Source organism: Somniosus microcephalus, chromosome 2 (genome assembly GCF_052327205.1).
Source record: "Somniosus microcephalus isolate GS21.2 chromosome 2, FLI_Smic_1.0, whole genome shotgun sequence".
Taxonomy (NCBI): Eukaryota; Metazoa; Chordata; class Chondrichthyes; order Squaliformes; family Somniosidae; genus Somniosus; species Somniosus microcephalus.
Window position 1 is genome coordinate 326,759,745 of NC_140988.1, and position 144,179 is coordinate 326,903,923.

The 144,179-nt window shown below is 46.3% G+C and overlaps 2 protein-coding genes across 4 annotated transcripts in view; both read right to left on the reverse strand.

The window, feature by feature from the left end:
• Positions 1 to 28,735: 28,735 nt before the first annotated feature.
• On the reverse strand, positions 28,736 to 102,503 carry c2h18orf54 (chromosome 2 C18orf54 homolog). 3 transcript variants are annotated; one of them, XM_085974722.1, is made up of 8 exons: positions 102,150 to 102,498; positions 87,338 to 87,637; positions 83,428 to 84,300; positions 71,281 to 71,431; positions 63,286 to 63,391; positions 57,766 to 57,909; positions 36,899 to 36,972; positions 28,736 to 29,407 (listed from the first exon to the last, which is right to left on the reverse strand). In XM_085974722.1, the coding sequence occupies exons 2-8, from the start codon at positions 87,612 to 87,614 to the stop codon at positions 29,317 to 29,319; spliced, it is 1,716 nt and encodes a 571-aa protein (XP_085830848.1). In that variant the 5' UTR covers positions 87,615 to 87,637; positions 102,150 to 102,498; the 3' UTR covers positions 28,736 to 29,316. The 3 variants fall into 3 exon arrangements, with proteins under 3 accessions (XP_085830848.1, XP_085830856.1, XP_085830865.1); XM_085974730.1 differs by lacking the exon at positions 102,150 to 102,498 and adding an exon at positions 89,066 to 90,135; XM_085974739.1 differs by lacking the exon at positions 57,766 to 57,909 and having other exon boundaries at positions 102,150 to 102,503.
• A 29,862-nt stretch (positions 102,504 to 132,365) lies between these two features.
• Positions 132,366 to 144,179, reverse strand: part of poli (polymerase (DNA directed) iota) — a 57,573-nt gene continuing 45,759 nt past the window's right edge. Inside the window, exons 5-9 of the mRNA XM_085974712.1 lie at positions 143,462 to 143,698; positions 142,467 to 142,645; positions 140,796 to 140,887; positions 139,646 to 139,779; positions 132,366 to 134,391 (exon numbers count right to left, since the gene is read on the reverse strand). Of these exons, the coding sequence (XP_085830838.1) occupies positions 133,394 to 134,391; positions 139,646 to 139,779; positions 140,796 to 140,887; positions 142,467 to 142,645; positions 143,462 to 143,698 (1,640 nt within the window). The 3' untranslated portion in view covers positions 132,366 to 133,393. The remainder of the gene's footprint in view (positions 134,392 to 139,645; positions 139,780 to 140,795; positions 140,888 to 142,466; positions 142,646 to 143,461; positions 143,699 to 144,179) is intronic.

Consider the following 144,179-nt stretch of genomic DNA (forward strand, 5'->3'; position numbering starts at 1 on the left):
TCAGCACACATCCTTGTGGGGCCCCCGTGTTTAGGGTCGGGGGGGGGGGGTGTGGTTACCTAATTTGACAGACTGGGGTCTGTTTGTTAGGAAGTCCAGGGTCCAGTTGCAGAGGGAAGTGTTCAGGCCAAGAGTTTGGAGTTTGGTGGCCAGCTTGTTGGGGACGATAGTGTTGAATGCTGAGCTGTAGTCTATGAACAGCATTCTGATGTAGGTCTCCTTACCATCTAAGTGATTCAGAGCCGAGTGTAGAGCAGTTGTGATTACATCCTCCGTTGATCTGTTTGCACGATAGGCAAACTGGTGTTGGTCAAGAGAGGCGGGAACACTGGCTTTGATGTGAGCCAGGACCAGTCTCTCGAAACACTTCATTATGATGGGTGTGAGTGCGACAGGTCGATAGTCGTTCAGGCACGTCACAGCCGTTTGTTTTGGCACAGGAATAATGGTAGCGGTCTTGAAGCATGTAGGGACTACTGCCTGGGCCAATGACAGATTGAAGATGGCGGTGAAGACATCAGCCAGCTGATCAGCACATTCCTTGAGTACCCGTCCAGGGATGCTATCCGGTCCAGCAGCCTTTCGTGTGTTCACTCCGCGTAGAACACCCCTTACGTCAGAGGTCGACAGAGTGAGCACCTGGTCTTCCGGGGGTGGCAAGGCTTTGGTAGCCGGCTCCCTGTTGTCCCTGTCAAAGCGAGCGTAGAAGTTGTTAAGCTCCTCCGGAAGGGAGGCATCGCTAACCGGGGGGCTGGTGTTTTTGCCCTTGTAGTCAGTGATGGACTGGATGCCTTGCCACATGCGCCGGGGGTCCGAGTTGTTGCGGAAGTGATCCTCTATCCGCAGTGTCTGTTTCCTTTTGGCAGTCCTGATCCCCTTTTTTAGGTTGGTCCTAGCTGCACTGTAAGCCGCCGCGTTGCCAGATTTAAATGCTGCGTCGCGTGCTTTCAACAGTGAGTGGACCTCTCTGTTCAGCCAGGGTTTCTGGTTGGGGTATGTCCTGATATTTTTATGGGTCATGACGACCTCGACGCAGCTGTTAATGTAGAATAGCACTGTGGATGCGTATTCCTCGATGTCATTATGGGCAAACATGCCCCAATCAGTGCGTTCGAAGCAATCCTGAAGCTCCGATACTGCCCCCTCTGGCCATACTTTCACTGCTCTCACTGATGTTCTCCCTCTTTTGATGAGCGGTTTGTATGCCAGGGCTAGAAACAGGGAGAGGTGGTCAGACTTCCCAAGGTGGGGGCAGGGAATGGCCTTATAAGCGTCTACAATGCTCGTGTAGACTTGATCCAGGGTGTTCTCCCCTCTTGTGGGGCAGGAAACATTCTGGTGGAATTTCGGTAGTACAGTTTTTAGGTTTATGTGATTGAAGTCCCCCGCGACGATAAAAGCTTCGTCTGGGTGCGCAGTTTGTTGTTCGCTGATGGCCCTGTAGAGGTCCTTCAGTGCTAGTTTGGCATTAGCGTGTGGTGGGATGTAGACCGCAGTGATGATAACAGCCGTGAATTCCCGAGGCAGGTAGAAGGGTCTGCACCTTACCATGAGGAATTCCAAATCAGCTGAGCAGGATCTATCGATTATGTCAGTGTTAGTGCACCAGGCATTGTTAGTGTAAATGCACAAACCGCCTCCCTTGCTCATACCGGAGTCTGCAGTTCTGTCGGCGCGGAAGACCATGCGTCCTTCTAGTTGGATGGTGGTGTCAGGGATGCCGTTGTTCAGCCAGGTCTCTGTGAAGATCATGGCGCAGCATTCCTTTGTCCTTTTCTGTGTGGAGAGATCCAGTTTGATCTCATCCATTTTGTTTTCCAGTGACCTGACGTTGGCCAGGAAAATACTTGGGAGGGAGGGTTTGTGTGGGGCCCTCTTCAGCCTGTTTTGGATACCGGCCCTCTTACCCCGCTTCTGATTGCGTTCCCTGCGCGGTCTGCGCCGACTTCCGGCTGGGGAACGACGCCACGCTGGTCCCGGGGGTCGGGCGATGTCGGGAGGCAGATCGATGCCGCCGAGTGTGAGCCGCACGCAGTCGGCCCCGATGTCTAGGAGCGTCTGCCGGCTGTACGATAGGTCTGCCCTCAATTCCCGAATCAGCAGAGTCCAGAAGAGACTCAGAAGGAGGGTGAAAACACTCAGTCTCGGGAGACTTGGCGCTAAACTTCCAACTTCTCAAAAGTTAGCGTCCCTTCCTGGGCGCTACTGAATTTCTCCCCCCCCCCGCCATGTTTCTATGTATTAATATCACAAAGGAACCTCCTACCTAGAGAACAATGCAAACAGAATCAGAAGAATTTTGATATTTCAGGAAACTGGACCAATAAGTGGCAAAGGCAGTTGAGTTGAAGTGTAAAGCATTTTGTGTGAAAGTAAACAACCAAATTGTGGAATATATCAATTAAATGGAACAGTAGAGGGCTCTGATCAGTAAAAAGATCAAGAAGTTACTGATGATAAATCTATGAAACTGCCATTTTGTTATTGGTTGCCCTGCAAAAGACAAATAAGTTATTATGACAAAGATAGGGTACAAATCAAATGAGACTGTATTGTTGCTGTGTAGGGCATTGGTTAGACCGCATCTGGTGTGTTGCGTGTAATCATGGTAGGATATCATTGCCTTTGAAGGGGGACAGTGTCAAGTAAGGAAGATGAGTCTGGATATTAGAAATGTAAGTTATGAGGATAAATTAAGCAATAGGGTTTGTTCTTTTGGAGAATAAGAGACCTCAAGGCAACGTCATTTATGTTTCCAAGCTTCTGAAAAGGGATCACAAAGTTAATCTCGGCAAACTGTTCACTATGGCAAAGGGTTCAAATGCTATTAAGTTATAAAATAGGAATTTAGGAGTTAAAAGGGATGTCAGACAGAACTTTTTACACATAATAATACTAGGTGTATTCTATAGGCCAGCAACTAGTGGGAACGCTATAGAGGAGCAAATTTGCAGGGAAATTGCTAGAAATTTGGTATGTTAGCGCCTCCCGTTAGCGCCTGGCGGGGCACTAATGGGCGCTAAGGGGTTAGCGCCCAGACTCGGCGAATGCAGTGATGCCAACGAACTTCAGTGCCGGTTTAATGCTGGCACTAACTCTTAGCGCCTGGGCCTCTAGCGCCTCGCAGATCGTGACATCATAAAGTGCGCAGCGCCCCGTTATTGCACTGGATGGAAAATTCACTTACGCCCCCTGCTTTATCGCCTCGCGCCAACAATGCCAGCTAGAGGAGGCATTGTTAACTCGGCTGGCCGCGTCTATCACTATCCTTCTCACTGTTCACTATACTTCCAAGTTTTGTGTCTTCTGCAAATTTTGAAATTGTACCCTGAACACCTAAGTCCAAGTTATTAATATATATCAAGAAAAGCAGTGGTCCTAGTACTGACCCCCTGGGGAACACCACTGTGTAACTTCCTCCAGTCCGAAAAACAACCGTTCACCACTACTCTCCGTTTCCTATCACTTAGCCAATTTTGTATCCATGCTACCACTGCCCCTTTTATTCCATGGGCTTCAACTTTGCTGGCAAGCCTATTATGTGGCACTTTATCAAACACCTTTTTGAAATCCATGTACACCACATCAACCGCATTGCCTTCATCAACCCTCTCTGTTACCTCATGAAAAACCCGATCAAGTTAGTTAAACATGATTTGCCTTTAACAAATCCATGCTGGCTATCCTTAATTAATCCACACTTGTCCAAGTGACTGTTAACTTTGTCCCGGATTATCATTTCTAAAAGCTTCTCCACTACCGAGGTTAAAATGACTGGCCTGTAGTTGCTAGGTTTATCCTTACACCCTTTTTTGAACAAGGGTGTAACAAAGAGGACACAGATTTAAGGTGATTGGCAAAAGAACCAAAGGCGACATGAGGTAAAACTTTTTTACGTAGCGAGTGGTTAGGATCTGGAATGCACTGCCTGAGCGGGTGTGGAGGCAGATTCCATCATGGCTTTCAAAAGGGAATTGGATAAGTACCTGAAGGAAAACAATTTGCAGGGCTACAGGGAAAGGGCAGGGAGTGGGACTAGCTGAAGTGTTCTTGCAGAGAGCCGGCACGGGCTCGACGGGCCAAATGGCCTCCTTCTGTGCTGAACCATTCTATGATTCTATGATATAATAGTCTGTTGGAATAAGTCACCATAGAAGGTCATTGAAGTAAAAATGCATTCTAGAATCAGTCAAATATATTTGTGCAGAGAGATGGTATTGATGATGAGGAAATTCATTGGAAAAGAATAGTAACAGTAACCTGATCAAAGTTTTTAAAATGTGACAGCAATTAGTAGTGTAGACATAATGTGGTAGGTACAAAACTAGCACTGGGAAAGCAAAAGATGCCATTATAATTTAAGCTTGGGCTAGAAATTCGTTATAGCCAAGGAACGGACGGTATTTAGACTAAAACTGGTTAAGTAGCCCAGTTGAAAATCGTCTAGGCTGCACGCAAAAGTCGTCCTCACTCATTATTTAAATGATTGCAGTCAAATTCTAGTCTAAAAACCCAAGCTCATTGGCGTTACACTGAAAAGGTGGATCAATATCGGGTGTAGTCTAAACGCAAGTAATGATTGTCACAGGCTTTTTTCACTACTTAAATGGGAGGTCCATTGATGCTGCAGCACCTCATTCTCAGCATTGTTGGCTGTGCAGCTGCCTCAACAACCATAAGAAGGACAAAGAGAAGGAGCACTTATTTACAAATCCTGATGACAGATCACTGCCCCAGGGAAAGAACCTGGACGTTTTCCGAGGAAGCTTTGGAGGCATTGGTTTTAGCAGTGGAGAGAAGGCGTGTAGCCCTGTACCAACTGGGAGGAGGCCCTCAGCACAAGTCTGCCGAACTATGTGGAGGGAGGTGGCATACCACATCGCGGGCAGCACTGTGGTCCTCAGGTCCCACAACCAGTGCAGGAGGACTAGTAACGAGCTCACACGGGTGGTCAGGGTGAGTGAAGGCTTCAACAAATGCTACATACCACCATCTGTACCATAAGCTTCACACACTGCTCAATGCACCACAGTATTTACCCACCAACAATCTCTACCTAGCAACACTCACACCTACATCTCACACCTTACACACAATTACAGCTATTCAACTATGGCAGGCACAAGGATCATTAACAGAAAACAGAGCGTCGGGATAAATGGGTCATTTTCAGGTTGGAAAACTGTAACTAGTGGGGTGCCACAGAGATCAGTGCTGGGGCTTCAACTATTTACAATCTATATTAATGACTTGGATGAAGGGACCGATGTACTGTTGCCAAATTTGCAGATGATACAAAGATGGGTGGGAAAGCAAGTTGTGAGGAGGACACAAAGGGGGAAAAATTCAGTATCGCCCCATTTGGGGCGCAATTATCGGCCGTGCGCAAAGTTTAGTGCCTGACGCTAATTATCACCTCCGACTGCAAACTTGGCTTTTATCGCCCCTGGAGGTGATTGGAGCGCTAAATCAGGCACTACACACCTGTCTTAAGGTGCAAAGGCCGAGGAGCGAGGCGCTACCTCAGAGCGCTGGTGAAGCTCATGTGATGTCAGTCAGCAATGGAACACAGACTCAATGGCGCCAGCCAGTTCTTAAAGGGAAGGGTTGATCTAGCTCTCCATCCACATCCTGCTTATTGCAGCTTTGAATCTCGGCCTGGAGAGACCTGTGCATCAAATCTGCTGGAAAGAACAATGGAGAGGCCAAGGGAAAGAGCTCAGAGTGCAGCCCCCACAGTCTCATTTAAATCGATACAAGGAAGGTCAAATCAAAATGAACCTGTAAAGTGCTGCTCAGTACCCAAAACTCCTTCACACAGCGTTGAATCTCTCCAGAAGTCTCTCTCTCTCTCTCAGAATGCGTGGTGCAAAAATGTCACCAACAAAAAAAGGCAGGAAGTGGTCGCCTTAAATAACGCTCCCCCAGTCCCTTCCTGACTGCAAAACGCTCCCCTGAACCTGTCATTGCTAACAGCAGGCGGTAAGGCAGGGAGCACCACTCAATATCCGCTCCCGGGCATTACCGGGGCGTTGCGCACTCGACTGATGTCACGATCTGCCAGCGCAGGAGATCAGTGCGGTAGTGTTTAGTGCCGCTGCAAAATGTCTAGTTAATTTCGTCAGCGGCGCAAACATCGCCGCGCCCGGGCGCTAGTTGCTTTGCACCACATTAGCGCCCTCTTAAGGCGCTAACGGGAGGCGCAAACCAACTGAATTTTTCCCCCAAAGAGTCTGCAAAGGGATATAGAGAGGTTAAGTGAGTGGGCAAAAATTTGGCAGATGGAGTATAATGTGGGAAAATGTGAGGTTATCCACTTTGGTAGGAAGAATAAAAAAGCAAAATATTATTTAAATGGAGAGAGACCACAGAATGCTGCGGTACAGAGAGATCTGGGGGTCCTCGTACATGAAACACAAAAAGTTAGCATGCAGGTGCAGCAAGTAATTAGGAAGGCAAATGGAATGTTGGCCTTCCTTGCAAGGGGGATGGAGTATTAAAGTAGGGAAGTCTTGCGTACACTTTTGGTCTCCTTATTTAAGGAAGGATATACTTGCATTGGAGGCAGTTCAGAGAAGGTTCACGAGGTTAATTCCTGAGATGAAGGGGTTGTCGCATGAGGAAAGGTTGAGCAGGTTGGGCCTATACTCATTGGAGTTTAGAAGAATGAGAGGTGATCTTATTGAAACATATAAGAATCCGAGGGGACTTGACAGGGTGATGCAGAGAGGATGTATCCCCTCGTGGGGGAATCTAGAACTGGGGGGCATAGTTTCAGAATAAGGGGTCGCCCATTTAAAACAGAGATGAGGAGGGAATTTCTTCTCTCAGAGGGTCGTGAATCTTTGGAATTCTCTACCCCAGAGAGCTATGGAGGCGGAGTCATTGAATGTATTCAAGGCAGAGATAGACAGATTTTTGAAAAACAAGGTAATCAAGGGTTATGGGGAGCGGGCAGGAAAGTGGAGTTGAGACCAAGATCAGATCAGCCATGATCTGGTTGAATGGCGGAGCAGGCTCGAGGGACCAAATGGCCTACTCCTGCTCCTATTCCTTATGTTCTTAGTTATTAGAATTCATGAGATATGTGTGATATGTTCATAGATAAATTTATTAAAGGTGTTTGGAATATGTTGTGGTCTCTCTCATTTCACCCCTGTGCCCAGGAGGATGCTGTAGTATGGCATGAGACAGGGATGGTATGATGGGGATGTGGTGAACAATGGGGATTTGGGGTTTCATTCATTCGAATCGCAGTCTGATGAGTCGGACACAGACAGCCCATCCGGAAGGCCGATTGTCTCACTGCCTCCGTCCTCCCTCCTGTTCCTTCTCCTCCTGTTCCTCCTCCTCCTCGTCCTCTTCCTCCTCATCCTCCTCCTCATCTTCATCCTTATAGTAATCTCAGATGTAATGCTTAAGTTATCCACTAGATGGAGACAAATTAAAGGGTTCATTTACCAGTGTTTTAAGGTAAGCCCTGCTACACAGGTATTTAGGTAATGTGGGTATGACATCATAAGATCCTCCATGTTGGTTGCATCGTGCAGTAGAATTAGAAGTGCATGCCTGTAGCTGTAAGAGCTCTGTTCTCTCCTTATTCTGTGTAATTAAAAGTAAAGTTTTGAGTTCCTGAAGTCTCACTTATCGTAGTTATTGGACCTTACTACTCGGATATAACAATCCTCCTCTGCCTCGTGCTCCTTCTGAGGTGGTCCCGCATCCCTGCTGGCAAGGGCTACACCCTCATGATGGCCAAGTTGTGGAGCATACAGCAGACCACCACGAAATGGGACAGCCGCTCAGCCGAGTACGGGAGGTCTCCTCCTGAGCAGTCAAGGCAGCAGAAGCGTTGCTTCAACAAACCGATGGTTTGTGCGATGATGTTCCTGGTGGCAGCATGGCTCTCATTATATGAGTGCTGGGCACGAGTGTTGGGGTTGCAGAGGGGAGTCATGAGCCAGGTGGAGAGCAGATAGCCCTTGTCTCCGAGCTGCCACCCTCGAGATTGACGTGGTGGCTGGAAGAGTACTGGCACACCGATCTGGCACAGGGTGAAGGCATCGTGGCTGCTGCCAGGAAAGTGGGCATTGACATTGAGGATTCGATGTATGTGGTCACACACCAACTGCACATTAAGTGAGTGGTAGTCTTTGCGGTTATGGAAGATCTCAGGATTGTTATGCTGTGCCAGCAAAGCCACGTGGGTGCAGCCAATGGCACCCTGCAGCATGGGGAAGCCCGCTATCCTGGCAAACCCATATGCACACTCATCCTGCTTCTCTCTGGTGATCGGGAAGCCAATGTAATTGTTTCTCCTACTATAGAGAGCCTCTGTGACCTCCCGAATGCAGCGATGGACAGTGAACTGCGAGATGTTAGCTATATCTCCTGTTGCAGACTGGAAGGATCCGCTGGCGAAGAAATTGAGGGCCACAGTGACCTTGACTGTCATTGGGAGAGCCGTGGTTGCCCTGATCTGAGGCTGGAGGACTGGCTGCAGGAGGTGGCAGAGTTCTGTGACCACCTCCTTGGTGAAGCAAAGCCTCCTAATACACTGCTCCTCACTTAATTGAAGGTAGGAGAAGTGATGTCGGATGACCTGAGTTGGGTAAAGCCTCCTTTTGAGAGCCCTGATGGCCCTCCTTCTGCCTCTGCGCACATGTTCCCCTCTTTCTTGCTGCCTCCCGTCCCTCCACCATAGATCCTGGAGGGTGAGGTGGACTGCCAGTACATCCCCCATGATTTTTAGCAAGTGTTGTAATTTGAAGCCTTTCAAAAATGATGAGGGAGTTTTGTATTTGCCAGAACACTCCCTGATACCAAAGAACCTTGAAATGACTGAGGAGTTTGGAATATTTTGTGGTCTCTCTCATTTCACCTTTGCACCCAGGAGGATGCTGTGATATGGCATGACACAGGGATGGTAAGATGGGGATGTGGTGAGCAACAGGGATTTGGGGTTTCATTTATTCAAATCGGAGTCTGATGAGCTGGTGATGGACCGCCCTCCAGAAGCCCGATTGTTCGGCTGCCTCCTCCCTCTCTCCTGTTCCTTGTCTTCTTCTTCCTCGTCTTCTTCCTCCTCGTCTTCTTCCTCCTCCCTCTGCGCACGTGTTCCCATCTTCCTCTGTGCCTCCGCTCCCTCCGCCATAGATCCTGGAGGGCGAGGTGGACTGCCAGTACAGCCCCCATGACTTTTAGCAAGTGTTGTAGGTTGAATTTTTCAAGAATAAATTTTGCACTTTTCTACTTGCCACAACACTCCTGATACCAAAGAACCTTCAAACCACTAAATAAAACTGTTGAAGTTTAGTCACTGTAGTAATGCAGGAACGCATGCATGGATTAACACCCAAAAGAAGGCACCTGCGACAATGCAGCACACCCTCAGTAATGCACTGAAGTGCCGACCTAGCTTAAGGGATAAGGCCCTGGAATGGACTGACTTAGAGGTGAGAGGGCTACTTAACTTAGTCAATAAGCTATTTAAAATAAATTGGTTACAACAGTATTAAAATAGCATAGGTAGGATTTAAATGTAAATGCATTAACCAACAGAGAAGAAATGAATCGCTGCTATGTCTGGTTTCATTATTGCCAGCATCAAATTTTTAGAATTATGCTCAACAGATCTACTTATTCCTCCAATATTTTATTGGCTTTCCAGCTACTATTAAATGTGATTATACTTTCAACATTCAGTCAATTTTAACATCTTCTATGACTCACTTATTGAATGAGAGACTGAAAGCTGATGAATCCCCAGGTCCTGATAATTTGCATCCCAGAGTACTATAAGAGGTAGCCATGGAAATAGTGGATGCATTGGTTGTCATCTTCCAAAATTCTATAGATTATGGAACAGTTGCTGCAGATTGAAGGGTGGCAAATGTAACCCCACTATTTAAAAAAGGAGGGAGAGAGAAAACAGGGAATTACAGATCGGTTAGCCTAACATCAGTAGTAGGGAAAATGCTAGAGTCTATTATAAAGGATGTGATAACAGAACACTTAGAAAATATCAACAGGATTAGAAAAAGTCAACATGGATTCATGAAAGGGAAATCGTGTTTGACAAACCAACTGGAGTTTTTTGAGGATGTAACTGGTAGGATAGATAAGGGAGAACCAGTAGATGTAGTGTAATAGGATTTTCAGAAGACCTTTGATAAAGTCCCACATAAGAGGTTAGTGAGCAAAATTAAAGCACATGGGATTGGAGGTAATATACTGGCATGGATTGAAAATTGGTTACCAGACAGGAAACGGAGAGTAGGAATAAATGGGTCTTTTTCGGGGTGGCAGGCGGTGACTAGTGGGGCACCGCAGGGATCAGTGCTTGGGCCCCAGCTATTCACAATATATATCAATGATTTGGATGAGGGAACCAAATGTAATATTTCCAAGTTTACTGACGACACGAAACTAGGTGGGATTGTGAGTTGTGAGGAGGATGCAGAGAGGCTTCAAGGCGATTTAGACAAGTTGAGTGAGTGAGCAAATACATGGCAGATGCAGTATAACGTGGATAAATGTGAAGTTATTTACTTCGGTAGGAAAAACAGAAAGGTAGAGTATTATTTAAATATTGATAGATTGGGAAATGTTGATGTACAAAGGGACCTGGGTGTCCTTATACACCAGTCACTGAAAGCAAACACGCAGGTGCAACAAGCAGTTAGGAAGGCAAATGGTATGTTGGCATTCATTGCAAGAGGATTTGAGTTCAGGAGCAAGGATGTCTTACTACAGTTATACAAGGCCTTGGTGAGACCACATCTGGAGTACTGTGTGCAGTTTTGGTCTCCTTACCTAAGAAAGGATATACTTGCCATAGAGGGAGTGCAGCGAAGGTTCACCAGACTGATTCCTGGGATGGCAGGGCTGTCGTATGAGAGATTGGATTGAGTAGGCCTGTATTCACTAGAGTTTAGAAGAATGAGAGGGGATCTCATTGAAACATATAAAATTCTGACAGGGCTAGACAGACTGGATGCAGGGAGGATGTTTCCCCTGGTCTAGAATGAGGGGTCACAGTCTCAGGATACGGGGTAGGACATTTATGACTGAGATGAGGAGAAATTTCTTCACTCAGAGGGTGGTGAACCTGTGGAAATCACTACCACAGAAGGCTGTGGAGGCCAAGTCACTGAATACATTTAAGAAGGAGATAGAGAGATTTCTCAACACAAAAGGCATCAAGTGGTATGGGGAGAGAGCAGGAATATGGTATTGAGATAAAGGATCAGCCATGATCATATTGAATGGCAGAGCAGGCTCGAAGGGTCGAATGGCCTACTCCTGCTCCTATTTTTCTATGTTTTTATGAAATGCTCTTCATTTCCGAATATTTCCTGTTTGTAACACCAGTATTTGTCACCTCATTTTCCCAATATTAAACTCCACTTGTAATTCACTTAGCCTGGAGGAATTCAACTCACAGTCATCTGTTCTTCCAATGTAAGAACTTCCAATTTCACGTCGTGATCAGCCATGCCTGAACTAAACTGGAATTGCGCCGGAGGCCACATTGACTCGGGCGACTTTTCGTTGTGCAGGGTGCCCAGCTGAAAGCAGCATGGGCCTAATAAATATAAGGAAATTGGGGCCCTACAGTTGCTAAAGGATCTTACTTCCTAATTAAAGTTTGGTAGTGCTGTATTTGTTCATTTTAAACCTGCCCACAAATTCTTAATGTCAAAGGTCAGGAAGGAGACTGCACCAGCATTATTTAAAGGGATCATCAGCTGCATCCAGCGATGTCTATGGTTAGTCATTTTAGACTGCTTGTGGACTTTTAGGCCCATTCCTTTATGCTGTTCTAGCTAAGTTCAACAATTGTGGACACTTATTTTTTTTGAGCTGCAGGACAAGCTCTGCCCAAGCGTGTGTGCTCCAAGTTACTCTGCCAACATGGGTGTGCTGCTCAGTCTGCCATTGGGGCTGGAGGATGAGGAGGAGGAGGAGGAAGAGCAGCAAGTCAGAGTGCAGGGACTTGCAGCTGCTGGGAGAACTTCTCCGAGCTGCCACCTTCACTTTACATTAGAATGATCATTCAAAACAGCCAAAGTGCACCTCTCCTTTAAGAGGTGCAGGCTGCCTTTAAATAGTGTCACTGCTGTCTGATCTCCTGCCCTCCCAATTGGCAAGTGGACAATAACCAATGCAAGTAGCGCTGGCAGCTCGCTAATCATAGAATCATAAAATAGTACAGCACAGAAGGAGGCCACTCGGCCTATCAAGACTGCACCAGCTCTTTTGAAGAGCAACCCAGTTAGTCCCACTCGTCCCATCCCGCTCTTTCCCCAAATCCCTACAATTTTTTCTCTTTCAAGTGTTTATCCAATTCCCTTTTGAAGGCTACAATTGAATCTGTATCTAACAGCCTTTCAGGCAGTGCGTTCCAAATCCTGACCATTCGTTGCATAAAAACATTTTTCCTCATGTTGCCTCTGGTTATTTTGCCAATCATAGTCAAATGAAGCATGAGCACTGACATGAATCAGTCATTCATGAAAGAAAGACTTATGAAATAATACTGAGTGGCCTGCAGGTGGCGCTGCCCAGGGAGAGTATAAATACTCGGGCACGGGCCCAGCTTGCGCAGGACATTCTTAACAGGAATTAGTGAAGGACACAACTAGACCGCCATGTTGTAAAACAGTTGATTAAAGCTTTGTTTAATGCTTAGACCAAGTGCTTAGTAGTTTTCTTATGTCAAGCACCAATTTGGCTCACCAATGTCATCAGGCACGTGTATCAGCCACTACACACATTTCACGCCACGTTTTGGTGCGAGTTAAATTGCTGCCCCCCGATTGCTAAAACTTTGCAGACCCCTTTAAATTCTATCCCTTTCATCCAAACATGCTGCTTTCCCAACGAATTTGCCTGCACATTTCTACTTTTAATACCTTCTTGCAGATCATTTGTAAATGTTGTAAGCAGCAGAAGTGAGCAGCAGTCCAATTATAGATCTCCGGTATCAATGACTACCCTTAGTTTCCTATTCCTTGCTCAAGCTCTTCTCTAATTTACTGCTTCCTTCTGCATTCCAATAACTTTTATTTTAACCACCTAGGCACCTGGTCACATGCCTTGTGAAAACTGAAGGATGCAATGTCCACCACAATACTGCTATCCCCAGCTCAGCTACACCATCAGAGAATGTCAATAGTTGCCAGTAAACTTTCCTGTTGAATTAATTGGTTTGTGATATCCAGGTTCATGTTTCTGATTTTTTTTTTAATGAAATTTTAGCTTCTTTGGAAATGTTCTGTATTTAGTGAGTTCCAAAAAAATTCTCCTCCTTAAGCTCTCATTCTGCATGCATTCTTTATAGTCACATTGCCTTAGAAATACACATATGGGAAATATGAAAGGGTGGTAGAAAATGGGTGAATTTCCTGTAATGTTAGCAAAAAAGTAGTTCCACACTGATTATTTATGACAGAAATGTTTCTGCCTCTAAATAACTCTCACATCTAGTGCACATTCATTACATTTTAGACGGCACACTTCAAGTGCCAGGGATACAAAATAAAAAGAAAAAAACTAAGTATCACAAGTAAGCACCAAAGGAGGGTGTCCCTAGTTAGGGCTGAAGCCCAACGTCGAGTAAACACAGTTAGCCACTGCATGAAGAAAGAGCACCAACAAAGTCTTTGCAGCCACCTAGTACCTGGCTGCAAATGAGGAAGAAGTTGCAGGATGTAGGAAGGATGTTCCCGATGGCGGGGGAGTCCAGAACCAGGGGTCACAGTATAAAGATAAGGGGTAAGCCATTTAGGACAGAGATGAGGAGGAATTTCTTCACCCAGAGAGTGGTGAACCTGTGGAATTCTCTACCACCGAAGGTAGTTGAGGCCAATTCATTAAATATATTCAAGAAGGAGTTAGACATATTTCTTAAGGCTAAAGGGATCAAAGAATATGGGGAGAAGGCAGGGACAGGGTACTGAGTTTGGATGATCAACCATGATCTCATTGAATGGCGGAGCAGACTCGAGGGGCCGAATGGCCTACTCCTGCTCCTATCTTCTATGTTTCTATACTTCTGGTTTTGGGAGATGGCAAAGGTAACTTATACTCCTCAATTTTGCTCCTATTTCTTCTGTGGTCCATTATCCCACACTTGGGGAAGCTTGCCTCCTCTGGGAGGTACCATTTCAAGCACTGTGTACAGGTAGACTATCCTTTATCCGAAAACCTCGGGACCAGCCGAGTTTCGGATAAAGGAGAATTTCGGATTTCGGAAGGTGGGTCGGCGGGGGTCCGCGGGGGGGTCGGCGGGGGGTCGTGCGCACGACTTACGCTGACGCTCAGCGTAAGTCAGTCGGGGTCAGCGGGGGTCGGGGCCGGCGGGGTACGCCGGGGGGGGGGTTGGCGGTTGTCGGGGCTGGCGGGGTCCGCGGGGGGGTCGGCGGTTGTCGGGGCTGGCGGGGTCGGCGGTTGTCGGGGCTGGCGGGGTCGGCGGTTGTCGGGGCTGGCGGGGTCGGCGGTTGTCGGGGCTGGCGGGGTCCGCGGGGGGGTCGGCGGTTGTCGGGGCCGGCGGGGTCCGCGGGGGCGTCGGCAGTTGTCGGGGCTGGCAGGGTCGGCGGTTGTCGGGGCTGGCGGGGGGGTCGGCGGGGGGTCGTGCGCACGACTTACCCTTTATCCGAACTTCCGCAACCGGAACCCTCTAAAAACCGAAGGTTTTTTCGTTCAGCGTAAGTCGTACGCACGACTTACGCTGAACGAAAAAACCTTCGGTTTTTAGAGGGTTTCGGTTTTCGGAAGTCCGGATAAAGGGTAGTCTACCTGTACAACCATTGTCCTTTTGCGCGCGCACTTTTACTGTACCCAAACTGCATAGCACATTTTTCTTGTGGGTGGAACAGCAAACAAATGCTCCAACTTCCCACGGAAGGCATTTCTCTGCTGTTAGGGTTTTCTCAGTGGCGTCAGCAGCCATGGATGCAGAGGATAGACTGGTTTTCCTAACAGCTATCCACCCAGTGTTTCTCATCCATCACAGAATGTGGCATTGTCGACTATTGCACAGTGAAGGCCTCCTGACAGCTTCCTGGATAACAACCACTGGCATACGGAAAGACGTTGCTGTAGTCAGCTACCAGCCGAACGTTAACTGCACACAAACTCTTTCTTGTAGTGAAGGCCATGGGGTGATATGAGGAGCGCTGATGCCAACGTGGAATTTATGAGCAACTGTTTGCACGTGATGGAACCCTGTCACCCAATGTGCCCTCCTGAAAAACATTCTCCAAAGAGAAGCCTTTAAGAAGGCCTATTAAACAGGCCTTGTCAGTTTCAATCTCAGTGCACCGGTTTTTATGGCCAAGGCATGTGTCGTGCCCAACTACACAAAATTTGGTAAGAGATGCTTAAATCTTTCTTATTAGATCCGTACACAGTTGAAGCGTGGGTCTCCCATCTGCTCCCAATACTAGCCTCACATCATCAGGAGCAGAGTGCTTCAGGCACTCGAGGCCCGCACATCATTTTGTAAACTGTGCGGGCAGAATTGAAGCTATAGGCCTAGATTTTCCTGGGGATTGGATGACCTTGTATTGGGAACTTGTAATGGCCCAGCTATGATGCCGGAACCCTTGAACGCTGCACAAAAACAGGAAATTATGGAGTAACTTACGCCATTATGAGACTTCACATTTTCCTGGGACTTGCGCCACTCTGCCATTACCCTCAGCAAAAACAGATAAAGGTCATTATCATGGTTCCACCCCCATTGAAATTATTGCGATCACAATCTTCCGACATTTAAGCCAGTTTTCACTCCGCTGCCATCTAGACTGAAAAATAGTGGCACTAGTGGCCTGGCAGCAGTCTGATTTATTGATTTGAAATGCATTCTCTGATTGCATTTAAATGACATGCTAATCTGTTTGCTGATCTGGATTTGTCAATAAAAATGTCTTATTAATGATTTTCTTTTAAGTATTTTTTTATTAACCATGTGTCTTTTTAAGCATAGATTGTTGCTGTGAAGCGCCTTGGGTCATTTTACTACATTAAAGGCCCTACATAAATGCAAGCTGTTGTTATTGTGATTATGAAGGGTGTAATTGTATTGAAACAATGGCAGAAACACTTGCTCGAATAAACTGGGCTGGAGGGTGCAAGTTCCATAGTGTGGGATACCATCTAGAATTAAGAGTAGTGACAAGGTAAGAACAGCATGTGCTTGGGGAGCTTCAGTCTTCGCTTTATTAACTGTAGTTTCCCATTATAGTGCTGCTTACTGCAGGTAAACCTTTTCTAATGTTGAGCATGTTAGATTAACAGGTCCATAAAACTGGCATTTCATACAGATACAGAATATTTTAATCTAAATATGAGGGATGAGTTGGGACCAGCGACATCTAGAAGTCCTTCAATTTCTTGACTGCATGAGATAGAATCATGAAAGTTACAGCACAGAGGAAAGACTTTTGGCCTCTTGTCAGTGCAAGCTCTTTGACTAATCATTTTAAAACAGAAATATTTCAACTTGCTAACTGATAAAATAAATTGTTTTTTCTGCTGCACCTAAGATACTTGCTTTTCTTATCTTCTCCTTTCTACAATATCCTTGGGCATGCCACGTCACTGTTGAAGGGAGCAGGCAGGCAATGTAGACTCAGACCTCACCATGTCCAGCCACTAAGATATGTCATCGAGTCATAATGACACAGAAGGAGGCCATTCGGCCCATCAAGTCCATGCCGGCTCTCTGTAGAGCAATCCAGTCAGTCCCATTCCCCTGCTCTATCCCTGTAGCTCTGCTAGTTTATTTCCCTCAAGTGCCTGTCCAGTCTCCCCTTGCAAACATTGAGGCCTAGAAATTCAGTTTTGCCAGTTTTGGGGCGCTAACGTTAGCGCCCGCCCGACTTTAGCGCCCGCCCCAAAGTTGCGCCCCCTTCGCCGAAATTCAGTCGCTTCGCCCTAAGAGGTTGCTGGAGCGCTAAAAGAGGCGTTACACGACTATCTTTAGGCGCTAAGCTGGCGGTGCAGAGGGATAGCGCCGAGGCGGGGCGCAGCGCGGGTGCGGTCATTTTTTGATTGACAGCAGACCCCGTGGCGCCGGCCAGCTCTTAAAGGGAGAAGGGACGATTTGGTCTGCTGCCACGCCCTGCACACTGCAGCTTTCAAACTAGGCCTCAACACTGCTGCTGAGCCCAAGGAGCCATGGCAACGCATGAGAAGGCCCGTGAGCGTGCCCTGCGCTTCTCAGAGCGTGATCTGGATATCATGCTGACAGCATTGGAGAAGAGGCGCAGGATCTTGTTCCCAGACACTGGCAGGAATCCCACCCACCGCGTCTACACCAAAGCCTGGAGGGAGATCGCCACCAGGGTGTCATCCTACGGCGATGCCCCCAGGGACAAGGTGCAATGTCGGAAGAAATACAATGACCTGACCAGGATTGTCAGGGTGAGTACCCTTTCCACTCTCCTCCTCATTCTTGCATGTACACCTGACATGATGGGCAAAGGGACCTGAAAGGCCTAATGGGCAGCCCTCAGCCAGCAGCTTTGGGACAGTCATGAGCATCAATTGCACATTCTGCATTTTACACACTGGCCAAGCTATTCCACCATGGGAGGCAGTGCACACTAGATCAGGGCTACACTCTGGCCAAGCTATTCCACCATGGGAGGCAGTGCAAACTACGTCACGGCTACACACCGTACTTAGAGCCCGTCCTTTCTCTTGCAGGCTAAAGTTGCGAATAATCGCAAGTGCCGCGACATCACCGGGGGAGGCCGCCCCAAGTTCCAGAAGCTCACTCCCCTGGAGGAGCACGTGAGTGGCCTCATGGGAGGCCGGGTGATTGTGCCCAGAGCGTGCGGAGAAGCCGACCCTCCGCTGCCCGGCAATGGTAAGGACCTCGCCTTTTGGCCCTCTCTCATCGCACTTGCGCATCCGAGCTACCTCCTTTGCCACTGTGCCACCAATGCGCTGAATGCCACCAGTCATGACTCCCTCGCTGACGCCCTCTCCTCACTCTGAAGCTACTCTTGTGCCTTCCTGCTTTCAGCTGGTGACGAAGAGCTCTCTGAAGCTGCCAGTGACAGCCCCTCCGAACAGGAGGAGGAGGAGGAGGAGAAGGAGGAGGAAGAGCAACCCGGACCATCAGGGGAGGACTCAGGTCCCGCAGCAGAGGGCGAAGTGTTGGACACGTCTTCTCTGGACGAGAGCTTGGAGCAACTTTCGGAGGGGAGTGCAGCTGCTGGGACCAGTGGCGTCCAGCCACCCAGGAGGGCTGCGGGTGGGCCGCGGCCTTCCCCCCAGAGGGGGGAAGGATTGGAGGGGAGTGCAGTTGCTGCAGACATTCGGCGCCAGCAACATGCCAAGGGTCGCCTAGCTCGGACCCCTGCTCCCCAGCGGGAGAGTCCCGCCTCCAGTCCGGCCACCTTCACCTCGGAGGAGGCGCGTCAGCTGGACAAAATGGCCAAGGATTCGGACCGCCGCCACACAGAGCTCATGCAGGTGGTGGGACGGACGCCTGAGGCCATCGAGTCGCTGGCGACCAGTGTGCGGGAGTTTGGGGCATCAAATGCCGAGAGTGGCCGGATGATGATGGAGGTAGTGGAACGGATGCCTCCAGCGATGGAGTCGCTGGCTGATGCCGTCAAGTCAGTGGCGGATGTGATGCGGGCGCAGACCAGGGCAACAGGGGCACTCACTGCTGCCACACGCGCTGCCTCAGCCAGGCATCAGCAGGACACCCGCCGCGCTGCAGCAGCACAGCGATCCGCCCTTCGGCTGATTGGTGCGGATCCTGCAGTGCGGGCCCGGGCGAGTGCCAGCATGCGACATCACCAGCCAGCGCCTCCAATACGCCAGCTTGCCCACATTGCGCCATCCGTCGCCGCCACTCCCCCAGTGGAGCGTCAACGGCAAGCGGCTGGAGCTGATGGTGGGCAGGCACATGTGCGCCAATCAACAGCCAGCCCCTCGAGGCCCAAAGCCCGTGTAGGCCGCCCCCCAAGGCCATCTGGCGGAAGGACATCTGACCCTCAGGCGCCTTCCCCCAGCCTCGCAGCAGCCACTGGGCAGAGCTTGCGGAGGAGCAGCAGGCCGGGCAGGGGCGCCAAAAGGCTGGACAAGGTCTCGCCCTTGCGGGCCACTAAGTAGAGGGTGTGGCCAGCTTTCATTTTATATGGTGGTGGACATCTTTATTTTGGCCATGGTTGTTTTGTTTATGGGTATGGTTTTTGCGTTAAGGCCGAGGTTGAGGCCTGGTTTGTTCAAATGTGGAGTTACTCCTCCCCAGGTTGTGGTTGTGGGAGTGAGTCGTTTGTTGCACTTTTTGTGGGGGCCGTTGATTTTTTTTGGGATTCATGTGGGAAGGGGTTTCATTTTTGTCAAAATTTTTTTTATCTTTATTCAGACAGTGTCCATGGTTGTTCTTGTTAGTCTTTGTTGCCTTCGCCGGCTGAGGGCTTGCGGAGCGGCTGCATTCATCTTCCTTCATGGCCACAAGGCATTCCCTGACAGGGGGCTTAGAAGTTACGTTCAATAAGCTGGCGACGGACGGCCCTTGGACCTTGTCGCTCCCTCCTGGGAATGTACTCCTCCTCCTCCTCCTCCTCCTCCTGCTCCTCCTGCTCCTCCTCCTGAGGTGGTGGTCCAACGTCAGGTGGCAGTGCCTGAATCCTGCGGAGAGCCAGGTTGTGTAGCATGCAGCAAACTACGACAAATTGGGAGACCCGGTGCGGCGAATACTGCAGAGATCCGCCGGAACGATCAAGGCAGCGGAACCGCTGCTTGAGGACCCCAATAGTTTGCTCGATGATGTTTCTGCTCGTTTGATGGCTCTCGTTGTATGCCTCTTCAGCAGCGGTCCTGGGCGCGCGGAGCGGGGTCATGAGCCAGGTACACAAAGGATAGCCTTTGTCCCTGTGGTGATTATTCTTTATGTTTAGTAAGAAGTATTGTGATTGGTTGTTTGTTTCCTGCCTTGGGATATATGTTGTAATCTCATTAGTAGTTGATGTCATGTGATTTGTGGTGGCCATCTTAAATTCAGTTCTTTCCAGCCTTTAGTTGGGACTGGGTATTGAAGATGTGCTACAGGGTTTTTAAGTTAATAAAGCCTAGATTAGAAAGGCAAATCTATTCTTTATTTCAATTTATTAACTTTATGTCAGAATGGAGCGATATCTTCAACCAGAACGATTCAATGCTGACCCTAATTCTGCAGGAGTGGATGATAAATGGAAACACTGGTATTGTACATTTAAAAACTTTTTGGGCGTGTTGGATCAAGAGTCTCTAAATAAGCTGAATATGCTGATCAACTACATTGCTCCGGATGTGTATAAGTATATTTTGGACTGTAAAACTTACGAAGTGGCTATTTCTACATTGGAAAAGATTTTTGTTAAACCAAAGAATGAGGTATTTGCACGTCACCTTCTATCTGCCCGTAGGCAGCAGGTGGGAGAATCTTTGGATACTTATTTACAAACACTTCGGTGCCTTAGTGTTAACTGTAATTATAAGGCCGTGACGGCTGAAGAATATAAGGAAGAATCGGTACGGGATGCTTTTATTAATGGATTACTGTCTAGATCAATTCGTCAGCGGTTGTTAGAAAATAAGACTTTGGATCTTAAGAGTGCTTTTGAGCAAGCTTCTACATTGGATGTGGCTCAGAGAAGTTCGGATTCTTATGCTCTTTTTAATCGGCCTGTGACTGTGGTTTCGGCAGTTCCGGATGAAAAGGAATTATGTGGACTTAATAGGAGTGGTTTACTAGATTCTGAAACAGTTTCTACTTCAGCGGCTGTTGCCTCTAGGATTCAGAAGTGTTATTTTTGTGGGAACGTCCGGCACCCTTGTCTGAAGTGTCCTGCTCGGGAGGCTGTGTGTAGTAAATGCGGCAAGAGAGGTCATTACGCACGTGTGTGTAAATCATTAGGTTCAATTACCTCCTCTGTGACTATTCAGCCTTTAGATAGGGCGTTTATTGCATCAATTTCTGCTGCATTTGCTCATGGCCTAAACAAAGCTATAGTTACGGCCCAAGTTAATGGGTTGGAAGTGAAGGCCCTTATAGATATGGGCAGTACCGAGAGTTTTATAAGTCTTCAGTTTGTAAAGGAGAAGCATTTGAAAATTTCGCCTGTTTCCTATCAGGTGTGTATGGCTCAGACGACTCTCACTTCACAAGTAGCTGGTTGTTGCCTTGTGAAATTGATTCTTCTAGGTAATATGTATACTGATATATGCCTATCTGCTTTGCCTAATCTCTGTGCGGATATTTTGATTGGTCATGATGTGCTTCAGTTACACGAGTCTCTCAGTCTTTCATTTGGCGGGACTAAGCCACCTTTATCTATTTGTGGATTAACCTCTTTATCCATTTCTCCATTATCACTTTTTTCCAATTTGATGCCGGATTGTAAGCGAATTGCTACCAAGTCAAGAAGGTATAGCAGTCAGGATAGAGAATTTATTAATTCTGAAGTTCAACGTTTCTTATTGGAAGGAATCATTGAACCTAGTTGTTCGCCTTGGTGGGCACAGGTAGTTGTCACGACTAACGAGAGACATAAGAAACGAATGGTGATAGACTATTCCCAAACTATTAATAGGTATACTCAATTAGATGCGTACCCTTTGCCTAAGATTGATGAGCTTATCAATAAAGTATCTCAGTATAAGGTTTTTAGCACTATTGACCTAAAGAGTGCTTATCATCAGATTCCTATTGTTAAGAAGGATCAACCATATACGGCCTTTGAGGCTGGTGGAAAGCTGTATCAGTTTTGCCGAATACCATTTGGTGTTACTAATGGTGTTGCTTGTTTTCAACGGGCAATGGATGCTTTTATAAGTGATAACTCTCTCTCTGACACCTTTTCATACTTAGATGACATCACGGTGTGTGGCAAATCAAGGGTGGAGCATGATTCTAATTTAGAAAGTTTCCTTCAAGCTGCGGAAAAAGTTGGTTTAACTTTCAATAAAGAGAAGTGTACCTTTTCGACCACTGAGGTAAATCTACTGGGGTACATTATCTCGGGAAACAAGATTAAACCAGACCCAGAACGTCTGCGACCATTGATTGATTTACCTTGTCCTACTAATTCTAAGGCTTTGCAACGAGTTGTTGGACTGTTTTCTTACTATTCTAATTGGATTGCAAATTTTTCACAGAAGATCCGACCTCTTATTCGGGTTACGACATATCCTCTATCATGGGAGGCCAGGACGTGTTTTGATAATTTTAAAAAGGATATCCTTGGAGCAGTTGTGCATTCTATTGATGAGCAGGTTCCTTTTGTGATTGAGACGGATGCTTCTGATTTTGCAATTGGGGCTACTCTGAACCAAAATGGAAGACCTGTGGCCTTTTTCTCACGTACCTTGAACAATAGTGAAAAAAGGCATTCTTCAATAGAGAAAGAGGCGTATGCAATAGTAGAAGCACTGCGTAAATGGAGGCATTATTTATCGGGGCGACATTTTACGTTGGTAACTGATCAAAAGTCTGTGTCCTTTATGTTTGATGTCAAACATTTTGGAAAGATTAAGAATGATAAAATAATGAGGTGGAGGATTGAGTTGGCATGTTACCATTTTGATATAGTTTATCGTCCGGGGAAGGATAATGTTGCTGCTGATGCGCTGTCGAGGGCTTATTGTTCTGTGATTCACGGAGATACGCTTATTAATCTTCACAATGCCTTATGCCATCCTGGGGTTACGAGGATGATACACTTCGTACGCAGTAAGAATTTGCCCTTTTCAGTTGAAGATGTCAAGCGGATGACTTCATCATGTTCTATCTGTGCTCGGTGTAAACCGAATTTCTTTAAGCCTCAACGAGCTCATCTTATAAAGGCTACTTCTCCTTTTGAACGTTTGAGCGTCGATTTCAAGGGGCCTCTTCCTTCAATTACTCAAAACCGATATATATTTACTGTTGTGGATGAGTTTTCAAGGTTCCCTTTTGCTTTTCCTTGTGCAGATGTATCAGCTGCTACAGTTATTAAATGTCTGACTCAACTTTTGTCATCTTTGGGATGCCTGCGTATATCCATTCGGATCAGGGAAGTTCTTTTATGTCTTCCCAGTTGAAGGAATACCTTCAGAGTCGGGGAATTTCTACTAGCAGAACTACCCCGTATAATCCCCAGGGTAATGGACAGTACGAACGATACAATGGGGTGATCTGGAAGGCAGTTATGTTGGCTTTGACATCCCGGAACCTTAAGAATACACAGTGGGAAATGGTACTGCCTGATGCCCTGCATGCCATTAGATCATTGCTTTCAACAGCTACTAATGTGACCCCCCATGAAAGGCTCTTTAACTATCCGCGGAGATCTACTACGGGATATTCGGTACCTTCATGGCTTACTATGCAGGGACCTGTGCTGCTTCGACGCCATGTTAGATTGTCAAAATATGATCCTTTAGTGGAGGAGGTGGAGCTGTTGGAGGCAAATTCCCAATATGCTCATATTCGATTCCAAGATGGGAAAGAAAGTACCGTTTCAATTAAAGACTTGGCTCCTTGTGGTGGCCAGCCCTCTTCTGAGGATATTAACAATAGTCATGATTCAGATAATGTGGATGCTGTTACAGATACTACGAATATTTCCAATCCGACTGCAGATAATTATACTTCTATTAGTCAGCCATCGATGGATGTTCATGACCATCCCAGTTTACCTCCTGATGGGATTTCTAATCCGGAAACCGCTGAAAACCGGGATATGGATAGCCCTCCTGCAGAAGATACTTCTGTGTCTCCTGGTGTGGGAGGGCAAGGAATTTCACCAAGGTTGAGAAGGTCGACACGAACAAGATATCCGGTCGACCGATTGAAAATGGACTTTTAAATTGATAGTAATGTTTTAAAATTGTTGAAATATTATATTGTTTTAGTTGAGAGATACTTAATACTTATGTGCAATGTTACTAATTGTTGTTGCTTACTTAGTATTGTGTCATGTTGAATAGTTTTATTTTGTCTGTGCATAGTTTTAGTTGTAAATAATTAATTATAAATTGTAAAGGTTATTTAGGTTGGAGTATATTTTAAAAGGAGGGGTGAATGTGGTGATTATTCTTTATGTTTAGTAAGAAGTATTGTGATTGGTTGTTTGTTTCCTGCCTTGGGATATATGTTGTAATCTCATTGGTAGTTGATGTCATGTGATTTGTGGTGGCCATCTTAAATTCAGTTCTTTCCAGCCTTTAGTTGGGACTGGGTGTTGAAGATGTGCTACAGGATTTTTAAGTTAATAAAGCCTAGATTAGAAAGGCAAATCTATTCTTTATTTCAGTCCCCGAGTAGCCATCCTCTTGGGGGAGGCTGTGCCTCGAACATGTCATGCACAGTACTCTGCCGCAGGATAAAGGCATCGTGGCAGCTGCCTGGAAAGCGGGCATTGACAGCCAGGATGCGCTGCTTGTGGTCACACACCAGCTGCACATTGAGAGAATGGTAGCCCTTCCGGTTGCGATACTGCTCGCCATGCTCCAGAGGTGCCCGCAAAGCCACATGCGTACAGTCAATGGCGCCCTGCACCAAGGGGAAGGCCGCGAGTGTAGCAAATCCCACTGCACGCTGATGCTGGCTCTCCAGGGCCATGGGGAAGGAGATGAATTGGCGTCTCCTTCTGAACAGGGCATCGGTCACCTGGCGGATGCAGCGATGCACGCCGAACTGGGATATGTTAGCTATGTCCCCAGCAGCGGATTGGAAGGAGCCGGTGGCATAGAAGTTCAATGCCACCGTCACCTTCACTTCCACCGACAGAGACGTCCTGCACCTGAGCTTTGGACGCAGATCTCTGCGAAGCAGGTGGCAGATCTCTGCAACCACCTCCTTTCGGAATCTCAGCCTTCTTACACATCGCGCGCCACTCATGGTGAGGTAGGAGCGCTGCTGGCGGTATACCCTGACTGGGTAAGGCCTATGTTGCCGACGCCTGTTGCCCCCTCTGCCTCTAGCCAGGGCTGCCCCTCTGACCCCGCGTCTGCAAGCCCTACGCACATGGCGCTGAAACTCCGCGTTGGCACCCCATGCAACCCCCATCAAATGCTGGCAAACAGTCAAATTTCCAACAGGGCACTTGCAGCGCTTTGGCCTGAGTCCAAAAATACCTGAGCTATTGCTGCGCGAAACCAGTTAGCTCTCCTCCTTGTTGTGTGTCCAGAAATCCGTTGCACAAGAGTGTTTGCTGCAAAATGGCTGCCCTTTATACTGCAGGGTACATGCCCTTTAATTTGCGCTCCCCGGGGCCCGCGTCGGCTGTGTTGCGTTCCATTTTACAAACGCTCTGGCCGCCAGCCGCACAATGGGGCGGTCCGACTGAAGTTTGGAATCGGGGCGCGCAAAGGGCGTTGCACGAGGATGTGATGTCATTTTCTGCGCGCACAGCCGGGCGGGCGCTAAACTTTGCGCTGGCGCTAAGGGTCAACTTAATTTGGGGCGAGGCGCAAACTGCGCTGCACCCGGGCGCTACACGCATAGTGCCCGAAATTCACTTCTCTTAAGGCGCTAACTGCTGGCGCAACCAACTGAATTTCTAGGCCTGAGTGTCTCCGCTTCCACCAGCAGCAAATTCCAGGGCCTCACCACTCGCTGTGTAAAAAAGTTTTTCCTCACATCCCCCCTGTATCTCTTGCCCAAAACCTTAAATCTGTATCCCCTAGTCCTTGTACCATCAACTAGTGGGAACAGCCTTTCCCCGTCTAGTCTATCCTAACCCGTCATAATCTTGTACACCTCTATCAAATCACCCCTCAACCTCCTTTGTTCTAATGAAAACAAATCCAGCTTCTCCAACCTGTCCTTGTAGCTAAGATCCCCCATCCCCGGAACCATTCTGGTAAATCTCCTCTGCACACTCTCAAGGGCCTTCACATCCTTCCTAAATTGTGGTGACCAGAACTGGACGGAATACTCCAGTTGTGGCCTAACCAGCGCTTTATAAAGGTTCAGCATAACTTTTCTACTCAATACTGTACCTCTATTTATGAAGCCCAAGATCCCATATGCTTTGCAAGAGTCACCCGTGGCAATTCTCCTGTTCATTTTTATTTCCTTTTGGCCAAGCACCTCCCCATGCCTCGGACTTGTCATTTACCATGCGAAGAGTCACAGGTGCAAAGGAGCTAATAGATCAGATTCAAGCCAAAAGTGAGAAAAGAAACAAACAGATTTCTGCCACCTGTTCGACTTTGAAGCAGGTCAAGTTTTAGAGAAGGTTGACCAATAATTTTCATAACTGAAAACTGAACTATAAAACCTGGTTTTCTATCACAGCGTTTTAAAAAATGCAACACCAATTCATGTATCAGTCTATCCCCAGCACTGCGCATGCATGAATTAATCCATCTACAACAGCTTTGTACATGCATCTTGATCCGTCCGTACTTCAAGACAGGGGATCACTATTAATTTACATCGAATGTGCATGATCAATCTTGCCGTTCCATGTCTAAACCCGGTCCCCAGTCAAAATTTGAACTGGATTAAAAGTGCCAGCTTTAATGCAGTACCCATCAGTGCAAACTGCATGGGCCAGGAACACAAATAGCAAAATAGCCTTTACTATTTGGGACAAGGGCAGCAGGTGCATGGGAATACCCCATGTTCCCCTCCAAGTCACACACCATCCTGACTTGGAAGCATATCGCCGTTCCCTCATCGTCACTGGGTCAAAATCCTGGAACTCCCTCCCTAACAGCACTGTGGGAGTACCGTCACCATACGGACTACAGCGGTTCAAGAAGGTGACTCACCACCACTTTCTCAAGGGCAATAAATGCTGGACTTGCCAGTGATGCCCACATCCCAGGAATGAATTTTTAAAAATGTTTTAATCCGGAACAGCCCAGGATCTAGTTTTAAAAGAATAAAGTGCAGAAACTGAGAAACTGGATTTATAAACAAACTAACTTCAGTTGATCTAGCTCAAGTAACACTATGGGGTTGACTGGGGGGAGTGGAGGAATGAGGTAATGTAGGTAATCGATGAGACAAAGCAAATTGGAATGAAAATATATAATTGCCATTCAGATAACTGCGCTGGACCCTGCAATTATTCTATCTTCTCGCCAATTAACCACTGCTCTCTTGCCTAATCCACTAATTTAAGATTAGTAGTGAGTTAATTGTGAAACTGTTAAGAGTAGCTTTACAGATACTCCAAACTGCACGGCAACACAAACATTTCTGTTAGACTTCAGCAGTGCTTCTTATTTAAGCAGTTGCCAGGGGAACACAGCATCACCTAGTGGACAAGAGTGTTTAGTGCACGTAGAAAAGAAATGAATAAAAAATGAGGCCAAATACAGCCGATGCTGGAAATCTGAAATAAAACCAGAAAATGCTGGAAATACTCAGCAGGCCAGGCAGCATCGGTGGAGAGAGAAACAGAGTTTACGTTTCAGGTCGATGGCGTTTCATCAGAACTGGAAAAAGTTAGAGATGTAACAGTTTTTAAACAATAGAGGCAGGGAAAGGGAGGAAAGAACAAAAGGGAAAGTCGGTGATAGGGTGGAAGGTAGGAGAGATTAAATGGCAAAAGGGGATGGTAATGGGACGAGTAAAGAAACAAAAGATGGGTCTAGAGGAGCTGCGAATGGCAGCAGCAGAACCATTGCTAGCACCAGTTGTCCGAAAAAATGGAAGCAGTGGTTATGATCTGAAATTGTTGAACTCAATGTTGAATCCGGAAGGTTGTAAAGTGCCTCATCGAAAGATGAGGCCTGTTCTTTTTTTTCCGACTCAAAGAGTTTTGCCAAATTCCCAGCAGGCTATACTGTTTTCCAGCCGTTACTATGTTGCAACAGTTCAGTTTGTGCTAACGATTTTACAAGCCATATCGGGGCAGATAACGAGATTAGAATCATCAGAAACCTATCCGTGCCAACGTATTACAAGAAGTAGTTTACTGAAAGGGAGATCAATGAGAAAGCATGAAATGCAGAAATCCAATTTCACCCATCAAGTCCACTCCTGACAATTCATGTATAAACTGAACTGGCAGGCATTCTACTGAATTTATCACCTGGGGTAGGTGAATGGCCAGAGGGTAATTTGTGTGATTAAAAAACTGGCAATTTAATGGAAGGGCACACTAAAACTTGTATGGTATTCCATCATCTCAGCCTACGGTTACATTATATAACCTCAACGCCATTTTTCCAGAGTTTCAGCGGCTCTCTGCTGAAGTCACAGCAGACAAGCAGGCGAACCCCCATAGAAATTCCCCCACGTTATTTCCCTCCTTAGAGTGGTAGGCATTCTGTTCGCAAACTGCTGTTAGTGCCGCTCTAAGCAACTGCTAGACTAGCTCAAGTCGATTCTTTTGCCAATTTTCTCACCCTACAGAAAAGCAGTTCCATCCCATTCTGCACTTGCCCTGCATGTCCACAGCATAAATTAGAAGTTTAGAACGTGTGTAGGAAACATACCAAATCATCCTATCACTACTTGGGACAGTACCATTCGTGCAGTACCCTGCATCCCCAGGCCACCTTAAGATTGTCCACTGATGTGACGCCAAGCATCGATTGCAGAAATCAAATTGGGCAGTCGTAATTGTATAATTTGGACTAATTGACAGTCCCATGCTGATGTTGCGGATGAAAATGTTATCTTTGCTCAGCTTGAGAGGTAGCATGTTGTTGTGATAGAACCCAGTGCACTTTATGTGCTTGATCCTGATGGTGGCTAGCGGAGAAGAATTCTTTACCCTTATCAACAAGTATATTGCAATTTATTACCTCTCTCAAAAGCATTCAATGTGCTTCACATACAACAAATTACTTTGGAGTACAATGACGATTATGTAGGCAAACATGATGGCCTTGTTGATCACAGCAACATCCCACAAACAGCAAGATGAATGTCCAGTTAATCTGTTTCCTGGTGGTGTTGGATGAGGGAGGAATGTTGGTGTGGACGCTCTTCTTCAAATAATACCACAGGATCTTTATTATCCATTTGAACCAGCAGAACAGAGAGACGGAACCTCATTTTAATATCTCATTCAAAGGCCAACAATTCTTGACAGTGCAGCACTCCCTCAAGAGAGGGCCAAAAACCCATAATTTTCTCACCCAGGCAAAGGTAAACAATTGACTCAAACAAGGTTTATAAATTCAAAAGAGTATATCCTGGCATTAGAAGGGAATGGGGCTGTAGTCAGCTGACTCAAACCATCACAAACATGTCAGCACATTTTGATAATTCACTTTTCAATTTAAACTTAAAAAAATATATTTTATTAGTTTGCACAAGCCATTAGATTTTAAAATATTCTCCCTAATTGCTCATCATTCATGTTGATTTATCCGTGCTTCCTTTTCCTTCTTGGCACCGATATCGTCAACAAGCTCCTTCAGATGTTTCAAGTGATTCAGTGCCCTGGTGAAAGAAAGATTTCAGCTGTCACTACACGTTAACCTGCATCCATACACATTTAGGGGTTTGTTTCTATTCATACACTCGTTTGTAACTGAAAGCAGCAGAATAATACCAGATACCTGCCAGATTATCTGAATCTACTCTTTTATTTGCTCATCCTTTCTCTACAGTCCTTTCTCACGAATTTAGCCCGATTGCTTATTCCAGCTGATTTTGTAGATTTAAAATTGATGTATTGGCAGAAAATTGTCCCCTTGTGTGATAACAAAATAGACCAATTATTTAGCCATACCTGATAAGTAAAACCCATTCAATTCAGTAAGTCATGGTTAACCATAATGTAGCATTTTCTTAAAACAGTAGCACTTGCAATGTAGCCCACAGATAAAGGGGCAATATCAGCAACTATCACTGAATTTACCTAACTCCAAGCACAAACATAAATGCTTCCCAAAACTAGCTGCATGCTTCCTATCCAGACTTGTGCTGTACAAAAGGAAGCTAGCCATTTGAATACAAGAAACAATTTTAGTACTGAGGGATAAGAAATGCTACATACGGCAGCATTTATCATTAGAGATTCCAAATTCATATAAAATTTAATAATTGAGAACTGAGAGATTATAACAATCAGGCAAGACTGCACAGCCTGTGGCTCTTCTCTCCAGCAAAGAGAAGGCTTAGGGGTGACCTAATAGAGGTATTTAAGATTATGAAAGGGTTTTATAGGGTAGACGTAGAGAAAATGTTTCCACTTGTGGGGAGTCCAAACTAGGGGCCATAAATATAAGATAGTCACTAATAAATCCAATAAGGAATTCACGAGAAACTTCTTTATCAAGAGAGTGGTGAGAATGTGGAACTTGCTACCACATGCCGTAGTTGAGGTAAACAGCATAGATGCATTTAAAGGACATCTAGATAAGTACATGAAGGAGAAAGGAATAGAAGGATATGCTGATAGGGTGAAATAAAGTAGGGTGGGAGGAGGCTCGTGTGGAGCATAAAAACCGGCATAGTTGAGCCGAATGGCCTGTTTCTGTGCTGTAAGTTCTATGTAATTCTATGAAATTCAGCACATAATAACCTGTACTGGGGTATAAATTATGTCCTGCAGATCTCCTTTTGTGGGTGGGGACAAAGGGGAATAGATCTGCACACGTTTGCACTAGTATGAGTGACGTTTGTGCACATTGTTAAAACTGCATATGCACCTTCTACACTACTGAGACCTGTACACCATTTTCTAACAGTAATCTGCTCAAGCTGAACACGATCTAATGCATTAACAGTCATTAAAGACCACCAAAATCTATTTCCATTTTCCATGCAAAATGAAGTGCATCATCAGGTGAGGAGAAAAAATCCTTGAATCTTCCCAAGATAACTGGAAATTATTTTTCCAATGGAAATTTTACGGTTAGACAATGAGCCAGTAAAGCATTTCTGAGGATCCAATATATTTTGTTGCTGTGAAAGAGCTTCTACTTATTAAGCAAACTTTAATAAAATAATTTGCTGTAGGATCTTACACAGATGAGCATCTGTCCCTAGTAAATAAATTAAGATGATTTTTAATATGTACAGTAATGATAGCGCCAGATGGATTAGCTACTCACCTCATCCGATGAAGAAGTCTGATAAATTACAGGATTATAAACCAATTAACAGGACTGGGTTTTATTTAATAGATGTTACATGCACTGTTACAAAGATGCCTTGGATTGATTTCAAGTGGCATTGAGCCAAAAACATGAAATTAAATTAATATTAGGAATGGAAAGTCTATTCCAAAAAGTTTGGCACCATTTAACTACTACTTTTTGACTTGCCTTGTCCTCTATGCTACTCTTTTCAATCCTGGTGGTGTCCTGTACTATGGACTTTGGCCCTTCATAAAGAAAGAACAAAGTTGTATTTATATTGTGCTTTTCACACCCTAGGGATGTCCCAAATCGCTTTATAGCCAATTAATTACTTTTGAACGTGACAGCTCATTTGTGCATGGCATGATCCCACAAAGACCAATGAGAGGAATCACCAGTTAATCTGTTTTTGGTGGTGTTGGTTGAGGAATAAATGTTGGCCAGGATACTGAAGAACTCTCCAGCTCTTCTTTGAATAGTGCCATGGATCTTTTACATCTAACTAAGTGGGCAAACAAGGCCTTGGCTTAATGTCTTAAACAACAACAACAATAACTTGCATTTATAAAGTGCCTTTAACATAGTAAAACGTCCCAAGACACTTCACAGGAGTGTAATCAGACAAAAAAATGGAATCTGGAGCAGTTCCCATGGATTGGAGGGTAGCTAATGTTACCCCACTATTCAAAAAAGGTGGTAGAGAGAAAACGGGGAATTACAGAGCGGTAAGCCTGACATCGGTAGTGGGGAAAATGCTAGAGTCCATTATAAAAGATGTAATAGCAGAGCACTTGGAAAACAGTGACAGGATTGGACTAAGTCAACATGGATTTACAAAAGGTAAATCGTGCTTGACTAATCTACTGGAATTTTTTGAGGATGTAACTGGTAAAATAGATAAGGGAGAACCAGTGGATGTGGTGTATTTGGACTTTCAGAAGGCTTTCGATAATGTCCCGCATAAGAGATTAGCGTGTAAAGTTAAGGCACATGGGATTGGGGGCAAGGTATTGACTTGGATAGAGAATTGGTTGGCAGACAGAAAGCAAAGAGTTGGAATAAACGGCTCTTTTTCCGAGTGGCAGGCAGTGACTAGTGGGGTACTGCAGGGATCGGTCCTTGGACCCCAGCTAGTCACAATATATATTAATGATCTAGACAAGGGAACTAGATGTAATATCTCCAAATTTGCAGACGACACAAAGCTGGGTGGGCGTGTGTGCTGTGAGGAGGATGCCAAGAAACTCCAGGATGATTTAGACAGGTTGAGTGATTGGGCAAAAGTATGGCAGATGCAATATAACGTGGATAAATGTGAGGTTATCCACCTTGGTGTCAAAAACAGGAAGGCAGATTATTATCTGAATGGCAATAGATTGGGAGAAGGGGAAGTGCAACGAGACCTGGGTGTCCTTGTGCACCAGTCGCTGAAGGTAAGCATGCAGGTGCAGCAGGCGGTTAAGAAGGCAAATGGTATGTTGGCCTTCGTAGCGAGAGGGTTTGAGTACAGGAACAAGGATGTCTTGCTGCAGTTATACAGGGCCTTGGTGAGACCACATCTTGAGTATTGTGTGCAGTTTTGGTCGCCTTATCTGAGGAAGGATGTTCTTGCCATGGAAGGAGTTCAGCAAAGATTCACCAGGCTGATACCTGGGATGGCAGGAATGACGTATGAGGAGAGATTGGGTCGATTGGGCTTGTACTCGCTGGAGTTTAGAGGAATGAGAGGGGATCTCATTGAAACTTATACAATTCTGACAGGACTGGGCAGACTAGATGCAGGAAGGATGTTCCTGATGGTCGGGGAGTCCAGAACCAGGGGTCACAGTCTAAGGTTAAGGGGTAGGCCATTTAGGACAGAAATGAGGAGGAATTTCTTCACCCAGAGAGTGGTAACCCTGTGGAATTCTCTACCACAGAAGGCAGTAGAGGCCAATACATTAAATATATTCAAGAAGGAGTTGGATATATTTCTTCAGGCTAAAGGGATCAAGGGGTATGGGGAGAAAGCAGGGACCGGGTACTGAATTTGGATGATCAGCCATGATTGCATTGAATGGCGGAGCAGGCTCGAGGGGCCGAATGGCCTACTCCTGCTCCTATCTTCTATGTTTCTATGTTTCAAGCAAGGTTAGAGGGCAGGGAGGGGAAAAGACAAGTGGGAAGAGGAGAGAAGGGAGGGGAAAGGGGGAAGAGGAGAAAGAGGAAAGGGGAGAGGAGATAGAAAGAGAAGGAAAGAAAAAGAAGGAAAGGAGAAGGTAGAACAGGAACAGGGAGAGGGAAGCCAACAAACAATCTAAGCAATGGGGAAGTTAGGGGGGGAGTTGGTTTCCGAACCTCTGTCCTAGCACTTGGCAGAAGGCAAAGGGAGTCGTGGGGAAGAGGTCCCCAAGGGCAGAGAATGCTCATGATGGATGGGGACGGGAACAAAAAATCTTTCTCGGGGAGAAGGGTGTTGGAACAGCTGGAAACAAATCTTGGGGGTGGGGGAGGCAAATCCATAAATGCACCTCAGTGAGGGGGGAGTAAGGACTGTCAAGGCAATGGACCACTCTGCAGTTACTGCTGCCAGTGAGTAGCGGTTGCGAGTGGGCCAGCAGGTGATTACTGCAAAAGCTGTTCTGTTTAGGTAGTTTGGCACAGGTAGGGACCATTGAGAAGGGTTTTTTAGGGGGGGGAAGGGAGCGGAATCGCTCTGGTTAGTGGCATGCTTAATGTTGTATCTATGAGCATGCCAAAATCAGTCTCCGGGTGTCTCGACACTACTGTACTGTTGGTGCTGAAAGGTTTATAATCTCTGAACATTTATGGTTCGGTGAATTGGCAGGTGGAACAGGCAAGCTTCGAGGGGCCTTCTGGAAAAGTCCGCCAAATATACAAAGTAAGAGTGACACTGTACGGACCACATAAATCAAAGAGGCAACTGGAGTTCAAAATATTGCAGGGACACAGTGAAAAGAAGGGGTTTTTGGGCTTGTGGGAGGGTGCCATCAGGGGTATTTTACAACTGGAGGCCATCAAATGGGTGAGGAAGGAATGCCACTGAGCCAGGGAAGGCCTGCTAAGTGATATTTTAGAGTTTTAACAATGAAAGGGATTTGTAATGTATCCCCCAGGCTAAAAAGAAATTATAGTTGAGATATATTCAGCTGATTCTGATTTTTTCACATTATTTCACAAGCACAGCACAGGCAGAACATTTGCATTTTAAAATAAAACATTATGGGGGAGAAATTGGGTGAGTAGCGCCACCTGTTAGCGCCTAAAGAGGCAGTCAGTGGCTGTAGCGCCACTGGCTGCGTCTCCCGCGATATTCAGTAGGGGTGCTAATGGTGGCGTTAGGCATTTGCGCTGCACCGCCACCGATGACGTCATCAGTGTGCGCAGCGCCCCATTCGTGCCCCGTTCGCGATATTTGGTAGCGAACGCCGCAGTTGCGCCGTTCGCTACCCGCGCCCGGTTCACGGGGCCTTACTGTGCCGGCAGCGGCGCAAGTTAAGGTGGAGGTGCGGGGCGGCCGCCTTTTCGGTGGCCGCCTGCCAGCACCTCCGTCCCCGACCTCCTAACCACCCCCCCGCGGCATTGCTGGCTGTTTCCCGAGAGCCCGGCACTTCTCCTTGGTGCCGGGCTCATTTGCCGGCACTCGCGAGCGGGGATCGCGCTGTTGCAGGCACCTCCCCCTTAACAGTGGGAGGAAGGCCTGCAGTACCGCAGCGTGCCGTGGCGCTGCGGCACGTTGCACTGCGATATTCAGTTTCAGCGCCCTAAAAGGGACGCGGAGCGCCTCGAGCCTCGCCCGTGTCCCTCGAGCAGCAATGAAACTGAATATCTGACGATCGTTAAAGCCTCAAACGCTGCGCTAAATCCTGCGCTCAGGCGACTTTTGCACCACTTTGGCGCCCCAACCCAATTTCTAGGCCTATGACTCACTCATCGATTTTAACATAGGCAGCCAGTCAGGTTTTTGTAGCGAAAGCTGCAAAAGCTTTCGCCAAGATTAAGAAGTTAGAAATGCTGGATGGATAGAAGTCATCTTGTTTAAGTCAAGTAAGACAACCCACTGATGTGGGGAAGTGTGACATATTCTTTATTTTGTGTTATAATGCAGATAATTTTTACTGACTGAATTAAGTGAGTCCGATCATAACTGCTATTCTGTATGTTTGCCTTACTGTGAAATTAAGCAGCTTATCAATTTGTATCAGGCCTCGTATCACCAAATATTTGCTCGGTCCGCCTTCAGAGAGATTGAAGAAGTACACATGAGAAAGACATGAATATCAGGTTCAGGGCACAATGGGGTATTGTTTTTACACCCCCAGGTTATGCTATCGTACAAATAGATATGGGCATCCAAAATAAGGTGCTCAGGCTGCTTATGGGAGCAACTGAAGTCACTGAAACTGAGAAGATCCAATTTGTAATAGGAATGTTTCTTTCCTAAGTCATGCGCTACATAAATACAAGTCATTCTTTTTACAGGAAAATCTTATTACATGGTGGCTCAAGCCTTGAGTTCAACTGCTGTCTTGGCAGTGTTTCCAAGGCTGTGTACGCCTGGAGGATAAGGCTAAATGGGATTGTAGTTGGGAGCCTTCTAGCTTTGGAAATGCCATAAATGCCAAATGCATTTAAGAGTTTTTACAATCTTACTTTCAAATGCTTTTGTTTCTTCACACTAGGTCATCTTAACATGAGAATGTGACTTTTAAGAGAATTACTTAAGGGCTTTTAAGAATCAACTGTGAAATAGTGGGGTGACACACAATTGGTTTTATGATAATTGCTGTAGGAACATCATATTTTTGAGAACGGCTACAGTTTGAGTATTCCGGTCACAAACAACCACAACTTGCATTTATATAGCGGCTTTATTTGCGGTAAAGCAAAATTTGACACCAAGCCACATAAGAAGATATTAGGACAGGAAAGAGGTATTCTTTATTTTGTGTTATAACGCAGATAATTTTTACTGACTGAATTAAGTGAGTCCGATCATAACTGTTATTCTTTAACGGTATCTAACGAGCAACTTAAAGGAGGGAGAGGTAGAGAGGCTTAGGGAGGGAATTCTAGAGCTTAGGGGTCAGGCAACTGAAGGCGTGGCCGCAAAAGGTGGCGTGATTAAAATCAGGGAGGCACAAGAGGCCTGAATTGGAGGAGCGCAGAGATCGCGGAGAGTTGTAGGGCTGGAGGAGGTTAGGGCGAGGCCATGGAAAGATTTGAAAGTAAGGATGCCAATTTTTTTAATCGAGGCTTTGCCGGACCAGGAGCCAATGTAGGTCAGCGAGCACAGGGGTGATGGGTGAACGGGATTTGGTGTGAGTTAGGACACGGGGCAGCGAGCACAGGGGTGATGGGTGAACGGGATTTGGTGCGAGTTAGGACACGGGGCAGCGAGCACAGGGGTAATGGGTGAACGGGATTTGGTGTGAGTTAGGACACGGGGCAGCGAGCACAGGGGTGATGGGTGAACGGGATTTGGTGTGAGTTAGGACACGGGGCAGCGAGCACAGGGGTGATGGGTGAACGGGATTTGGTGTGAGTTAGGACACGGGGCAGCGAGCACAGGGGTGATGGGTGAACGGGATTTGGTGCGAGTTAGGACACGGGCAGCAGAGTTTTGGATGAGTTCAAGTTTATGGAGGGTGAAAGGTGCGAGGCCGGCCAGGACAGCATTGGAATAGTCAAGTCTAGAGGTACCGAAGGCCTGGATGAAGAAACTCCAGTTGCTTACTGTGCTCACATTGTGCCACTCAATGGTTTAACCAACTGGCACAACAACCTACCGCAATGCCCACTGATGATAGCTTTGCTGCAACCCAACATTTATATACCAAATTACCTTTGTAATGATTTGCTGCCAGGTGCCCCCTCAAAGTCCAAGCCCTGTGTCTGAGACATTACATTTTCAGATATCTGTTCAAAAGAAAAGCTTTATTTAACAATTGCATATAATCGTAAATGCACAATAATTACACGTAATATATTTTTTAAATGCCTTCAGCCCCTGATTAGTCTTTGGAAGTACACCAAGTGCCATCAAGTAGCTCAGTCGCCTTTAATTCTCTATTAAGCCCACATCCATCCAAGACTTGCTCTTATATTTGAGATCTTGAAGCATCTCTATCACACTCCTGGACAAGATTTTTAAAACTATCTGACAAGGAGACTTCTCTCACCATAGTCTCCAGTTTCTCTCACTCATATCCGTCCTTGTTTCTCTCTCTCTCTATATTATTGATACTACAGACACTGTTCCCCTGAGCTCCAAATACATCGTCCAACATGCTCTTCCTCTTCTTTGCCTCCTCATTGTATTGTAAATTGAAATTGTACTATCTGTCCGCAGGTTCGTGAAACTTCACAACTTCTAACCTTGCTGATTTAGCTTGCATTTTCTCCTGCTGTATTGCTGCTTGGTAGTTTCCTGCACTATGGCCTTTGACCTAGGTTTCTGAATTTAAAAAAATAATCTAGAGATAATAGGTAAGAGTCTATAGCCTAGAGGTTACTGGTAGTGCACTATTAAGGAGTTATTGGAAGGTTACTTTTAGTTTTTGATGGTTACACAGTTGGTTAACACATGATTTTGTCTTTTTTAGTATGTGAACTCCATTCAAGAGGCATTTAATTAGCTGAATAAGCACCGAGGAGGGCCTGAACAAAATCACTGAAGAATGGGGCATTCCAGATTAAGAAAGGCAGGTTTATTGAAATGGTGCTGGTAGCATAAATGCAAGGAGCCAGGGAGAACAGACATTTACTTACAGAACTGATGACAAGAGCACCCCCTCCCCCAATAAGCATCTGGTGCATCACATGAGGTGTCAGGAAGCAGATGGGACTAGTCAGCCACCAAAGCACTGGACATGGCTGGCCCTCACCAAACACAGCCCAAGGTGGTTCAGGCCCATTAGAATCCCAGCAAGCAGGCGGTGAAAGTTTGCAGCCAGTGAGCAGAAGGAGTATTAGGGTGGGCGTTATGTGGTCTAAAAAAACACACAAGAACAAAGGGGAAAGAAGGACCTTCTGAAATCAAGCTGACAGCATTCACGCACCACACAACGAATGAAGTAAATGCACGGCACTTGATTTGAACATTGTGCTAGGTATTTCACTGTCATCTATAACCATAAAGCAAGAGCTCAGCTTATGACGACTACAGATGGTACTTGAAGAATTGAGCATGAAAGTGTAGGAGAAAGTGGGGCGGTTGAAAGCTTTAGGAAATGGTGGCACCCCTTGGAAGTCATCTTGAATTACTGCCCAACACACTAGTCTTATCTTGCTGCATTCTTGTTTCTGCAACTCATTTTTATTTTCAACCCCCTTTGCTGTGCTGTAACATCACCATCATGGTCATCAATATGCACGCTGCGACATCTTTTCATGGCCAAACTATGGAGCATTCAAATCCTGAAGAGATTGTACCTTATGACATCCCCCTTCCCCCCGCCACGCCAAAATTGGCAAAACATCTGACAGGCTTCTTTGAGATCTCCACAGTAAGTTCGATAACAATGCTGGTTGTAGCATGACCTATTCTCAACTACACTCCGCCTCTGTCTGTAAGTGGTGCATTGATGTCATGAGCTAAGGTCTTCTATCCATCACTTTACTGACTGCCTTAAAATTCTGACATCATGAGAGTTCCCAGGAAACAGGCAATCGTTTGCATGATTCTGTTGTGGACAGTCAGAGAATTTAAATACTTTGTTTCATATAGGGCACATCATTGTGAACAAGAGCCTGAAGAGCAATATGCACGCAAGTGATGACTCCCAAGATTCTGTGAAAGCCAGTCGACCTTTAGAGAATGGTGTTGCCTTCTCTGATTACAACTGCTGGTGGTTATTGGGAAACATGATCAGGTCATTTGACTTGATGAATAAATCATCTGATAAATCTGTGGACAGCTTCTGGTCGACACTGTGGATGCCCCCAGTCGTAGCTTGGGTGGGGCCAAACTCATTAAATTGAGGGCCAAGGGGACATTGACAGTGGCCGGCAGTGCCATACTTATGAAAGATGTTGTCTGGAAGCCTTCCTGAGGGGTTGGCAATGGTCTGCCACAGTTTCCCTGCTAAACCTCAGTCTCCTTAGTTACATCCCTTCTGTCTTTCTCATGTAGTTGTAACTCGTCAGAGCACGGTTAGACCTGATGTGTTGTGTGCCACTGTGATCTGACAGGATGCCCTGCTTGCCACCTGACATTTCAGGCTACCTTTTTTACTTTTGCCGATTGTCCTTTGCCATCTCCAGTGCTATATAAGAACATAGGAAATAGGAGCAGGAGTAGGCCATATGGCCCCTTGAGCCTGCTCCGCCGTTCAGTAAGATTATGCCTGAACTTTTACATCAACTCCACTTTCCCACACTATCCCCATAGCCCTTGTTTCCCATAGTGCCCAAAAATCTATCGATCTCAGTCTTGAATATACTCAACGACTGAGCATCCACAGCCCTCTGCGGTAGAGAATTCCAAAGATTCACCACCCTCTGAGTGAAGAAATTTCTCCTCAGCTCAGTCCTAAATGGCCGACCCCTTATCCTGAGACTGTGACCCCTGGTTCTAGACTCTCCAGCCAGGGGAAACAGCCTCTCAGCATCTACCCTGTCAAGCCCTCTAAGAATTTTATACGTTTCAATTTCTTTTTATTCGTTCCTGGGATGTGTACGTTGCTGGCAAGGCCAGCATTTATTGCCCATCCCTAATTGTGCTTCAGAAGGTGGTGGTGAGCCACCTTCTTGAACCACTGCAGTCCATGTGGTGAAGGTACTCCCACAGTGCTATTAGGGAGGGAGTTCCAGGATTTGGACCCAGCGACGATGAAGGAACGGGATATATTTCCAAGTCAGGATGGTGTGTGACTTGGAGGGGGACCTGGAGGTGGTGGTGTTCCCATGCGCCTGCTGCCCTTGTCCTTCTAGGTGGTAGAGGTCGGGGGTTTGGGAGGTGTTGTCGAAGATCACCTCTCATTCTTCTAAACTCCAGAGAATATAAGCCCATTCTACTCAATCTCCCCTCAGGATAGCCCTCTCATCCCAGGAATAAATCTAATGAACATTCATTGCACCCCCTCTAAGGTAAGTATATCCTTCCATTGGTAAGGAGACCAGAACTGTACACAGTACTCCAGGTGTGGTCTCACTAAGGCCCTATATAATTGCAGCACTGAATGCAACTTTTGACAATTATTCCATTTCACAGAATGCAGTCACATTGATTCAATGTGAGACCTAATAATCTATATATATATATAAAAGAGCTCTTCTGTCTGTCCCGATGTCTGTCTGTCCCGATGTCTGTCCGTTCTCTATACGTTTGAAAGTTACAAAGCGTACCGACGCGCGCGTCGCCTCAAAAGAAAGCTTGCGATTCCGGACCGGTCATAGGCGTATTTACGTTTCGGCCAGACAAAAATCCCGCCCGCGGTATCCCAAAAACGTTCAGCGTTCCGCTCATTAGCGACCGTGTGACATCGAGGTCCACCAATCGGACGGCGGGTTCCTTCCTACAGTTGAGTGTCGAGTGACTCGACAATTGACCAATCCTACGCTTCGGTGACCTGACCGGTCGAACAATCGGTGCGTGTGTGGGCGGGCCTTATCCTTCTGAACCGAGGTGAGTGGCCGCCATCTTGATTTTTCACAATTTTTTCCCCCACACTTTCTGTGTGTTAGGGAACTAAGGTGAATATTTTAATGATGTGTTACGGAATTAAATAACAATTTAATAGGGGGGGGGGAGGGAGAGCCTCGGGAAATCGCCGGGGGGGGGGGGGGGGGGGGAGGAGAGAGCCTCGGGAAATCGCGGGGGGCTCGCGCCGCCCGCACATGCGCCGCCCGCCCGCAGCGGCCGTCCATCAGCCGCCCGATACGCGGGGGACCTCAGCTCCGGACCTCAGGCGCTAGGCAGGGGGAGGGGCGGAGAGAGGGACAGAGGGGAGTGGGGGAGGGAGGGAGGGAGACAGGGGAGGGGAGAGGAGGGGAGGGAGGGATAGGACAGGGAGAGGACATGACAGGGAGAGGGGGGACACACAGGGGCAGGGAGACCAAGCGCCCCAAAATTGCCCTCGCAACGCGGGGCTCCCCAGCTAGTAATGTATATTTGAATATGACGCTTTGTGCTATCACCAATCAGATTGATGATTAATGCACATCTCGAGCACTGTCGTGTTCAGAAGCAACTTTTACTCCACTGCGATCTTGAAGCATTGGGAAATGTTGTAAAATGAGGGTTGAATTGCTGTTCAGACATTAGGACAAATGTAAGAAGTCACACAACACCAGGTTATAGTCCAACAGCTTTATTTGAAATCACAAGCTTTCGGAGCGCTGCTCCTTCTTCAGGTGAAGTGGAGAAATGCATAAAGACACAGCTTATATAGTCAGAGAATCATGTCAGATGTTTACAGGTAACCTTTCCAACTGCCATTTATCACACCTCGGCAGAGAGATAATCACAGCAGTCAAAGGTGTGAATGGTGTCCAAACAGGTCAGTCAGGGAAACATTACATCAAAGAACAATGAGGTGGGGTCACAAGGGGTCAAATATTGCAGATGCTGGGGTCTGTATAAAAAACAAAAAAAGACAAAAAACATTTTTTTTGGCTGGAAATCACAGCAGGTCTGGCCGCATCTGTGTAGAGAGAACAAGCCAATGTCGACTTGAGTCTGGATGACCCTGCATCAGGTGGGGTTACATGTAGCGTGACATGAACCCAAGATCTCGGTTGAGGCCGTCCTCATGGGTGCGGAACTTGGCTATCAGTTTCTGCTCGACGATTTTGCGTTGTCGTGTGTCTCGAAGGCCGCCTTGGAGAATGCTTACCCGAAGATCGGAGGCTGAATGTCCTTGACTGCTGAAGTGTTCCCCGACTGGGAGGGAACACTCCTGCCTGGTGATTGTTGCGCGGTGTCCGTTCATCCGTTGTCGCAGTGTCTGCATGGTCTCGCCGATGTACCATGCTCCGGGGCATCCTTTCCTGCAACGTATGAGGTAGACAACGTTGGCCGAGTCACGAGCGTATGTACCATGTACCTGGTGGGTGGTGTCCTCACGTGTGATGATGGTATCTGTGTTGATGATCTGGCATGTCTTGCAGAGGTTGCTGTGGCAGGGTTGTGTGGTGTCGTGGTCGCTGTTCTCCTGAAAGCTGGGTAATTTGCTGCGAACGATGGTCTGTTTGAGGTTAGGCGGCTGTTTGAAAGCGAGTAGTGGAGGCGTGGGGATGGCCTTAGCGAGGTGTTCGTCGTCATCGATGACATGTTGAAGGCTGCGAAGAACATGGCGTAGTTTCTTCGCTCCGGGGAAGTACTGGACGACGAAGGGTACTCTGTTGGTTGTGTCCCGTGTTTGTCTTCTGAGGAGGTCTATGCGATTTTTCGCTGTAGCCCGTCGGAACTGTCGATCGACGAGTCGAGCGTCATATCCCGTTCTTACAAGGGCGTCTTTCAGTGTCTATAGGTGTCCATCGCGTTCCTCCTCGTCTGAGCAGATCCTGGTTCAGTTGGTAGCACTCTCACCTCTGCATCAGAAGGTTGTGGATTCAAGTTCCACTCCAGAGACTTGAGCACAAAAATCTAGGCAGACACTCCAGTGCAGTGCTGAGAGAGTGCCACACTGACGGAGGTGCCATCTTTCGGATGAAATGTTAAACCAAGGCCCCGTCTGCTCTCTCAAGTGGACGTAAAAGATCCCATGACATGATTCTGAAGAAGAGCAGGGGAGTTATCCCCGGTGTCCTGGCCAATATTTATTCCGCAATCAACATCGCTAAAAGACAGATTAACTGGTCATTATCACATTACTGTTTGTGGGAGCTTGCTGTGCGCAAATTGGTTGCCGCGTTTCCTACATTACAACAGTGACTACACTTCAAAAAAGTACTTCATTGGCTGTAGAGCTCTTTGGGACATCCTGAGGTCGTGAAAGGCGCTATATAAATGCAAGTCTTTCTTTCTTTTCAGTTCCAGGGCCCCTCTTTGATAACTTAGGCAGATGGCCAGTTTTCAGGTGCGGGTCTCAACAGTAAATACCAATAGCTTATTTGACTGGGAGGCATCATTGCAGTGGATCACAACCCCACTTATACATGTGCACTTTTCTGTGTGGGGGTGGAGTATTGCATAGTGATCAGGGCCGAGAAACCCAGCTGATTTTTGTTGCTTTTTTTTTTATAAATAAGTGTGGAGATGGTCAAAAGCACTTGTGCAGCTGAGAGTAAATAGCAACAAAAAAACCTTTAGCGTTGCACCGTGAACAATTTATTGTTTTGTAACGGTGAGAGAAATGAAAGAGTGAGGAGCCTGCCGCGATTGTCTGTTATATTTTATTATTGTATTTACAGCAGAAGAAAAACTGCTGGAAAAAGATACATTTTTGTAAATCTGTTTTTATCGGCCTGATTTTATTGAACACCGAAGAGGAAAAAGAGAATGATTTGGTTAATTATTTCTGGTATGGATTACTTTGGCAAGGATCAGAAATTTCCAGCCACTTACTGGAATTGATCTTGTTTATTTTGTTTTTCATTGTACAAAGTCTTCAGTTTGGTCTGTTAGACTGAAGCTAAGAAGGGTGGAATAGTCTTTCTAATTTTCTCGGGTGGAATAGTCTTTCTAATTTTCTCCCATAAGAAAGAGGAGTATGTCTACAGTTTTCAAGTTTCATATTCATTCATTTGATTGGATTTCTAGGTTGCAATCAAAACCTCCACCTTTTTCCACGGAAATCCTTTGAAGTTGCATCAAGTGTCTGAATACGAGAGTCCAAACTGAGGAAGGAAGGCAAGGAGCAAGAAGTAAGTGGGAATGATGATCAGCTGGACAGACTGTGTGCTGGGTCTTGGAGCCTCTTTCCATGGTACAGACCATACCACATCAAGCGCCACTCAGAGGGTTGAAATGTTTATACAGTGCACCTGGGTGATCTTCTGAAGCTGCCCTGTGATTTTAGAGAAGGAGCAATCATCAAATGGACCAAGAATGGGGTGCAGCTACCCGCCAGTAACAGGATACATAGCACAGCTCAGGCTCTCAAGATCACCAATACCGCACAGGATGACTCAGGCCTTTATAGTTGTACTAGCTGAAGTGCCCGGCGGTGCCGAGGCTTTTTCGAGGGCATGTTGTTGTTGGAAGAGAGAGAGAGAGCACGACTGGGGGGAAGAGAGAGAGCGACTGGGGGGGAAGAGAGAGAGCGACTGGGGGGGGGAAGAGAGAGAGCGACTGGGGGGGGAAGAGAGAGAGCGACTGGGGGGGGGGGAAGAGAGAGAGCGACTGGGGGGAAAAGAGAGAGCGACTGGGGGGAAAAGAGAGGGAGGGGGAGAGGGAGGGGGGGCAGGGGAGGGGGGGCAGGGGAGGGGTGGGGAGGGGAGGGCGGGGAAGAGGGGAGGGCGGGGAAGAGGGGAGGGCGGGGAAGAGGGGAGGGCGGGGAAGAGGGGAGGGAAGGGAGGGGGGGGAAGGGAGGGGGGGAAGGGAGGGAGGGGGGAAGGGAGGGAGGGAGGGGGGAAGGGAGGAGGGGGGAAGGGAGGGAGGGGGAAGGGAGGGAGGGGGAAGGGAGGGAGGGGGGAAGGGAGGGAGGGGGAAGGGAGGGAGGGGGAAGGGAGGGAGGGGGCGGAAGGGAGGGCGGGGGGGGAAGGGAGGGCGGGGGGGGGAAGGGAGGGGGGGAAAAGGGGGGGGGCGGGGGGGAGGGAGGGGACGGAGGGCGGGCTGCGGCCCCCCCCCCGAGGGTCGCGCCCCCCCCCCCCCCCCGAGGGTCGCGGCCCCCCCCCCCGCCGAGGTGAAGACCGCCGATTGCGCGCGCAGCAGGAGCTGAGACACGGCGTCTCTCTCTGGCTCGGCCGGCGGGCCCGGTTGCCAGGGTAACCGTGACGCTGACCAAGCCCCGCCTCCCGGCCGAGCCAGAGAGAGAGACGCCGCGTCTCAGCTGCTCCTGCTGCGCGCGCGGCCCCCCCCCCCCGCCCGAGGTGAAGACCGCCGATTGCGGCTGTGCGAGACGGCCGGGGGGCCGGTTGCCAGGGTGACGCTTGACGCTCAGCAAGCCCCGCCCCCCAGCCGAGCCAGAGAGAGACGCCGCGTCTCAGCTCCTGCTGCGCGCGCACCCTAGCGGCGCTGGGCTGAGGCTCGGCCCTCCAGCCTTCGAGTGGGGCCGAGAGGTGCCTAGCTCGGGCGTGGGTGCGAAGGAGAAGCCGAGGCTTCGAGGCCTACCTGGAAAAACGGGGAAAGGTAGGAAAATTAATGAGATTAGATAAGTTAATTACTTTCTAAATCATTTTTTTTTAAAATATGGCCGAGAAATTGAGTAGCCTTAGCGCCGCATTTGAGGCGCTAGAGGGCCTAGCGCCGGAGTTATGGCCAGTTTAGAAATTCCCTGGGGCCCTAGAATCGGCGGTAGACCGGTAGCGCTGCGCCGGCACCGATGATGTCATCGGTGTGCGCAGCGTCCCGGTTGCCGTGGTGACGGGCCCCAGCGCCGAAATTGAGTTGCGGCCGCCTCGCCCGTGGCAGCCGCAACTAAGATTTTTTCACCCGAGTCTTCCCCGAGTTAGCGCCGGCGCATTAAGGTCGCGCGGCGGCCGGCCGCTTTCCCGCCGGCCGCCTGCCCGCACCTCCCTCCCCGGACTCCTCCACCCCCCCCCCCGCGGAACAGATGCGTCTGGCCTGCAAGCCCGGCACTTGTCCGAGGTGCCGGGCTCATTTTTTTCAATATTTGAACGGACAGCGGGCGGGTGCAGGCAGCTCCTCCTTAACTGAAGGAGGAGGCCTGCACTTCCCCAGCCTGCCGCACCGCATCGGGTCCCGCAGCGCCGGATTAGCGCCGCAATGCGGCAGTCAGCGCCCATTGGGAGGCGCTCACGCCCGCCAGTAGCGCCGGCAGCCGTCTGGGCGCGGCGCTACTGAATTTTTGGCGCGCGCAGGGGGACTTAGCGCCGGCGCTAAATTTCCGGCGCTAAAGCCCTGGCGCGGCGCCAACTCAATTTCTAGGCCTATGTGTTTTAAAAGCAACGTTTTTTTTTAAGACGCAGAAAGCGGGAAAAAGAAAGGAAAAGTTTGGAATCAAGATGGCGGCGACTCACCTCAGTTCAGAACGATAAGGCCTGGCCACACACGCACCGATTGGCCCGGCGGCACACGCCAGCAACCCGGCGTACGATTGGTCGAGCTCGAGGTCACTCTGTCGATAATGAGCGGATGAGATGCTAATGAGCAGAACGTTGAAGGTTTTTGGGATACAGCGGGCGGGATTTTAGCCCGGCCGAAACGTAAATACGCTTAAAACCGTCTCGGAAGCGTAAGCTTTCTTTGGAGGTAACGCGCGCGTAGGTACGCCCTGTAACTTTCGAGCGCATAGCCCGACAGACGCACAGGCGATGACAGACAGAATGACAGACAGACAGACAGATGTACCGATTTATATATATAAGATAGATAACAAAGGGCCCAGCTGGTAACCAAATTTCCTACTTTGCCATTAATGTTTTACCTGCACTATTCTCCACGAAGGAGGTGGAGGAAGATGGTGATGTGTTAGAGGTAACCTCCAACAAGAAATAAGCAAGGCCCCCATACTGGATTTGGCCAGGAAAGGTACAGAACACACTTTTCACTGTCCCAGTCATGAAAACGGTCAAGTTCCGCTGCCCGGCTGGAGGTAACCCAATGCTTCGATGGTCAAAAAATGGCACGGATATCAATCCATCTCAACGAAGATTTGGATACAAGATCCAACCTGCAGCACTGGAGTCTCACCCTGGACAAGTTGAGCCTTTAGACACAGCCAATTACACGTGTGTGTAGTGGAGAATGACTACGGGAGCATCAATCACACGTATCAGCTGCACGCAGTTGAAATTAGCCAGCTGCCGATTGTGCAGCTCGCACTCCCCGCCAACAGGAGTGCGATTGTTGGCAGTAATGTGAAGTTTGTCTGTAAAGTGTACAGTTACCTCTGGCCACACATTCAGTGGCTAAAGCAGGTCCTCAACAGCTGGGAAATCGCGGGGTGGAGAGCCTCGGGAAATTGCGGGGGGGGGGGGGGGGCGAGCCTCGGGAAATCGCGGGGGGCTCACGCCGCCCGCACTGACCGCGCATGCGCCGCCCGCACTGACCGCGCATGCGCCGCCCGCACTGACCGCGCATGCGCCGCCCGCCCGCCCACAGCGGCCGTCCATCAGCCGCGCGATACGCGGGGGACCTCAGCTCCGGACCTCAGGCGCTAGGCAGGGGGAGGGGCCGGAGAGAGGGACAGAGGGGAGTGGGGGAGCGGAGGGAGACAGGGGAGGGGAGGGAGGGAGGGAGAGGAGGGGAGGGGAGGGAGGGATAGGACATGACAGGGAGAGGGGGGACACACAGGGGCAGGGAGACCAAGCGCCCCCCCAGCTAGTTAATACATATTGTGAATAGCTGGGGTCCAAGGACCGATCCCTGCGGTACCCCACTAGTCACTGCCTGCCACTCGGAAAAAGAGCCGTTTATTCCAACTCTTTGCTTTCTGTCTGCCAACCAGTTCTCTATCCAAGTCAATACCTTGCCCCCAATCCCATGTGCCTTAACTTTACACGCTAATCTCTTATGCGGGACCTTATCCAAAGCCTTTTGAAAGTCCAAATACACCACATCCACTGGTTCTCCCTTATCTATTTTACCAGTTACATCCTCAATAAATTCCAGTAGATTAGTCAAGCACGATTTACCTTTTGTAAATCCATGTTGACTTTGTCCAATCCAGTCACTGTTTTCCAAGTGCTCTGCTATTACATCTTTTATAATGGACTTTAGCATTTTCCCCACTACCGATGTCAGGCTTACCAGTCTGTAATTCCCCGTTTTCTCTCTACCACCTTTTTTGAACAGTGGGGTAACATTAGCTACCCGCCAATCCATGGGTACTGTTCCAGAGTCTATCGAATTTTGGAAGATGACCAGCAATGCATCCACTATTTCTAGGGCCACTTCCTTAAGTACCCTAGGATGTAGATTATCAGGCCCTGGGAATTTATCGGCCTTCAATCCCATCAATTTCTCGAACACCATTTCCCAACAAATACTGATTTCTATCAGTTCCTCCCTTTCATCAGACCCTATGTTCCCCGACATCTCTGGGAGGTTATTTGTGTCCTCCTTTGTGAAGACAGAACCCAAGTATGTATTTAATTGGTCTGCTATTTCTTTGTTTCCCCATTATAAATTCCCCTGATTCTGACTGCAAGGGACCTACGCTGGACTTCACCAATCTTTTTCTCTTCACATATCTATAAAAGCTTTTACAGTCAGTTTTTATATGTTCCCTGCAAGCTTACTCTCATACTCTATTTCCCCCCCTCTTAATTAATCCCTTTGTCCTCCTTTGTTGAATCCTAAACTGCTCCCAATCCTCAGGTTTACTGCTTTTTCTGGCCAATTTATATTGCCAATTTATATGGGAAACAGGAGCAAGAGGAACAAAAATGGGAAACCACCATTAAAATAGGATTAGCAAGGCAGTTAACAGGCTGTTAACTGCCTTAACTACCTGTCCCACCAGTTCCAGATGGGTCAGTTTGGGAGCGGCTAAACAGACACTCACAAAAATCGGGTGGGGGCGTGATGGAGGCCGGTTGGGTGTCTGAAGCCATTTTTTCCGACTTTCGCTACAGAACAACTCCAAACCCACCTCCTCAGAGCTATTAAAAGCAAGCCTTTGTGTCCTCCTCACAACTTGCTTTCCCACCTATCTTTGCATCATCAGCAAATTTGGCTACAGTACACTTAGTCCTTTCATCCAAGTCATTAATATAGATTGTAAATAGTTGAGGCCCCAGCACTGATCCCTGTGGCACCCCACTAGTTACCGTTTGCCAACCTAAAAATGACCCATTTATCCCGACTCTTTGTTTTCTGTTAGTTAGCCAATCCTCTATTACCCCCAACCCCGTGAGCTCTTATCTTGTGCAGTAACCTTTTATGTGGCACCTTATCGAATGCCTTCCAAATACACGGCATCTACTGGTTCCCCTTTATCCATCCTGCTCGTTACATCATCAAAGAACTCTAGTAAATTTGTCAAACACGATTTCTTTCATAAAACCATGTTGACTCTGCTTGATTGTATTATGATTTTCTAAATGTCCTGCTATTACTTTCTTAATAATGGATTCCAGCATTTTCCCAATGACAGATGTTAGGCTAACCGGCCGATAGATTCCTGCTTTCTGCCTCCCTCCTTTCTTGAACAGGGGCGTTACGTTTGCAGTTTTCCAATCCGCTGGGACCTCTTCCCGAATCCAGGGAATTTTGGTAGATTACAACCAACGCATCCACTATCTCTGCAGCCACTTCTTTTAAGACCCTAGGATGTAGGCCATCAGGTCCAGGGGACTGGTCAGCCTCAAGTCCCATTAGTTTGCCTAGTACTTTTTCCTCTAGTGATAGCCATTGTTTTAAGTTCCTCCCTCCCTATAGCCCCTTGATTATCAATTATTATTTGGATGCTTTTAGTGTCTTCTACCGTGAAGACCGATACAAAATATTTGTTCAAAGTCTCTGCCATTTCCCTGTTTCCCATTATTAATTCCCCAGTCTCATCCACTAAGGGGCCAACATTTACTTTAGCTACTCTCTTCCTTTTTATATACCTGTAGAAGCTCTTACTGTCTGTTTTTATATTTTTTGCTAGTTTATTTTCATAATCTATCTTCCCCCTCTATTATTTTTTTAGTCATCCTTTGCAAGTTTCTAAAAATTTCCCAATCCTCTGGCCTACCACTAATCTTTGCAACATTGTATGCATTTTCTTTCAATTTGATACCATCCTTAACTTCTTTAGTTAGCCACGGATGGTTCATCCTTCTCGTAGAGTCTTTCTTTCTCACTGGAATAAACCTTTGCTGAGAGTTATGAAATCTCCTTAAATGTCTGCCACTGCTTATCTACCCTTTAATCTATTTTCCCAGTCGACTTTAGCCAACTCTGTCTTCATACCTTTGTAATTGCCTTTATTTAAGTTTAGGACACTAGTTTCAGACCCACAAATTTCTCACCCTCAAACTGAATTTAAAATTCTATCATGCTATGATCACTCTTCCCTAGAGGATCCTTCACTATGAGATCATTAATTAATCCTGTCTCATTACACATTACCAGACCTAAAATAGCCTTCTCCCTGGTTGGTTCCACAACATATTGTTCTAAGAAACCATCCCAAATACATTCTATGAACTCGTCCTCAAGGCTACCCTTGCCAATTTGATTTGTCCAATCTATATGAAGATTAAAATCGCCCATGATTATAGAGTCATAGAGTTTTACAGCACAGAAAGAGGCCCTTCGGCCCATCGTGTCCGCGCCGCCCATCCACCCCTGTCCTGTCTAATCCCATTTTCCAGCATTTGGTCCATAGCCTTGTATGCAATGGCATTTCAAGTGCTCATCCAAATGCTTCTTGAATGTTGTGAGGGTTCCTGCCTCTACCACCCTTTCAGGCAGTGAGTTCCAGATTCCAACCACCCTCTGGGTGAAAAAGTTCCTCCTCAAATCCCCTCTAAATCTCCTGCCCCTTACCCTGAATCTATGCCCCCTTGTTATTGACCCCCCTACTAAGGGGAAAAGTTCCTCTTTATCTACCCTATCTATGCCCCTCATCATTTTGTACACCTCAATCAGGTCCCCCCTCAGCCTTCTTTGCTCCAAGGAAAACAACCCCAGCCTGTTTAGTCTTTCTTCATAGCTGAGGCGCTCCATCCCAGGTAACATCCTGGTGAATCTTCTCTGCACCCTCTCCAAAGCAATCACATCCTTCCTATAGTGAGGCGACCAGAACTGCACACAGTACTCCAGCTGTGGCCTCACCAGCGTTTTGTACAGCTCCATCATAACCTCCCTGCTCTTATATTCTATGCCTCGGCTAATGAAGGCAAGTATCCCATATGCCTTTTTAACCACCTTATCTACCTGTTCCGCTGCCTTCAGAGATCTATGTACATGTACACCAAGGTCCCTCTGACCCTCTGTACTTCCTAGGGTCCTACCACTCATTGTGTATTCCCTTGCCTTATTTGTCTGTCCAAAATGCATCACCTCGCACTTTTCAGGGTTAAATTCCATTTGCCACTTTTCCGCCCATCTGACCAACCCGTTTATATCGTCCTGTAGCCTGAGGCTTTCCTCCTCGCAATTTACCACCCCACCAATTTTCGTGTCATCTGCGAACTTACTGATCATACCTTTTACATTCTCATCCAAATCATTTATGTAGATCACAAACAACAAGGGACCCAGCACCGATCCCTGAGGTACCCCACTGGACACAGGCTTCCAGTCACAAAAGCATCCTTCGACCATCACCCTCTGCCTCCTGCCACTCAGCCAGTTTAGGATCCAACGCACCAAGGCACCCTGAATCCCATGGGCTCTTACCTTCTTGACCAGTCTCCTATGCGGGACTTTGTCAAAAGCTTTACTGAAGTCCATGTAAACCACATCCACAGCATTTCCCTCATCCACCCCCCTAGTCACCCCCTCGAAAAATTCAATCAGATTTGTCAGACATGATTTACCCTTGACAAAGCCATGCTGACTATCCCCGATTAATCCTTGCCTCTCCAAGTGGAGACTAATTTTGTCCCTCAGAATTTTTTCCAATAATTTCCCTACCACAGATGTTAGGCTCACTGGCCTGTAATTCCCTGGTTTATCCCTGCTACCCTTCTTGTATAATGGTACTACATTAGCTGTTCTCCAGTCCTCTGGTACATCCCCTGTGGCCAGAGAGGTTCTGAAAATTTGTGTCAGAGCCCCTGCAATCTCCTCCTTTGCCTCCCACAGCAGCCTGGGATACATCTCGTCCGGGCCTGGGGATTTATCCACTTTTTGGCCTGCTAAAACCGCTAGCACCTCCTCCCTCTCGATGCTAATATGTTCAAGTATGTCACAGTCCCCTTGCCCGATTTCTATGTCTGCATCGTCTCTCTCCATAGTGAACACAGATGCAAAAAATTCATTTAAAACCCCGCCTACATCCTCTGGCTCTACACACAGATTGCCACTTTGGTCCCTAATGGGCCCTACCCTTTCCCTGGTTATCCTCTTGCCCTTAATATACTTATAAAACATCTTAGGATGTTCCTTTCTTACAAGCCCCTGTTATTTCTTGATTTATACTCTGTCCTACAGTGTAGCTAATGTTAGGGGGCCTATAGACTTCTCCCACCAGTGACTTTCTTATCTCCACCCAAACTGATTCTATGTCTTCCTCTTCTGAGCCAATATCATTTCTCACTACTGCACTGATCTCATCCTTTATTAATAGAGCTGCCCCACCTGCTTTTCCTTTCTGCCTATCCTTCCGAAATGTCAAATACCCCTGAATATTCAGTTCCTGGCCTTGGTCACCTTGCAACCACGTCTCTGTAATGGCTATCAGGTCATACCCATTTATTTCTATTTGTGCTGTCAATTCATCTCTCTTGTTACGAATGCTGCGTGCATTCAGATAAAGAGCCTTTAATTTTGTCTTTTTACCATTTTTCCCTACTCTGACTCTATTTGCTGGTGCACACTTATGTTCGTATGCTCTGTCTCCTCCTGTCACACTCTGGTTATCATTACCCCTATCACTACCCTGCACTATTGCCTTCTCCTTTCTCTTTGACTTTCTAAATTCCCCTTCACGTGAACCCTCCCCCCCCCCACCCGCCATTATTTAGTTTAAAGCCCTATCTACCGCCCTAGTTAAATCTGAGATTGCTAGCTTTTTGTTAACCAAAGGTATTAAGGAATATGGGCCAAAGGCGGGTATATGGAGTTAGGTCACAGATCAGCCATGATCTCATTGAATGTCGGAACAGGCTCGAGGGGCAGAATGGCCTACTCCTGTTCCTATGTTCTTATCTGTGTCATCGGCAAATTTGGATATATGGCTTTCTATGCCATCATCTAAGTCATTAATAAATACTGTGAATAGTTGAGGACCTACACAGATCCTGTCAATTTGAGTACCTACCCATTATCCCGACTGCCAGTCTCCTGCTGCTCAGCCAGTTTCCTAACCAGGTCAATAATTTGCCTTCAATTCCATGGGCTTCTACCTTAGTTAACAGTCTCTCATGTGGGACTTTATCAAATGCCTTCTGGAAGCCCATATAAATAACATCCATAGACATTTCCCCTGTCCACTATTTTAGTCAGCTCTTCAAAAAATTTTGACAGGCATGACCTACCTTTCACAAATCCATGCTGACTCTCTCTGATCAACTGAAAATTTTGAGGTGTTCAGTCACCCTATCCTTAATTATAGACTCTAGCAATTTTGACAACAGATGTTAGGCTAACTGGTCTATAATTCCCTGGTTTCCCTCTTTCACCATTCTTAAATAGCGGAGTGAAATGCGCAATTTTGCAATCTAAAGAAACGGTTCCTGAATCGAGAAAACTTTAGAAGATTATAGTTGGAGCATCTGCAATATGCTCACCTACTTCCTTTAAAACCCTGGGATGGAAACCATCTGGTCCTGGGGATTTGTCACTCTTTAGTGCCATTACTTTCTTCAATATAGTTATTTCACTTACGTTAATTTTATTGAGTCCCTGTCCCAGATTCAAAAGTAGTTGCCTTGGGATTTCCGGCATGATATACTCTTATAACTGGGGGTACTCATCTCAGTGGTGCAAATTGTTGGTGTAGAGTACAGAAAACCTTGCACTGAAAGCAAGAAAGGAGGAGAAAAGCCCAATTAGCCCATTAAACCTCATTCCTTTGGTAGCCCAGCTCTCTCAGTTTAGCCTTCAGATGCATTTTGACTATCTCTAATGTTTGACTATCTCTAACATTTAAGGCGTTATTTTACAACTTCCAAAAAATATATATTCCACTGAGAACAAAAGGGTGTAAAAGAAAAGACAGCCATCCGTGGCTAAGACTAAAAACAAGGGCATATAAGGTAGCCAAATCTAGTGGGAGGATAGAGGATTGGGAAAACTTTAAAAGACAGCAAAAAATAACAAAAAGATTAAGAAAGGGAAGATAGATTATGAAAGTAAATTAGCTAAAAACAGATAGTAAGAGTTTTTATAGATATATAAAAAGAAAAAGGGTGGCTAAAGTAAATGTTGGTCCCTTAGAGGATGAGACCGGGAAATTAATGGTGGGAAATATGGAGATGGCAAAAACACTGAATGAATATTTTATATCAGTCTTTACAGTAGAAGACACTAAGAATATCCCAACACTGGACAAACAGGGGGCTAAAGGGGGGGGAGGAGCTAAACACGATCAAAATCTCTAAGGAAGTGGTACTCGGTAAAATAATGGGACTCAAGGCGGATAAATCACCTGGACCTGATGGCTTACATCCTAGGGTCTTGAGGGAAGTGGCGGTAGGGATTGTGGATGCATTGGTAATAATTTTCCAAAACTCCCTGGACTCGGCAAAGGTCCCGGCAGACTGGAAAACTGCTAATGTAACACCCTTATTTAAAAAGGGCAGTAGACAGAAGGCTGGAAACTATAGACCGGTTAGCCTAACATCTGTGGTAGGTAAAATTTTGGAGTCCATTATTAAGGAGACAGTAACAGGACATTTGGATAATCATAATTTAATAGGACAAAGTCAGCATGGTTTTATGAAGGGGAAGTCATGTTTGACAAATTTGCTGGAGTTCTTTGAGGAAGTAACATATAGGGTGGATAAAGGGGAACCAGTGGACGTAGTGTATTTAGACTTCCAAAAGGCATTTGACAAGGTGCCACACAAAAGATCATTGCTTAAGATAAAAAATCACGGGATTGGGGGTAATATTCTGGCATGGATAGAGGATTGGCTATCTAACAGAAGGCAGAGAGTTGGGATAAATGGTTCATTCTCAGACTGGCAATCAGTAACTAGTGGTGTTCCGCAGGGGTCAGTGCTGGGTCCCCAACTCTTTACAATCTATATTAACGATTTGGAGGAGGGGACCGAGTGTAACATGTCAAAGTTTGCAGATGATACTAAGATGGGAGGGAAAGTAATGAGTGAGGAGGACATAAAAAACCTGCAAGGGGACATAGACAGGCTAAGTAAGTGGGCAGAGATTTGGCAGATGGAATACAATACTGGAAAGTGTGAGGTTATGCACTTTGGCAGGAAAAATCGTAGAGCAAGTTATTATCTTAATGGCAAGAAACTGGAAAGTACTGAAGTACAAAGGGATCTGGGGGTCCTGGTACACAAAACTCAAAAGGTTAGTATGCAGGTGCAGCAAGTGATTAAGAAGGCCAATGGAATGTTGGCTTTCATTGCTAGGGGGATAGAATATAAAAATAGGGAGGTATTGCTTCAGTTGTACAAGGTATTGGTGAGACCGCACCTGGAATACTGCGTACAGTTTTGGTGTCCATACTTAAGAAAGGACATACTTGCTCTCGAGTCAGTACAAAGAAGGTTCACTCGGTTAATCCCGGGGATGAGGGGATGGACATATGAGGAGAGGTTGAGTAGATTGGGACTCTACTCATTGGAGTTCAGAAGAATGAGAGGCGATCTTATTGAAACATATAAGATTGTGAAGGGGTTGGATCGGGTGGATGCGGGGAGGATGTTCCCGATGATGGGTGAAACTAGAACTAGGGGGCATAGTCTTAGAATAAGGGGCTGCTCTTTCAAAACTGAGATGAGGAGGAACTACTTCACTCAGAGGGTGGTAGGTCCATGGAATATGCTGCCCCAAAAAGCTGTAGAAGCTACATCATTACATAAATTTAAAACAGAAATAGACAGTTTCCTAGAAGTAAAGGGAATTAAGGGTTACTGGGAGCGGGCAGGAATTTGGACATGAGTCTAGGTTCGGATCGGTCATGGCCCTGTGGGTAGCGGAGCAGGCCCAGGGGCCGTGTAGCCTGATCCTGCTCCTATTTCGTGTGTCTAATTCTGTTAGATTCAGGAGATGGTTCTGTGATAGTGGATTGGCGGTTAGGATCAGATCAGCCATGATCTTATTGAATGGCGAAGCAGGCTCGAGGGGCCGATTGGCGTACTCCTGCTCCTATTTCCTATGTTCTTATGTTTTTCTCCCTCCTACCTCATCTGGAAGATTACATTTGAATAAAGAAGTGTCCTAGCATCTGTTTTAAATTTACTTTTCACCAGTTTAAATTGACATTCTCTGTTGCTGACATAATCTGCATTAATATTCAATGTTTACTACATATACCGTTTAATATTTTAGATACCTTGATGTAGTCCTTGCTGAACCAGCAACTTTTTTGACGAAAGTTTGAGGTTGTCTAATTTCTAATGCTTCAATCGCTTTACATTTAGGATCAAGCTTGTTACTTTTCTCTGCACCTTCTCCAACATATTAATGGCCCGTAATTTGCAGTCACTGGCGAAGCAAAGGTGTTTGCCGCTGGCCTCGAAGAAAGCTGCCCACAAAGATCTCGCGATCTCTGTGGTGAGAAGGTTGCCTTTTTCGACGTTCAAGTGATTTCAGTGAAGTGCAGTGGGAATTCCCTAGTGCGATCTGCTGTGACGGCAACAAGCTGTCTGAGCAGCCAATCACAATGCAGCATTCTCAGACAGGGAACCAGGAAATGAGAAGCTACTTTTATCCGGACTTTTAAAAAAAAAAGTTACAGAGAGCAAAACAAAGGTTGGGGCTCTCACATGGGGATAAGGTAGATCCTAAAATATAAACAAACTTTTTCACAATGTTTTTTTTTAAAGTTCCTTAAAAATTGCATAATGGAGAAATTTGACAAATTTAAAGTTAGTTTTTCAGGGCCATAACGTTTGTCTAGCAGTCAATACACTGTTAAAACCCCAGTTACAAGGTCTAACATTTAATGGGGTATTTAACAGCGATATTACCATGGAAAAGCCCTTCAGTTTCACTGATTAAACTGATTGCTGGGAGGGGTCCACCGCACAGTGTCAGAGCAGTGAATGACTGACCGCAAATTCAGAATTTCCACGTTTAGATGCACGTGCGCTACATCCTGAAGTTGCGGTCAGTTTCAAAGGGGTAATAACAGTGAGCGGTGTTAGTTCGCCGTTATTACCCACTGCAAATTCCGGCCCATTGTCTGTGATGTTGTGACCAGCAGTGAAGACAGTCCTCGAAGTACCCACTGCATCCAACCCATGCTACACTTAACCAGAGAATGGATAATAGTGTGACTTGGAAGCAAAGTGGAAAAAAAAATTCCATTCTTTGGTACAGACATCCCTCATTTTTATCAACAAAGAAAACACTTAAAAAGAGATTTTTGTAGTGCAAACAGACCACAGGGATTGCAAACCACTGAAACACCTAGAGATTGAAAACTGTCTCTGTACAAAATTCTTAACAGTAATTTGAAGTAACCAAAAAATAAACAAGAGCTGAATCATACTGTCAGGCGCATAAATTTTTCATATTTTATCCACTTCAACCGTTTCAAAATACCCAAAAGAATAATGGAATTTGTTTTTCCAAATTGGTGTTGCTTCTAAAGAGATCATTTTGAGCTTGATAACACTTTGGTGAAGTACAGGCAATGATTGTAAATGAGAGCACTGTTGATGAATTTAGAGCATCGTGCAAGGAGCATGACGCGCAATATTAAAGCGCACTAGGTCAAAGAAAACTTCTCCTATAGTGTATTGGCGCTAATACACTAAATCAGACAAACATAATTTAGATCATGTCTGTATTACAACCATGGTTTTATCATTAAACTAGAAATTCAAAGATGCTTTACTATTTACTTTTCTAATCTCTTCATGTTGTTCTGTGTGTTCGTCATCAAAGCTCTGCTGCACGGTTTGCAAGCTGAACAGCATCTGTTTGAGCGCTTCAACTGGTCCGTGGTGCTTTCCTCCAGAAAATCCTGATGAACCAGGACGATTCCTCTAAAATCAAAAAGAACAGGGCGCCGCTTTCATTTTACTTTGTGAGTGGAGGGAAGAGACGGGGGAAAACCTCAAAAGGAAAGGTTTACCTGCTTTGTATTTCACAGGAGAATGTTGACAATGCACAGCATGTCCATCTGCATTTTTAAGAGAAAGCGAAGGTCCCACCGAAAAAATGTTAACCTGTCTTTCTCTTTCAGATGCTGACTGACCCGCGGTGCATTGCCAGCTTTTATTTCAGATTCGCAGCTTCAGGTTTTTCCTTTTATCTTGTGTGTTTCAAAGGCTTAAGTATTTAAATCTTTTTTAAGTATATATGGCACACTGCCTTCTGGATGCCAACATTCAGTCGGACAATATATATTTTTGCCAGGAGAGTTACCACCACATCCGTTTTCAATCTAAATTGTTCCCCGAACCAGGACTGGGTCAAAATCCTGGAACTCCCTACCTAACAGCACTGTGGGAGTACCTTCACCACACGGACTGCAGCGGTTCAAGAAGGCGGCTCACCACCACCTTCTCAAGGGCAATTAGGGATGGGCAATAAATGCTGGCCTTGCCCTCATGCCATAAAAACGAATTTAAAAATAAAGGACAGAATCAGGCCTTTCTGCCCATCAGGACAGGTGCTTTTCCCTCAGAAATGAAACCTCTTCAAACCCACTTTCCTGCTTGCTCCCCATACCCAATAATATTCCTTTTTTCTCAACAACTATTTAATTCTCTTATAAAAGTACTTTGGGACTCAGGTTCAACAATTATGTGCGGCCGAGAATTCTACATTCTAACTACCCCGTGTTGACATTTCTTCTAACCTCTTATTTAATTATTTTTGTCATTATATTATTACTTCACATTTATCTACACTGAACTGTATACGCCACCCATCTGCTCACCTTGTTGATATAATCTATGTCCTCCTACAATCTTTCACTATCCTTATCGCAATGTGGTATATCCCCAGCAAATTTCAATATTGCCGCCTGAATTCTGAAGTCAAGTGTCAGTTTGGTTCTGTTGGTTGCACTCTCATCTAAGAAGGTTGTGGGTTCAAACATTCTAGTACTTCAGTACATCAGCTAGTCTGACACTTCAGTGCAATGCTAGAGTGCTGCATTTGTGGAGGTGCAATTTTTCAGATGAGTTTTGAAACCAAAGTCCCCCTTTTCCTGTTCAAGTGGAGATAAAAGATCCCATAGAAAGAAATAACTTACATTTATATAGCGACTTTCACATGATCAGGACATCCCAAAGCAAATTACTATTTAAGTGTAAATACTATTGTTATGTAGGCAAACATGGCAGCCAGTTTGCATGCAGCAAAGTTCCCCAAAACAGCAATGAGATAAATGACCAGTTAATATGTTTTCATAGTATTATTTGAGGGATAAATGTTGACCAGGACAGAGAACTCCCCAACAATTTTCCAAATAGTGCCATGGGATCTTTTACATTTACCTGAAAAGGCAGATGGGACCTCAGTTTAATGTTGCGTCCAAAATGCAGCACTGTCTCCGACATTGCAGACACCATGACATTATTTGAAGTGGAGTATGCCGTTCTCCTGGTGTCCTAGCCAACATCCATCCCTCAACCAACGCCATCAAAACAGATGAAGTGGTCGTTTATCTCGTTTAACGTTTGTGCAACCTTGCTGTGTGCACATTGACTGCCACTTGTGCCTATACAAAAGTGATTACACTTTAAAAGTAATTCATTGGCTGTGAAGTGCTCCGAGAGGGTTGGAGGATGTTTAAAAATGATATAAATGCTAATTCTTTCTTTCTAAATGCAGATAGTTTATGTATAAAAAGGAGATCTCTGTGGAACACCACTCTTGAGAAACCTCCTCCTAACGCCACTCTTTGCTTTCTGCTATCCAATCATTTATCATAATATATCCAAACATTATTCCTTAACTCCATGTTCCATTATTTTTGATAAACGTCTCTTGTGTGGCAGTGTATCAAATGTTTTTGAAAATCTTTACAATCACATTCACTGCATTGTACTGAACTATCCTGTCATTTATTTTGAAGAATTCTATAAAGGTTGGTTAATATGACCTGTCTGCCCTGATAACTCCAAGTGCTTAGTAATTTCATCAGTCTTATAAACTTGTAGTTTACCAGCAACTGAAGAAAGATTAATTGGCCTAAAATTTTGGGGCTTACTCCAGCTTCCTTTTTGGAAAAATAGAAACACTTTTCTATCCTTTAGTCTTCTAGCACAACTTTCCTTTCCAAGAATGTTGGAATGTTATAATCACAGCCTACACAATTTCTTCTTCAGCATCTTTCAGGATCTTCAGACAAAACAACAGGTCCCAGTGATTTATCTACCTTAAGATTGATTAACTCTTCAGTAACCTTTCTCTTTCAATAATAGCCTCCACTAACTGTTCTACACTCTGTAGTGGTGGTTCAACAATTCCAATATCCAACTCCTCTGAAACTGAGGCAACGCATTTATTCAATACCTCTTCCATTCCCTGGTTCCCCACTACAAGTTTGCTTCCTTCATCTCTTAGCAGTGCTACCTCCATCTTGACTATCCTCTTTACTATCGATGTGCCTAAAAAAAGCCTTTTTATTAACTTTTTTTTGCTAATTTTCTCTTGTACTCCTCATCTTTCTCATAGCTTTTCTATATATTCTTTATATTTATTTTGGCTTTCATTTTTAAGTGCCTTTTATTTTAAAGTTGCAAATTTGATCTAATCTTCCTTTTCGTCCATGGATCTCCAGCTTTCAACATGCTCCCTGTTTCCTTTACTGAAATTTTGCTGACAATCACCTCTTTAAATATTTCCCAATACTTATCTATGGTTCCGTTTGCCAAATCTTTCTTCCATTTAATCTGAGCGAGGTTCTTTTTCTCTCGCTATAATTTACTTTTTTTCCAATGACCTATTGCATCATTGACTTTTCTTTTTCCTTTTCTATTGTTACACTGAATCTATATTTCTGTCACTATTTTTCAAACAAACAATCTCCTACTTTTAGGATGCCAACTTGCTCCACCTTACCCAGAATAAATTCAAAGTAGTGCTTCCTTGCTTAGAACCTGCCCCTTTCCCAGATCCTTCCTTTTCAAGTATTTACCCAATTTCATTTTACAGCATGTTGTAATCTCTACATCAATTGTGGTAAACATGTCATACTAACCCTGAAAAAAATCTTTTTCTGCCTTCTACATCTAGCCCAAGAAAAAAAACTCTCCCCCAAGTCTCTTAAAATCACATTCTTAAACTGCAAACTTTCTAGCCTTTGACCCTCCATTCACCGCAATACCTCTGCAGCTGTTGATCTACTCAACCACTCCTTCATCTTCACCTTCAATGCACTCATTCCCAGCAAAGCACTCATTCCCAGCAAAGCCTTCACTGTTTCACATTCCTGTCATTGCTCTTGGTATAGCACCCATATTTGCTCCCTTAAGTGCAAATTTAAGCATACCTGGAGCACAACAGGCTTAGACATCCATCACCAGATCTATCTCAACTACAGTAAGTTCTATAGGGCCTCACACTCCTCTGTCAAAACCACAGAGACTACTGTAGGATCATCTTGAAGCAAAATAGCCCAACCGCCCATCTTAAACTCCTCTCTTCCAAAAACAGGCCCAGACCAAAATTGAACCCCATCTGTACAACTGGTTCTGCTGCTTCCCCCCAATTCCTTTGCCCATTAAACCAACGCCCCCCACCCCCCAGCCCGCTTCGCCCTCCTATTATAGCCAGGAGATGATACCAGCTCTATCTTTTTACCACCTCTCTCAACCTTCTCTCTAGTTGCTCTCCCATCTCCATCTTCCCCTGCTCTCCAAGTTCATTTGGACCATGAGACCTATCTCCTGTTCCCTCAATCCCTTTCCCACTAAACATCTGAACACCTAACTCATGCACACTGATATTATAAATGGCTTCCTCTCCTCAGGCACTGCCCACTTCAAAACTTCCATCAACCCCTCTTCAAAAATAAACACCTTCAACCCTTCAATAAATTGGTCAGGTGGGCAGAACAGTGGCAAATGGAATGCAATCCGGAGAAGTTTGAGGTAATGCATTTGGGGCGGGCTAACAAGGAAAGGGAATACACATTAAATGGTAGGACACTGAGTAGCGTAGAGGAACAAAGGGGTCTTGAAGTGCATGTCCACAGATCCCTGAAGGTAGCAGGCCAGGTAGATAAGGTGGTTAAGAAGGCATACGGAATGCTTGCCTTTATTAGCCATGGCATAGAATACAAGTGCAGGGGGGTTATGCTTCAACTGTATAAAACACTAGTTAGGCCTCAGCTAGAGTACTGCATGCAGTTCTGGTCACCACATTACAGAAAAGTTGTGATTGCACTAGAGAGGGTACAGAGGAGATTTACAAGGATGTTGCCTGGACTGAGAATCTTAGCTATGAGGTAGACTGGATAGGCTGGGTCTGTTTTTCCTTGGAACAGAGGAGGCTGAGGGGAGACCTTATTGAGGTGTATAAAATAATGAGGGGCATAGATAAAGTGGATAGAAAGGACCTATTTCCCTTAGCAGAGGGGTCAAAAACCAGGGGGCACAGATTTAAAGTAATTGGGGGAAGATTTAGAGGGGATTTGAGGGGAAATTTCTTCACCCAGAGGGTTGTGGGGGTCTGGAACTCACTGCCTGAAAGGGTGGTAGAGGCAGGAACCCTAACCACATTTAAAAAGTACTTGGATATGCACTTGGGATGCTCTAACCTGCAGGGCTACGGACCAAGAGCTGGAAAGTGGGATTAGGCTGGATAGCTCTCTGTTGGCCGGCACGGACACGATGGGCCAAAATGGCCTCCTTCCGTGCTGTAACTTTCTATGATTCTAACCCCTCTGTCCTTATTAACTACTATCTGATATGCAACTTTCTTTTCTTTCTCAGTGTCCTTAGATGTGTCGGGGTGAAAGTAACCCATGTCTGTTTGTTTGTAACGGTCATATTTGAAATGAGCTGAAGCAGCATCAGTTTAATTGTCAGTGGGCCCACAGCACAATACTGCTGCTAATTGAACACTAATTGGCAATTTCACTCACAGATCCAACAGATTGGCTGATGAAGGAAATGGAAAAAAATGACAATCTGGTATAGTAGGGTGTACTCTTCTGATGTTGTGCTCTGGGCACTTTTTGGAGCAGAGGGAGCTTTATTCTGTATTTAACCATGATATTCTGGAGTTGGGAGTGCTTGATATGATGCCAAAATAAGAAAGTATTCTACTTCCCAGAATTGACATCCCGCACTTTTGATGGGCACATCTTAAATATATACCAAATATTGAGAAACAAATATTGAGATCTTTCCACTCTATTGAATGAGAATCAGTGACCAGGCTGATTCTCCCTCTACACTAACCTGATAGCCAGTATTTAAAAAGTCCTGAAGAGAGTCATCAATCAGAGCAGGGTTTGAAGCTTCAAGGCAATCTTCTCCACTGTTGCCTACAGGCACCGGGGATTTGCTAGATAAACAACAGGAAAAAAGGTTACAGGAGGAATTCAACAGCCAATTAATCACTGAAGATAAAACCTCAGATGCTCGCGTTCAAAGGCATCGAATCTTTTTTTTTTTTATTCGTTCCTGGGATGTGAGCATTGCTGGCAAGACCAGTATTTATTGCCCATCCCTAGTTGCCCTTGAGAAGGTGGTGGTGAGCCGCCTTCTTGAACCGCTGCAGTCCATGTGGTGAAGGTACTCCCAACAGTGCTGTTAAGGAGGGAGTTCCAGGATTTTGGCCCAGCGACGATGAAGGATCGGCAATATACTTCCAAGTTAGGATGGTGTGTATCTTGGTGTTCCCATGCGCCTGCTGCTCTTGTCCTTCTAGGTGGAAGAGGTTGTGGGTTTGGGAGGTGCTGCCGAAGAAGCCTTGGCGAGTTGATGCAGTGCATCTTGTAGATGGTACACACTGCAGCCACGGTACGCCGGTGGTGGAGGAAGTGAATGTTTAAGGTGGTGGATGGGGTGCCAATCAAGCAGGCTGCTTTGTCCTGGATGGTGTCGAGCTTCTTGAGTGTTGTTGGAGCTGCACTCATCCAGGCAAGCGGAGAGTATTCCATCACACTCCTTACTTGTGCCTTGTAGATGGTAGAAAGGCTTTGGGGAGTCAGGAGTTGAGACACTCGCTGCAGAACCCCTAGCCTCTGACCTGCTCTTGTTGCCACAGTATTTATGTGACTGGTCCAGTTAAGTTTCTGGTCAATGGTGACCCCCAGGATGTTGATGGTGAGGGATTCGGCGATGGTAATACCGTTGAATGTCAAGGGGCAGTGGTTAGACTCTCGCTTGTTGGAGATAGTCATTGCCTGGCACTTCTGTGGCGCAAATGTTACCTGTCACTTATCAGCCCAAGCCTGAGTGTCGTCCAAGTCTTGTTGCATGCAGGCGTGGACTGCTTCATTATCTGAAGATTTGCATCTGGAACTGAACACTGTGCAATCATCAGCGAACATCCCCACTTCTGACCATGTGATGGAGGGAAGGTCATTGATGAAGCAGCTGATGATGGTTGGGACTAGGACACTGCCCTGAGGAACTCCTGCAGCAATGTGATGATTGACCTCCAACCACCACAGAGTTTGGTCACGGTGATTGTCACAGCCAAACCTCACGACATTCACATATGCACACTTTCCAGCAGGTGTCTGCATTTGGGGAGACCAACTATGTTGCTGAACATTTCTGTTGTGTCTTCATGCATGATCCTGATTGACTTCCATGTGGCTCACTACTTCAATTCACTCTCCCATTACCACCCTGACCTTTCTATTTTTGACATCCGACTTTGCCTCAGCCAAGTGCAAATAAACTTCAGGAACACTGGGTGAGACAGTACAAAACTTCAGGAACGGTATCTCTTCAGCTTGCTGGAATTCGGTTGTCTGAATTCTGCCTTTAGCAACTTCATAAGAATAGGAGTAGGCTATTCCGCCCCTCGAGCCTGTACTGCCATTCAAGTAGATCATGTAGGATCTGTATCTTAACTGCAGAACTTACCTATTCCTCCATTTCCTGTCAGTTTGTTCCATTCGTAATAACAACAGAAAATGCTGGAAAAACTCAGCAGGCCAGGCAACATCCGTGGAGAGAAATTATAGTCGACGTTTCGGGTGAACCCTTTTTTAAAAACTGGAAAGGAAATGAAATAGATCGAAGGTAGGGCTGCGAAAGTACAAAATACATTAAGAGGTATTCAAAACCAGACGAGATGGTAATAGGACAGTGGAGACAAAAGACGGCTCAGATTAGGTGTGAAGTGTACTGGCAGGATGGGAGACAGCTGCCGTGTGGGAGAGAGAGAGAAAAGGAAAGGGGGGGGGGCGGGGGAGGTAAAACCCAAAACAAAGGGGTGGAAAAAAATATAAGTAAAAATGTAATAGGGGCCGAGGTTATGATCTGAAATTGTTGAACTCGATATTGAGTCCGGAAGGCTGCAAAGTGTTCCATCCGTAGTTCAGCTTCCCTTCCATTGCAGAACCATTGTATTCTCCTTATGTCTTTTTAAAGTCTTTTTACAGCCAGAGATGCTTTTTACATGTCATCCAGCAAATCCCCCCTCCTTCCAGCTTTAAAACAAAAATCTGCTTTCAGGCTATTAAACCTATTAGCCTCATTTTTATACAGGTATCCGTTATATCTAAAGTATGACCATCACCTGTTGTTCTCCCCTCTCTGTTTTTGTCAGTCCTATAGGGCGCCTGTCCTCTTTGCAGTTCTGATGAAGGATCACAATCCAAACACTAAACTGCCCTTTCTCTTTTCAGATGCCAACAGATCTGCTTTGCATTTCCAGCATTTTATTTTGTTGAAGATTTCAGCATTTTCAGTTGTCCTTTCTAACTCTTCCAGCAGCACTCACTGTTCAGTCATCAGGAGCAAAAACTCTTACTGATTCGTGTCCACCTTGGAACATCCCTAACTTGTGCCCTAGCTGAGATAAGCTAAGTCAGAAAAGGAGGGATCAGTCTGTATGGTTCAGTGCCACATTAGATGATGCATGCAACCATGGAGTCACAAAGAAGCTTTAAAAGTTCATGAACTCTGCAAAGTGTTGCTGTTAATAAAAAGAAATCCCCTTCTGATCATTCAGCACAGAAGGAGGCCATTATATAACACGAGGGCTTCAGATTCACAGCTCACTGCCTCAGTTTTTACTGCCATTTAAAGTTTGTGGTTACACAAGGTTTAAAAAAAAATCACTTGGAGTCAACAAAATCTTTTCTCATCAGCAGATGGCTCTGCAGTACTGCACAACACATTTTCAAAAGCTTCTTAATAACAGCAAGTATTGCACAGAATTTTTAAATTTCCAAGAAAGCCTGTAATTTTTAAATAAATAACTGTACAGAACACAATGTGAAGAACTCAACTCATAGCTCAGTGACTTGCTGCTGAGTCTTTATCCCGTGTACTGTAATAATCATTAATATAGTAGTCTACCCACTATAGGTCCCACATAAGGGATTAGCGTGTAAAGTTAAAGCACATGGGATTGGGGGCAAGGTACTGACCTGGATAGAGAACTGGTTGGCAGACAGGAAGCAAAGAGTTGGAATAAACGGCTCTTTTTCCGAGTGGCAGGCATTGACTAGTGGGGTACCGCAGGGATCGGTCCTTGGACCCCAGCTGTTCACAATATATATTAATGATCTAGACGAGGGAACTAGATGTAATATCTCCAAGTTTGCAGATGACACAAAGCTGGGTGGGCGTGTGTGCTGTGAGGAGGATGTCGAGAAACTCCAGTATGATTTGGACAGGTTGGGTGATTGGGCAGATATATGGCAGATGCAGTATAATGTGGATAAATGTGAGGTTATCCACTTTGGTGGCAAAAACAGGAAGGCAGATTATTATCTGAATGGCAATAGATTGGGAGAAGGGGAAGTACAACGAGACCCGAGTGTCCTTGTGCACCAGTTGCTGAAGGTAAGCATGCAGGTGCAGCAGGCGGTGAAAAAGGCAAATGGTATGTTGGCCTTCGTAGCGAGAGGATTCGAGTACAGGAGCAAGGATGTCTTGCTGCAGTTGTACAGGGCCTTGGTGAGACCACACCTCAAGTATTGTGTGCAGTTTTGGTCACCTTGTCTGAGGAAGGATATTTTTGCCATGGAGGGAGTGCAGCGATACCTGGGATGGCAAGAATGATGTATGAGGAGAGATTGGGTCGATTGGGCTTATACTCGCTGGAGTTTAGAAGAATGAGAGGGGATCTCATTGAAACTTATAAAATTCTAACAGGACTAGACAGACTAGATGCAGGAAGGATGTTTCTGATGGCCGGGGAGTCCAGAACCAGGGGTCACAGTCTAAAGATAAGGGGTAAGCCATTTAGGACAGAAATGAGGAGGAATTTCTTCACCCAGAGAGTGGTGAACCTGTGGAATTCTCTACCACAGAAGGCAGTTGAGGCCAATTCATTAAATATATTCAAGAAGGAGTTAGATATATTTCTTAAGGCTAAAGGGATCAAGGGATATGGGGAGAAGGCAGGGACAGGGTACTGAGTTTGGATGATCAGCCATGATCGCATTGAATGGCGGGGCAGGCTCGAAGGGCCTACTCCTGCTCCTATCTTCTATGTTTCTATGTTTCTATATTACTGCGGTAATAATAGAGATAGTAACTGCGATAATAATACTGAGATATATTTTATAAATATATTAAGAGTAAGAGGATAACTAAAGAAAGGGTAGGGCCTATTAGAGATCATGAGGGTAATCTGTGTGTGGAGGCAGGAGACGTCGGTAGAGTTCTTAATGAATACTTTGCGTCTGCTTTCACAAAGGAGAGGGGCGAAGCAGACACTGCTATCGGAGGGGAGGAGTGTGAAATATTAGATGAAATAAACATAGTGAGAGGGAAATGGTTGATGGGTGTTTTTGTGACTGGAAGGCTGTTTACAGTGGGGTTCCGCAGGGCTCAGTACTAGGCCCCTTGCTTTTTGTGGTATATATCAATGATCTAGACTTGAATATAGGGGGTATGATTAAGAAGTTTGCAGATGATACTAAAATCGGCTGTGTGGTTGATACTGAAGAAGGAAGCTGTAGACTGCAGGAAGATATCAATAAATTGGTCAGAACAGTGGCAAATGGAATTCAATCCGGAGAAGTTTGAGGTAATGCATTTGGGGAGGGCTAACAAGGAAAGGGAATACACATTAAATGGTAGGACACTGAGTAGCGTAGAGGAACAAAGGGGCCTTGAAGTGCATGTCCACAGATCCCTGAAGGTAGCAGGCCAGGTAGATAAGGTGGTTAAGAAGGCATACGGAATGCTTGCCTTTATTAGCCGTGGCATAGAATACAAGTGCAGCGGGGGTCATGTTTCAACTGTATAAAACACTAGTTAGGCCTCAGCTAGAGTACTGCATGCAGTTCTGGTCACCACATTACAGAAAAGATGTGATTGCACTAGAGAGGGTACGGAGGAGATTTACAAGGATGTTGCCGGGAGTAGAGAATCTTAGCTATGAGGTAGACTGGATAGGCTGGGTCTGTTTTCCTTGGAACAGAGGAGCTGAGGGGAGACCTTATTGAGGTGTATAAAATTATGAGGGGCATAGATAAAGTGGATAGACAGGTCCTAGTTCCCTTAGCAGAGGGGTCAAAAACCAGGGGGCACAGATTTAAAGTAATTGGTGGAAGGTTTAGAGGGGATTTGAGAGGAAATTTCTTCACCCAGAGGGTTGTGGGGATCTGGAACTCACTGCCTGAAAGCGTGGTAGAGGCAGGAACCCTAACCACATTTAAAAAGTACTTGGATGTGCACTTGGGATGCTCTAACCTGCAGGGCTACGGACCGAGCGGGGAAGTGGGATTAGGCTGGATAGCTCTTTGTTGGCCAGCGCGGACACAATGGGCCGAAATGGCCTCCTTCCGTGCTGTAACTTTCTATGATTCTATGATAGTGACTTCAGTATGGAGATACTGTTCCTAAGGCAGGTAACTAATCAACATATTCCTTTAAAAAAAAAGCATAGTAACTTGTCTATTTGGCAAATTAATTTCAATATAGGCAAGTGTGAGGTGTTATATTTTGGCAGGAAAAATATGGAGGCCACATACTGCTTGGATAATAAGAGTCTAAATGGGGTAGAAAGGAAACGGGATCAAGGAGTACACATTCACAAACCACGATAGGGTTCCCCTTGTCCTCACCTTTCACCCCACCAGCCTCCACATTCAACGGATCATCCTCCGGCATTTCCGCTACCTCCAAAGTGATCCCACCACCAAACGTATCTTCCCCTCCCCTCCCCATTCAGCATTCCGTAGGGACCGCTCCCTCCGAGACACCCTAGTCCACTCCTCTATCACCCCAAACAGCCCTTCCCCTTCGCCTGGCACCTTCCCGTGCAAGCGCAGGAGATGTAACACCTGCCCCTATACCTCCCCCCTTTCCACTGTCCAGGGCCCCAAACACCCCTTCCAGGTGAAACAGCGATTTACTTGTACTTCTCGCAATCTAGTATACTGTATTCGCTGCTCACGATGCGGTCTCCTCTACATTGGGGAGACCAAACGCAGATTGGGTGACCGCTTTGCGGAACACCTCCGTTCAGTCCGTAAGGGTGACCCCGAGCTTCCGGTCGCCTGTCATTTTAATTCACCGCTCCATTCCCACTCGGGCCTCACCGTCCTTGGCCTCTTGCATTGTTCCACGGAAGCTCAACGTAAACTCGAGGAACAGCACCTCATCTTCCGATTAGGCACTCTGCAGCCTTCCGGACTCAATATCGAGTTCAACAATTTCAGATCATAACCTCGGCCCCTATTACATTTTTTCTTGTAATTTTTCCACTCCTTTCCCCCCCCCTTTCCTTTTGTTTCTCTCTCACACCTGGCAGCTATCTCTTGCCCTGCCAGTACACTTCACACCTAATCTCAGCCTATTACCATCTCGTCTAGCTTCTAATACCTTTTATTGTCTCTTTTACTTCTTTTGTCCGATCGCAGCCCTGCCTTCGATCTATTTTCTTTTCTTTCCAGTTTTGAAGAAGGGTTCGACCCGAAACGTCAACTCAAATTTCTCTCCACGGATGTTGCCTGACCTGCTGAGTTTTTCCAGCATTTTCTGTTGTTATTTTGTATAAAACACTAGTTAGGCCACAGCTCGAATACTGCACACAGTTCTGGTCACCACTTCACAGGAAAGATGTGATCGCACTAGACGGGGTACAGAGGACATTTAAGAAGATGTTGCCAGGACTGGAGAATTTTAGCTATGAGGAAAGATTGGATAAGTTGGGGTGGTTTTCTTTGAAACAGAGGGGAGACTTAATTGAGGTGTATAAAATTATGGGGAGCCTAGATAGAGATTATAAGGATCTATTCCCCTTAGCAGAGAGGTCAATAACCAGGGGGCAGAGAGTTAAAATAATTGGTAGAAGGATTAGAGGGGTGTTGAGGAGAACTACTTTCACCCAGAAGGTGGTGGGGGTCTGCAACTCACTGCCTGAAAGGGTGGTAGAGGCAGAAACCCTCATCACATTTAAAAGGTACTTGGATATGCACTTGAAGTGCTGTAAACTGCAGGCTACGGATCAAAAGCTGGAAAGTGGGATTAGTCTGGATAGCACTTTTTCAGCCGGCACAGACATGATGGGCCGAACAGCTTCCAACAAATGCTCTACTCGGAGCTCCGGCACAGCAAGAGAGCCCCAGGTGGGCAGAGGAAACGCTTCAAGGACACCCTCAAAGCCTCCTTGAAAAAGTGTAACATCCCCACCAACACCTGGGAATCCCTGGCCCATGACCGCACAAAGTGGAGGAGAAACATCCAGGAAGGTGCCGAACACCTCGAGTCTCTTTGCCGGGAGCAAGCGGATGCCAAGCGCAGGCAGCGCAAGGAGCACACGTCAACCCAAGCACCCCACCCACCCACCCCTTCAACCACCGTCTGCCCCACCTGTGACACAGACTGTAGGTCCCGCATTGGACTCATCAGTCACCTGAGAACTCATTTTTAATGTGGAAGCAAGTCATCCTCGGTTCCAAGGGACTGCCTAAGGGGAAGGAAATTTCTATGATTCAATGAACACTATATTTTACTGCACTCCAACTGCCCAACACTTGGCCTTTGGAAAGAAAACGTTGGCTGCACCATTGGTGGGAACGGGGAGGTAAATCAAACTCAACCATTTTCAGAGCACTATCGGCCTGCTTCGGCCCAAAATCTTCCCCAATTATTTTCTTGAAAGTCCAACATTAGCATCGCCCAGCCACTACTTCATAATAAAGCTGCTCTTCTATAAATTTTCTGAACGTCACAGTGCCCTACATTGTAAGCTCTGGCCCTTCACCTAGCTTTATCAGTAAGGAAAAGAGAAACTTATGTTTAACTTACAACGTAACAGGTGGATTGTCCCAGGATCGATCAGCTTCCAGCACCTCTTCAGTACCAGGACTGTAATGGTTCTGTTGTGGACTGGTCATATGGCACGTGAGCGCCTCAAGAACATGTTCTGCCTTCTGGATTAATAAATCAATGTGGTCATCTGTAGAGGAGGAGGAAGAGGAGGAGATTCTTTGATGAGACACTATATTGCAGAAAGTGCATTCTCTAATTCAGTGCAAACACATTACAGCACCATTCCAATCACAGTAGATACTGCACACACCATTTAGATCTTACTTCTGTGAAGAATACCAGCTCAAGAAAAAAAATCTCAATTTCCCTTGTAAAGAAAAAAAAGGTGAGACCATCACCCACTCAGGAGCTATCGGGCCGCACAGTTTAAGGTCTGAATAGAGAGAACTGTGATGGATACACACCCAATATGTCAAAACCTTTTCTCTTTATAGATGCTGACTGACCTGCTGCGTATTTTTTTGTTTTTAGTTCAGATTTCCTTTGTATTTTACCCAGTCAGATAACTTCTTCAATCTAAGGGACCATTAAAGCTAAGGCTAGATATCTTTTCTGTCCCATTTATCCATTAAGGCTAAAGATCGAGCACCCACATCTTTGGGACAGCTCTATTTTCCCTCCAGCTTTCCCTCCTTTTTTCTCCCTCCACTTCTGAAGGAACGGACTGGTGAACAGTTCCATGGCCAATATCTTCCCTCTGGTAACGCCCAAGTGACCATTGTTCAACTGTGAGCTTTTCACAGTGAGTGTTGGTACACTGTTTGTCTTAGGGGGCTATCATACCCAAGATTGATCGCCTGTCTTCAACATTCACAAAAGTACACTTTCCAGCAGGAATCGCTGGATAGCAGTCAGCAACAGGAAGCCTGGCTGATTTTGTCCCTCCATAGGGCGTCAAGGCCATTTGCAGCGCCCCAACTGCTGCCCAGCCTGAAATCAATGAACTCACATCTGGAGTACTGTGCACAGTTTTGGTCTCCTTATCTGAGAAAGGACATACTTGCCTCAGAGGCAGTGCAATGAAGATTCGCTAGATTGATCCCTGGGATGAGAGGGTTGTCCCATGGGGAGAGATCGAGTAGATTGGGTCTATACTCTCTGGAGTTTTGAAGAATGAGAGGTGATTTCATTCAAACATATAGGCCTAGAAATTCAGTGGGCTGCGCCACCCGTTAGCGCCTTAAGAGGCTGCTAAGTGGGTCGGAAGCCACTGGCCACGCCTCCCGCTAAATTTAGCGGGACGCTAATGGCGGCGCTAGCCGTTAGCGCTGCGCCACTACCGATGACGTCATCGGTGGGCGCAGCGCCCCGCTACCGCCCCGATCGCCAAATTTAGTAGCGCCCCCTGCTTTAGCGCCAGTCGCTAATTGCGACCAGTTCAGGGGGGCCTACCTGCGGCGGTAGAGGTGCTGAGGTACGGGGCGGCCATTTTTTTTGCTGGCCGCCTGCCAGCACCTCTCCCTGCCGCCCCCCCCACGGAGTGCCGGCTGTGTCCCAAGAGCCCGGCACTTCTCCTCGGTGCCGGGCTCTTTTGCCGGCACTCGCGATCTTGGATCGCGCTGCAGCAGACCCCGCCCCTTTAAGAAGGGGAGGAAGGCCTGCAGTACCGCAGCGCGCCGTGCCACAGCGTGTGGCGCTGCGGCACATTGCGCAGCGATCTTCAGCTGTAGCGCCCCAAGAGGGATGCGGGGCGCCTCGAGTAGCGCTGCGCTTCCCTCTGGGGCGCGCAAAGTGAATTTGCAGCGGGCAGCCGCGGCTACTTCCGGGGCACTACTTTTAGCGCCCTGGCGAGGCTGGCGCCCCAAATGGGGCGCCAATGAATTTCTAGGCCATAAGATTCTGAGGAGGATTGACAGGGTAGATGCTGAGAGATTGTTTCCCCTGGCTGGAGTGTCTAGAACTAGGGGGCATAGTCTCAGGATAAGGGGTCAGCCATTTAAGACTGAGATGAGGAGGAATTCTTTCACTCAGTGGGTTGTGAATATTTGGAATTCTCTACCCCAAAGGGCTGCGGCTGCTGTGTCGTCGAGTATATTCAAGGCTGAGATAGATTTTGGGACTCCAGGGGAATCAAGGGGTATGGGGATCGGGCGGGAAAGTGGAGTTGAGGTCGAAGATCAGCCATGATCTTACTGAATGGCGGAGCAGGCTCGAAGGGCCATGTGGCCTACTCCTGCTCCTAATTCTTATGTTCTTATGTTCAGCACAGACCTGGGAATCTCTAGTTTTTAAAGGTTAATCTTATACCCATTGACTATCTGGAGCTTACAGCTCTTTTAAAAATAAAATGCACTGTTAATGAAAAAGATTGGTGAAGCGTAGGCCCCTTGCAGTCAGAATCAGGGGAATTTATAATGGGGAACAAAGAAATGGCAGACCAATTAAATACATACTTGGGTTCTATCTTCACAAAGGAGGACACAAATAACCTCCCAGAGATGTCGGGGAACATAGGGTCAAATGAGAGGGAGGAACTGAATGAAATCAGTATTTGTAAGGAAATGGCGTTAGGGAAATTGATGGGATTGAAGGCCGATAAATCCCCAGGGCCTGATAATCTACATTCAAGGGTACTTAAGGAATTGGCCCTAGAAATAGTAGATGCATTGCTGGTCATCTTCCAAAATTCTATAGATTCTGGAACAGTTCCCATGGATTGGAGGGCAGTTAATGTTACCCCACTATTCAAAAAAGGTGGTAGAGAGAAAACAGGGAATTATAGACTGGTAAGCCTGACATTGGTAGTGGGGAAAATGCTAGAGTCCATCATAAAAGATGTACTAGCAGAGCACTTGGAAAACAGTGACAGGATCAGACAAAGTCAACATGGATTTACAAAAGGTAAATCATGCTTGCCTAATCTACTGGAATTTTTTGAGGATATAACTGGTAGAATAGATAAGGGAGAACCAGTGGATGTGGTGCATTTGGACTTTCAGAAGGCTTTCGATAATGTCCGCATAAGAGATTAGCATGTAAAGTTAAAGCGCAAGGGATTGGGGGCAAGGTACTGACTTGGATAGAGAACTGGTTGGCAGACAGGAAGCAAAGAGTTGGAATATACGGGTCTTTTTCCGAGTGGCAGGCAATGACTAGTGGGGTACCGCAGGGATCGGTGCTAGGACCCCAGCTATTCACAATATATATTAATGATCTAGACGAGGGAACTAGATGTAATATCTCCAAGTTTGCAGACGACACAAAGCTGGGTGGGCGTGTGTGCTGTGAGGAGGATGCAGAAAAACTCCAGTACGATTTGGACAGGTTGGGTGATTGGGCAGATGCAGTATAATGTGGATAAATGTGAGGTTATCCACTTTGGTGGCAAAAACATGAAGGCAGATTATCTGAACGGCAATAGATTGGGAGGGGAAGTGCAATGAGACCTGGGTGTCCTTGTGCACCAGTCGCTGAAGGTAAGCATGCAGGTGCAGCAGGCGGTTAAGAAGGCAAATGGTATGTTGGCCTTCATAGCGAGAGGATTCGAGTACAGGAACAAGGATGTCTTGCTGCTGTTGTACAGGGCCTTGGTGAGACCACACCTTGAGTACTGTGTGCAGTTTTGGTCGCCTTATCTGAGGAAGGATGTTCTTGCCACGGAGGGAGTGCAGCGAAGATTCACCAGACTGATACCTGAGATGGCAGGAATGACGTATGAGGAGAGATTGGGTCGATTGGGCTTATACTCGCTGAAGTTTAGAAGAATGAGGGGATCTCACTGAAACTTATAAAATTTTAACAGGACTAGACAGACTAGATGCAGGAAGGATGTTCCCGATGGCGGGGGAGTCCAGAACCAGGGGGTCACAGTCTAAAGATAAGGGGTAAGCCATTTAGGACAGAGATGAGGAGGAATTTCTTCACCCAGAGAGTGGTGAACCTGTGGAATTCTCTACCACAGAAGGCAGTTGAGGCCAATTCATTAAATATATTCAAGAAGGAGTTAGATATATTTCTTAAGGCTAAAGGGATCAAGGGATATGGGGAGAAGGCAGGGACAGGGTACTGAGTTTGGATGATCAGCCATGATCTCACTGAATGGTGGAGCAGGCTCGAGGGGCCGAATGGCCTACTCCCACTCCTATCTTCTATGTTTCTAATTTTGAATAAGTGCAGATGTGAAAATCCTGCAGAGTCCACTAAAAACAGTGTGTGATTTTGTAAAATTATATTTGAAATTCTAACCCTGATAAAAAGTGACTGACTGGTCAAACTGCTTGACTTAACACCTACAGTTGATCAGTTAGGTATTTAAGTTGGGAGTTTTTTGCTTTTTGAGTGATTCCAACAGTTGTTTGCGTGTAGCATTAGAAGTGTATGGCATGAACATACTGTAATACAGTTAACATCGCTGTAGCACAAATTACTGATGCAGAGTACAACAGTACAAGTCTGTGCGAGATATTCGCTAGAAGTTAGCGATAAATAACTGTCGACAAAGCAGGGAGAAACAAAGACTGTAGCTCATTAAAGATGTACTTCACAGACTGAATCAAACCAGCAGACAATTATTTTGATACATCAGTTAACTTGCCATCTGATGAAAGAAGTGGCATGTCTTCATGCCATCCCAGCAACAGACTAAACACCAGGATAATGCAATCGCTACCCACTGCCTTGCTGTATAGCAATGCCCAACTTTGCCAAACAAGTATTATAATCCTACAAACTGAATTTTATAGTTATGCTATGTTGCATTAAGCTGAGCCCAGCTAAAGCTACCGTCATTTCTTTCTCCTTTGTTAAGCACTTTAGGGTATTTACTATCTTAAAGATGCTATATAAATGAAAGTTGTTGCTCTATAGACAAGTTTGTCATGCTTATTTTATGTTAGCAATTGTATTATCCTTGCCCGCACAGAAGCAGTAAAACAGTGATTAACACCCATGTTGAGGGCTCAGTTGTGTTTTTAAATTGAGTCAGTTTACATAAAACGTTATCCATCAATTTCTCTTGCACGTGTGATTTTTACAGCCATATAAAAATTAAAAGCTGCAAATGCTAGAAATCTGAAATAAAAACAGAAAATTCTAGAAATAGGTCAGTCAGCATCTGTAGAGGTAAGACCAGTTATGATATGTCAGGTGTGTAACCTTCATAGAAATCTACGGCACAAAAGGAGGCTATTTGGCCAGTCATGTCTGTGCCAACCGAAAAAGAGCCATCTAGCCTAATCCCACTTTCTAGCTCGTGGTCTGTAGCCTTGTAGGCTCTGGCACCTCAAGTGCACATCCAAGCACCTTTTAAATGCGATGAGGGTCTCTGCCTCTACCACCCTTTCAGGCAGTGAGTTCCAGACCCCCACCACCCTCTGGGTGAAAAGGTTCTTAACTCCCCTCCAATCCTTCCACTAATTACTTTAATCTATGCCCCCTGGTTATTGACCTCACTGCTAATGGAAATAGGTTCTTCCTATCCACTCTAACTAGACCCCTCATAATTTTATACACCTCAATTAAGTCTCCCCTCTGCCTCCTCTGTTCCAAAGAAAACAACTGCAGCCTATCTAATCTTTCCTCGTAGCTAAAATTCTCCAGTCCTGGCAACATCCTCGTAAATCTCCTCTGTACCCTCACTAGGCAATCACATCTTTCTTGTAATGTGGTGACCAGAACTGCACGCAGTACTCTAGCTGTGGTCTAACTAGTGTTTTATACAGTTCAAGCATAACCTCCCTGCTCTTGTATTCTATGCCTCGGCTAATAAAGTAAGGTATCCTGTATGCCTTCTTAACCACCTTATCTACCTGTCCCGCTACCTTCAGGGATCTGTGGACATGCACTCCAAGGTCCCTCTGCTCCTCTACACTTCTCAGTAGCCTACCATTTATTGTGTATTCCCTTGCCTTGTTAGCCCTCCCTAAATCCATTACCTCACACTTCTCCAGATTCAATTCCATTTGCCACTTTTCTGCCCACATTAGCTTGAGATCAACAGGCATTTTAGGAAGGTTGGAAAAAGTGGGCGAGACCCAACAGATGCACCAATCACCAAAAGGGAGATAATTTGTTAAATGATCTGCAAACAACTTAATAAAAAAGTTAGATGATATAAAAGATCAATGGTAAGATCATAAATAAAGGACAAAATGACATTTAAGTAGTAGGGCAGGGTTTGAAAAGACACGAGAGGTCAAAGTACAGCAAAAGCATGAGGCATCAACATGTAGTGTCTTTAATGTAGTAAACTGTCCCAAGGCGCTTCATAGGAGCGTTATAAAATAGAAAATTGACATCGAGCCACAGAGTCATAATGGCACAGAAGGAGGCCATTCAGTTGCTCGAGTCCGTGCCGGCTCTGTACAGCAATCCAGTCAGTCCCATTCCCCCGCTCTATCCCTGTAGCCCTGCAAGTTTATTTCCCTCATGTGCCTATCCAGTCTCCCCTTGAAAACATTGAGTGTCTTCGCTTCCACCACTTCTGTCAGCAGCGAGTTCCAGGTCCTCACCACTCACTGCGTAAAAAAGTTTTTCCTCACATCCCCCGGTATCTCTTGCCCAAAACCTTAAATCTGTGTCCCCTAATCCTTGTGCCATCAACTAGTGTGAACAGCCTTTCCCCATCTAGCCTGTACAAACCCGTCACAATCTTATACACCTCTATCAAATCACCCCTCAACCTCCTTTGCTCTAATGAAAACAAATCCAGCTTCTCCAACCTGTCCTTGTAGCTAAGATCCCCCATCCCGGAACCATTCTGGTAAATCTCCTCTGCACCCTCTCAAGAGCCTTCACAGAAGGAGATATTAGGGCAGATGAAGAAAAGGTTGGACAGGCAGAAAGGGAACGGGTGACCAACAGAGAGTACTAGGCACAGGCAGGTAGTGCAGGGGTCCCCTGTGGACATCCCCCTCTCAAACAGATACACCACTTTGAGTACTGTTGGGGGGGATGGCTTATCAGAGGAAGGCAGCAGCAGCCAACTTCCTGGCACCAGGGGTGGCTCTGCTGCACAGGACAGGAGGAAAGAGGGGTAGAGCTATAGTAATAGGGGATTCTATTGTAAGGGGAATCGATAGGCGTTTCTGCGGCCGCAAACGAGACTCTAGGATGGTGTGTTGCCTCCCTGGTGCAAGGGTCAAGGATGTCTCAGAGCGGCTGCAGAACATCTTGGAAGGGGAGGGTGAACAGCCAGTTGTCGTGCTGCATATAGGTACAGGAAACGTTCGTTTAACCGGAGGTTAAAAGTCTGGAAAGCTCTATCTACCGGCAAAATTCAGGAGCCGCTTTCTATAAGTTTTTTTTTTACTTCTCGTTGCTTTCTCGTTCCCCAGTCAGGCTCTGCAAGGTCTGTAGCTAAGCAACAGCTTCAGCTAGAGACGTTTGCAGCTGCAGCCGACTGTTTTGAAGCTGTTGCTAAGCAACAGGGTTTGGTGATTCACACGGAGCTGAAAAGCTCTATGTTTTAACATTGCCGCTGGTTTATACGGCAGTTTTGATCTAACGGTACCAGCTCGGTCCCGTCAGTGCCGGATACCAGAAAGTTTCCTGTACCAACGATATAGGTAAAAACCAGGATGAGGTGCTAAAAGCTGAATATAGGGAGTTAGGAGGTAAATTTAAAAAATAGGACCTCAAAGGTAGTAATCTCAGGATTGCTACCAGTGCCACCTGCTAGTCAGAGTAGAAATAGAAGGATATTTCAGATGAATATGTGGCTAGAGGAATGGTGCAAGGGGGAGGGATTCAAATTCCTGGGACATTGGAACCGGTTCTGGGGGAGGTGGGACCAGTTCAAACCGGACGGTTTGCACCTGGGCAGGGCTGGGACCAATGTCCTAGGGGGAGTGTTTGCTAGTGCTCTGGGGGAGGGTTTAAACTAAACTGGCAGGGGGTTGGGAACCTGAGCAAGGGGACAGAGGAAAGGGAAACAAGGATAAAAGCAAAAGATAGGAAGGAGAAAAACAAAAGTGGCAGTCAGAGAAATCAACGGTTTAAATCAAACATGGCCACAGTAAATAATAATTCTAATAGGTCTAAGAGCGTTAAAAAAACAAGCCTGAAGGCTTTGTGTCTTAATGCGAGGAGCATTTGTAATAAGGTGGATGAATTAGCTGTGCAAATAGAGGTAAACAAATATGATTTGATTGGCATTACGGAAACATGGCTCCAGGGTGGCCAAGCTGGGAACTCAACATCCAGGGGTATTCAATATTCAGGAAAGATAGGCAAAAAGGAAAGGGAGGTGGGGTAGCATTGCTGGTTAAAGACGGGATTAACACAATTGTAAGGAAGGATATTAGCTCTGATGATGTAGAATCTGTATGGGTAGAACTGAGAAATACCAAGGGGCAGAAAATGTTAGTGGGAGTGGTATATAGATCTCCAAACAGTAATGCGGAGGCTGGGGATGGCATTAAAAGGGAAATTAATTAGAGAAGCGTGCAATAAGGGCACAGCAGTCATCCTGGGTGACATTAATCTACATATAGATTGGGCTAACCAAATTAGTAACAATACTGTGGAGGAGGAATTCCTGGAGTGTTTACGGGATGGTTTCCTGGACCAATATGTCGAGGAACCAACCAGAGATCAGGCCATCTTAGACTGGGTATTATGTAATGAGAAAGGATTAATTAGCAATCTTGTTGTATGAGGCCCCTTGGGTCGGAGCGATCATAATATGATCGAATTCTTCATTAAGATGGAGAATAATGTAGTTGACTCAGAGACTAGGGTCCTCAATTTAAATAAAGGAAACTACGATGGTCTGAGGCGCGAGTTGGGTAGGATTGATTGGGGAATGTCACTCAAAGGGTTGACGGTGGATAGGCAATGGCAAACATTCAAAGACCGCATGGATGAACTACAGAATTTGTTCATCCCAGTTTGGCATAAAAATAAAACAAAAAAGGTGACTCAACCATGGCTAACAAGGGAAATTAGGGATAGCATAAGATCCAAGGACAGGACATATAAATTGGCCAGAAAAAGCAGTAAACCTGAGGATTGGGAGCAGTTTAGGATTCAACAGAGGAGGACAAAGGGATTAATTAAGAAAGGGAAAATTGAATATGAGAGTAAGCTTGCTGGGAACATAAAAACTGACTGTAAAAGCTTTTATAGATAAGTGAAGAGAAAAAGATTGGTGAAGTCAAGCGTAGGTCCCTTGCAGTCAGAATCAGGGGAATTTATAATGGGGAACAAAGAAATGGCCGACCAATTAAATACATATTTTGGTTCTGTCTTCACAAAGGAGGACACAAATAACCTCCCAGAGATGTCGGGGAACAGAGGGTCTGATGAAAGGGAGGAACTGAAAGAAATCAGTATTTGTAGGGAAATGGTGTTAGGGAAATTGATGGGATTGAAGGCCGATAAATCCCCAGGGCCTGATAATCTACATCCTAGGGTACTTAAGGAAGTGGCCCTAGAAATAGTAGATGCATTGCTGATCATCTTCCAACATTCGATGGAATCTGGAACAGTACCATGGATTGGAGGGTAGCTCATGGTACCTCACTATTCAAAAAAGGTGGTAGAGAAAAAACAGGGAATTACAGACCGGTAAGCCTGACATCGGTAGTGGGGAAAATGCTGGAGTCCAGTATAAAAGATGTAATAGCAGAGCACTTAGAAAACAGTGATAGGATCGGACAAACTCAACATGGATTTACAAAAGGTAAATCGTGCTTGACTAATCTACTGGAATTTTTTGAGGATGTAACTGGTAAAATAGATAAGGGAGAACCAGTGGATGTGGTGTATTTGGACTTCCAGAAGGCTTTCGATAAGGTCCCGCATAAGAGATTAGCGTGTACAGTTAAGGCACATGGGATTGGGGGCAAGGTATTGACTTGGATAGAGAACTGGTTGGCAGACAGAAAGCAAAGAGTTGGAATAAAAGGGTCTTTTTCCGAGTGGCAGGCAGTGACTAGTGTGGTACCGCAGGGATCGGTCCTTGGACCCCAGCTATTCACAATATATATTAATGATCTAGACAAGGGAACTAGATGTAATATCTCCAAATTTGCAGGCGACACAAAGCTGGGTGGGCGTGTGTGCTGTGAGGAGGATGCCGAGAAACTCCAGGATGAGTTGGACAGGTTGGGTGATTGGGCAAAAGCATGGCAGATGCAATATAACGTGGATAAATGTGAGGTTATCCACCTTGGTGGCAAAAACAGGAAGGCAGATTATTATCTGAATGGCAATAGATTGGGAGAAGGGGAAGTGCAATGAGACCTGGGTGCCCTTGTGCACCAGTCGCTGAAGGTAAGCATGCAGGTGCAGCAGGCGGTTAAGAAGGCAAATGGTATGTTGGCCTTCGTAGCGAGAGGGTTTGAGTACAAGAACAAGGATGTCTTGCTGCAGTTGTACAGGGCCTTGGTGAGACCACATCTTGAGTATTGTGTGCAGTTTTGGTCGCTTTATCTGAGGAATGATGTTCTTGCCATGGAAGGAGTTCAGCAAAGATTCACCAGGCTGATACCTGGGATGGCAGGAATGACGTATGAGGAGAGATTGGGTCGATTGGGCTTGTACTCGCTGGAGTTTAGAAGAATGAGAGGAAATCTCATTGAAACTTATAAAATTCTGACAGGACTGGACAGACTACATGCAGGAAGGATGTTCCCGATAGTCGGGGAGTCCAGAACCAGGGGTCACAGTCTAAGGATAAGGGGTAGGCCATTTAGGACAGAAATGAGGAGGAATTTCTTCACCCAGAGAAGGCAGTGGAGTCCAATACATTAAATATATTCAAGAAGGAGTTGGATATATTTCTTAAGGCTAAAGGGATCAAGGGGTATGGGGAGAAAGCAGGGACCGGGTACTGAATTTGGATGATCAGCCATGATCGCATTGAATGGCGGAGCAGGCTCGAGGGGCCAAATGGCCTACTCCTGCTCCTATCTTCTATGTTTCTATGCTTGGTCAAGGAGGTAGGTTTTAAGGAGCGCCTTAAAGGAGGAAAGAGAGGTAGAGAGGCGAAGAGGTTATGGGAGGGAATTCCAGAGCTTAGGGCCTTGGCAGCGGAAGGCACAGCCACCAATGGTGGAGCGATTAAAATCGGGGATGCTCAAGAGGCCATAAGCGCAGCTATCAGAGATAGGGAGAGGCGAGGCCATGGAGGGATTTGAAAACAGGATGAAAATTTAAAATTTTAACATAACAGTAAAGAGAAACAAGCTTGCAGTTATAAAATTAAAACAGAAAATACAAGCAAAACATGTTGAATACCATGGCCCAGAATTTCCATTCGCAGGCCTCCTGCGGGCGGAGGGCTGCGATCTGGAAGAATCTGCGCTTGGACCGGAGGGCTCCCGGGAGGGGCAGAGTTCCGTTGCTGGGCCTCTCCAAATTGCCAGTGCGCAGGGCCCACGTATCCCAGAGGCGCAGGTGGTTCCCAGCGCCCCTGGGATCACGTGGGCCATGGGGAGCCAATCAGAGAAGGGAATCTCTCCCTTCATACATTTGACAGGAAGACCTGTCAAATATATGAATGGAGATCACCCCCAAAACATAGTAAAACTTTAAATAAATTTTAAAAAATACATCACATTTTTAAAATGACTTTAAATTACATAATTAAGTATTTTAAACAAAAATTTTATTTTTTGAAAAAAATAATTAAAGTTTTTAACGGGGCTAAAAATAAACTTACCTTTCTGTAAAGTATTTTTAAATGATAAATCAGTGGAAATTTTTTTTTTTTACTTTTTTCAACTCTTATCTTGGTAATAGTAGGCCTTACGCCTGCTTTTACCAGGTGCAAGAATTGTAAAGGTTTTCTGCGGGCGGAGGTTCTCCAAAAAAAAACAGAACTCTGCGCCCGCGAGGCCCTGCTCCAGTGCAGCCGGAGGATCTGTCAAGATCTTTCTTGACAGATCGAAAATGCCGGTTTCCAGCGCATGCGCAGTGCATTTCTAAAACCAGTATTTCCGTTGGCCCTACGGGAGAGTACACAGCGCGTACACACCCGTAGGGACCGGAATTTCTGCCTCCATGTTTTCAAATAGCAAAAGGTGAAAGGTCTAAATACTATAGTGAATAGAATTTTGTGTTCCACCAACGTGGGCTTACATGATGTTGTACTTTTACACACCAACCTCTGCTTACATAAATGAATTAAGTGGCGCGCCCCTAAGTTGACCTTTGTTCCCATACCACGCCTTACTGTACCTCTGAAAGGTTTACTGCAGTGAACATCTTCCACCTCTTCAGTATTACAGTGGGCAAACCGAGCAGTATGCAAAGGTGTTCTTCGTAAAGTGCCACTAACGCCACGCTCTGTGTGCTTATGAAATGTTCGGTCTGCACTCTCTAAATAATTGGCAAAGTGCTTCTTTTTTGGTGTATATCTAGCAGCACCAGAGTATAGTCTGGGGTCTGTGAGCTCAGTCTCATATCGAGTTGGTAACAGATACTCCCTTTGATTCAATGCTCCCTGACCACATGAATCAGAGTCCAGGTCACAGTCTTGAAGCCAGCCGGGGTACTTCAGCTCAGGGATGCTACTTATCCCAGAGACACCCAGCTCTGATTTTTGGCTGGTTAACCATCTCGGATAATTCTGCCGGGAAATGGAGTTAAATCTATGTTTTCTGAATCTGCAGTCTTCCACAGGAAGGGATGGTGAAATGGAAGGAGTCATGTATTTATCTTCCTCTTGTGGCGTCGTTCTTAGATGCGAGAATCGAGATGGTTTGAGGCCAGCAGTCCGGTTTAGTGGGCTATAACCAACTCTCTCACAAAGCAATGCAAAGCTGTCATCTCTCTTATGGTGCCAATCCTCAGAATATTCGGGAGAGGGCTTTGGAGCATGCTTGGTAGATGTATAGGAAGAGCTTTGGTTGAAGTGGCTTTCCAAATGCTGTCTAGTCTGTGGTAAGCACCGCAGCACAGAGGATTGAGTCAATGGTAAAGAGCCATCTGGTGGCATACCCAAAAGGTCATCAGTGGTGAGGCTCGCAAGATCCGGATCACTAGCTATCCGCCTCCTCAAAGGCCGACTGGGAAAATCCAAATCCTTGAAGGGATGTCGTTCTCTGAAAACTACAAAACAAATTAAGGGCTGGTTATTTATCAACAACTGTATTTAACTCCCTCAATAGCTCAGTGGACAAATATAGGCCTGGAAATTCGGGCGCGCCTATTTTTGGATGCCTTACCCGCAAAGCGTTAACAGCCCACACTCGAATGGGGAGGTCCAAGGAGCCCCGGAGTTTAGGCCTCGGACCTCACCATAATGTAGATGGCGCTGTGGTAGGAGCCTGCACAGGTTAGTGCTCCAATTTACAGGTAAGTGATTGGATTGGATTGTGGGGGTCTGGAGGAGGAACGGGAGGGCCGGAGGAGTCTGTGACCGAGGTTTGGTGGAGGATCGGATAGGACAAATCGCAGAGCTCGGGAGTGCTGTCAGGGGGTCAGAACTGCTGTCGGGCAGAGGGGCTAGGAGGTTAGATCAGGGGGCCTGGAGGATGGAGTCGGGAGTGAGGTCAGAGATGTTGGGACCAGGAGCGGGGGTGAATATGGTAAGTACTTACCTTTTTTTTTAAATTTATGTGCTGTTTAGCTTTGGTTTTCCCCAGAGGCAATCAGCACTGGCTCAGGGCAAACCAAAGTTGCAGCAGGGACCAGAAACAGACATTAGGCCCCTTATTTACATATCCTCAGACGTGGGTAAAGGACACCGCTTGTTTTTCCTTTACCAAGATGGCATCTGGCACGGGTCGCGGCAGAAGTGTGCGTGCGCGCATCGGACGCCATTTTGGTCCCCAAACGGCACCCACAGCGCTCAAAAAACGGGCGCTACCGATCCCAATTTTGCACCTATAGTGTGCAGTCTGAAACTAAGTCATACAGAACAGAATGGTCCAGTACGTACAGAGTTAGCAGATGTCAGCAGACGTAGCAGTATGGGCAGGTTTGGGGCGGGGGAGAAGAGAAAATAAAATTCAGCCAGGGTTCCTGCTGCTGGTCACTACCCAGTAACCCCTGTTGGGGCCTAAGCATGTGTGGACACAAGGTGGACAGAATCAGGTTTTCCTGTGACCCAGATAGTTGAATAACTGCTAGCACTCACTGGCTTGGCTTACAGATGAAGAATGGGCTCCTGGTCAAAGTATTGAGGCTGGTTGGTGCAATTGTACTCAGGCATAAGTCAATACCTTCAGGAGAGGAAAGGAGTAAATGGAAAAACAAAAGACTGCCTATTAACTTGGGAGGTGGTAGTCTATATTATTGAAAACATAAAAAAGTAAAAAATGTTTACATTTTGGTAAGAATGTGAATTTGCACAATATGAGGGTGACTTTAAAAATATAGGCCTAGAAATTCAGTGGCCTGCGCCACCAGTTTGCGCCCAAAGAGGGCTTTTGCGCCAGTCTGCAAACTTCAGGCGAAATTCAGCGGGGCGCTAATGGCGGCGTTAGGCTGTAGCGCTGCGCCGCCACCGATGACGTCATCGGTGTGCGCAGCGCCCCGTTTCCGCGAAGAACGCCATATTAAGTCGCGCCCACCTCTTCAGCGCCGGCCGCAAACAGCGACCGGTACACAGGGCCTACCTGTGGCGGTAGTGGCAGTAATTAAAGTGGAGGTGCGGCCGGCCGCTTTTTCGGCGGCCACCTGCCCGCACCTCCTTCCCCGGCCTCCTCCACCACCCCACCCCCCCCCGCGGCATTGCCGGCTGGTTTCCGGGAGCCCGGCACTTCTCCGTTCTGCCGGGCTCTTTTGCCGGCACTCGCGATCGGGGCTCCGGCTGCTGCAGGCACCTCCCCCTGAAGAGAGGGAGGAAGGCCTGCAGTACCGCAGCCTGCCGCTCCGCTGCGGGTGGCGCTGCGGCCACTAGCGCGCCGATAATCAGTTTCAGCGCCCAAGCGGGGCGCCAAAACCCCTGTTTAGTGGCCGCCTTCCACTTGGTGCGCTGACACTGAATATCCCGCTTGCGCAAGTGGATCCGCGCGCAGCGGTAATTCCGGCGCCCAGGCGAGCTGGGCGCCCCATAATGAATTTCTAGGCCATAATACCTAAAATAATTCATCTTATACTTAGAATAAAATTTGGCTACAAACATTTAATAAAAGTAGTAGTCACCCTCCCACCTTGTAGTCTTTTACTTCCCAAAAAAGGAAAAACAATGGGTGTTCAAAAGTAACCAGGAGTGGGTTGACGCAAGATTTTACACTTGTGACATTTTATAAGATAACATGCACAAATAAACAAGCTTAGAAGGAATACATTTGCAACCTCCTTAATGTTTCCCTATATTACAAGTGACTGCACAAGTACTTCACTAGTTGTAACGTGCTTTGGGATGTCCTAAGGTTGTGAAAGGCACTATATAAATGCAAGTTCTTTCTTATAGTAGCAAAAATGGAAGAACTGGAAAAAAACAGCAGACCTTCTAGGGAATAGGCAGAGGTCAAAAACACCTCCCTTTTTTAAGCTCTGGTCACAAATTATAACTGCATCACAAGCACCCACAAGTTAGTGGTCATAGGGTTGGCAGCAATAAAAATTAAGAGACAAACCATAAGTATATAAAGGTCCACATCTATCCATAAAAAATTAGAATGGATATAAATCTACATGTGGAAGAGAGTTAAATGAAGTCAAGTGACTAAATGCACCATGTGGTGTGATACTGAACCATACAGACCAGAAAAGTCCCATTTTATTCCCCCAAGTTAGCTGATCAGAGCCAAAGCAGCATTAGATTAGCTAAAATTGACTTCCATTTCATTAAGCTGGGGAGGGGAAAGAAATTAGCCAGTTCCCACTTCTGGCCACTGTCTAGCAACCTATGTGGGAAGATGCATGTGAGTGTACAGGAAGGGAGTTGCTTGTGTTGGCCACATGGTAAAATAGCCTGCCAACACTTACTCTTTGGCCTCAGAAGTGAGTGAGGTTGTGGAGGGTGACAGACACCTCCTCCCCACGGAACTATACCTCTGCAAGGGTCAGTGCCTTCTGGAGAGGTGGGGAGTCTCTTCATGGTAACAAAACAAAAAAGTCTGAATTTTGGTCTCAGAATTTCTAATTTCACAGCAATTTGGCCCTGGATGGAAGAAGGAAAGTCAAATGTTCTTACCCTCTTTCTTGCTGTGTGGAGAAGTGGAAAATGGTTTGGAACTGCTCCCCAAATGCAGTTTGTTTGCACTTCCTGTGGGGGACGACAGCCTCTTTTCAAAGTTATCAATGTAAGCTTCCAGGGCCTCAGATGCTGACTGGTAAGTTCTACCTCTGTAGAGGATGGAGCTGTGAAAATGATCAGAACTGCTCAGGTGACCAGCACTGGTCAATAATCTAGATATAGTAGATTCAGGAGAATGGAAGTCCACTCCATCGTTCATGTTGATCGTTGACATCACATCCTGTGGTTTTGCCTCACCTTAACGCATCAAAAAGAAAAAAATGATACAGTATATGATTTTGTTGTTCTGTTGCAAAGCATTTTCAACAACTTACAAAGAAGGAAGTATTTGGGAAGATGCAGTAATTGCACTGGGACAGACAGGAGTGGAACCATGAACGAGTTGTGCTATGAAGCAGACAGCAGAGATGAAGCCCCAGTGGAGGGGAATGGAGTGGGCAATCGTTTTGAAGACAGCAAACACGTCAAGTTGGGAAATCAAGCCATGTTCAGTCGTACAGATTGTCCTTATTAACTTTGACCAGAGGAGATTGGGCACTATGGGCAGATAGAAAACCATTTTGATGAGCTGAAACAGGGGGTGCTGGGGGATGTGAGCATGTGACTGCTTGGCAATGGTGTACTCAAGGACCTTGAAGGGACCGAGTATACACTTTGCTTGAGCGGGTAATAAGTGTTCTTAAAACATTCACTGTTGCAGGCAATAACAGCATTTAAAGGGTCTGTTTGGCTCAATTGGCAGCACTCTCAGCTATGAGCGGGAGGCTATGGGTTCAAGCCCCTGTCCGGGACACAACAGTGCAGCACTGAGGGTGTGCTACTTTGTTGGAGGCGCCACCTTTTGAGATAAACTCAGGTCCTGTCTGCCTGCCTGTTGAGGCCAAGATCCGATCAGCCACGATCTTACTGAATGGCGGAGCAGGCTCGAGGGGCCAAATGACCAACTCCTGCTCCTACGTCTTATGTTCTTATGTTCCGATGGAATTAAAAGACCCCAAAGCACTATTTGAAGAGTTCTCCATTCCTACCTGTACTAAAACCACCAAAAACAAATTAACTGGTCATTTGATCTCTGTGGGACAATGCTGTGCACAAATTGTTTTCAATTTCTTTCCAATTATTCTATCATCTATTCAGTGGACAGGGCAGGATTGCTAAATGAGTATGAAGATATCGGATGTACAGGGAAGACTGGAGATTAATGAAGGGGAGAAACTTGTAGACATTAATATAAACAGAACAATTATTATGAAATCGCTGAGTCCCCCACCATCAACATCCTGGGAGTCACCATTGATCAGAAACTCAACTGGACCAGCCACATCAATGCTGTGGCTGGGGGAGCAGATCAGACTGGGTATTCTGTGGTGAGTGGCTCACCTCCTGACTCCCCAAAGCCTCGCTATCACCTACAAGGCACGAGTGTGATGCCATACTCTCCACGTGCCTGGATGGGTGCAGCTCCAACAACAGGTAAGAAGCTCGACACTATGCAGGACAAAGCAGTCCGCTTGATCGGCAGCCCATCTGCTCTCTCCACTGTCAGTGTACTCTCTACAGAATGCGCTGCGGCAACTCGCCAAAGCTTCTTTGGCAGCATCTCCCAAACCCATGCGCTTCACCACTAGAATGACAAGGGCAGCAGGGGCATGGGAACACCATTACCTCCAAGTTCTCCAAATCACACACCATCCTGACTTGGACATATATCGTCATTCCTTCATTGTAGCTGGGATATTTGAAAAGGATACGAAGAGCGAGCTTAGAAATGGAATTAGCGTCCTGCAATGTTGTAATTTCTATAATTTACGTCCTTCTTCTCTTCTATTGCCATAAGTAAGTCTGTTTTTAATGGATCCATTTCCTCCTTAAACAGTCTCTTTTTCATTATGTCCTTAAAATAAGAACACTTACCACTATTCTACACCCTTACATAATTTGTTCAATACTGATTCTAACCATACTAGTAGCCAATACTTTCATCACCCCAGAGGTTCCCCTTTTGCCCTTCAGGGGTGTACTTATTTTGTAATTAATTGATCTCCTGCAGATTTATCAACTAATAATTTTGCCCAACTATTCTAGTCAATTATTTTCTTATCTTTTTAAAGTTAGCCTTGTTTAAGTCCAACATTTTAATTTATGACCCTCCTTTCTCCTTTTCCAGCCGTCTAGTGAATTCAATTCTTATAGTCACCATTCCCCCTTCTGACCACATTGCCAACCATTTCTTATAACTAAATCAAATCTGATAACTAAATCAAATATTACTTACTCCCTTTTGTCTGGTTGAAGAAATGCTGTTTTGAAAAACTATCTTCACTGCGTTCTATAAATCTGTTCCCTTTCCTACTTGTGCAGGTATTTATCTCCCAAAGTAAATGCAGGATATAATGACCCAGCACTGCCACATTTTTTCCTCTTACAGACCTCCTTGATCTGCCTATATGCATATTTCTCCACGTCATCAGAGTCAAGAGCTCTATAAATAATCCTTCCACCATTTTGTATCTTTACCCGTATTGATTCCAACCTGCGGATTATTCTCATTTAGATTCCTTTCTATGACCACAATGGTATATGTTATTAATACAGGTCCTCGCCCCCACTTTTTCTTTTCCTATCCTTTCTAAAAATTGAAATCTCCTTTAGTAAGATTTTGGCCAAACGACAAGGTTTTAAACTCTATTTACCTCATGATAAGAGGCACATTTGTTTACTTTTCCCTTTAAGCTTCTTAAAGCTAAATCACAAACAATTTATATCTACAACAGCTAACACCATTAAGCTCTACTAGCCTCAGTCTATCCTGCTGAAAATAGCAGCCGGGTAATATGACAGTCCCCTGCAATTGCTTCCTCCTACTGGAAATTAATGGCAAATTCTATTTTATTTTGTAACATGTAATCCTGAAGGAGTTGTTCGCTTAATTTTAAAATAACTAATTATATTAAAAAAAGCTCACAATAAACTTGTGGTAAACCACTGTTGTTGTTGTTGTTGTTACACACTGTTGTACCTATGCATGCCTCAACATGTCTCGGCTGGCTCCACCCACACAGGCCCAGGTATAAAGGTGATTGACCTGCAGCCCCCTGCCTTCTTGGAACCCAGTCAACCACAAGAGGCATGCTCTGTTCTTTGCTAATAAAAGCCTTTAGTTACTCTCTTAACTCTCGGTCTTTTATGAGTAATTGATAGCGCATCAATTTTATTAGCAAAAACAAAATGTCGACATTTGCTGAACAGCAGGCTGCTGCACCAAACGCTGAACAGCAGGAGCTGCTGCGAGCCCTCAGACCAACATGCCTGGACCTAGACCCCCAAGAAGCGGGTTCGGCTACCAAATTCGCGCATTGGCTGCGTTGCTTCGAGGCCTACCTGCAAGCCTCAACTGTGACCCTGGACGAAAACAAGTTGGAAATCCTGGCCTCAAAGGTGAGCCACCAAGTTTATACAATAATCCAGGACGCGACGACCTACGCGGCGGCTATCGATCTGTTAAAAGGGCAATACGCACGCCCGGTAAATACGGTCTATGCCCGGCACCTCTTAAGATCCCGCAGACAGCAGCCCGGGGAATCGGTGGAGGCCTTCCTACGGGCACTACGGATACTCGGCTGAGACTGCGATTGCAAAGAAGCATCAGCCGCAGCACACACGGAGGGACTGATCCGAGATGCTTTCGTTGCGGGTCTAAGGTCCGACTACTCCCGGCAGAGACTGTTGGAAAAGGGAGAAATGGACCTGAGAAAGGCAGTGTCCCTCGCGCTCTCGCTCGACGCGGCCCACAGGAATATGGACGCCTTCTCCCCTAACCGCTCCGCAACGTGGACGCCACAACCTTGGGTCATGGGACCGCCACCTTCAACTGCTGCTGCGATGTCCAAGGCACAGAAATGTTATTTTTGTGGCCAGGCAAAACACCCCAGAGCACGCTGCCCGGCGAGAAACGCTACCTGCTCCGGCTGCAGGAAGAAAGGACACTATGTCAGCGCCTGCAAAGGTAAAACCGCTAACGCCAGCAGCGCCGCGTGCGAACCGTGGGGGCAGCCATCTTGTCCGCCATCTTGGGCTCCCCCAGCCGCGTGGGGATCGGGACCATGGGCGCCGCCATTTTGTCCGCCATCTCGGACGTCGCCAACTTCAACCACGGGGGACCCGGACTCAACCACCGCCTCATCTGACGACCACATCGACTCGCTCGACCATACGCTGGCCTCTGTGACGCTGGACCAATCTCTCCCTCATCAACTGTCCAGGTCCATGATGGACATTAAGGTAAATGGCCGCGCCACTACCTGCCTTTTTGACAGCGGGAGCACGGAAAGCTTTATCCACCCCGACACGGTGCGCAGTTACTCTCTCCCGGTCCTGCCGACGCGACATCGGATCTCTTTGGCTTCCAAAGCCCAGTCAGCGGACGTCGGTGGCTACTGTGTAGTGACCCTTTCAGTAAGGGGCACAGAATACAAAAATTTTAAACTCCTGGTCCTGCCCCATCTTTGCGCTGCCGTTCTACTGGGGTTGGATTTTCAGTGCCACCTTAAGAGTGTCACATTAGCGTACGACGGACCCCTCCCCCCACTCACAGTCTGCAGCCAGCAGCTTTTAAACCGCCCGCCGCGCACCATTTGCAGCCTCTCCACCCTTAAAGACCCCCCCCTCCTTGTTCGCTAACCTCACCCGCGACTGTAAGCCCATCGCTACCAAAAGCAGGCGTTACAGTGCCGGGGATAGGAGCTTCATTAAATCCGAGGTAGCAAGACTCCTGAAGGAAGGGATTATTGAAAGTAATGGCGAGGGGGGCGTTTCGGGAGCACCCGAAGGTGCGAGGTCTCGTATGGAGACTGTGTCCTCCCGCCCGTCCGGGTACACCACGTAAGCATACTGAGGGTTGGCATGGAGGAGGCTCACCCTCTCGACCAGGGGGTCCGTCTTATGGGACCTCACGTGCTTCCGCAGTAGGACGGGTCCTGGAGAAGTCAGCCATGTCGGTAACGAGATCCCCGATGTGGACTTCCTGGGGAAGGAGAACATTCTCTCGTGAGGGGTAGCATTGGTGGCTGAACAGAGCAGTGACTGAATGGAATGGAGCGCCGCAGGGAGGACTTCCTGCCAGCGAGAGGTCGGAAGGCCCTTAGATTTCAAGTTTAAAAGGACTGCCTTCCAGACCGTCGCATTCTCCCTTTCCACCTGGCCATTCCCCCGGGGGTTGTAGCTGGTGGTCCTGCTTGTAGCGATACCTCTCGAGAGCAGGTACTGCCGGAGTTCGTCGCTCATAAAGGATGAGCCCGTCGCTATGAATATAGCTAGGGAAACCGAACAAGGCGAAGAGGTCATTCAGACATTTAATGACCGTGGTACTGGTCATGTCTGAGCAAGGGATGGCAAACGGGAAACGGGAGTACTCATCAATTATGTTGAGGAAGTACACATTGCGGTCGGAGGAGGGGAGGGGCCCTTTAAAATCGACGCTCAGCCGTTCAAAGGGGCGCGTGGCTTTGATCAGGCTTGCTCTGTCTGGCCTATAAAAATGCGGTTTGCACTCGGCACAGATTTGGCAGTTCCTGGTCATGGTCCTGACCTCCTCGATGGAGTAGGGCAGGTTACGGGATTTGATGAAGTGAAAAAACCTGGTGACCCCCGGGTGGCAGAGGTCATTGTGGAGGGTCTTCAGTCTATCGACCTGCGCGTTGGCGCATGTACCACGTGATAGGGCATCAAAACTATAATCTCGGAAAGAGAAATTCAAGGTCTGTGTGATCCAGTGACATTTGCAGGAAGTGCACGCGTGACATCACGCGAGGACAGGATCAGGTTTGCTTGTGATGTTCCAACCAACAAAAGCCAAGCAACACTTGGTTGGAGTACCAGAATCTGGCTGGAGTCTGAGAAAATGTTCCTACAACACGATTCAGTGCCTTCAGGAGAGGCTGGGAGAACACTGAAAGAGGAAAATAAACAATTTCCTCTGATCCAACTTGTCTCTCCAGAGCTGGTCAGCTGAAGTGTCAGATTCTGCAGCGAGTTTAGTCACACTTCCACATGCTGCCTGCGCAATAGTCAGGTGGTGGTGGGCAGGAACTTACCACCACGACATGCAACAACAACTTGCATTTATATAGGACCTTTAACGTAGGAAATCGTCCCAAGGAGCTTCACAGAGGCATAATCGGGGAAATATTGACAACAAGCCAAAGGAGATATTAGGATGGGTGACAAAACTTAGTCCAACAAAGTAGCTTTAAAGAATCATATCCCAGAAAGACAGAATTGCATTTATATAGCGCCTTTTATGACCGCCGGACGTCCCAAAGCACTTTACAGCCAATGAAGTGATTTTGGAGTCTAGTCACCGTTGCAATGTAGGAAACTTGGCAGCCAATTTGCGCACAGCAAGCTCCCACAAACAGCAATGTGATAATGACCAGATATTCTATTTTTAGTGATGTTGGTTGAGGGATAAATATTGGCCAGGACACTGGGGATAACTCCCTTGCTCTTCTTCGAAATAGTGGCCATGCGATCTTTTACAACGCTTGAGAGAGCAGATGGGACCTCGGTTTAACGTCTCATCCGAAAGACGGCACCTCCGATAGTGCAGCACTCCCTCAGCACTGCACTGAATTGTCAGCCTAGATTTTTGTGCTCAAGTCTCCGGATTGGGACATGAACCCACAATCTTCTAACACAGATGCTACCAACTGAGCCACTGGCTGATACTGCACAGGAGGCCATTCGGGCCATCCTGCCTGTACCGGCTCTTTGAAAGAGCTATCCAAATAATCCTACTCCCCTGTTCTTTCCCCGTGGCCCTGCAAAATTTTCCACTTCAAGTATTTATTAAATTCCCTTTTGAAAGTTATTATTGAATCTGCTTCCACCAAACTTTCAGGCGTGCATTCAAGATTATAACAACTTGCTGCATAATTTTTTTCCCCTCATATCACCTTTGGCTCTTTTGCCAATTACCTTAACTCTGTGTCCTCTGGTTACCAACCCTTCTACCACTGGAAACAGTTCTTTCTATTTACTCCATAAAAACCCTTCATGATTTTGAACATCTTTATCAAATTTCTCCTTAACCTTGGCTGCTCCAATGAGAATAACCCCAGTTTCTCCAGTCTCTCCACGTAACATGTCTTTCATCCCTGGTACCATTCTAGTAAATCTCCTCTGCACCCTCTCTAAGACCTTGACATTCTTCCTAAAGTGTAGTGCCCAGAATTGGCCACAATACTCCAGCTGGGGCCTAACCCCATGTTAGTTGATATTGTTAACTGTCTCTCTCTTCAGGTACTGTTCCCCTTCGCTTCAAATTTGCTGTCATCACCCCTCTCCTCAAAAAACCCACCCTTGACCCCTATGTCCTTGCAAACTACTGGCTCCTCTCCAACCTCTCTTTCCTCTCCAAAGTCCTTGAATGTGTTGTCGTCTCCCAAATCTGTGCCCATCTTTCCCGCAACTCCATATCTGAATCATAGAAACACAGAAACATAGAAGATAGGAGCAGGAGTAGGCCATTCGGCCCCTCAAGCCTGCTCCACCATTCAATGCGATCATGGCTGATCATCCAAGTTCAGTACTCTGTCCCTGCCTTCTCCCCATACCCCTTGATTCCTTTAGCCTTAAGAAATATATCCAACTCTTTCTTGAATATATTTAATGAATTGGCCTCTACTGCCTTCTGTGGTAGAGAATTCCACAGGTTCACCACTCTCTGGGTGAAGAAATTCCTCCTCATTTCTGTCCTAAAAGGCTTATCCTTAGACTGTGACCCCTGGTTCTGGATTCCCCGACCATCGAGAACATCCTCCCTGCATCTAGTCTGTCCAGTCCTGCCAGAATTTTATAAGTTTCAATGAGATCCCCTCTCATTCTTCTAAACTCCAGCGAGTACAAGCCCAATCGACCCAATCTCTCCTCATGCGTCATTCCTGCCATCCCAGGTATCAGCCTGGTGAATCTTCGCTGAACTCCTTCCATGGCAAGAATATCCTTCCTCAGATAAGATGACCAAAACTGCACACAATATTCAAGATGTGGTCTCACCAAGGCCCTGTACAACTGCAGCAAGACATCCTTGTTCTTGTACTCAAACCCTCTCGCTATGAAGGCCAACATACCATTTGCCTTCTTAACCGCCTGCTGCACCTGCATGCTTACCTTCAGCGACTGGTGCACAAGGACACCCAGGTCTCGTTGCACTTCCCCTTCTCCCAATCTATTGCCATTCAGATAATAATCTGCCTTCCTGTTTTTGACACCAAAGTGGATAACCTCACATTTATCCACATTATATTGCATCTGCCATGCTTCTGCCCAATCACCCAACCTGGCCAAATTTTGTCCGATCGCAGCCCTGCCTTCGATCTAGTTCCTTTTCTCTCCAGTTTTGAAGAAGGGTCAAACCCGAAACGTCAACTCAAATTTCTCTCCACGGATGTTGCCTGACCTGCTGAGTTTTTCCAGCATTTTCTGTTGTTATTTCGGATTTCCAACATCTGCAGTATTTTGCTATCGTACTGGCCAAATCATCCTGTAGTTTCTCAGCATCCTCCTCACAGCACACACGTCCACCCAGCTTTGTGTCGTCTGCAAATCTGGAGATATTACATCTAGTTCCCCTGTCTAGATCATTAATATATATTGTGAATAGCTGGAGTCCAAGGACCGATCCCTGCGGTACCCCACTAGTCACTGCCTGCCACTCGGAAAAAGACCTGTTTATTCCAACTCTTTGCTTTCTATCTGCCAACCAGTTCTCTATCCAAGTCAATACCTTGCCCCCAATCCCACGTGCCTTAACTTTACATGCTAATCTCTTATGTGGGACCTTATCGAAAGTCTTCTGAAAGTCCAAATACACCACATCCACTGGTTCTCCCTTATCTATTTTACTAGTTACATCCTCAAAAAATTCCAGTAGATTAGTCAAGCACGATTTACCTTTTGTAAATCCCTCCAATCAGGGTTCCACCCCAGCCACATTACTTAAACAGCCCTTATCAAAGTCACAAATGACATCCTATGTGACTGTGGTAAACTATCCCACTTCATCCTTCTCGACCTGTCTGCAGCCTTTGACACGGTTGACCACACCATCCTCCTCCAACGCCTCTCCTCCGTCGTCTAGCAGGGTGGGAATGCACTCGTCTGGTTCCATTCTTATGTTTCCAGTTGTAGCCAGAGAATCACCTACAATGACTTCTCTTTCCGCTCCTGCACCGTTACCTCTGGAGACCCCGAGGATTTATCCTCGGCCCCCTCCGATTTCTCATCTACATGCCGCCCCTCGGCGACATCATCTGAAAACACAGCGTCAGTTTCCACATGTACACTGACAACACCCAGCTCTACCTCACCACCACCACTCTTGACCCCTCCACTGTCTCTGATTGCTTGTCCGACATTGAGTACTGGATGAGCAGAAACTTCCGACTACATGTTGGGCCGTAATTTGCAGCCCCTATGGGTATGTACGCGCCCGTAGGGGCCCCGCAAGTTCCGGGTTTAGGCATGCGCTGCGCATGCGCTAAAACCCGGAACTTGCGATCTGTCAAGAATTTTCTTGACAGATGATCCGCATCCCCGGGAAAAGGGCATCCGTGGGCGGAGAGTTGGGCTATTTGCCCAACTTCTGCCCAGCGAATGCCCGTGAAATTCTTACGTTGGTAAAAGGCCTGCTTTCACCAGCTAAGAGTTTTAAAAAACAGAAAAATAAAATGTTATCAATAATTTATACATCTAAAAACTTGTTAACTAAAGTAAGTTTATTTTTGGGCCCGTTAAAACATGTAAATATATTTTCAAAAAAATTAAATTTTTGTTTAATATTTAATTAAAAGCAAATTTTAATTCATTTTAAATGTGATCTTTTTTATTTATTTGATGTGTAGATGTATTTTTTGGGGGTATTCCCAATCGTGCTCATGGGGTTTCTGTACATACGGAATCCCGATAAGCATGAATGGGGATTCCTTCCTGTCATTCGTTCGGCTCGCCCAAGTGATCTCGGTTGCTGGCGAACCGCCTGCGCCCCTGGGATACGTGGGCCTCTGCCCGCGGGTAACCAGAGAGCCCCAGGACCGTGAGTCTCCGTGGATCCCGAGGCCCCCAGGTACGCGGGCATTTTATTTGCGGATCGGAGGCATTTCCCCGCGGGAAGCCTCTGACCACAAATTCAGGGCTAGAACCAAGACCACCTACTTTCACCTCCGTAACATCGCCTGACTCCACAACTCATCTGTTGCTGAAATCCTCATCCATACCTTTGTTACCTCTATACTTGACTATTCCAATGCACTCCTGGCCGGCCATCTGTAAACTTGAGCTCATCCAAAACTATCCTAACTTGCACCAAGCCCTGTTCACCTGTCACCCCTGTGCTCGCTGACCTACACTGGGCTCCGCTCCAGCAATGCCTCGATTTTAAAATTCTCACCCTTGATTTCAAATCCCTCCATGGCCTCGCCCCTCCTTATCTCTGTAACCTCCTCCAGCCCTACAACCCTCCGAGATATCTGTGCTCCTCCAATTCTGGCCTCTTGCACAGCCCTGATTTTAAATCTCTCCACCATTGGCTGCCGTTCCTTCAGCTGCCTGGGCCTTGAGTTCAGTAACTCCTTCCCAAAATCTCTCCGCCTCTCTACCTCTCTCTCCTCCCTCTCCTCCTTTAAGATGCTCCTTTAAACCTACCTCTTTGACCAGGCTTTTGGTCATATGTCCTAATTTCTCCTTATGTGGCTCGGTGTCAAATTTTGTTTCATAATACTTCTGTGAAGCGCCTTGGGACGTTTTACTATGTTAAAGGTGCTATATAAATGCAAGCTGTTATATAGATTTAGCATACTTCCTTGCTTTTGTACTATATGCCTCCATTTATAAAGCCATGGATCCTGTATGAGATTTTAACAGCCTTCTCAACTTGCCCTGCCACCTTCAAAGACTTGTATCTGTATACCCCCAGGTCTCTCTGTTCGTGCACCCTCCTTAAAATTACACCATTTAATTTATATTGCCTCGCCTCATTCTTGTACTAAAATGAATCGCTTCACACTTCTCTGCATTAAATTTCATCTACCATGGGTCTGCCCATTTCGCCAGTCTGTCGATGTCCTCCTGAAGTCTGTTACTATCCTCCTCATTGTTTACTACATTTAAGAGTTTCATATCATCTTCAAACTTTGAAATTATGCCCTGAATACCCAAGAACAGATCATCAATATATATCAAAACAAGAAATGGTCCCAGCACCAACCCCTGGGGGACACCACTGCACACTTCCCTCCAGTCTGAAAAACAACCGTTCACCACTACTCTCGGCTTTCTGTCCCTTAGCCAATTTCATATCCATGCAGCAACTTTTCCTTTAATCCCATGGGCTTCAATTTTGTTAACAAGTTTATTTTATGGTACAATAGGCAAAATAAGGCAGATGCTGGAAATCTGTTATGTGGTCATTTACCAAACGCCTTTTGACAGTCCATATACATGATATCAACCGCACTACCCTCATCAAACCTCTCCATTACTTCATCCAAGAACTCAATCGAGCTAATCAAACCCCATTAGCCTTTAACAAATTCATGCTGACTTTCATTTATTAACCTGTATTTTTCCATGTGCCAATTAATTTTGTCCCAGATTAATGTCGCCCCACCACCGACGTTAGGCTGACTGGCCTGTAGCTGCTGGATTTATTCCTCTCCAATGTTCCCACAAAGCTGGAGGTCCCGCGCAGGCCGCTCACCAGCTTCTACGGGGAAGAAACCGCACATGCGCGAAAATTTGAATGATCGCGCACCGTTAAAGGAACCGCGCACTAAAAAAAACTATTAGAGGAAACATTGTCCCTCTCCCCTTTTTTAAAAAAAAAACAGGGGTGCAACATTTGCAATCCTCCAGTCCTCCGGCACCACTCCCATACCAAAGGAGGAATGGAAGATTGTGGCTAGAGCCTCCACAAGATCATCTCCATTTTGGTCCCTAATCGGCCACACCTTGATGACCCTTTTACTATTTATGTGTTTATAAAAGACTTTTGGGTTTCATTTTATGTTGCCCGCTAATCTATATTCATATACATCTCTTTGCCCCTCTTAACTACTTTTTCAGTTCTCCCCTGTACTTTCTGTATTCAGCTTGATTCTCTACTGAATTATGAACCCGACATTTATCATAAGCCTCCTTTTTCTGTTTCATTTTAATCTCTTCATCTTTAGTTATCCAGGGAGCTCTAGCTTTGGATGCCCTTCCTTTCCCCCTTGTGAGAATGTGTCTCGTCTGTATCCAAACTATCTGCTCTTTGAAGGCCTCCCATTGCTCATTTACTGTTTTACCTGCCAATCTTTGATTCCAATCCACCTGGGCCAGATCCCTTTTCAACTCACTGAAATTAGCCCTCCTCCAGTTGAGTATTTTCACATTTGTTTTTTTTCTTGTCCTTTTCCATAACTACTCTAAACCTAATGATATTGTGATCACTGTTTCGCAAATGCTCTGCCACTGCAACATGCTCCACTCCATTCCCTTTCTACTGTTATACTTTCCCAGTCTATATTAGGATAACTGAAGTCCCCCATTATCACTAGTCTGAAGTTTTTGCATCTTTCTGCAATTTGCTCCTCTGTCTCCTTCCCACTATTTGGTGGCCTATAGTAGACACACAGCAGCATAATAGCTCCTCTATAGTTCCTTAATTCTAATCAAATATATTCAGTCTTTGAACCCTCAAGTGCAACATCCCTTTCTAGTGCTGTAACAGTATCTTTAATCGATACTGCCACCCCCTCCTTTTTGTCCTTCCCTATCTTTCCTGAATACATTGTAGCCAGGAATATTAAGTGCCCATTCTTCCCCTTGATTGAGGCAGGTCTCAGTTATTGCCACTACATCATAATTCCATGTGGCTACTTGTGCCTGCAACGCATCAATTTTATTTACCACACTGCATTTGCGCACATGCACTCACAACCCATCTTAGTCTGCCTCGCATTTCCGCCCGTCTGAAACCTCCTATTTCTGAATTATTCTTTATTCTAACGCTGTTTGTCTCTCCCAGTCCTGTGTGCACAATGTATCTCCTCTCGAATGCTTCATCCTGGTGCCCATCCTCCTGTCAAATTAGTCTGAATGCTCCGTCACAGCACTAGTTAACTTCCCAGCGAGGACGCTGGTCCCAGCCCTGTTGTGGTGCAACCTGCCCATCTTGTACAGGTCCCTCCTGCACCATTTCTCCAGCCACACATTAACCTGCCTTCTCCTATACTCACTCGCATGTGGCACTGGGAGTAATCAGCGATTACAGTACTACCTTTGAGGTCTTGCTCTTTAACTTCCTCCCTAGCTCCTGAAATGCTGTCTTTAGGACCCTTTTCCTACCTATGTCATTCCAACATGGACCACGACTTCTGGCTGTTCCCCTACCCCCTACAAAATGTTTGCAATCGATCAGTTACGTATGTAGATGTGGTCTAGACTGCACTCCACCGAGGTGTTGTTACGCTCACTGAAAACCAGTTAGAGAGTGCCACACTCCCGGAGGATTCCTGTACTGCCTGGCTCTCCCTACCCTGCCTGACGGCCACCCACTCCTGAACTCTCATAGCTTTGGGGTGACCACCTCCTGGAACGTGTGCTCCAAGAAATTCTCAGCCTCCCGTATGGCCTGCAGTGACTCCAGCCGCTCAAGTTCAGAAACCCTGAGTGACTGAAGGCACTTCCTGCACACATGGTTATCCAGAACACATGAAGCGTCCTGGAGTTCCCACATGGCACAGGAATTACAGGCAACGGGTTTCAGGTGTCCCGTCATTTTGCTTAATAGTCTATCTACTTACATTACAATATATATGTATCTATTATTATATATATCTGTTATATATAGTTTAGTATCCCCTTACTCCTATTTATTATTTATGTAGACCAGATTTTTATTAAATGCATTTGGATCCCTTTAATATTGGTATCCTCTACATAGCTAATTTTAATTTTATCCCCTTAGATCTAATTAGTTACACATTTACTTATTTACTGCTGCCCCTTGGTTTAAATTGCTTTGCACCACTTCCCCCCCCCCTGCACTGAATTCCCACTCTCACCAAATTCCAGTCATCACTCTGGTTAGCAAGCTACTCCGTTGAGCGGATTCACCCAACTCTCACCAAGGTCTGTGCTTAAAGCTCTCTTTATGGAAGATCTTAAAAAGAGAGAGAGGTGGAGAGATTTAGGGAGAAAATTCTAGAGCTTAAAGCCTAGACAGCTGACAGCACGGCCGCCAATGGTGGGGCAAAGCGGGTGAGGGATGCACAAATGGCCAGAGTTGGAAGAATACAATAAGCAATACTTGGGGTTCTTTGCCTTACTGAATCAATTGCACAAAATAGTAAAAACAAACGTCTAACACAAAAAAAGGCTCCAATGCCTACATAACAATTAGCATGAATCTAACAAAAGTATTAATGCACACATATATTACAAAAATATACCATGTAATAATTTAAATTGGCAACAGATGTATGGAAAAGTAATACCTTAATTCATTAGATTTGCATATCCAATCAAATGACCAGGATCAAAATAGTGGTTATTTGATTGGATAATTTGACTCTAAAAGGGATGTTCTTCCTAAAGTGCCCTGAAACACATCTTATAAAGTTACACACAATGTTTGTCCCCACAACCAAATAGGCGAGAATTCTGGAGAGTGCCACATATTCAAAATAAAAGTAAACCGGTACACTACCTGTCAACACATAAAGCCTGCAGCCTGGTGATGCGATGAGTTAAACAACACATGTAATCTGAGTGAATGTAGCTGAGAAACATCAAGAACTACATTTGGTATTTTTTTCTTTTTGTTCGGAGACTGTAGCTACTGTTCCGGTTAGTGCCTCCTCGCAGAGCTGCAGGTCTCGGCTCCCGGGCCCTCGGTCTCGGTCTCTGCTCCAAACACAAACCTCCGCCTCCGACAATTGTTACAGTTGGATCGCACTGCGCTTGCGCCCCTCTCCCACAATAGCAACAAACCACTCAGAGCGGTGGCCGACCGTCTACAGCCCCACTGGTATCACCCTCTGAGTGGCTTCAGTTTACATTAGCACTGGTGTTACCCTCTCAGTGGTTTTAGTTTACATTAGTTTTGTAATGTTTCTGAATTGTTTTGTAACTTTTGGCACCATGGGACAGGATTGTAAGTCTTTTTAAAGGTGAGGAATTTTTGATTTTAAGAGTTAAATGAATCAAAATTGGGCACCCAGTGTGACAGAACCTGCAGTTTAATATTCTACTAGCTGGACCACATATTTGAATATCTATTAGTGATATCCAATATTTGATTTAAAAAGTGGGAAAAGTAAGTGGAGTATAATTAATATGTGTCAGCCATGGCTCAGTTGGTAGCACCCTCGCCTCAGAGTCAGAAGGTTATGGGTTCAAGTCCCACTCCAGAGATTTGAACACAAAAATCTAGGCTGACACTTAGATACATAGATACATAGAAGATAGGAGCAGGAGTAGGCCATTCGGCCCCTCGAACCTGTTCCGCCATTTAATGAGATCATGGCTGATCATCTAAATTCAGTACCCTGTCCCTACTTTCTCCCCATATCCGTTGATCCCTTTAGCCTTAAGAAATATATCTAACTCCTTGAATATATTTAATGAATTGGCCTCAACTGTCTTCTGTAGTAGAGAATTCCACAGGTTCACCACTCTCTGGGTGAAGAAATTCCTCCTCATCTCAGTCCTAAATGGCTTACCCCTTATCCTTAGACTGTGACCCCTGATTCTGGACTCCCCCGCCATTGGGAACATCCTTCCTGCAATAGACACTCCAGTGCAGTGTTGAGGGAGTGCTGCACTGTCGGAGGTGTCATCTTTCGGATGAGGCATTAAACCGAGGCCCTGTCTGCTCTCTCAGGTGGACGTAAAAGATCCCATGGCACTATTTCGAAGAAGAGCAGGGGAGTTATCCCTGGTGTTCTAGCCAATCAACATTATTTAAAAAACAGATTATCTGGTCATTATCACATTGCTGTTTGTGGGAGCTTGCTGTGTGCAAATTGGATGCCGCATTTCCTACATTACAACAGTGACTATATTTCAAAAAGTACTTCATTGGCTGTAAAGTTCTTTGGGATGTCCGGTGGTTGTGAATGGTGCTATATAAATGCAAGTCTTTCTTTAATGTCTACTGTCATTTTTTCATATCCTGTTTTTTGCTTCACGTCTACAGCAGTTTTGCCTTTCTTATTTAAACTTTTTAACTATATCCTTTTGCCAGGAAACTCAAAATGTTTAGATAGTTATCTATTTGTCACACTGGATACTAGATCTCAGCCAAATGGCCATGTCAAACAAAGGTTGAGCTTTAAAGGGACTTGGCTCTGGACCCATAACTGACTTCACCAGCCCACATAGCTCAACTCATCCTCGTTTTTATCCTTATCCTTCAGAACAAACTTGTTCTTCATACAAAGTTTTTCAATAAAGCCATTTTAGTATAAAAACCATTTGCAACTTTATCTGTAATGTTATTACTCAGAGGGACATAAGGAACTGGCTAACAGTGTATGTTCAGGCCTTTCTAAAAGAATTGCGGTGATTCCGTTCACAGATCTGTCAGCCTTCGGCATCATTACCCCTCTGAAATTGACCTTAACTTCAGGATTTAGCGCATCCTAAATTTGATTTGATAGAGGGGTTCAAAATCGTTTGGGGTCTAGGTAGAGTAGATAAAGAGAAATTGTTCCCATTGGCGGAAGGGTCGAGAACCAGAGGACACAGATTTGAGGTGATTGGCAGAAGAACCAAAGGCGACATGAGGAACAACAGTTAGGATCTGGAATGTGCTGCCTGAAAGGGTGGTGGAGGCAGATTCAATCATGGCTTTCAAAAGGAAATTGGATAAGCAACTGAAGGAAAAAAAATGCAGGGCTACAGGGAAAGGGTGGGGGAGTGGGACTAGCTGAAGTGCTCTTCTAGAGAGCCGGCACGGGCTCGACGGACCGAATGGCCGCCTCCTGTGCTGTAACCATTTTATGATTCTATGCACAGATAAACGGGGAAATCCTGAAGTTACAGTCGGTCATTCACTGCTCTGCCACAGGCTGCGCTGCGAAACTCCCTATAGCTGGCAATCAGTGAAATCAGTTGAACTGACAAAAACTTAAGCTTTTCCCAATCTAATTATGCTGTTAAACACCCCATTAAAAGTTAAGCCTTGTTGGAATATGTGTAACTGGGATTTTAATGATGTATTGACTGTTGAACAACCATTCTTGCTCTGAAAAACAAATTATATATTTGTGGAATGTCAAATTTCTCCATTATGATAGAAAATGACGATTTTTAAAATAATAAAAAAATATTTTTTTAAGTTTGTTGATGATATTTAAGTTTCTACCTTAACCCCATTTCTATGTCCCAATCTTTATTTCGCTCTCTAAAAATTTTTAAAAGTGTATTGACTCAGTGCTTTTTATTTCCTGGTTTGCTGACTGAGAATTCTTCAATTTGATTGTCTGCTAAGACAGCTTGATGACATCACTGCTGCATCGCGGTGGGGATACCCTGTTGACAGCACTGCAATCAATTTAACGTCGAGAAACCTAACGTTTTTGCCACAGATATCCATTCCTCTGACTCTGACTGCTTGTGCAACCCCCCTCCCCACCACCCTTTGCATCACCATTGGTTGTTGTGTCTTAGGCTGTCTAGGCCCTTTGCTCTGAAATTCACTCCCTAAACCCATCTGCATTCCACTTACCTTTCCTCCTTTGAGATACTCCTTAAAATCCACCTCTTTGGACAAGCTTTTGGTCACCCCTCCTTCTTTGACTTGATGTCCATTTTTTCATTATGCCTCTGTGAAGCTCCTTGTGATATTTTTCTATGCTATATAAATGCAAATTGATGTTGTTTTCTGTTTCATAAATAAAACCCAATCCTAATTTTTTTTAACCTTAGGGATGAAAAACAGTATTTTTAGAATGCAACGTATGAATTCCAATGTATTAAAACATAGAAACATAGATGATAGGAGCAGGAGTAGGCCATTCGGCCCCTTGAGACTGTTCTGCCATTTAATGAGATCATGGCTGATCATCCAAATTCAGTACCCTGTCCCTGCTTTCTCCCCATATCCCTTGATCGCTTTAGCCTTAAGAAATATATCTAACTCCTTCTTGAATATATTTAATGAATTGGCCTCTACTGCCTTCTGTGGCAGAGAATTCCACAGGTTCACCACTCTCTGGGTGAAGAAATTCCTCCTCATTTCTGTCCTAAATGGCCTACCCCTTATCTTTAGACTGTGACCCCTGGTTCTGGACTCCCCGAACATCGGGAACATCCTTCCTGCATCTAGTCTGTCTAGTCCTGTTAGAGTTTCAATGAGCCAAACGAGACAGAATTCTACTTAACTAAGATTATTAGTATTAATCCTCTGATAAGAGAGGCAGGATTCAGTTTCTAGGGTGCTAATTCCTAGCAGCGATGATTGTGCATTAGCATCAGGAATGCTACAACTCAGCTCAGGAAATTAAAAGAGGTGGCTACAGAGATAGTGGATGCATTGGTTGCAATATACCAAAATTCCCTGGATTCTGGAGAGGTCCCAGTGGACTGGAAAACCGCAAATGTAACAGCCCTATTTAAGAAAGGAGGGAGACAGAAAGCAGGCAACTATCGACCAGTTAGCCTAACATCTGTCATTGGGAAAATGCTGGAGTCCATTATTAAGGAAGTGGTAGCAGGACATTTAGAAAATCATAATAGTCAAGCAGAGTCAGCATGGTTTTATGAAAGGGAAATCATGTTTGATAAATTTGCTGGAGCTCTTTGAGGATGTAACGAGCAGGGTGGATAAAGGGGAACCAGTAGATGTCGTGTATTTGGATTTCCAGAAGGCATTCGATAAGGTGCCACATAAAAGGTTACTGCACAAGATAAGAGCCCACGGGGTTGGGGGTAATATATTAACATGGATAGAGGATTGGCTGACTAACAGAAAGTAGAGAGTCGGGATAAATGGGTCATTTTCCGGTTGGCAAACGATAACTAGTGGGGTGCCACAGGGATCAGTGCTGGGGCCTCAACTATTTACAATCTATATTAATGACTTGGATGAAGGGACTGAGTGTAATGTAGCCAAATTTGCTGATAATACCAAGATAGGTGGGAAAGCAGGTTGTGCAGAGGACTCAAAGGCCCCGATTTTCTGACAGCCGTCGAGCGGGTTTTCAGGCGGGCGGGGGCCGAAAATCGCAGAATTAGGGGGTCGCGACCCCCCCCACCCCACCCCAGCCTGATTTCCTGCCCCGTCCGACTTTCGGACCGCTGTTTCTCTGTGACCCGATTCAGTCCCGCCCGCCGCTGGCGGGACTGGCCGTCGGGACCCTAATCAGCAATTATTGGCATGTTTAATGCCATTTTAAGGGGCCCTTGCTATTTTCAAGGGTTCCCCACGCTAAACACGCCTGCAGGGAACCCTGCTGATGAAACCTGTCGTGAAGCATCCCGGCTTGCGTGCTTTCAGCTGCAGGTCATTCGGGAAAGCTGAGATTTAAACGGAGAGCATTTGTATGTTGAAGGACCTTGTTGTTGCAGGCTTGGGGCTACTTGTTCAAGGCTTAGGCACAGCTGTGGAAGGTTGGAGCCTCACACACTTCTCCAATGTGATCTCCTGGGAAGCCCCTCTCGCCACCCTCACTCAGCGCTTCCTCAGCGGAGGCATCTACCAGAAGCATGGGACGCCTTTTTCTCCTTTCCTTCTTGCCATTAGAGGATCTCCAGCAGCAGAGGCGGCAGCAGCAGAACCAGGAACAGCAGGATCAGCAACGGGCACCAGGCTGCTGCTCAGTCACCTGAAGCTGCACAGGCCAGAAGGGGCCAGTGCTTGTAAGTGGCTTGAGAGCACCTTGCTGCACTTTAGGGGGCCATGGGGACCCGTATCTGCACCGGCAGTCCTACTCAGAAGGACTTCCATGAAGGTCTGGTTTCTCTGTTCAATAGATGGCCATTGCTCCTCAAGAGATGTCATTCTCTTATGAGCACTCACCATGTTTTCCATACCCTGGCGACTTATCTCCTCCATGGAGGTTGCCAATCTTTCCATGGTGATGCGTTCCTGCGCCAATGACTCCACAAAGGCTCTGCTCATGGTCGCTATGGACTCCTCCATTCGCTCCACACTCGCAACGACCCTGGAGACAAAACCTGCCAGAGACTCCTGCATCTGTGCATGGAGATCCATCACCTCTTCTCTTGCGGATGGACCCAGAGGCAGAGGGTCGACATGCAGTGCAGCTGAGCTGAGCTGGCAGAGTCCTGCACCCTCCGACGAGGACTCTCCACTGCTGTCCCTGTCTCCAGAATCTGCTGAGGCTCACTTGTGAGCTGTGAAACACCAGGTGAAAACACTACTCTATGTCCTGAAGGTCCCCCCGAGGTGTGATTGTCTGCGCTAGTGCTGGGTGCGCTTACTTCTGCAGACGCTGCGCCCTCGGAGGTTGGAGCTTCCTCTGAGGAGTCTGGCTGCACAGCCTCTTCCTCCTCCACAGTGAGGACGGGGGCTCTGGATGGTACTGTGGGGGAGTAAAGGAAGGAGTTAGAGATGTAATGCCAAGGTTCTTCTGGTGACTCCCAGCGAGTTGGCATCTGCTGACACCTGCATCCATGCAGCCTTGGTCTCAGTGGGAGGCCTCTTCCTCCCTGACCTAGAGAAGAGGACCTCCCTGTGGGCCCTAACCCCATCCAATAATGCCTGCAGTGAAGCCTCGTCGAATTTGGAGGCAGCTCGGGGTCTGGCACTGGCCACAGCTGCTGCAGGCTCCTCTGCCATCCTGCATGGTTCGTTTGGAAGCCTTCAGTTAGCATGCAGGTACAGCAAGTAATCAGGAAAGCAAATGGAACGTTGGCCTTTATTGCAAGGGGGTTAGAGTACAAAAGCAGGGATGTCCTGCTACAACTGTACAGAGTATTGGTGAGACCACATCTGGAGTACTGTGTACAGTTTTGGTCTCCTTATTTAAGGAGGGATATAATTGCATTGGAGGCAGTTCAGAGAAGGAGTTGACTTATGAAGAAAGGTTGAGCAGGTTGGGCCTATACTCATTGGAGTTTAGAAGAATGAGAGGTGATCTTATTGAAACATATAAGATACTGAGGGGGCTCAACATGGTAGATGCAGAGAAGACGTTTCCCCTCATGGGGGAATCTAGAACTAGGGGCCATAGTTTCAGAATATGGGGTCACCCATTTAAAACTGAGATGAGGAGGAATTTCTTCTCTCAGAGGATCGTAAATCTGTGGAATTCTCTGCCCCAGAGAGCTGTGGAGGCTGGGTCATTGAATATATTTAAGGTGGAGATAGACAGATTTTTGAACAATAAGGGAGTGAAGGATTATGGGGAGCGGGCAGGGAAATGGAGCTGAGCCCAAGATCAGATCAGCCATGATCTCATTAAATGGCGGAGCAGGCTCGAGGGGCCAAATGGCCTAGTCCTGCTCCTATTGCTTATGTACTTATGTAAAACAACTCAAGAGGGCAGGGAAATGTCATAAACCCAGACAGGAAGCCATTCCATCCACTCTCACAATTCCATCTGATGCTGGATTTATGGTTCCATGGGTCTTGAGCACACTCCAGTATCCTGTCGATGTAGCCATTCTTCATGTGTATATGGAAAATGAATATCGGCAGATTATTCAACTGAAGGGGACATCACATGGAACCTGGCACCTTCCTGGCCTGGATGGTTCAGTTTCACACTGAGCAGTGCCTTTACACGGTGAGCTAGTTAATGCTTTTAAACTATTGTTTTAAAATGCGGCACTATGGGTCAAACTTGTGTGTTTGAGTCAGTGAATATTTCTTGCTTCAAAGGGCATGGAGTCGCTCTTTTCTTTAGAAGTTGTCTAAAATGCCTCCTTCTCATTACCTGGCCCTGCACTGACAGAAATCCAGCCTACTCCAAGTTAGTAACGTTTATCCAAAACAGACACCGGAGTGAAGAAACTGAATTCAATCGTGGACAATCCTATACAACCATACATCATCTTTACTCAAGAAAAAAATAGTAAGAAACTGGAAGAAAATCATTTGGACCATGAAACCCGTTCCTTCCAATTGAACTTTGCATGTACAAAGTGCACTGTCGTGGGCATTACTTCAAACTAATCTCCTGAGGAAGGAGGATAACTGCAGGTAAAACTTGCAAGCCTTGTGAAAATTCTCTGTGTCCCAAAGGCAATTAAGTGAAATGCCAAGTTACCATTCTAACATTAGAATCTACATTATTTAATCCTGACTAGATGAATTCCACAGATGACATTTCCAGGCCCTCAACAGTATAGGGACTATACTATTCAATCGACTATTTGATCTGTCATTACCTATTCTATTCTTAGTCTCATTTCATTTCATCCAGCTCCTTCTTAGCAGTTAATAAAACATAGCTTTAACTGCTTTTTAAAAGAGTACTGTCTGCATGCATGCATGAATGTGGGAGAAATTTTTCTAATCTCTTGTCACACTTGAGGTTTTTGATTTTGAGTTCATCTCCTTTAATTCTGCAGTTACAGTTTAAAGGCATTTGTCATTAAGTCATTCTCATTGATGGCATTCATATATAAAAGACCATCAACTCTGGAGTTTCCCGAGTTGTTCAATCTGTTGCCTGATTGAGTGCCTCCTGCTAGAATCATACAATGGTTACAGCACAGAAGGAGGCCATTCAGCCCATCGAGTCTATGCCGGCTCTCTGCAAGAGCACTTCAGCTAGTCCCGCTCCCCCGCCATTTCCCCGCAGTCCTGCAAATTTTTTTCCTTCAGGTACTGATCCAGCTCCCTTTTGAAAGCCACGATTGAATCTGCCTCCACCGCCCTTTCAGGCAGTGCATTCCAGATCCTAACCACTCGCTGCGTAAAAAAGTTTTTACTCATGTCGCCTTTGGTTCTTCTGCCAATCAGCTTAAATCTGTGCCCTCTGGTTCTCGACCCTTCCACCAATGGGAACAGTTTCTCTCTATCTACTCTGTCTAGACCCCTCATGATTTTGAACACTATCAAATCTCCTCTCAACCTTCTCTGCTCTAAGGAGTCTATCCACATAACTGAAGTCCCTCATCCCTGGAACCATTCTTGTAAATCTTTTCTGCACCCTATCTAAGGCCTTCACATCCTTCCTAAAATGCGGTATCCAGAATTGGACACAATGCTCCAGTTGAGGCCGAACCAGTGCTTTATAAAGGTTCATCATAACTTCCTTGCTTTTGTACTCTGCCTCTATTTATAAAGCCTAGGATCCCGTAAAGCTTTTTTAACTGCTTTCTCAACCTGCCCTGCCACCTTCAACGATTTGTGCACATACACCCCAGGTGTCTCTGTTCATGTACCTCCTTTAGAATTGAACCCTATAGTTTATATTACCTCTCCTCATTCTTCCTACCAAAATGTATCACTTCGCACTTTTCTCTGTTAAATGTCATCTGCCATATGTCTGCCCATTCCACCAGCCTGTCTATATCAAATTCAAATTCAAATTCAAATGCTTTATTGGCATGAAAGTTTACAGGGAACCATATTGCCAAAGCTTACATAACAAAAAGTACAGGTTTCCAACATTCTGTAGGTGTCAAACACTTTTGACCCTCGTTGGGTACAGACAGTATTAATTTAAACAGTCGTTGACCCTCGTTGGGTGCATTCAGTATTAATTTTTAAACAGTCGTTGGGTACATTCGGTATTGATTTAAACATTTTTAGAGTATATATGCTGTGGGTGTGCTCGTTAGTCACTCACTGTTTCTCAGGTTGTGACATGTTGTTACATATTGGGCACCAAGATATGGTCTGTCTCCTTCCCCCAGGACTATTCTTAATTTTGACAGGTCATCCAATTCTTTGAAATCTGGGGTTGTAAGGCTGAGCTTGTCAAAATATATGTTTCTTGTTTTGTTGAATTTTTCGCATTTTAGGAGGAAGTGCACCTCTGTCTCAACCTCGCCGGCCAGACAGTGATCACATATTCTATTTTCTTTAGGTTGCCAGGATTTCTTGTATCTTCCTTTTTCAATTGCCAGTTGGTGGTCGCTTAGTCTGTATCTGGTGAGGGTCTGTCTCTGTTTTGTGTCTCTGATGGTCGAGAGATAGTCTGCCAGTTTATATTCTCTTTTTAGGGCCCGGTAGCATTCTAATCTGCTTTGGCTTTTGGTTATTTTGTTCCAATGTTCCAGGTAGGTTTCTTTGCATTGTTTAATGATTTGGTTCACTCGGATTGGTGTTTGGGGAGCAGTGTTGGTCTGGGACTGGTCAGGGTCCGGCTGGGTAGGAGTACTTAGTTTCAGTAACAACTGACTCAGGGGGCTCATTTCTGGGTTCAGCTCTTGGGTCTGGAGGGCTTTAAAATGAAGGGTGTCTGGGGAACTAGATTTGAGGTGATTTAGAAAGTTTAGTGCTCGTTGTCTTGAAGTCTATCACTATCCTCCTCACTGTTCACTATACTTCCAAGTTTTGTGTCATCTGCAAATTTTGAAATTGTGCCCTGTACAGCCAAGTCCAAGTCATTAATATATATCAAGAAAAGCAGTGGTCCTAGTACTGACCCCTGGGGAACACCACTATATACCTTCCTCCAGTCCAAAAAACAACCGTTCACCACTTACTCTCTGTTTCCTGTCACTTAGCCAATTTCGTATCCATGCTGCCACTGTCCCTTTTATTCCATGGGCTTCAATTTTGCTGGCAAGCCTATTATGTGGCACTTAATCAAACGCCTTTTGGAAGTCCATGTACGCCACAATAACCACATTACCCTCATCAACCCTCTCTGTTACCTCATCAAAAAACTTAATCAAATTAAGTTAAACACGATTTGCCTTTGACAAATCCGTGCTGGCTTTCCTTAATTAATCCACACTTGTCCAAGTGATTGTTAATTTTGTCCCGGATTATCATTTCTAAATGCTTCCGCACTACTGAGGTTAAACTGACTGGCCTGTAGTTGTTGGGTTTATCCTTAAACCTTTTCTTGAACAAGGGTGTAACATTTGCAATTCTCCAGTCCTCTGGCACCACCCACGTATCTAAGGAGGATTGGAAAATTATGGCCAGTACCTCCACAATTTCAACCCTTACCTCCCTCAGCATCCTAGGATGCATCCCATTCGGACTGATTAGCATGCAAAGTTAAAGCACATGGGATTGGGGGTAGGACACTGACTTGGATAGAGAACTGGTTGGTAGACAGGAAACAAAGAGTTGGAATAAACAGGTCTTTTTCCGAGTGGAAGTACCGCAGGGATCGGTGCTAGGACCTCAGCTATTCACAATATATATTAATGATCTAGACGACGGAACTAGATGTAATATCTCCAAGTTTGCAGACGACACAAAGCTGGGTGGGCGTGTTTGCTGTAAGGAGGATGCAAAGAAACTCCAGTATGATTTGGACAGGTTGGGTGATTATACTGCATCTGCCCAATGTGGATAAATGCAAGGTTATCCACTTTGGTGGCAAAAACAGGAAAGCAGATTATTATCTAAACGGCAATAGATTGGGAAAAGGGGAAGTGCAACGAGACCTGGGTGTCCTTGTGCACCAGTCACTGAAGGTAAGCATGCAGGTGCAGCAGGCGGTTAAGAAGGCAAATGGTATGTTGGCCTTCATAGCGAGAGGATTCGAGTACAGGAGCAAGGATGTCTTGCTGCAGTTGTACAGGGCCTTGGTGAGACCACACCTTGAGTACTGTGTGCAGTTTTGGTCGCATTATCTGAGGAAGGATGTTCTTGCCATGGATGGAGTGCAGCGAAGATTCACCAGACTGATACCTGGGATGGCAGGAATGACATATGAAGAGAGATTGGGTCGATTAGGCTTATATTCGCTAGAGTTTAGAAGAATGAGAGGGGATCTCATTGAAACTTATAAAATTCTAACAGGACTAGACAGACTAGATGCAGGAAGGATGTTCCCGATGGCGGGGGAGTCCAGAACCTGGGGTCACAGTCTAAGGATAAGGGATAAGCCATTTAGAACTGAGATAAGGAGGAATTTCTTCACCCAGAGAGTGGTGAACCTGTGGAATTCTCTACCACAGAAGGCAGTTTGAAAGGATTATTACTAGTCCTAACCCCTTTCGGGCTACCCCAGATCAGGCATATTCCCCAGACGTTCACCTTCAACTAAAGTTAGAGGTAGCCGAATCCTAAAGACGCTAAAGGTCTAAAGGTCCAGGCTATCTCTCCCTAAAGGAAAGGAACAGCCTGAAGATGTTACCGTCCACCAGATAGCACTTTTAATAAGTTTAGCTAGACTGTAACCTTCCAGATATTATGAGGATCCGGAAAACTCCCCCAGAATTCTGCAACTCCTCACCAAAGAGTGTACAGAGATTGAGTTTGCGAGTTTGATACAGAAATAATGGCCCAGGAATTCGGGTCGCCACGGGTGAGTACGCACGGGGTACTCACCCGTAGGCCCAATGGAAGTGCTGGTTTCCTGCATGCACTGCACATGCGCGGGAAACTGGCACTTCCGTTCCCCTGAAAGAAGGGGTTGAGAGTTCGAACGCGTGCGCAGGAGAGGCTGCGCGTGCGCATCGAACTTGCGTTTTTTTTGCAGGTTTTCCTGGGAGGGTAGGTCTCCAGAATTTACACATTTAAAAAGCAGCCATAAGGCCTGCTTTTTACAAGGTAAGAGGTGAATTAATTAAAATTAAAACTTTTTTCCACAGGTTTATTATTTTTAAATACTTTAAAGAAAGGTAAGTTTATTTTTAGCCCCGTTAGAAAATAAAATTATTTTTTTCAAAAATTTAAATTATTATTTAAAATAGTTATTTCATGTAATTTATAATTTATTTAAAAATGTGATGGTTTTTTAAAAAATGTATTTGAAGATTTAGTGATGTTTTGGGGCTCGTAGTATTTCTAAGTTTGACAGCACTTCCTGTCAAACTTATGAATGAAGCATTCCCTGCTCTGATTGGCTCCCCATGGCCCATGTGATCCGGGGGACGCATCGAACTAACAGCGGCCCTGGGATACACAAGCTCTGTGCGCCGGCAGTTGGAGCAGACCCAGGATCAGAATTCCACAGGGGCCCACAGCTCAACGGCCGGCGCGCAAAGTAAGTGCAGGTTGGGGGCTTTCACCCGCGGGAAGCCCCCGACCCGAATTTCTGGGCCATCATGTGAGACAATTCTAAAAAATATAGATTTATTAAAGAACCGACATGTAATTACAGTTGGTGATTCAGTCGCAATATTAACAGTTCCAAATACAGAAATCTTTTACAATCTTATCATCAGAGATTCTTGTTCTCAAATCTTAACTTCGTTACATTTTTACATTCCAGGATATCCACCAAAATCAAATATAATACCTTGATCCCCGAGGTACAAAGAGTTGAAGACTTGCAGAGCTTGCCTCTGAAGCCTGAGAATCGCTTTGCCCCTTTACAGTGAATCTGTCTTCCCATTTGAAAGTCCAATTTTTATACCCTTTCTCATTACCATCGCTGAATCCCCCACTATCAACATCCTGAGGGTTACCATTGATCAGAAACTGAACTGGACCAGCCATATAAATACTGTGGCTACAAGAGCAGGCCAGAGGCTGGGAATTCTGTGGCGAGTGTCTCACCTCCTGACTCCCCAAAGCCTTTCCACTATCTACAAGGCACAAGTCAGGAGTGTGATGGAATACTCTCCACTTGCCTGGGTGAGTGCAGCTCCAACAACACTCAAGGAGCTCGACACCATTCAGGATAAAACAGCCCGCTTGATTGGCACTCCATCCACCTTCAACATTCACTCCCTCCACCACCAGCGCACTGTGGCTGCAGTGTGTACCATCTACAAGATGCACTGCAGCAACTCGCCAAAGCTCCTTCAACAGCACCTTCCAAACCCGCGACCTGTACCACTTAGAAGGACAAGGGCAGCAGACGCATGGGAACATCACCACCTACAAGTTCCCCTCCAAGCCACACACCATCCTGACTTGGACCTGTATCGCCGTTCCTTCACTGTCGCTGGGCCAAAATCCTGGAACTCCCTTCCTAACAGCATTGTGGGTGTACCTACACCATATGGACTGCAGCGGTTTAAGAAGGTGGCTCACCACCATCTTCTCAAGGGCAATTAGGGATGGGCACTAAATACAGGCCTAGCCAGCCAGCGACGCCCACATCCCATCAATGAATATTTTTTTTAAATGGTATATCCTTTGCCGTTTTCTGCTGATGTAAGCTAATTATCTCTAGTCATTTTTCTGTTGACCCCTGCTATTCTTACAGTCAGTTCAGCTGGTAGCAAGCAGACTTGTGTCTCTACCTTTAGATGTTCAAAACTGATCATAAAAACAATGTGGAGCAGATGTACCTATTTGATGTCATTGTTACAAAGGTCTTCTGTTTGTATCTTTTGCATTTAGAACACCTCACTTAGGATGATCTATGCAATTCTTAATCACCTCAGCTGGTTGTACCACAGACTCATGTCTCCGTGTTCTAAGTTTAACATAAAAACGATTTGACGGCAGGTGTTCCTTTTACTTGATGTCATTTTTACAAAGGCACATGTTTCTTTAATGTTCTGTGTTTCTTTCCGAAGTGTTGGTTTATGACACCTAAACTGGGTATGGCTATTGTGTTCTTTCCAAGCTGCAGACTTTTAGGAACCTCCAACTTTCTGTTTCAATAAGGCTATTGTCTCAGTGTCAACAACTTATCTTATCTCAAAAGCCTGTATGCTGTTCACAGCTTTTGATTGTTAAGGCTTCCAGACTTCCAGACCCAGTATGTCATGTTTTAATAAAGTCAAAATTCTGTTCATAGGATGGAGTATTTTTCTGAATATTGCTATTCCTTCACAAGTTGAAGCCAATTCATTAAATATATTCAAGAAGGAGTTAGATATATTTCTTAAGGCTAAAGGGATCAAGGGATATGGGGAGAAAGCAGGGACAGGGTACTGAATTTGGATGATCAGCCATGATCTCATTAAATGGCAGAGCAGGCACGAGGGGCCGAATGGCCTACTCCTGCTCCTATCTTCTATGTTTCTATGTCCTGGTGACTTATCTACTTTAAAGTACAGCCAGCCTTTCTAGTGCCGCCGCTTTATCAATTTTTATCCCATCCAGTATCCCCACCACCTCCTCTTTCACTATGGGCTAGATTTTGTCAGCCCTGAGGAGGCGGGTATGAAGGCGGGACTGCCTGTAAAGTTGCAGAATTTGGGGGCGGGTGGCAAACCCACCCCCAACCCGCCTCCATGCCCTCTTGCCAGGAGGCGGGAAGCCGTCCTGCCCCGGGTCCCGTCTCCTCTAGGCAGGAAAGGGATTAAAGCCTATTAACTGCCTGTTAACAGGCAGAAAATAGGATTATCCCCATTTTTCGTTCCAATGTGCAGCCTTCCTGACCTCGGGGAACCCCGCCAGGGTGTAGGAGACAGGTAGGAGGTCTGCGGGTGTCGGAGGAGTCTGAAAGTGCGATGTAGAGGTGAGTGATGGGTGTAAGTGTGGAGTGGTAAGTATGTAAGGTGAGTGTAAAGTGTTAGAAAATGTTCACTTACCTTTGTTTCTGCCTACAGCCTTAAGCCACTGTGGAGCCTGAGTCCCGACATCTCCATTGTAGATATCACAGACTGGCTGTTGGATCCTCCGAACCAACAGCCAGGTGATTTCTGCAAAGTTGAAAGGTTTGATGAGTCCTGAACACAAGGGGCTGAATTTTCATTCAGCAGTCGGGAAGGAGGCGGGACTACAACTTTCGGGTTTTAGTCCCGCCTCCATCAAGATGCGGCCAATCCACGCGATTTTCCCTTAATTGATCTTGTTGAGCCCGCCCAGCGGGCTCAGCAGGCCAATTAAGGGCCACCCGGCAACAGGTGATGTCACAGACTGAAATTTCATCTGGCAAGATGTGCTGACAGATGAAATATCAGTGTTTCACAGCTGTTTGAAGCTGTCAAACGCTGACAGTCTTACTTCTAACCTGAGTTCTTCTACGCAGACTCAGTTAGAAATCACGCTGGCACTGAAAGCTGAAGGCTGTCACTTTTGACAGCTCGCGGCCATTCTGCTTTCAGTGCCGGCTGAATGATGGACTCCCGAAGCCTAGAGGAAGGAAGGCTGTAGAGGTAAGTACAGGTAATTTAAACTTCTTTACACACTTTAGACACACCAAACATACTTACCTTTGCACTCATGCACCCATCACTCACCTGAACACCGGCATTTCGACCCCTCCAAGTCCTTCAACCCGACGGCCCGCCTGCTGTAACCTGGCGTGGTTTGCCGTCGGGAATCCCTCAAGACACCCTTCAAAATAGGGATTAGGCTAAAAACTGCCTGTTAACTACCTGTTAACAGGCAGTTAATTGGCACTAATCCCTTCCCGCCTCGGGTCGGCGGGTCCAAGTGCGGGGCGGGTACCCGCCTCCTTTGAAACTTACGTGGAGGCGGGTTTTGGGCGGGATGGTGTCAGGACCACAGAGCTGTCAAACAATGACATTTCTTCTTTCAAAAGTTCTTGACAGATGGCACGTCATACGTTGACGTGCTCTGTCACTGACTTCCCTCTAATTGGCCTGCTGAGCTCGCTGGGCAGGCTTAACAAGGTCAATCAGGGTAAATCCCGTTGGTTGTCCAGAAGCTGATGGAGGTGGGATTGAAAGCTGGCAAGCAGCAGTCCTGCCTCCAAAAGCCTTACTGAGAAAATCCAGCCCTATGACTTTGGCAGAATCTTCTTTCTTGTTAAAGACAGATGCAAAGTAACCATTTAGTACCTCAGCCATGCCCTCTGCCTCCATGCGTAGGTCTCCTTTTTGGTCCCTAAATGGCCCCACCCCTCCTCTTACTGCCCATTTATTATTTATATGCGTTTAGAAGACTTTTGGATTCCCTTTTATGTTAACTGCCAGTCTATCCTCATACTCTCTCTTTGTCCCTCTTATTTACTTTTTCACTTCCCCTCTGAACTTTCTATATTCAGCCTGGTTCTCACTTGTATTCTCAACCTGACATCTGTCATACGCCCCCTTTTTCTGCTTCGTCTTACTCTCTATCTCTTTCATCATCCAGGGAGCTATGGCTTTGTTTGCCCTACCTTTCCCCCTGTGGAAATGTACCTCGTCTGTACCCAAACCATCTCCTCTTTAAAGGTAGCCCATTGTTCCATTACAGTTTTGCCTGCCAATCTTTGATTCCAATTTACCCGGGTCAGATCCATTCTCAACCCACTGAAATTGGCCTTTGTCCAATTAAGTATTTTTACTCTAGATTGTTCCCTGTCCTTTTCCATAGCTAATCTAAATCTTATGATACTGTGATCACTGTTTCCTAAATGTTCCGTGACTGACACTTGCTCCAATTGACCTACCTCACTCCCCAGAACTAGATCCAGCAATGCCTCCTTCCTCATTGGGCCGGAAACATACTGATCAAGAAAGTTCTCCTGAACACACTTCAGAAATTCTTCCCCCTCTCTGCCCTTTACACTATTACGATCCCAGTCTATATTAGGTTAATTGAAGTCCCCCATTATCACTACTCTATAGTTCTTGCACCTCTCTGTAATTTCCCTGCAAATTTGCTCCTCTATATCCTTCCCACTAGTTGGTAGCCAATAGAATACATCTAGTAGTGTAATGGCACCTCTATTGTTTCTTAACTCTAACCTAATAGATTCTGTCCTTGACCCCTCCTGGACATTCTTTCTCTCCAACACTGTAACATTCTCCTTAATCAATACTGCCACCCCACCTCCTTTCTTTCCTTCCCTATCTTTCCTGAACACCTTATATCCAGGAATATTTAGTACCCAATCCTGCCCTTTTTTGAGCCATATCTCCATTATTGTCACAACATCATATTCCCATTTGGCTATTTGCGCCTGCAGCTCACCAACCTTATTTACCATGCTTCGTGCGATTTCACACATACACTGTAAGCCTATCTTAGACCTTCTTGTATTCTCTCTCAGTCTGACCCCACCTAATACCATACTATTTCCTACTCTGGTACTATCTGTCTCTCCCAATCCTTTTAGCACCTTGTTTCTCCTTTCTAATGCTACATCCTGGTGCTCATACCCCTGCCAAATTAGCTTAAAGCCTCCCGAACAGCACTAGCAACACCCCCCCCCACCCCCCGTGACGATATTGGTCCCGGCTCTGTGGAGGTGCAACCCGTCCGGCCTTTACAGGTCCCACCTCCCCCAGTACCGGTCCCAATGTCGCAGGAATCTAAAACCCTCCCTCCTGCACCATCTCTCTAGCCAGGCATTCATCTGCTCTCTCCTTCTGTTTCTGTACTCACTAGCTCGTGGCACCAGGAGTAATCCGGAGACTACTACCTTTGAGGTCCTGCTTTTTAATCTCTTTCCTAGTTCCTTAAAATCTGCCTGCAGGACCTCATCCTTCTTTCTACCTATGTCGTTGATACTGCTATGGACCACAACCTCTGGCTGTTCACCCTTCCCCCTCAGAATGTCCTGCAGCCGCTCAGTGACATCTTTGACCCTGGCACCAGGGAGAAAACATACCATCCTGGAATCACATCTGCGGCCGCAGAAATGCCTGTCTGTTCCCCTAACTATCGAGTCTCCTATCACTATTGCTTTCCCGATCTTCCTCCTCCCCCCTTGTACAGCTGAGCCACCCGTGGTGCCGTGGACTTGGCACTGGCTGCTCTCCCCTGAGGAACCATCGCCCTCACCCGGTACCGGTTAGCGAGTGAGATGCACTCAGGGGACTCCTGCACTACCTGCCTGGTCCTTCTTGTCTTTCTGGTGGTCACCTGCTCCCTCTCTGCCTGCACACTCTTACGCTGCAGGGTGACCACCTCCTGAAACGTGCTATCCACGTAGCTCTCAGCCTCACCGTTGCACCGCAGTGACGCCGGCTGCTGCTCAAGCTCCGAAACACTGACCTGTTGGGCGGGTAAGGATTCCTGTGAGGTCTCTTCCTTCTCTGTGGTCTCCCTGCAGCTGCAGCTCCAGGTGATCCTTGCACCTGTTGCTCCTCTTCCTCCGGCCAGAAAGAGCCACAAGATGCCCATTTTCAGGAAAGGACCGTCACCAGTAGCTTCCTAAGCTTTGTTGTCCAGCCACAATGAGCATAAGAAGCTGATTCAGCACAAAAAATCAATTGTAAACTAACAGCAAAATGTCTATCACACCAGTGCAGCAATTTCAATGGGAGCAGGTGAGTGCCCCTTTAAGTAGTGCTGGAAATGGCTGCTTCTTGCTCTGTACGATGCATGATTTATGGATGGGTTTCATAAGTAGAAATATAACATGTGTTTTTCTTCTACAGTGAAATAATAATGAACTCGCTGCGGTTCAAATCACATTGCAAAACTACTTCGATTCAAACCACATGATTTTGGTCACAGGAGCCTTGCATCGACATCTGTTGCCATGACTGCCACCGGTAGCAATAACATGAATTACAAATGAGGAAAATGCAGGTCCACAAACTCCAACTGTATGCATAACAGCGCAGATTATTGTGTTGGGTAGGGAATTCAAGGATTTTAACCAAACTTACAATGGAATGGCGATGTATGTCCATCTTAGCATGGTGTGTGACTTGGAGGGGAATGTGGAGGTGATGGTGTACCCATGATCTTTTTCCTCTTTTCTTTCTTGGTGGTGGAAGTCATAGGGTTAAGACGTTCTGTCAAAGTAAGCTTGGTAATTTGTAGCAGTGCACCCCATAGATAACACATACTGCGAGCACAATGTGCCTGTGGTGGAGAGAGTGGATATTTCCACTTGTATAAATTAAAATACTTAGGCCTAGAAATACAGTATCACCACGTTTGGGGCGCTATAGTCGAGTGCGCGCTAAATTTAACGCCTGGCGCAAATTATCGCCACCTTCAGCGAAATTGACTTGCTTCGCCCCAAGAGGTTCTTGGAGCGCTAAATCAGGCGCTGAACGACTATCCTAAGGCGCTAAGCCGGAGAGGCGAGGCGCTACCACTGAGGGCGGGCACAGCGCAGGTGCGGCCAGTTAGCGATTGCAGGCAGACACGCTGGCGCCGGTGACCTCTTAAAGGGGGAGGGTCGATTTGGCTTGCAGCCACGCCCTGCACATTGGAGCCCTGATTCTCGGCGTGGACAGACCTGCTGCGACATTGTTACGCCTACGACCATGGAGAGGGCCAGGGAGCGAGTGCAGCAGTTCAGTGAGGGGGCGCTGAAGGTTCTGGTTGGCGCAGTGGAGCGCAGGCGAGATATCCTCTTTCTGGACAGTGGCAGGAGGCCGCTGCCCAATGAATACCGACAAGCTTGGAGGGAGGTGGCACACAGAGTGACCTCCAGCAGCATGGTACATAGGACCCCGACGCAATGCAGGAAGAAGTTCAATGACCTCACTCGGGTTGTCAGGGTGAGTACCCTTTCCAGTATCCTCGTCATCCCTGCATGTGCACCTCACTTTATGGCCAAAGGGTCCCGAAAGCCCCAATGCCCAGCCCTCATCCAACACCTATGGGCTTCTCATGAAACTCACATGCACATTCACTACTTTACACACTGTAAGGGCTATTTGACCATGGGAGGCAGTGCAGCCAAGATCAGGGCTTCACACTGTACTCAGAGCCCGTCCTTTCTCTTGCAGGGCAAGCTGGCCCACAATAGGAGGCAGCAGCAACGGACCGGGGGAGGCCGTCCTGAACTTAAAGATCTCAGCCATCTGGAGCAGCGAGTGGAGCGGATTATGGCAGGCCGGCTGAGTGGCCCCGTCGCCACTGGAGATGCGACCCCGTTCTGGACAGCAATGGCATCCTTTGCCACTACCGAACCAATGCAGTGCATTGCAGCACTCATGCCTCCCTCGCTGCCGCCCTGTCCTCATGCTAAAGCAACTCTTGTACCTCCCTGCTTTCAGATGCTGATTCGCCAGGTGAGGAGGCGGGCCCTCAAGCTGCCACTGTGACTGATTCAGAAGGCGAGGAGGAGGAAGAGGAAGCCGGAACACCAGTGCCACCCTCAGCCGAGGCAGCCCATGGCCATAATGGGGACACGTCTTCCCTGGAGGGGAGCAGGGGGGAAGGGTCTGAGGAAGGTGAAGCTCCGGGGCCCAGTGGGCTGCAGCAACGCGGGGGGTGTAGGGAAGCTCGGTGGCCTTCTCCCCGGAGGGAGAGTGTGGCCTCCAGTCTTGCTACAGTGAGCGCAGAGGAGGTGCGGCTCCTTGCTGAAATGGGCGCCCAGGCGGAGCAGAGGCACACTGAGCTCATGGCTGCAGTGACAAGGATGCCTGACTCCATAGAGTCACTGGCAAGGAGTGTACAGGAATTTGGGGCAGCACAGGCAAGGAGTCTGCAGGACTTCGGTGCAGCACAGGCAGCTTCCAGCCAAGTGCTTAGTCGTACCATGCAGTCACTGGCTGGTCTGATGCAGACACAGATCAGGGCCACACGGGCACTAACTGCTGCCACCCTCGCTGGATCGGGCAGGATTCGCCGGGGCCCTCGCCACGCCACAGCACGCCAGCAGTCTGTGCTTCAGCAGATTGCTGCATATGCTTCAGTGCTGCCCCGTGCGAGTGCCAGTGTCTCGTCTGACCAGGGAGTGCCTGTCCTCTGTCAGGATGGTAGCATTCCTGCTGCCAACACTGTCACTCCTCCACTGCAGCTGCCACCACCCTTAGGGCAGACTGCTGCCGCCCATGCAAAGTTGGAGCAGTCAGCAGCCGGGCCCTCCAGGCCCAGAGCTGGTCCAGGTCGTCCCCCAAGGGCATCTGCCGACTCACTATCTGACACTCAGCAGCCTTCCCCCAGCCTTGCTGCAGCCACTGGGGTCCCATTGCGGAGGAGCTGCAGGGCGGGAAGGGGCCAATCTCGCAAGCGAGGCAGATCACCCTCGCAGGCCAAAAAGTAGGAGATATGGCAAAATGCTGTGTTTTTTTTCAGTGAAGGCCGAGGATCATGGTCATTTTTGGTTAACTCTTTTGTTCATTGCCTCCAGGTTGTGAGAGCCAGTTATTTGTCTGACTGTTTTTTGGGGGGTTTCTCTGTATTTGTTTGTCATGCGGGAAGGGCACAGAGTTTGTTAAATAGATAATTGTCTTTATTCAGATTGTGCATGTTTGCTCTTTGAACTATTTGTTGCTTTGACCGGCTCAGGGTTTGTGGACCGGTTCCATTCTTGTTCTTTCAATGGCACAAGCCATTCCCTGAGAGGGGGCCTAGAACCGACTTGCAATAAGCCGCTGACGGACGGCCCTTGCACTTTGTGCCTCCCACCCGTCTTGGTGCTCCTCCTCCTCTGGTGGTGCTTCAATGTCTGCTGGCAGTGGCTGAGTCCTGAGGATAGCCAGGTTGTGCAGCATGCAGCACACTACAACGAAATGGGAGACTCGCTCAGGCGAGCACTGAAGGGCTCCCCCAGAATGGTCCAGACAGCGGAACCGTTGCTTTAGCACACCGATTGTGTGCTCAATGATGTTCCTGGTCGCTTGATGGCTGTCATTGTATCATTCTTCAGCAGGGATGCTGGGCACACGGAGCAGGGTCATCAACCAGGTGCACAAAGGATAGCCCTTGTCCCCGAGAAGCCAGCCTCCCGGGTGAGCCGGGGCTTCAAAAAGGTCTGCCACAGAAGTCTGGCACAGGATGAAGGTGTCGTGGCTGCTGCCTGGAAAGCGGGCATTGACAGCTTGTATCAGCTGTCTGTGGTCACACACCAACTGCACGTTCAACGAATGGAACCCCTTTCGGTTGCGGTAATCCTCGGCATTCTCTATAGGCGCCCGCAAAGCCACATGCGTGCAGTCAATGGCGCCCTAGACCATGGGGAAGCCTGCTATTGTTGCAAATCCCATTGCACGCTCTTGCTGCTTGTTCAGGGTGATGGGGAAGGAAATGTACTGACGTCTCCTTTTGAAGAGGGCATTCATGACTTGGCGGATGCAGAAATGCACCGCGAACTGGGAGAGATTGGCAATGTCCCCAGTAGCGGATTGGAAGGAGCCGGTGGCATAGAAGTTGAGAGCCACTGTCACCTTCACTGCCACCGACAGAGACGTCCTGCTCCTCAGCTGAGGCTGCAGATCTCTCTGAAGCAGGTGGCAGAGCTCAGTGACCACCTCCCTTCTGAATCGAAGCCTCCGAATACACTGCTCCTCAGACATGTTGAGGTATGAGATCTGCTGGCGGAATACCCTGGGAGGGTAAGGCCTCCTGTGCCGACGCCTGTTGGCCCTCCTCGATCTGGCCATGATTGGTACTCTCTCTCGGCGTCTCTGAGCCCTCTCAATGCAATGGAGAAACGCAACATTTCCACCCATTGCAGCCCCCATAATATGTGGCCACTCAAGGCTGTGGCACTGAAAAATCAATCCAACTGCAAAGTTCTGGGCTGAAGCCAGAAGTACCTGTGCGAGTGCTGAGTCAATGCAGAAAGCTCTCTCACTCTGTCTCTCTGCAAATCTCTCTCTCTCTCACACAGGAGTGGTCCAAAAATGGCTACCACTAAGAAGCCAGGAAGAGCCCTCTTTAAATAGTGCCCCCCCAGCCCCATAGCGACTGGGTACCGTTCCAGTCAACCAGTCGCTGGGAGCGCCAGGCAGAAAGAAGGGGAGCGCCACTGAAGTTCCGGTTCGGGGCGCACCAAGGGTGTTGCACCATGAAATGACATCAGGATCTGCGAGCGCAGCTGAGCGGGCGTTGCGGTTTTGCGCCGCCGCTAAATGTCCGCTCAATTTAGCGAGAGGCGCAAGTCGCTTTGCGCCCGGACGCTAGCCGCTTTGCGCCCCACTTATCGCTTTCCTAAGGCGCTAGTGGCTGGCGCTAGCAACTGAATTTCTCCCCCTAAGTGTTTCCACTTCCACCACTTCTTTCGGCAGCGAATTCCAGGTCCTCACCACTCGCTGCGTAAAAAAAGTTTTTCCTCACGTCTCCCCTGTATCTCTTGCCCAAAACCTTAAATCTGTGTCCCCTAGTCCTTGTACAGGAAACTTTGTGCTATCCGGCACCGACGGGACCGAGCTGTTGCCGTTCCCTCAAAACTGCCGGACATACCAGCGCTAATGTTGAAAGATACGGAAGCTTTTGAGCTCCGTATCTGTCAACAAACCCTGTTGCTTAGCAACAGCTTCTAAACAGTCCAAGCGTCTCTGTAGCTTAGCAACAGCTTCAGCAGACCTTGCAGAGCTTGACTGTTGAGGAAAAAAGCAACGAGAAGAAAAAAAAACTAACGAAAACGACTCCTGATTTTTGCCGGTGGCTCGAGCATTCCGGACAGTTAGCCTCCGGATAACACAAAGTTTCCTGTACCATCAATTAGTGGGAACAGCCTTTCCCCGTCCAGCCTATCCAAACCTGTCATAATCTTGTACACCTCTACCAAATCACCCCTCAACCTCCTTTGCTCTCATGTAAAGTTAGCAAATAAAATGACCCCTCTCTTCCAGATGCACCTCTCTGCTCCATTGCATTGTTCTTGCTGTACAGTTGTCTTCACTTGAGCAAGTTCCATAGGTGTGACTACATCACGATGGGGTGTGCATGTCTGTAGCTGGTGTCACACAATATATTCACGCGCCCTAATAGATCTGCCTCCGGCAAAACCATCCCAGCACAGAGGCTCCTGCTTCAAAATAAACTCTCCGCCTCAATAAAATAAGATTTATGCCCCAAATTAAGTCAATCTCAACCTAACTCTGAAGTTAAATCTAAACCTAACACGGAGAGATTATTGTCTCAAATAAAATCACCAGCTCCACAAAGCGTGTTTGGCATGACCCATGCCTCTTAAAACGGAGGGACAATGAAGGTTGCATATGTGACTGCGCATGTCCTTATGATGTCCTTGTGCATTGGTTGGGTCAGACGCAAACCGCCACACAAGGATGCCATGAAACTGCTCAGGACTGCAGCGGTTCAAGAAGAAGGCTCACTGCCACCTTCTCAAGGGCAACTGGAGATGGGCAATAAATGATGGCCTTGCCAGCGATACTCATATCTCAAGAATGAATTTTTTTTAAAAACAACCATGTCCATCTATTTCTTTGAGCTGAATTTATCCCTTAGTTTTCAAAATTGCCAATTTACTGATTCATACCAGTGCCCTCCTCCTTGGAAGGTTTGCTCTCGTGGTTTGTAAACCACTCAATGATTCCCCTGCTGGCATTTATCTTACATTTAATTATATCCCTATGTGTAACCGATTTTGTCCCAGGTCATTGGGCTGGATTTTAACACCCAAAAACGTGTGCATTGGGCTCGAGTCAGAGGTTAACATTTTTTCAATCTCAAACCCGACCCCAACCCGCCCGCTTCCAGGTTTGACAGGGGCAGGACAAGAGGCAAGCAGCCAACCCACTCCCAGCAGGTGGGTTGGCAATTTAAATATTTTAATGAGGCTGATTTAACCTGCTTTACAGGTTTAACTGCGGCCTTCCGGGTTTCCCAGGCCTTGGGAAATTCGGCAGCAGAAGGGAGGCGAGGGCAGCTTCAGGGAGAAGGTAAGTGCCCTTATAGCACTGCTTGTGGGCCAGGAGGAGCAGGAGTGCTTCTCCCCGCATCCGCCCCCACCCCCGTCATAAATCGCAACTTCTACAAGAAGTACTACTGAACGGCCAGCTGAGGGCGCCGCCCAAGGAGTATAAATACTCGGGCGTGGGCCCACCTTGGCCAAAGACAGTCTGGAAACAGGAAGCTAGTGACTACTAACTAGACCTCCATGTTTTGTTACAAGTCGATTAAAGCCTTGCTTTATATACAACCAAGTGCGTAGTGAATCTTTATTACATCACCCCCCATACAAAGGCCTCCGTGATCAGGGTTCAGACCCCTCTCCCCGGGATCATGGATCGGATCTACCTGGCCCTGTAGCCTGCTCCGGAGTCCTCCCCATCTGACTGAAAGACAATCCTGTCAATCAGGATGACTTCTAGGTGGGGAACCTATCGAGGACAAAAGATGCACGCTGTAAAACTCCATAGCATGCAGGGAAACCCGGATTTCCAGATTTCCCGTCCAAAACTCTGCGCACCTCCCTCCCCACCCCCTCCCTTCTACGTAATGCACCCCTGTTAATATCCAGGCCATTGTTTCCACTTGTGGAAGCCATCAATATAAGATAGCCACCAAGAAATCAAATAGGGACTTCAGAAGAAACTTCTTTACCCAGAGAGTGGTGAGAATGTGGAACTCGCTACCACAGGGAGTGGTTGAGGTGAATATAATAGATGCATTTAAGGGGAAGCTGGATAAGCATAACGCAGAAAAATGCAAAGTGATATATTTTGATAGAATGAGGAGAGGCAATATAAACTAAAGGGTACAATCCTAAAGTGGGTGCATGAACAGAGAGACCTGGGGGTATATATGCACAAATCGTTGAAGATGGCAAGGCAGGTTGAGAAAGCAGTTAAAAAAGCATATGGGATCCTGGGCTTCATAAATAGAGGTATAGGGCTGGATTTTGTCAATGGGGAGCTTTTGGAGGCGGGACTCCCACTTTTTGGGTTGTAGTCCCGCCTCCATCGACTTGTGGCCAACCCACACTATTTTCCCTTGATTGACCTTATTAAGCCCGCCCAGCGGGCTCAGCAGGCCAATTAAGGGACACCTGGTTACTGGTGACATCAGCGATTGACATTTCATCTGTCAAGAGCTTTTGACAGATGAAAAATCAGTGTTTGACAGCTCTGTGAAGCTGTCAAACACTGACAATCTGTCTTCTAACTTGAGTCCTTCTACTCAGACTCAGTTGGAGATCTCTCCAGACCAGAAAGCAAAGGCTGCAGCTTTTGACATTTCAGCGGCCATTCTGCTTTCTGTGCCGGTGAGATGAGGGACTCCCGAGACCTGAAGGAAGGAAGCCTGCAGGAGAAAGTAAAGGTAAGCAAAACTTATTGAAACACTTTACACTTACCTCACACACTTACCTCTGCACACATGCACCCATCACTCACCTGCACAACGGACATCTCGACCCCTCCAACCCCTTCAGACCGACGGTCCACCTTGCTAACTTGGCGTAGTTCGGAGCCGTCGGGAAGCCCACACTTCAGGGCTAAAAATAGGGATTAGGCAAAAAACTGCCTGTTAACTACCTGTTAACAGGCAGTTAATTGGCACTAATCCCCTTCCCGCCTCGGGGAGGCGGCTCCCAGCACAGGTCAGCTACCCGCCTCCTGGGACATTGGCACGGAGGTGGGTTGGGGGCGGGATGGGTTCCTGCCCCCCGATTCTGCAATTTTCCCACCACTCCCGCCTCCAAACCCGCCTCCTCGAGGCTTGGAAAATCGAGCCCATAGAGTACAAAAACAGGGAAGTTATGATGAACCTTTATAAAACACTGGTTTGGCCTCAACTGGAGTATTGTGTCCAATTCTGGGCACCACACTTTAGGAAGGATGTGAAGGTCGAAGAGAGGGTGCAGAAAAGACTTACAAGAATGGTTCCAGGGATGAGGGACTTCAGTTAAATGGATAGACTGGAGAAGCTGAGGTTATTCTCCTTAGAGCAGAGAAGATCGAGAGGAGATTTGATAGAGGTGTTCAAAAACATGAGTCTGGACAGAGTAGATAGAGAGAAACTGTTTCCATTGGCAGAAGGGTCGAGAACCAGAGGAAACAGATTTAAGGTGAATGACAGAAGAACCAAAGGCGACATGAGGAAATACTTCTTTACACAGCGAATGGTTAGGATCTGGAATTCACTGCCTGAGAGGGTGGTGGAGGCAGATTCAACTGTGACTTTCATACAGGAATTGTATAAGTACCTAACGGAAAAAAATTTGCAGGGCTACGGGGAAAGGGCAGGGGAGTGGGACTAGCTGAAGTGTTCTTGCAGAGAGCCGGCACGGGCTCGATGGGCCGAATGGCCTCCTTCTGTGCTGTAACCATTCTATGATTCTATGAAGGCCCAGTGTGAGCAATTACACGCACTAGCATCAAATATCATATTCTACACCAGAGGTAAAAAAAACACAAATGAAGCCCAAAAGGTGAAACTATCAGATACTAATGGTCTTGCTCTTCCCTTTTCTATTTTAAATGTTAATGCAACTTACTCAGTGGTGCCTGTGTATCTTCTTGCCCTGGGTTCTCACTTTTCTTTTAAGTTCGGTCTTGTGATAGTGTCTCTGACAAACGGTTTCTTTAGCATACACTCATCACATGTAATGAGCTGCTTTTTATTTCCAATTTCTTTCAGCAGATCAAAGGGGATGACTAATTCTTATGTAGCTTTGTGCCTTTGGCAAAAATAGTTTCCTCTTTGCTGCTTTCAACTCTCTTGAAGCTTCTGACACTTGGCGTTTTTTGTGTGAAAAGTGCTTGGTTGCTTTTCCTCTTGATTTTTAAAGTGCGAAATTAAAGGGAAAGTAAATGTAGCAATTAAATAAAAGAGCAATGTTTATTTGCACTGACATTAATCACCTTAGCATTCTTTTGGGGTCGACTTTAACCCGGAGCGGGTTTGGAATCGGCGAGGGGCAGGACGAGTTCAAAACTCATGTGCTGGCCTAAATTTCAGGCCTGGAGTATTTTAACTCCTGGGCCTCATTAAAATACCGACTGCTCCATTTCCTGCCTGGAACGGGTGGGAAGAAGTGCAGAGTGGCTGCCGGCAGAGGCAAATTGGGCAGGTAAGTGGTGGGGAGGGAGTTCTGGGAGGGAAGACCGGGGCGGGGGGCGGGGGGCACGCCTCCTCCTTGTGGCCCCACAGAGGAAATGTTTTGGCTTACCTGGAGAGCCTCTTCATCCTTCCCACCAGCTGCCGACCTGCTCCAGCCTGGTAGGAAAGCCACGGCAGCTTCCTCGCTCAGGCCCCGGTTAAAATGCCATTGGGGTCCTCGAATCAATAGGACCCTCAATTAGCATTTAACATGAGGCAGCAGCCTGAGCCCAGCAGACAACTCATCCGTCAAAACCAGCGGCGTTAAATGAAGTGGGAGCGGAGCAGGAAATGGAGCCGCTCCATTTTAACTGCTTGCCCACTCAATTCCTGCCCAGTAAGGAGAGTAAAAATTCCCCCCTTCATATTTGATTCTGTTGACTAGGTGGCTTAATTTATTGACAAAGAGGACACATTTGTTCGATATATCTTTTCTCTTCCTTAACCATTGTTTTTGTTATAATACAGGGTTCCTATGTAGGTACATCTGAGTTAATGAAGCAGATAGGTTGAGGTGATACAGAACAAGGTTACATTGTCCTGTGACCGCTCCACATAGCAGACATCAGATTGTTTGTAAAGTTTCTATCTACAACCCTGAAAAGTTAGTTAGAAACCAGGCTAATCTATAATAAAACTGAATTGGTATGTAACCCTTTTTACCTGTACTGCCTGTAGATGACGTTTCTGAAATAGGATTTCCCAGTGCCATGTGACACTCTATAATGCACAGTGACACTTGCAGCTGCAGGCTCTAGCCACCAGGTAGTGCTGCAGAGCAAATTTCTCAGCTTTGTCCTTTAGTTCTGATGCTACCTTGATATTTTTTGTAATGATTCTTCTCATAGAATCATAGAAAGTTACAGCACGGAAGGAGGCCATTTCGGCCCATCGTGTCTTAAATGGCTGACCCCTTATCCTGAGACTATGCCCCTGAATTCTAGACTCTCCAGCCAGGGGAAACAACCTCTCAGCAGCCACCCTCAATCCCCCTCAGAATCTTATATGTTTCAATGAGATCTCTCATTCTTCTAAACTCCAGAGAGTATAGGCCCAATCTACTCAATCTCTCCTCATAGGACATCCCTCTCATCCCAGGGATCAATCTTCATTGCACTGCCTCTAAGGTAAGTCTATCCTTCCTTAGATAAGGAAACCAAAACTGCGCACAGCACTCCAGGTGTGGTCTCACCAAAGCCCTGTACAATTGTAATAAGACTTCCTTACTCTTGTAATCCAACCCCCTTGCAATAAAGGTCAACATGCCTTTTGCTTTTCTAATTCTTTGCTGTACCTGCATGCTAACTCTGTGTTTCCTGTATGAGGTCACCTAAATCTCTCTGAACACCAACATTTAATAGTTTCTCATCATTTAAAAAATATTCTGTTTTTCTATTCTTCCTACCAAAGTGAATAACCTCACATTTTCCCACATTATACTCCCTCTGCCACCTTATTGCCCACTCACTTAACCTGTCCTTATCCCTTTGCAGGCTCTTTGTGTCCTCCTCACAGCTTTGTATCGTCAGCAAACTTGGATACATTACACTTGGTTCCTTCATCTAGGTCATTTAGACTGTAAATAGCTGAGGCCCCAACACTGATCCTTGTGGCACTCCTCTAGTTATAGCCTGCCAACTGGAAAATTACCCCTTTATCCCTACTCTCTGCTTTCTGTCTGTAACCAATCCTCTATCCATGCTAATATATTACGCCGAAACCCATGAGCCCTTATCTTGCATAACAACCTTTTATGTGGCACCTTATCGAGGGCCTTTTGGAAATCCAAATAAGGTTCCCCTTTATCTACCCTGCTAGTTACATCCTCAAAAAACATGATTTCCCTTTCATAAAACCATGTTGACTCTGCCTAATCATATTATGATTTTCTAAGTGCCCTGTTACCACTTCCTTAATAATGGATTCCAGCATTTTCCCAACGACTGATGTCAGGCTAACTGACCTGTAGTTCCCTGTTTTCTCTCTCCCTAACCATGTTTTACCTCCCCACATCCCCCAAGCTTCCAACCCTCCTTTATCTTCATCCCATCAGCTTCTAATCTCATTCTACCTTCCCATTCTGGCCTCTTTCAGCCTCCAGTGTCACAGTCTTTACTCATCCCTGGCCCAGTTATCTCTTGCCTACTAAAATTCCACTTCACAAGAGTGCACTTTGTCTTGACTCACTATTGCAATGTCATAGGAGATCAACTAGCCACAGGTGACTTGTGTGAAGGTGAGTTCACATTATTGTTCGTTCGCATTGAGCTCCCTTTTAAGGCTTAACTGTTTGATTCAGGAACAATATTATTGGGAATCAATTTTAATTCAATGCAGTTCTATAAAATGGTGAAAACCTTGACTTTACATGCACAACCATGTTGACAGTTTTAATAAGGCAACAATTTGGTCAGTCAATTGTACTTTTTTACAGTAAATGCAATGAGTTTACAGTTATCACAGTACAACTGGAGTACAATACGCTTTTGCAGAGTCAGAAATAGAAGTAGCTAAAAAGCAGTGCAATGCAACACAAACCACACACTCTGGCACAGATCAATTTTTTTTGTGAAGGACATCATCAAAGTACAGTACTTAACGTCAGTACCACATGCCTAGGAACATTCTGCTTTCAAACATCTTGTTCCACCTTTATGTATGAATACAGCCAAGTGTACAATGAAAAAAACTACTTTATAAAGATGAAAGTACTGAACTTTAATATACAACAACCTTTCTTCTGTAATTCGTATTTCTACTTTTAGGAGTCACCTACTTCCAGACTTTAAGAATACCATTCTTGAATTGGGAACTATTTTCACAGTGTGCATGCACTGGACAGACAATTTTTCTTCAAATAATAGAAAGGAACAGAAAACAGAAGAGTATGTGGCACCTTTACTGCCCAGGTCAAGAGCAGCATTGTTGATACGAGGGAGTAGCTGCCTGCCTGTTCTCTCTGCTGGAATGCAGCGATTCACAAGGGAAGATTAAGGTGGGGAAAAAGGGAGAAAATAATCACACAAAATAACTTTTAGGAAATGAAAATACCTATGTGGCTTGGGTTTGAACACTTCTCCATTTTTGGCACATACTGTCATTATCAAGTACTCCAGGATCAGGTATTAGTTACACAAAGGGGGGAAAAGTCCCTTTAACTTCAAACTTCAGAAGAATACTCCTTACTCCACTGATATGGGAATTACCCTTCTCCACAGCAGTTCTTGTGGCCTGTCTGAATTCCCAGCACCAGTGCTGTCATTTCTGTGTCTTACATTTTTATTAGAAGAAGTTAATCCTGATTGTGACGTCGCACATCGGCTTTCAGTAGAGCCTGAGTTTTAACACTTGGTAAAATACTTCAGAATACTGTTGGACTTGGCAGTCTTTTTGGGGTGTTTTGCTCCGGGGCTGGATTTTACTTTGCTGGCTCGTTTAGCAACATTTACCTTCGACACTCTCCTCTGCTGCTTCCAGTCTGTCAGCAGTTCATTCTGAAGCTCAGCGGGCAATTCTGAAAACACCTTTGGATCCACATTGGAGGGGAAGGGCGCTGAGTTCTGCTCCGTGGGCCTCTCGGGATCCACGTTACTGGATTGCACGGTTTCACAAGGAGGTTGGCGGTCTTGCGTGCAGGCTGCTTTGTCATTAAAAGCACGCTGCTGCTCTAACTGGGTTTCAGGGTTATCCAGTGGACTGCTGTGAAAATCTGAATGATGATAGTTATCTGAACTCGAAATGGTAGGATTACATTCAGTGTCTGGGGGTACCAATAGTTTCCTCTGATCTTCTGTTAGTGACCTGAACATAAAGTTAGCTTTACAAAGTGCTTTCTCAATAGGCCGCTCTTCGTTAGCATTACATTTCAGCTGATCCTGTGAGGTGCTGGCACCTGCAATAATTTCCTTCTGGATGTTAGCTGGGAGTTCTTTAAATACATCAAGGTCAATCCCAGGTGGTAGGTCAGGGTTTGGGAATGTCAGGCTTGAATTAGCATAAGCAACACCGTCGGACATTCCTGAAACAGATTCTCGATAATTTCCCATGCCTTGCAAGGATCCTGCGGTGTTTCCTCCGAAATCAGCGTCAGCAGGCCCTTGCCACTGTCTGAGAAGTTGCCTGCTTACTTTCCCATTTGGGCTTACGTCCAATTTTCCTGGGGATTTCTGTGTTAAATAGAATCCAATTGATCCTCTGATGGGGGAAGGCAATGCGGGCTGAACAAGATTAGCGAAACACACGTTCAGAAGGCTTACACTGAACTGAAACTTTGTGTCCACCATCTTTTGAAACAGCTTTATTAGGATATCAACTAGTGGAGTCACGGTGTCAGAGGTACCTAAGAAAGAAAGAAAGACTTGCATTTATATAGCGCCTTTCATGACCACCGGACATCTCAAAGCGCTTTACAGCCAATGATGTACTTTTTGAAGTGGAGTCACTGTTGTAATGTTGGAAATGCAGCAGCCAATTTGCGCTCAGCAAGTTCCCACAAACAGCAATGTGATAATGACCAGATAATCCTGTTTTTGTTATGTTGATTGAAGGATAAATATTGGCCAGGACACCGGGGATAACTTCCCTGCTCTTCTTTGAAATAGTGCCATGGGCTCTTTAACGTCCACCTGAGAGAGCAGACGGGGCCTCGATTTAACGTCTCATCCGAAAGACGGCACCTCTGACAGTGCAGCACTCCCTCAGCACTGTACTGGAGTGTCAGCCGAGTGAATAAAAGTGAGGTATATACAATTAGGAAGAAAGCACATAATAATGGATGGAAAAAGAAAAGGCCATCTGTCCCATCCAGCCAGCTACTTCCACAAACCACGCATAATCCACCCCTCCATGCGTGAAATTTTTGGATAAATACCCCCTGCAAAATCTGCAAAATGGATCAACTAAAACTCCAGAATACCTATCCAACTCCACCTCTCCACTGTTCAACCCTGGCCAACTGCTTTTCACAGATGAAATATCCTTGATCATAGTAACACATGAGCTATCATATTCTATGTTAAATTTATCTCTGTTCATATCTAGCCTTATCATTTTTTAATTTCTCTCGCGGGCTTTCTCCTCGCTGCTGCTGAAGGCACTGACGCCACCCTTGGGTACGGTTCCACTTGTGACGGCGGCCATTATTAATATGCGAGTGTGATAGTGAGTGCTGGAAGACTATTCGACAGCAGGGGGATTCACAACCAAGCCTAAATCAACTGGAGTTCCTGCTACTGATCACGGTCCATTGATCCCAGTTGGAATGTAGATGTGTGTGGGCGCCAAATGGGGACAAGAAGGAGCTTGGATCCTTATGTACCCCAGAGCCAAGTAGTCTGTTGGCATTACTGTTCCGGTTTATACATGAAGACTGGTCACTTGCGGCAGGGTTGCAGCAACCGTAGAACTGTAGCACAGCAGGAGTCAGCAATTTTAGAAGAGGGGGAAAAATTAGGCGGAAAAGTTTTAATTAAATGCTAAGCTGTGTTGAAATGTTATATGAAATCAATCGTAAGCTTGTTAAAAAGGGAGAGTAGCGGGAACGCAGGATGCTGCTAAAGACACGGAGAAATGTTGAGATTGTTACAGAGTTGGAAAGGCAAATGGCAATTTAATATTGACAAATGTAAAAAGTTGCTTAATAAGTGAAAAAAGTGTGAGACGAAGGTACGTAATGAAGAGAACAGAATTAGCACACAAAGATTTCCTCCGTGGGAGCCACCCCAAAGTTAGACCCGAAAATGTGCCCAATGTTGCGCCCATTTTGCCGACGTTGAGTTACGCCCAAGTATCCCCACCCCCACCATCTTATTTGAATACGGCCAAACTTAAAATGGCCATAAGTCAGCGTAATCAAGGAAAGCTTTTTTTTTAATGCTAAAGCAAATTGCAATAAAACACCAGAAGAATTACTTTCTTTCCTGCTGCGCCTGAAAATCTTACTCACAATGTGAAGAGACCCTCCGAACAAGTGCAACTGGGGGAGGCTCGCATTTGAGAGTTGGGGCCGTGACCAGTTGCGTTGGCGGAGATTCGTTCAGGCGGTGGGGTTGGAAAGATCGAGGAGACTCAGGTGTATTGCGGTTACGCGCGTAACCCACTTTCTGCCCAAAATACTGCAATCTTTTAAGCCACGTAATTGGTTTGCGCCCAGATTGTGCGTGTCTCAGTGTGAAAATGTGGAGAAAACTGCAGGCCCTCAATGGGAAAATGCATTACAAAAGTTTATTGTGCCTGTAGGTGGCGCTGTGGTTCAATGTTAATTGTCACATAACCGTAGCTGCTAAAAGAACACCTGCTACAGAGTATATTCAGAGTTAGCATCAAAGCATTGGGCTGAACCGGCATGCAGTTGTAGGTTCTACCCACTGAGGATCATTGTGGAGCAGCCTTAACTTTATAAGCCTCCGTGGCTTTAGCCAGTAGCCATGTTAGTATAGATAAGTAAAGGAGGTAAGTACCTGCAATGGAGGCAGTTCAGAGAAGGTTCACGAGGTTGATTCCGGAGATGAAGGGGTTGTCTTATGAAGAAAGGTTGAGCAGGTTGGGCCTATACTCACTGGAGTTTAGAAGAATGAGGGGATCTTATTGAAACATATAAGATTCTAAAGGGGCTTGACAGGCTAGATGCAGAGAGGATGTTTCCCCTCGTGGGGGAATCTAGAACTAGGGGGCATAATTTCAGAATAAGGGGGCACCCTTTTAAATCGGAAATGAGGAATTTCTTCTCTCAGAGGGTCATGAATCTTTGGAATTCTCTTCCCCAGAGAGCTGTGGAGGCTGGGTCATTGAATATATTTAAGCTGGAGATAGACAGATTTTTGAAAGGTAAGGGAGTCGAGGGTTATGGGGAGCAGGCAGGGAAGTGGAGTTGAAGCCAAGATCAGATCAGCCATGATCTTATTGAATGGCGGAGCTGGCTCAAGGGGCCGAATGACCGACTCCTGCTCCTACATCTTATGTATATATTATGAAGTATAATTGGAATTTAAAAACCTTTTATGAATATTTACCATCCGTAGTGTTTTCTTGCAATTAATCTGCTGAGAGCTGCTGGATCCCTTTTCATTCACCTGGGTCCCTGAGTGGACTGTCATCCAGTGGACCAGTCAGAGCGACCGGCACCCAAACACCCGACCCTCCCACCCTTCTCTGCAACCGACCTCGGCCCACTCCCTGTGTTCACATTAACTCCCCTTCTACTGCCCTGCACCCTAGTCTGCCCATTTTTTCATGTTGCCATTTGTTTGTCCTACCTCTCCCTGTCAACCATAGTCAGTCATGCCCTATACACGCTGGTTTACTCCCCCCTCGCTCAATCTGCAGCTTGTCCACATGAGCATTGTAATAATAGTTGGGCTTTAAGCTGGAGCCTGTGTGGACTAGGCCATCTGCCCCTCTGCCTCGCATCACGGACACAAAGCCTTGGGCTTTACTGGGTGCGATGACAGGATCCTGGGGTTCAAACTGCAGCCTGCCCTGGATTGGAAACCAACCGCTAAGTTAATTTCCCTACCTTTGCTAACACCCTTTCTCCCATCACTTGCTGTTCCCCCTACTCTCCCCTTCTCTCCATCCCTGCCTGGGTCCAGTTATCCCTTCACCCATTAACCCTGCTTGACCTGAATACTGCATTTGGTCTTGACTCCCTCTGTGCACAAGAGATCAACTAGTAATACATAAATTGCTATGTATGCCATGCAGTTCTTATTAGGGTGTAATCATCATTGACACACAATCACACCCGCAGATGCACACTTCTAACACTAGATGAGGAACAATTTATTCACTCAAAGGTGAAAAAAGGCAGTAGAGTCAAGGACATTAGGGGCATTCACAATGTAGTTGAAGTCATCCAAAACTCAGCTGCCCGTATCCTAACTCGCACCAAGTCCCGTTCACCCATCACCTCTGTGCTCGCTGACCTACATTGGCACCTGGTTAAGCAATGCCTCGATTTCAAAATTCTCATCCTTGTTTTGAAATCCCTCCATGGCCTCGCCCCTCCCTATCTCTGTAATCTTCTTCAGTCCTACAAACCCCCCCCCCCCGAGATATCTGCGCTCCTCTAATTCTGCCCTCTTGAGCATCCCTGATTATAATCGCTTTGGTGGCTGTGCCTTCCGTTGCCTGGGCCCTAAGCTCTGGAATTCCCTGCCTAAAGCTCGCCGCCTCGCTACCTCTCTTTCCTCCTTTAAGACGCTCCTTAAAACCTACCTCTTTGACCAAGCTTTTGGTCACCTGCCCTAATTTCGCCTTATGTGACTCGGTGTTAATTTTATTTTGTCTTATAATACTCCTGTGAAGCACCTTGGGATGTTTTACTATGTCAAAGGCGCTATATAAATACAAGTTGTTGTTGTTGTTGAATGTATTTGGGGAAAAAATTAATAATAAAAATTAATACAGTATACAGACGACGCTTGCGTCTGCGCTCACTCTCAGGTCGAACTCCAAACCATCGTCAACACCTTCACTGAAGCGTACAAGAGCATGGGCCTTACTCTAAACATCCGTAAGACAAAGGTCCTCTACCAACCTGCCCCCGCCACACAGTACTGCCCCCCGATTATCAAAATCCACGACAAGGCCTTGGACAACATGGACCACTTTCCACACCTCGGGAGCCTACTGTCAACAAGGGCAGTCATCGACGACGAAGTCCAACACCGCCTTCAATGTGCCAGTGCAGCCTTCGGTTGCCTGAGGAAGAGAGTGTTTGAAGACCAGGACCTCAAACCCGGCGCTCAGCTCATGACCCTGCTGTATGCCTCAGAGACATGGACCATGTACAGCAGGCACCTCAAAGCACTGGAGAGGTACCACCAACGCTGCCTCCGCAGGATCCTGCAAATCCATTGGCAGGATAGGCGCACCACCATCAGTGTTCTTGCTCAGGCCAACATCCCCAGCATGGAAGCTTTGACCACGCTCAATCAGCTCCGATGGACGGGTCACATTGTCCACATGCCCGATATGAGACTCCCAAAACAAGCGCTCTACTCGGAGCTCCAGCACGGCAAGAGAGCCCCAGGTGGGCAGAGGAAACGCTTCAAGGACACCCTCAAAGCCTCCTTGAAAAAGTGTAACATCCCCACCGACACCTGGGAATCCCTGGCCCAAGACCGCACAAAGTGGAGGAGAAGCATCCGGGAAGGCACCGAACACCTCGAGTCTCTTCGCCGGCAGCAAGCGGAAGCCAAGCGCAGGCAGCGCAAGGAGCGCACGTCAACCCAAGCACCCCACCCACCCGCCCCTTCAACCACCGTCTGCCCCACCTGTGACAGAGACTGTAGGTCCCGCATTGGACTAATCAGTCATCTGCGAACTCATTTTTAATGTGGAAGCAAGTCATCCTCGGTTCCGAGGGACTGCCTAAGAAGAAGATGATTTGGGAAAATGAGTGAACTAGAGTAAAGATGTTGGTGGGATCAATGGCCTTTCCACATCTTTCGCTGTTCTTATTTCACTTAAGAGCAATATTAGTGAAAGCTGTCCTTTGCTCTTGAGGTATACATCAGCGTGCTATGATAATTCTACCTCGATACTTTAAGTTATGCGAGTTGTATCAAAGAATTCGATAACGTTAACATCACCTGTGTTAAGTTTTTGCATTAGTTGGTTCGGAACAGGACACTGTCGACTCTCCCGATTGAACCACTTGTTAGTAGTTGAAGTACGTCTAACTGTTAGTTTTATGGTCCGTGGCGTGCGTCCATCTTTCTGCAATCTGCAAAAACATCTGCAATGTCTTCAAGGCAAATATACTTTGTTCACTGTAGAACAGAACTGCATCGTTTTATAAAATATTAAAGAAGGCCACGTCATTGTACTTCGGAGGTCCTGGTTAGCTTAGTTGCTAAAATAGCCAGGAGAAGCTTTGCAAAGACTACGCCACACAACTGTCATAGTAAACGGCATGCAACCTTTTCACCTTACAAACACATTTTGGATTTGTTTTGTGAATTTTATATCCTACAAAGTGAGGGCTGTTAATGATGGGAAATGCCACATTTTCCAATTTAAGTAGCCAGTATCAGCATCAAACACTCTTGCGTCAGGGTATAGCAAAATTAAAGAGACTGTGAAGCACCTTGGTATGTTTAACTAGGTTAAAGACACTATATAAATGGAAGTTGTTCACGTTATGATAGGTTTTCATGGAAGGATGGCCTCCTCTGTACTTAGATTTGTACTTAGATGCAGAGTCAGGCTCCCTCTAGTCTGCCTCAACGCTCAGCTCAGAAGAACCCTATAGCAACAGTGTGATGTTTTTCAATTCTATTTTTCCAATTAATTTAACCTTAGTTTTTTAACTCAAATTGAGATAAAAATAGTGGGGCTCAAAATCCACAGCTGTTCTGACAGATTTTGGCAGGAGTCTGCTGGAACGGCTAGAAACCAGGCCAGGACCCAGCCGAGTTGGGTTCCAAGCTTGTGCCCAAGTTTGCTGGCTAGCCTTGTGAGAGCAGAGCCTCCAAATGTCCCGTATAAAGGCCATCGACAAAAGAGAGATGGTGCCGACGGAGCCGAGTGTCAACGTTCCCACAACCTGGCCTACTTGAGAGATATCAGCGTATAGCTGGCCTGGACCCTGAAGATTAATTTTTTTTTACAAACTGATATTCAGGCAGCCCCCTTTGTAAAAAAAATAATGTTCTTTGTATAAACATGGTATAATGTCATGATGCAAATGTCAACATCTAAAAACAATTTTAGAAGGTCATCTGAAAAGGGCTCACAAACCTGGTTAGAAGACTGATCAGCAGCGTTTCAATTTTTATTCTAATTTCGACTAATGAGGAGCATTTCCTGAAGGAATCTTCATCACTGAGGGACTGAGGAAAACACGCAGGCAAATAACAAATTGCTTTAAATCCGTGCAAGTGATTTATGCTGATCAGCATGAAAAAGTCAGCATTAAGTCCCCCGACAGATCAGTATGTAAACGCAATACATCACACGGAGCCACACAGATCAGGAAGGTTCAATTTGATCCCCAGTTTATACTGAGTTAGCTGATTTCAGATGGGCTAACAATGGTGGTCTCACTGATGACCTCCAGTCACATCTCTTTGCGTGGTATCATTTGCTGCTTTGACAGCAATTGGTCTTAGTGCCCTGCACTGCAGAGGTGACCAAAAAAAATAAATCAACCAGGGCTCCTGCTCCCGGTTGCAGTCACAGTGATGCCTGCTGGAATGAGCATGTGTGTGGATGTCAAGTGAGGGCAAAATTGGGCTCGGAGGACCAGGTGCCCCCCCCCCCCCACCTCCGACAGTTGAACAGCCTGCCAACTCTCACTTTCTACGCTCACATATGAACGATGACCATTTGAGCGAGGCACTGAGGGACTGCCAAAGTCCGTGCAATTAAAGCCAGCAGGAGCCATCACCTTGAGGGGAGGAAGGCAGAAAATTGGAAAGCAAAACCGTGTGTGTGACTGATTGACTGGACCTTCAGGGGGAAAAGAAAGAGGGTAACTGGAGATCAGTGAGCCTCGCTGGTGGGAGTGAGTGAGATAGTGAGTGAGGAGAAGCTAGGGACATTTTTAGATGTTTGCAAGCATACAGCTAAAACATCAGCAACCCTGAGCTCAGATTTCTTCTGCACAAAACAAGGGATTTCTCCCTTGTCCTGATCAACATTCCTCCCTCAACCAACAGCACACAACAAAAATGATTATTCATCTCATTGCTGTTTGTGGGACATCACTGATGCAGAATGGCTGTTGTGTTTTTGCCTATATAACAGTTACTGCATTCCATAAAGAGTAATTAATATTAGCTTTGAGATCGCTGGACAAAATGTGATAAAGCATTATAGAAATGTAAATATTATATATAGTTATAATATAAACCTGCACGAGAGGTGGTACTAGGGGGTAGAAATTGGTTTGGGCCACTTTTTGGGCCTACAGCTAAGTCCAGAAAGGAGGGAAGGAGGCAAATGAGTGGGAGGGGATGAGTGCGGGCCAGCAATGGCCCACAGTTTTGCTGTGGAGTCAGGAGGAACACTCTTGTTCCTCCTGGCTCCACACCAAGGTAAGTAAAAAACTAAAAAACCTACCATTTGTTTCCGTGGCCTCCAGCAGCCCCTTTAAGGATCACTGGTTATGCCACTGTAGAACTAGAAAAACTAGTTGAAGAATGTACGGTGCATGCTCCACCTAGTTTTTCATAAACATTGCAGAAGGTTCCTGAAACATGCACAGGACCCTCCTTTTGCATATTTAAATTGGGCCACAAGTGCTTTCAGGCAGACGTCGAGGATGCCTAAAACCAGCGATGACCAATATGGCGGCGGCCATGCCGTCGGTGTAGATCAGACGCAGAGCGTCGCGCCCAGAAATTGTTTTACGTTGCGCTCGTTTTACGCCCAAATTTCTCCCCCTAGAACTTTTGTTAAAGAAATTACCTGGGGTGGTCCTCTAGGAGTCACAGAGGAGTCATCCTCCCCAAAGCTGAGCCCGTGTATTCGTTGAGCTGTACAGACTCCCAGATCCTTCTCCAGCAGATCCAGAGGAAATGTCTGCAGATCATGAATGGTGCTGATTCCAAGAAACTCAAGCCGCTGGGCAGTTTTCGGGCCAATCCCTGGAATAACACATCAAAATAAAACTGATGACATTGAAAACAAGATTTCATTACAGAGAGCACCAGCATACAATGTGTTCAACTTAAGGTTGCAATATGTTAACCTTGGGAAAAATCAAGGCTAAGCCTATGGTGTCCTTCATTCAAGCACAGATCAACTCATTGTTAAAATGATGAATTTGTACAGATGGGTTTCCAGTTTTAGACTGGTCATCAAGAAGGAGATGCACTATGAAGATCAGATGCTTTCCTCAAGGGAGCGAAGGGGGGCGGGGGTGGAATCATCAAGTCACGCAAAACCACTCTGCCTCGCCTTCTATCAGCAATTTAGGGAATAATATTGACAGAGTTCTGAAGTGAAGGACACTATTGTTCCTCCAAAATGAGTTGCCATCATTTTAAGTTGTACCATACAACTTGTTCAGCTGCTAAAATTCTAAATCTACCCTCCCTAGCACAGACTTTGAAAACTGTAGCACCCGTCGCATTGCCCAGCTGAGGTCATCCAATTCAGCACACACTGGGGATCAAACCTGACCTTTCTGTTCTGTATGGCTCAGTATTACACCGGGATTTTATTTTCACATTTAAAAAAAAAGGCAATTCTTACTAGAGTGTAGCGATTGACAGGAATATCAAAAGGTGCTGACAAAAATAGTTAGTAAGAGGTTACGCTCACAGAACACTTTCCACATCATGAGCCTTTTTCAATAAAATCATTTGTAATAAAATTAAAACAAGTTAATTTGTAAAATAGTCCCCTGTATGTGAAACATGTACAGAGAACAAGTAAGCAGTACAGTCAGGAATTCTTACCAGGTACTTGTATGGGATGCATGAGGCTCCCCATGCAGGCTCGAATGCTTTCTGGAAGCAATGTTGTTTGTTGGTTGGGTTTGAATGTTCCTGACACCAGCTTGGCCAACAATTTATTGGATGCGATTCCTGCGCCACCGGTGAGGCCCACCCTGTTGTATATTGCCGCTCGCATTTCTACTGCAATTTGAGATCCAAGAGCCAACCGAACGTGTTTTGCATCAGCAGCGTTCAATGCTGCACAGAAATAATTTGATCAGCAGAACACACGTGTCTTTTTTCCTTACTTAGCTACATAACACTGTAGATAATTGTGTTATTCACATTCCTTATGACAGAAAACTCTAAAGGGTTACAAAATAGTTATGAAGCTGCTCAATGTAAATGAAATGAGGAGTTTTGTTTTGACTGTTATAGAGACATGGGACTTGAATTATGTGGCCCCAGGTCACTTGCAGCCAACTTCTTGCTCACTCCTTTACTCTGGCTTGAAATTACAGCCCGTCAACTCTGTTGTTGGAGCTGGAACATATGGAGCTTTGACCTTGGAAAAGCCCCCCCCCCGTGGGTTAATGGATGTTGGCAGATATTCAAGGTTCCAATGGAAGAAAGGGTATACGGATCAACTGTTGGGAGCAGCACGAGAGAGGAGTAGCAGAGGGGAGAAGCCTCTTACACATGGCTCTCTTTATATACTGTTTCTTTTAAATTCTTTGTT

What these genes read in the sequence shown, in the direction of transcription:
- c2h18orf54 (XM_085974722.1), bottom strand. Translation starts at nt 87,614, where the DNA reads ATGTCAACGATCAACATGAACGATGGAGTGGACTTCCATTCTCCTGAA. An exon ending in AACATGAAGAGATTAGAAAA is followed by an intron (nt 36,973 to 57,765) that starts GTAAATAGTAAA and finishes TCTTTTGAACAG; the next exon opens with ATATCTGAAAATGTAATGTC. An exon ending in GGCAGCAAATCATTACAAAG is followed by an intron (nt 29,408 to 36,898) that starts GTAATTTGGTAT and finishes TTCTTTCACCAG; the next exon opens with GGCACTGAATCACTTGAAAC.